Raw genomic sequence first — 144,179 nt, 5'->3', positions numbered from 1 at the left:
ACAATCAATGAGAAATGATGGGATTAAGGGTGCAATATTTCTTGTCAAACTATGTAAATGAATCTCTTTGATGTGGCTCAGGACCTGAACCTAGAAATGGATGAAACTGGGCGCCAAAGTTTCGCTGCGTGAAATGAAGATATAGAATGGCCTGGCTGGTGAGAACCTTGGATCAAGAAGGTAAACTCTTGTGCTGGAAAGACATAGAGCCGTAAATCTTGGATCAAAAAAATCTGAGTGATGAGCAATTTAGAATCACACTTTGGGCTTAGAACAGTGGCGTAACTACCGCCATAGCAGCAGAGGCAGCTGTCACAGGGCCCAGGACATTAGGGGCCCGGTGACAGCCACTACCGCTGCTATCATTATACTCGGGGGTCTTTTCGGACCCCGAGTATAATGATTGGCAGACAGGGAGAGGTAAGAAACATAAAAAGCACTGTTACTTAGCTCTCAATGATCCGTGCAGACTTCGGCCTAGTCGTCTGACGTCTCATGACCTCGGCCTGCGTCCTGGGTCATGTGACGTCTGACGTCATTGAAGATTGACTACTTCGGAGGCCGACAGCGTAGGAGACGGGAGATAGGTGAGTAACAGAGTTTTTTAAATGTTTTTCTCCCCCTGGGTCTACTCTGGGGTCTGAAAAGACCCCAGAGTATAATAATTGTTTATGGGTGTCTACAGTGGGGCATAATACTGTGTGTAGGGGCCACTATTGGGGTAATACTGTGTGCAGGGGCCACTATGGGGTATAATACTGTGTGAAGGAGTCACTATGGTGGATAATACTGTGTGCAGGGGCCACTATGGGGGATAATACTGTGTGAAGGGGTCACTATGGTGGATAATACTGTGTGTAGGGGCCACTATTGGGGTAATACTGTGTGCAGGGGCCACTATGGGGTATAATACTGTGTGAAGGAGTCACTATGGTGGATAATACTGTGTACTGGGGCCACTATGGGGGATAATACTGTGTGAAGGGGTCACTATGGTGGATAATACTGTGTGCAGGGGCCACTATGGGACATAATACTGTGTGGAGGGGCCACTATGGGGGATAATACTGTGTGCAGGGGCCACTATGGGGGATAATACTGTGTGCAGGGGCCACTATGGGGGATAATACTGTGTGAAGGGGCCACTATGGGGCATAATAGCGCGCGCAGGAATGCGTAGGACGGGGTCGGTCGAGGTCTTCGGCTTCTGTGTCGGTCGAGGGGGGGGCCCCATGTCAAAAGTTCGCCACGGGGCCCTGCCATTCCTAGTTATGCCACTGGCTTAGAACATACTGGTATCTGCTTCAACACGCTGTCTCTTTTTTAACAATCTGTGTTCATTTTCTGATAACATATATTTATTGATATGATTACGGGAACCGCCATCTTGCTGCATCTGGATATACTATAGAATACTTTAGTATACAGAGGAGTTTATGGTCCACCTAATGACCATAAAGTGCTCAGGTCCTATAAAACCAACCCAAAACATCACCCCCTGCACTACTGCTTGACAGTATTTTGTGCTCATATATGTTTTTTGTTAAACATGACTCTGGGTATTATGTCCAAACATCTTCAATTTGGTCTCATCTATTAAAAGGACACAGTCTTGTGGTTGGTTCAAAGAAAACTTTGCAAACTGCTGCCATGTTCTTTTTTATTAGAAAGAAGAGGTTTTCTCCTGGCAATCCTTCCAAACAAGCCACACATGTAATTGTACTGTTATAAACTTGACCATGTAACTAACTGAGGCCTGTAGAGTCTTAAATATTGGGTTTTATTCAATTTCTCTGACCATTGGAAAGATCTGACTTTAGCGTGAATGTGCTGGGCTGTCCATTCCTGGGAAGATTGTCAACTGTCTCGAATGTTTTACTCTCATGAATAATCTTTCTCACTATAGGATGATGGACTTCAAATTGTTTGGAGATGGCCTTATAAGCCTTCCCAGATTAATGGGCAGAAATTGCTTCTCTAAGATCATTGCTGATGCCTTTCCTCCTTGAATGCTGTAGACCAGCCAATTGCCAAAACTTCTACTACTATAGAGGAGGCCACACTTCGTGAGGATCAGTTACACAAGAGCATTTGGTAACGGCTCCTACATAACCCCTTAATAATGGAATCACTAAGGGTGTACTTAAATTTTTTAAACACTATTTCCTAGTCTTTGTTAAATAAATACTGACACAGTGTGATTTCTCATACCGTATTTACCTAATTTAACCTTCTAACGATGCTTTTATTATTTTGCCCTGATACATAAAACCATGAAATTCAAAGAGGGTGTCCTTTGTTTTTCTTATGACTATATATCATCTGGTATCAGTTGTGTATCTCCCAGTGTAGCTATAGGGGTTGTTGAGGTAGCAGTTTCATACTGACTTTACTGGGTTTCTAAAGAATTCCAAAGTTAGTTTTACCCCATGATAGGAGACCAGTGTTATGGTGCAGATGCTATAGTTTTTTTTTTTATTGGGACCCGGAAAGATTTTGCTTCTAGTTGCTATATAATAGAGATGTGACACATGCGGTGGCTCAGTGGTTAGCACTCAGCACCGCACCTCCCATGAGGTGACCTGAAGCGACCGCTTCAGGCGGCGCTATGCCGGGGCCCCGGGGGAGGGCGGCATTTTTGCTGACCTAAGCCAGTCCAGGACGAGCTGTCCTGGACTGGCTTAGCATCACCGTCTCAGCAGCCCGGCACGGGAAGCGAGCAGTGGATTGGGGCGGCCCTGTGGACGCAGCGCTGTTCCAGCAGCCGCCCCTCACGCTTAGCAGAGAGCAGGTCCTCTCCCTGCCTGCTCTCTGCCTGCTAACACCGCCCGCTCCGCCCCCTCTGCTCGGCCCCGCTCTCTCCTCCCGGGGGGTGGCGGCGGCTTTCTGACGTCCGCCTCAGGCGGCACAAACCCTAGGTTCACCCCTGTTAGCACTGCATCCTCGCAGCACTGGAGTCCTGGGTTAAAATATGAAGAGCTTGTATGTTCTTCCTTTGTTCATGGGGGTTTATTCTAGGTACTCCCATTTCCTCCAATACTCCAAAGACATTCTTATAGGGAATGTAGATTGTGAGCCCTATATGGAACAGTGACTCACAAAATCTGTAAAGTGCTGTGGACTATGATGGTGCTAAATAAAATAATAAATAATACATAAAACTTTATTTGAACAATAGGTCACTTATTAATTCTAGATATCCCATAAGCGTACTAATAATGCATTGGATAAAGAGTCTTTATGCTTTGGACAGCATCTACCTACCCTGTTACCTACCCAAGGTATGTTAATAAATACATTGGCGGGTGCCCATACTTCTCATGATTGGATGATAGAGCTGTTACTCAGGAGGGGAGGGGTTGGCCTTCAGTGCAGAGATCCTGGGACACTATACATGAAGGGAATCTCTATGGGACACTTGCACATGGCACTATGGGGATTGAACCTTTTTATCCATGTGAGAAGCATGAGCATCTATATATATATATATATATATATATATATATATATATATATATATTTAACCAGCTTTAGCCCTATCTTTCTACCTTACAGGGAGTCTGTCACCTATTTTGACCACTCTCCCTTTAAGGTTAGATGGGCCCATATCTGACTTTTGCATTGTAGCCTTCATCTAGCTATCTATTGCAGCCACACATGAGACTTGGGCCACTATGCTGAATGTTGGGCAGTTCAGAGGTTAGAATACAAGACTCATGCTCAAGTGTGGTCATTTCTCCATCTCTTCTCATCTGGGTAGAGTCACCAAGGTTGGTGCTGCTGGAGGCCCCTAAGGTAATAAAGACACCAGGACATGTGCCCTCCAAATCTGTGAAATGGGTCCATTATTTTTTTTTTCACATCTCCTTCTTTCATGAACAAGACAGATGTGAGCAATGCTGCCCAAGAATATAGTGACTGTATTAGAGTCTATATTAGGAAAAAGGAGCATGTAAGGGGATCAAATATTTTAACTTTACTTATAGGGATCCCTTTTATTTTTTTTTATTGAAAGAAAACAGAAATTACAATAAAAGTGATCTGACCACCCTAACTACATGCAGCATTTTCAGACCCCTTCCCCTATTGTGTGCAATAAGAATAGTCGCATGTTACTACAGGTCGAGCCGCACTTGAACGCTAATATCCTAAACAAAAGCAGAAATAATATTTCTGTGTAAATTGCCATTTGGTGGTTTCCTGAGCTTGGCTTCCTGAGGTTGTCCTGCAGAGCAGACAATGCACATGATTAAAGGACTATCTTGCTTTAGAAGTAAAGTGCAAATTGATTTCCTTTCCCATCATGCATCTAGGTCATGACTGAGCGGTTGGTTTGACCTCTTGTAAATGTTATCAAAGTGACAATCTAGTTGTCAATCTATAAAGAGACCCATAGATGACATTATCTAAATGACCTTCAGAATCACAACAGGTTATTGATTCCATAAATCGGATCGATCAATGCGGTGCGGCTATCATTTCTGTTTATCTTCCACCTATCTATATTTTGGAGGGATTGACTATCATCTCCATCATCCATATATATAGTCTGGTACATAGGGTTTGCTTTTTAGATTAATGGAATTTAGTATCAGAGATATTGAAGAAGTATAAAAGATATTCTATTGGTAGGATTGAGTGTGATATCTTTTCTTGTCTGTGGTCAGACAGGGCCATTGTCATGTATAAGGAACCACACAATGGTAGGTTGTATTACACCCATTTATAGGCTGGCCCAGATTTACTATTCTGGTTATGAGTAGGCACTGGTGTAAACATGGCACATCTTTGGCATAATGTGTATATAATAGAGATGTGACGCATATATAAAACTGCATTTAAACAATAGGTCTTTTTATGAATATAGATACCCTATAGGGGTAATAATAATGTATCCCTTAAAGAGTCTTTATGCTTCAGACAGCATCTACCTACCCTATTAAATACCCAAGGTACCTTGGTGGGTTCTCATGTTTCTTGAGGCTGATAGAGCTGTCACTCAAGATCAGAGGAAAGGGATTGGGAACCTACAGCACAAAAATCTTGGAGCCCTGTATATGAAGGCAGGGCCACTTTAACCTTAGGGCCAATGGTGCACTTGCACCAGGCCCTAAGGTAGCAGGGGCTTCTATCTGACTGCAATGTAGACCTCATCTATCCATTTATTACAGCCATATATATGATGCACATCTTTGTTGCAATGTGGCGCATCTTTAGGCATCTAGTTTGGACTAAAACTTTTTGACATGAGCCTGTATGTAAACACATCATTCAGCTCTAACTGAGCGTTGATCCTCCATTACAACAAAACTTCTCTGTTTGCCTACATCACTAACATGTGGGCCAAAGATCAGGCAGACCAGGAACACAAATGGAGGCTTTCTGCTGGTTTCCTTGCCAAAAGTAGAGGTGAGTATACAGTGTTTATTATTTTAAGCCTTGCTGGGGGTTAACAGAACTTGGAACCCCCCTTTAATTATCTTATTTGTGTATTTTTCACTATGTGTTCACATGACTTGTTTGTCACAAGGACTACAGGATGCAATGCCCTCCTGGAATATCCCTCTTGGTGTCTAGGGAGAGTGTTGTGTGATTTTCCCACCCCTCTGCAACTTTGGGCCTCTTCTTTTGATCAAGGAGGAGGCTACCAAAATTTAGCACCTTGGTGGAAATTGGAGGAAGGGGGAAAACAGAAATCAGGTCCATCATAGCCTTTTATGAGGAGAGGCCATCAATTCCTAACCCTTGCAGAGTATTCTGGCTCAGTGAATTGGGGAAAGTTTGTGCAGGTCTGTCCTTTTTTCCTTGTGTACTTTTTGTGTGATATGCTGAATTTTTTAATGCACTTGGTCGAGTCCAATCATGGGCTTTTAAAAAAACAAAACAAAACTATAATCTCCTTAATTCAAAGGCCCGCCATATGACCCTCAAGCAAACAACAAAGCTGTGACTGGGACCCTGAAGACCTGAGGACATCTGGATGGTGAATAGGATGATGTATGTATAAAATACATTATCATATGATATATTAATGTTACATAACGATTATGATCATAAATCCTGGAAGATTCTGTGTTTGGATGGTTAACCCTCTGGAGACGTCCATGTTGCACACATTCTAACAGCTGCTAATTCAGAACATGTTTCAGGTTGGTTATGAACAGCTGAACTAACAAGTCATGAGCTCAGATATGCAGAAAAGCTATGATATAATGGCAATGAGATAATTCATTATTTCACTCAGAGGTGTCTGCTGGGTCAGCAGCAAAAATGGTATTCATTAATAGAAATTATACACATTGGGGGAATTTATTAGTCAAAGTTTCATAAACTGGCCCTAATATTAAAGGAGTGCTCCGACCCTTTTATTAATTATTTAATATTATTTAATAAAGCTGCTAGTGTGGCCATAAACATGGAAAAAAAAATTACCTCACCCTGGGACTCCATTTTCTGGTATTGGCAGGTCCATTCATTCATTCATTCATTGCTTAGCAGGGATGTTATATGTTCTGCCACACTTCATTTTTACAGCTTTAGCACCTATATACATTATGTTGCTGGATATCAGCAGATAAGGAGGCTGCCCCACTGTCCTTTGTCTGCATATATTGGTAGGATATAGGGACTGGACATGTGGGCGCTAGATAAGTTGCTATTGGAGTGGCCTGCCATTGGCTTATGCTCTTGTCCCCAGTGAATGAACATACACGTTGAACCAAGGTAAATGTGCATGTCTATGAGGAGGTCACTTATGTGTGTCACGGGTTTAACACCTCATGCACAGGCACTGTGTGTTGGACCAAAGTTACAATGACAAGGCGCGGCCGCTAAACAGACAGCACAAGAAGTTAAAAGTGAAGTCGCCATTTGATTTGTCCAAGCACCATGGCTCCTTCAAGCAGCTTATTGGTGGGGTCTTGGGTGTTATACCCCAGGATCTCTTGAAAAATGAGCTTGAAGATCCTTTTAAGTATCTAATAGACAGTAGGGAAATGTCCATTGTGAGAGAGTGAAGGGTGTGGTCTGGGAGGACAGCTATATTCCAGCCAGGCACCTAAAAGGTGTTTGGTAAAGGCCCACACCAGGGAGGTCAGCTGGGTAATCAAGGCCTGATATAGTCTATGTGTGAGGACTAGGAGTGTGGCACCACACTGACAGAGCTGACCTGTCCAGACTGAACCTACAAAGCAGGTACTGTGCCACCCATTGTTGTTGCCAAGGCAGAGTCTCGTAGCCAGGCTTCTGTATAGTCAGGGAAAAATTCCTTATGTTTATGTTAGTTCTCAGGCGATAAAGGTTTTTTTTTTAATTATTTGTGCCTTTGCAAAGGCAGTTAATACACTACAAGTGAATAAAGCCTAAACTTGTGTGCAACCCAGTGTCTGTGTCCCTGTTTCCTGCTACAAGCATCTACCTGAGCGATTCCCCACACCATACATGATCAAAGACATACTTGTGCAGGGACGTAAGTAGTGATATACATGTTTTTCATGACTGGACATTAGAATTTTATCTGAATTGTCCCATGGATAGGCAATGTTATCTATCTATCTATCTATCTATCTATCTATCTATCTATCTATCTATCTATCATACAGTATATATATGTGTGTTGGTTTCTATAAGAATTTGAGCACTTAAAGAATTTTTCCACGTATCAGCCCTGCTTGTCTCATAGACAGCTCCCGGGTGTAGCTTCTTGGCTTCAATTCTACAAATCTTTGGTAATAAAACAAAGGCCTGGAGGAGCTTCCTCGGCTCTGACTGGCCACCATTCATTGTGTCTGCAGCTGCAATGGTCTAATTGCTTCACCGCCTGTGGGGAGATTGGAGCTTGTCATTAATATAATAAAGATAGTCATTTGGGGCTTTCCTTAACAAAGTGCTCTGGTAATTCCCTTGTTTGCTGAACTTCAGATTGTCATTACTGCACTCACTGAGGGCTATACAGTAGTAATACTGGTAGTGATATGATGTGACACTTGTCTATTGGTGTCGCTGAAAGCAATCCATCAAATGTAATGATTGTAGATTAATAGGTATTAGTAAATCACTTGTTTTACTGTCTGCATACAAAGAGAAGGGCTGAGAGCACAGGCCGCCTAAAATATATGTGCACCTGGAAAGTGGATTCTGGAGGAAATTGGAGATGGAGAAAGAAAAGAAAAAATTATTACATATATGGGTACTTTTCCGTTATCGGGCCAGCATCGCAGTTCAGCACCAGCATCGGGATAGCAGTCAGCAGTTCAGCATCGTGAATTACAGCCGAGGACTGCTGGCCTGATCCTTGTACCCAGCTCTCCTTACATCTGCCCTATACCCTCCCGCTACACGACTAGGCCTCACCATAAATACTGACCAACACTACTAGTTAGTCGCCGGACGGTGCAAGAAGTTTGTCCCTCCGGCTCGCCGTAGCGCCCCGTTACTATGGTCAGTGCATCCCTTTCAGGGCCTGTATTGAGCCCCAGTGTGTTTCCTTCTGGTCTCCGGTCTCGGTACTGGCCATGGCTTCCAGTGCGAGCATCTTCCTCCTGAACGTGAATGGACAGATTGAGAGCGCCGAGGTGAGGCCTAGTCGTGTGGCGGGGAGGGTACGGAGCAGATGTGAGGAGAGCTGGGGGGTAGCACTGGGAGGATGGGGGCATCGCTGTACTGGGTACTAGAGACAGGGCACAAGCATCGGGCCAGCAGTCCTCGGATGTAATTCCCGATGCTGGACTGCTGTCCCGATGCTGGTGCTGAACTACGATGCTGGCCCGATAACGGAAAAGTACCCATATATGTCCAAATCTTTAGCTTTATTGTCACATTATAGTATTAATATGAGGAAGGGGGTTGGGGCAAAGGGACAGAGAGAGGCACTGGTTGAGGAATACTGATGTAACCAGACACTTCTCTTGCTATATACATCCAAAAAAACACTGGAGTTATAGTTTCATATAAAAATAATCAATCTCTTTATTATCCATAAATATGAAATATGTTTTACTGCAAAACACCCCACATAGGATAGAAAGAGATCCTAAACCTTGGCAATAAGAAGGATATGTTTTAAAAAGATGAATATTAGACTAGAATATCAGCAGGAAAGCTCCATATGCCACATGTATACTGGATTATAATAAACAAATCTAATATGGATGCTATGCAAACTTACTATTTACTCTTCTGTGAAAGAAGGAATGGTTGGTGTATTCAGCTCAATGCGTGTTTCGGCTCCTGAGGAATCCCATCCCAACGGGTGTTGAAGTGCATACAGTAGCCATTCCTTCATTCACAAAAGAGTAAATAGTAAGTTTGCATAGAATGCATATTACATTCACTTAGATTGTTTAACTCCTTCTCGCCAGTTGCATTTTTCAATTCTTGATTTTCGTTTTTGACCTCCCCACCTTCCAAACCCCATAATTTTTTTATTTTTTTCATACACATATGGAGCCATATAAGGGCTTAATGTTTGCGTATCAAATTGTTCTTCATAATGGCACCATTTATTATTCTGTATAATGTACTGGGAAGCTGGAAAGAAATTCAAAATGGGGTGGAAATGGAGAAAAATTGCATTTGTGCGACTTTCTTATGTGCTTCGTTTTAATGGCATTCACCGTGCAGCTAAAATGACAAGTCACCTGTATTCTATATGTGATTCCAGGGATACCAAATTATAGTTTTATATTATAAATCCCAAACATTTTTTTTGGTGATACCTATGGCTTTATTATTATGATGTCATTATAATTTTAGCATTTTTTGTCTTAATGTCCTAATAGAACTATAGCATTATATAGCATGTTAACATTGCTTTTCTTTTCTGTGTCCTTGCAGAGTTAAACTCCTCATGGTCAATTGGCAGTCAGCAAGAGATTAAAGACCCATCAGTCTTGGTCAGTGGCGTAACTACCGCCATAGCAGCAGAGGCAGCTTCCACAGGGCCCAGGACATTAGGGGCCCGGTGACAGCCGCTACCGCTGCTATCATTATACTCTCGGGTCTTACCTCTCTCGGCGGACCGGGAGAGGTAAGAAACATAAAATACACTGTTACTTACCTCTCCACGATCCGTACAGGCTTTGGCCTAATTGTACGACGTCACATGAGCCGGGCCTGTGTCCCAGGTCATGTGACGTCTGACGTCATTGAAGAGCGACTACTTCGGAGGCCGACAGCGTAGGAGATGGGAGATAGGTGACCGAGTTTATTTTATGTTTTTCTCCCCCTGGGTCTCCGATTATTATACTCTGGGGTCTGAAAAGACCCCAGAGTATAATAATTGTTTATGGGGGTTCATGATGGGGCATAATACTGTGTGTAGGGGCCACTATGGAGGATAATACTGTGTGCAGGGGCCACTATGGGGAATAATACTGTGTGTAGGGGCCACTATATAGGATAATACTGTGCGGAGGGGCCACAATAGTGTTTGCAGGGGCCACTAAGGGACATAATACTGTGTGCAGGGGCACTACGGGGCACAAGAGAGTGTGCAGGAATGCGTAGGAGGGGGTCGGTCGAGGTTGTCGGTGTTGGTCGGGGGGGGAGGGGGGCCCATGTCAAAAGTTTGCCACGTGGCCCCACCATTCCTGGTTACACCACTGGTCTTGGTTTATCTCCCATGATATCAGTTGTCGGAGAAAGTTGGGACTCCCCCATAGACATTAGATAGTTGGCCTGTCCTGACACAATCAGCAGGTTCGGTCAGTTCCATGGTGCCACTATTTATCCAACACAGGCTTTTCCCATTGGTCCCACCGAAATAAATGGAACAGGGATCGACCTTTACCTTTTACAACCACTGGTTCATTTACACAAAACAACCCCTTTCTGGTGCCCGAGGGTCCCGGTGTTTAGACCACATGGAGCTGCTACGTACCCCCTGGCCTGAAATAAAGTTGCTGAGTCAGGAAAATCCGTTTCTAAATGATGTATAAATGTCAGCTGTTGCTCCCCTCGGTTATTCTGCATGTTTTACAATGTGAGGAGGATTATAACAGTATGGGCTTGTTTCATGGCTATGTCGTGCTGCGGAGTAACTACTATGTTGGTTTTTATGTTTCCTTTTGTTATTTAAAAACAAAACAGAGAAGCCGAAACCGCTCCGAAGAGAAGATCCCAGTTACGTTTATAGTTCTGGTTTTGGGACATGTGTGCACATTCTGTTCAAACAGGAAGGACAGAAGAATTGTGAATATGTATAGATCCTAGGAACAGGATACGCACCAGGCCTGGAGATTGCCACTGCAAATATTCAGAAGCCAGATACTTCATACTATTTATGCTTCCAAGTAAAACTATTTTCAGAGGAATTTACAGGAAGTGTTATCGGAATTTACTATGCCATCAACCATATACCCTGGACAGAGGCAAATTGGGTATTTCTACAATTGAACACCAGAAACTGGATCAGTAAAGCAGCGGTGGTGCACCCTGGGGTGCCACAGGAGTGGTTGTAATGCTATACAATTGCCCCTTCACTATTTGCACCCACACAGTGTCTCCTTCACTGGTCCCCCCCCCCCATACAGTGGCCCCTTCACTGGTTCCCCATATTGTAGCCATGGGAAACAGTAATGGGGTCATTATATTTAAAAAAAATAGCTCGTTTGAATTTAATGTTAAAGAAGACCTTTCCCATCCTCATAGATGTGTGGTATTATATACCGCTAAAAAGTTGACAATACTTTCTAGTGGTATAATATCGCACATCTATAAGGACGTGAACGTCACACCCCTAGCCTAAGACTTTATTCAGACATTTCATGTACTTGTGCTATCTACATTTTTGGGGGATATCATGCGTATTTATTCATTCACAAATCACATCAAAGCAAGTCCGAAAACCCCTCAAAGATGGCATCCATGCAATCCACAACTGCAATAAGGATTAAATAAATTCACACAAGTACAATCCTACAAAATACAGCACACTGGAGGCCAAGCAATAGCACTTCATTTAATTTCATGGATGTAAAAAGAGCTTGTTCTTTCACTGCTCGCTTTACAATGTATAACGTTCTGCTTTCAAAAAATGTCACATTTATTATTTTATTAGGCTACGTGACACTTGTGCTGGGGTCTAAGTCATTCAGGTCAGGCAGGGGAGTCAAATGACAGAAGGGCCCATCCGCTAAAACAGCAGTCATCTGCAGAGCCCATAGACTATAATGGGGTCCGTGCAGGTCTTTTCTCTCCACCGATTTTCAGTGAAATCCTCAGAGACTCTGACGCAGATGTGAACCTAGCCTTACTTGTTCCTTCTGTATTACTTATATAAACAGTAAAGTTATAAAATATGTAAAAAATAAAAGCGATATTTCCTTTATCCTCCATTGTTTGCGTTGAAGGTGGTGCAGGATAGTTACACAGAAATCACAGCAAGCAAATCTTATTATGATCTCTGCTTGTGACCTGAAGATTTCTTCCAAACCAAATGAGAACCAGTTATGATCCTCGAAGAAAATATTTTTTTTGGCTTTCTGCATATTTTTAATTCATGTGGTCCGATTTATTAGTTTGATTAATAATATGTAACAAATAGAGATGAGCGAACACTAAAATGTTCGAGGTTCGAAATTCGATTCGAACAGCCGCTCACTGTTCGTGTGTTCGAACGGGTTTCGAACCCCATTATAGTTTATGGGGAACATATACTCGTTAAGGGGGAAACCCAAATCCGTGTCTGGAGGGTCACCAAGTCCACTATGACACCCCAGGAAATGATGCCAACACCTCTGGAATGACACTGGGACAGCAGGGGAAGCATGTCTGGGGGCATCTAACACACCAAAGACCCTCTATTACCCCACTATCACAGCCTAACAACTACACACTTTACACACTCAATACCACCTCTCAGACAGTAGGAAAACACCTTGAAACATGTGTATTTGGCACTTGCAGTGAGGAGAGCTTGTCACCAGCAGTGAATTTGGCCCTTGTAGTAAGTTGAGGTTGGCACCAACATTTGTTTTGAAAATCAGGGTGGATTGAGCCTCTAACCAGCAGAGTTTGGGCAAATTCATGGTGGAGGGAGCCTCTAAACACCCCAGTTTAGGCAAATTCATGGTGGAGGGAGCCTCTAAAAACCCCAGTTTGGACCAATTCATGGTGGAGGGAGCCTCTAAAAACCCCAGTTTGGACCAACTCATGATGGAGGGAGCCTCTAAAAACCCCAGTTTGGCCAACTTCATGGTGGAGGGAGCCTCTAACCAGCCCAGTTTGGACCAATTCATGGTGGATTGAGCCTCTAAACAGCCAAGTTTTGGGAAATTCATGGTGGAGAGAGCCTCTAACCAGCCCAGTTTGGACCAATTCATGGTGGAGGGAGCCTCTAAACAGCCAAGTTTTGGGAAATTCATGGTTGAGGGAGCCTCTAAAAACCCCAGTTTGGGCAAATTCATGGTGGAGGGAGCCTCTAACCAGCCCAGTTTGGACCAATTCATGGTGGAGGGAGCCTCTAAAAACCCCAGTTTGGACCAATTCATGGTGGAGGGAGCCTCTAACCAGCCCAGTTTGGACCAATTCATGGTGGAGGGAGCCTCTAAACAGCCAAGCTATGGGAAGTTCATGGTGGAGGGAGCCTCTAAACAGCCCAGTTTGGACCAATTCATGGTGGATTGAGCCTCTAAACAGCCAAGTTTTGGGAAATTCATGGTGGAGGGAGCCTCTAAAAACCCCAGTTTGGGCAAATTCATAGTGGAGGGAGCCTCTAACCAGCCCAGTTTGGACCAATTCATGATGGATTGAGCCTCTAAACAGCCAAGTTTTGGGAAATTCATGGTGGAGGGAGCCTCTAAAAACCCCAGTTTGGGCAAATTCATAGTGGAGGGAGCCTCTAACCAGCCCAGTTTGGACCAATTCATGGTGGATTGAGCCTCTAAACAGCCAAGTTTTGGGAAATTCATGGTGGAGGGAGCCTCTAAAAACCCCAGTTTGGGCAAATTCATAGTGGAGGGAGCCTCTAACCAGCCCAGTTTGGACCAATTCATGGTGGATTGAGCCTCTAAACAGCCAAGTTTTGGGAAATTCATGGTGGAGGGAGCCTCTAAAAACCCCAGTTTGGGCAAATTCATAGTGGAGGGAGCCTCTAACCAGCCCAGTTTGGACCAATTCATGGTGGATTGAGCCTCTAAACAGCCAAGTTTTGGGAAATTCATGGTGGAGGGAGCCTCTAACCAGCCCAGTTTGGACCAATTCATGGTGGAGGGAGCCTCTAAACAGCCAAGCTATGGGAAGTTCATGGTGGAGGGAGCCTCTAAACAGCCCAGTTTGGACCAATTCATGGTGGATTGAGCCTCTAAACAGCCAAGTTTTGTGAAATTCATGGTGGAGGGAGCCTCTAACCAGCCCAGTTTGGACCAATTCATGGTGGATTGAGCCTCTAAACAGCCAAGTTTTGGGAAATTCATGGTGGAGGGAGCCTCTAACCAGCCCAGTTTGGACCAATTCATGGTGGAGGGAGCCTCTAAACAGCCAAGTTTTGGGAAATTCATGGTGGAGGGAGCCTCTAACCAGCCCAGTTTGGACCAATTCATGGTGGAGGGAGCTTCTAAACAGCCAAGTTTTGGGAAATTCATGGTGGAGGGAGCCTCTAACCAGCCCAGTTTGGGCAAATTCATGGTGGAGGGAGCCTCTAAACAGCCAAGCTATGAGAAGTTCATGGTGGAGGGAGCCTCTAAACAGCCCAGTTTGGACCAATTCATGGTGGAGGGAGCCTCTAAACAGCCAAGCTATGGGAAGTTCATGGTGGAGGGAGCCTCTAAACAGCCAAGTTTTGGGAAATTCATGGTGGAGGTAGCCTCTAAAAACCACAGTTTGGGCAAATTCATGGTGGAGGGAGCCTCTAAACAGCCCAGTTTGGACCAATTCATGGTGGAGGGAGCCTCTAAACAGCCAAGCTATGGGAAGTTCATGGTGGAGGGAGCCTCTAAACAGCCAAGATTTGGGAAATTCATGGTGGAGGTAGCCTCTAAAAACCCCAGTTTGGGCAAATTCATAGTGGAGGGAGCCTCTAACCAGCCCAGTTTGGACCAATTCATGGTGGAGGGAGCCTCTAACCAGCCCAGTTTGGACCAATTCATGGTGGAGGGAGCCTCTAAACAGCCAAGTTTTGGGAAATTCATGGTGGAGGGAGCCTCTAACCAGACCAGTTTGGACCAATTCATGGTGGAGGGAGCCTCTAAACAGCCAAGTTTTGGGAAATTCATGGTGGAGGGAGCCTCTAAAAACCCCAGTTTGGGCAAATTCATGGTGGAGGGAGCCTCTAACCAGCCCAGTTTGGACCAATTCATGGTGGAGGGAGCCTCTAAAAACCCCACTTTGGACCAATTCATGGTGGAGGGAGCCTCTAAAAACCCCAGTTTGGCCAACTTCATGGTGGAGGGAGCCTCTAACCAGCCCAGTTTGGACCAATTCATGGTGGAGGGAGCCTCTAAACAGCCAAGCTATGGGAAGTTCATGGTGGAGGGAGCCTCTAAACAGCCAAGTTTTGGGAAATTCATGGTGGAGGGAGCCTCTAAAAACCCCAGTTTGGCCAAATTCATAGTGGAGGGAGCCTCTAACCAGCCCAGTTTTGACCAATTCATGGTGGATTGAGCCTCTAAACAGCCAAGTTTTGGGAAATTCATGGTGGAGGGAGCCTCTAAAAACCCCAGTTTGGGCAAATTCATGATGGAGGGAGCCCCTAACTAGCAGAGTTGTGGGAAATCAGGGTGGAGGGAGCCTCTAACCAGCAGAGTTGTGGCAAATCAAGGTGGAGGGAGCCTCTAACCAGCAGAGTTGTGGGAAATCAGGGTGGAGGGAGCCTCTAACCAGCAGAGTTGTGGGAAATCAGGGTGGAGGGAGCCTAGTATTAGCAGAATTGTGCAACGCTTATGGTGGATGAGTATGAGGATGCGGAGGAATTGGAGAGGTTGAGCACAGACATGGAGTTTCATGTTGGGGTGCTTTACACAGGTGGGCACGAAAATGAAGGCTCTATCCAGTGGTGGTTCATTTTTATCAAAGTGAGCCGGTCGGCACTCTCAGCTGACAGACGGGTGCGCTTGTCAGTGATGATGCCACCGGCTGCACTGAACACCCTCTCAGATAGGACGCTGGCGGCAGGACAGGACAGCACCTCCAAGGCATATAGGGCAAGTTCAAGCCACAGGTCCAACTTCGACACCCAATACGTGTAGGGCGCAGAGGGATCGGAGAGGGCAGGGCTGTGGTCGGAAAGGTATTCCCGCAACATGCGCCTATACTTCTCACGCCTGGTGACACTAGGACCCTCCGTGGTGGCACTTTGGCGAGGGGGTGCCATCAAGATGTCCCAGACCTTAGACAGTGTGCCCCTCGTTTGTGTGGACCGGTGAGAACTTGGTCGCCTACTGGAGGAACTGCCCTCCCTGCCGCCAACGTCACATGCTGGAAACATCTCCATCATATTCTGCACCAATTGCCTGTGGCAAGCATTGATGCGATTGGCCCTCCCCTCTACCGGAATAAAAGACGAGATGTTGTTTTTATACCGGGGGTCAAGGATAGCAAAGATCCAGTACTGGTTGTCCTCCATGATTTTGACAATACGCTTGTCGGTTGTAAAGCACCCCAACATGAACTCAGCCATGTCTGCCACAGTGTTAGTTGGCATGACTCCTCTGGCCCCACCGGAAAGTTCAATCTCCATTTCCTCCTCATCGTCCATGTCTACCCATCCGCGCTGCAACAATGGGACGATTCGAAGTTGCCCGGAAGCCTCCTGTATCACCATCACATCATCGGACAACTCTTCTTCCTCCTCCTCCATTAAACGCAGTGAAGCGGACAGATGTGTGGACCTACTCTCCAGCTGTGACGGATCGGATGCTATCCCTGACTCCTCTGTGTGATCTGAGTTATCCCTGATGTCAATCAGGGATTCTCTCAGAACACACAAGAGCGGGATTGTAAGGCTCACCATCGCATCCTCAGAGCTCACCCTCCTTGTGGACTCCTCAAAAACCCGTAGGATGTCACAAAGGTCTCTCATCCATGGCCACTCATGGATGAGAAACTGAGGCAGCTGACTTTGTGGCACCCTAGGGTTTTGTAGCTGGTATTCCATCAAAGGTCTCTGCTGCTCAACAACTCTATTCAACATCTGAAACGTTGAGTTCCAGCGTGTGGGGACGTCGCACAAAAGCCGGTGTTGTGGCACATGCAGGCGTTGCTGGAGAGATTTTAAGCTAGCAGCGGCTACTGTCGACTTGCGAAAGTGGGCGCACATGCGCCGCACTTTCACCAGTAGCTCTGGAACATTGGGGTAGCTCTTTAGGAAACGTTGCACCACTAGGTTGAAGACGTGGGCCAGGCATGGAACATGTTGGAGTCCGGCAAGCTCCAGAGCTGCTACCAGGTTCCGTCCGTTATCACAAACGACCATGCCTGGGCCCAGGTGCAGCGGCTCAAACCATATTGCCGTCTCATCTAGGAGGGCATCCCTCACCTCGGAGGCAGTGTGCTGTCTGTCCCCCAAGCTGATCAGCTTCAGCACGGCCTGCTGACGTCTACCAACGCCAGTGCTGCAACGTTTCCAACTCGTAGCTGGGGTCAATCTAACAGCAGAGGAGGAGGCGGAGGAGGAGGCGGTGGCGGAGGAGGAGGCGGTGGAGGAGGAGGAGGAGGGGGGTGTTCTTCTCGTGTCCCTGCCAGGAATGTTAGGCGGGGAGACGAGGTACATCAGGCCAGTTTGGGAAGCTGTCCCAGATTCAACTACATTCACCCAGTGTGCCGTCAGTGAAATGTAGCGTCCCTATCCGCATGCACTTGTCCACGCGTCGGTGGTCAAGTGGACCTTTGTGCAAAGCGCAGAACTAAGGGCCCGCCTGATGTCGAGTGACACGTGCTGGTGCAAGGCGGGGACGGCACACCGGGAGAAGTAGTGACGGCTAGGGACGGCATAGCGAGGTGCCGCAGTTGCCATCAGGTCCAGGAAGGCGGGAGTTTCAACAAGCCGGAACGCCAACATCTCCTGGGCCAGCAGTTTAGCGATGTTGGCGTTCAAGGCTTGCGCATGTGGGTGGTTAGCAGTGTATTTCTGCCGCCGCTCCAATGTCTGAGAGATGGTGGGTTGTTGTAAAGAAGCGCCTGATGGTGCCATTGATGGTGCAGGAGAAGGAGATAAGACAGGAACAGGGGAGGATGAGGAAGAAGTCAACAAAGTGGCGGAGGCAGATGAAGTGGTGTCCTGGCTCGTCCTCTGGAGTGCATCGCCAGCACAGTCAGCAGTGGCAGTGGCAGAGGCAGTGGCGTGAACGGCAGGCGGCCTTTGTCCTGCCGTTGCTGCCTGCCACTGATTCCAGTGCTTGGATTCCAAATGACGGCGCATTGAAGTGGTGGACAGGTTGCTCTTCTCAGAGCCCCTAATCAATTTCGAGAGGCAAATTGTGCAGACAACACTATATCTGTCCTCGGCGCATTCCTTGAAAAAACTCCACACCTTCGAGAAACGTGCCCTCGAGGTGGGAGTTTTTCGGGGCTGGGTACGAACTGGAACATCTTGGGAGATTCCGGGTGTGGCCTGGCTTCGCCTAAGCTGCTGACCTCTGCCTCTGCCTCTAGCTACCCTTTTTGGTGCTGCACCTGCCTCAACATCCACACTACTTTCCCCGCTTGACATCCCCTCTGTCCAGGTCGGGTCAGTGTCCTCATCATCCACCACTTCCTCTTCCAACTCCTGTCTCATCTCCTCCTCCCGCACAATGCGCATGTCAACTGGATGCCCTGACGGCAACTGCGTCACATCGTCGTCGATGAGGGTGGGTTGCTGGTCATCCACCACCAAATCGAACGGAGATGGAGGAGACTCTAGTGTTTGAGCATCTGGACACAGATGCTCCTCTGTTAGGTCCGTGGAATCGCGAAATGGAGGGGCAGGTTGAGGGACAATGAAAGGAGCGGAGAACAGCTCTGGGGAGCAGGGACAGTTGGGGTTATTGTTCTGTGAAGCTTGGGAATTTTGGGAGGAAGGAGGACAAGACTGTTGGGTAATAGGAGGAGAGGAGGCAGAGTCTGACTGACTGCTGGACAATGTGCTGTAAGCGTTATCCGACAGCCATTGCAAGACCTGTTCCTGGTTCTCGGGCCTACTAAGGTTTGTACCCTGCAGTTTAGTTAATGTGGCAAGCAACCCTGGCACTGTGGAGCGGCGCAATGCTTGCTGCCCCAAAGGAGTAGGCACGGGACTCCCTGTGGCTTCACTGCTACCTTGCTCCCCAGAACCATTCCCCCGACCTCGCCCACGGCCTCGTCCACGTCCCTTTCCGGGAGCCTTGCGCATTTTGAATTCCCAGTCAGAAACTGGCACTATATGTCAGTGGCAGGACTTGAAGGTATTTGTAACCCCAATATATTCTTTGAATTCCCAGTCAGAAACTGGCACTATATGGCAGTAGCAAGAAATGAGGATATTTGTAACCCCAATATATTCTTTGAATTCCCAGTCAGAAACTGGCACTATATGTCAGTGGCAGGACTTGAAGGTATTTGTAACCCCAATATATTCTTTGAATTCCCAGTCAGACAATGGCACTATATACCAGTAGCAAGAAATGAGGGTATTTGTAACCCCAATATATTCTTTGAATTCCCAGTCAGAAACTGGCACTATATGTCAGTGGCAGGACTTGAAGGTATTTGTAACCCCAATATATTCTTTGAATTCCCAGTCAGAAACTGGCACTATATGGCAGTAGCAAGAAATGAGGGTATTTGTAACCCCAATATATTCTTTGAATTCCCAGTCAGACAATGGCACTATATGTCAGTGGCAGGACTTGAAGGTATTTGTAACCCCAATATATTCTTTGAATTCCCAGTCAGAAACTGGCACTATATGGCAGTAGCAAGAAATGAGGGTATTTGTAACCCCAATATATTCTTTGAATTCCCAGTCAGAAACTGGCACTATATGGCAGTAGCAAAAAATGAGGGTATTTGTAACCCCAATATATTCTTTGAATTCCCAGTCAGAAACTGGCACTATATGGCAGTAGCAAGAAATGAGGGTATTTATAACCCCAATATATTCTTGGAATTCCCAGTCAGAAACTGGCACTATATGGCAGTAGCAAGAAATGAGGATATTTGTAACCCCAATATATTCTTTGAATTCCCAGTCAGAAACTGGCACTATATGGCAGTAGCAAGAAATGAGGGTATTTGTAACCCCAATATATTCTTTGAATTCCCAGTCAGAAACTGGCACTATATGTCAGTGGCAGGACTTGAAGGTATTTGTAACCCCAATATATTCTTTGAATTCCCAGTCAGAAACTGGCACTATATGGCAGTAGCAAGAAATGAGGGTATTTGTAACCCCAATATATTCTTTGAATTCCCAGTCAGAAACTGGCACTGTATGTCAGTGGCAGGACTTGAAGGTATTTGTAACCCCAATATAGTCTTTGAATTCCCAGTCAGACAATGACACTATATGGCAGTAGCAAAAATAGTGGGTGTATATAGCCCCAATTCTATTGCTAGGGGACTTGCAGGGTATTTCTGGGGTGAAGGTGGGGGGGCACACCGTTGGAACGGGGATCGGGGGTGTATATATAGAGTATATGGGAATACACTGTCAGTGTATTCCATTCAGGATCCTGGGAAAGCTGGGTTGCGGCGATTGAGCCCGTCAGTGCCACGTTACACTGACAAGCTTCTCCCTGGAATTGAAGTTATATGTAACCCCAATATATTCTTTGAATTCCCAGTCAGACAATGGCACTATATGGCAGTAGCAAAAATAGTGGGTGTATATAGCCCCAATTCTATTGCTAGGGGACTTGCAGGGTATTTCTGAGGTGAAGGTGGGGGGGGGGCACACCGTTGGAACGGGGATTTGGGGTGTATATATGGGGTATACGGGAATACACTGTCAGTGTATTCCATTCAGGATCCTGGGAAAGCTGGGTTGCGGCGATTGAGCCCGTCAGTGCCACGTTACACTGACAAGCTTCTCCCTGGAATTTAGCTCTTACAAGAGCTGTTGGTTGTCTTCTCCTTCCTATCCTAGCCTGTCCCTGCCTACCCAGAATCTAACCCCTAGCTAACTGGACGGAAACCTCCGTCCCCGGTGAATTGCAAGCTCAGAATGACGCGAAGCTGGGCGTCGCTGTTCTTTTAAATTAGAGGTCACATGTTTTCGGCAGCCAATGGGTTTTGCCTACTTTTTTCAACGTCACCGGTGTCGTAGTTCCTGTCCCACCTACCCTGCGCTGTTATTGGAGCGAAAAAGGCGCCAGGGAAGGTGGGAGGGGAATCGAGTAATGGCGCACTTTACCACGCGGTGTTCGATTCGATTCGAACATGCCGAACAGCCTAATATCCGATCGAACATGAGTTCGATAGAACACTGTTCGCTCATCTCTAGTAACAAACCAACTGGTAAGACGCAGCGTACGTGAATGTCTACAATGTACTAGACACACCTCAGAAGTAATAAGGCTATTAGGCCGGGTTAACATCTGTTGTGGAATTTTCTGTTCTGTCAAAAAAACATAACAATTAGTAAAATCGGATGTGTATAATCACCTATTGATTTCCATTCCCATGCTCACTCGTCATATTTGCATTCGTTCCATCATGGTTACGTTTTTGGATGGAGAAAAAAATTGTGCCTGTAGGACTTTTTCCACCGTTTCAATAAAAATTGGAATAATGGCAGAAAGGGTTAAATCCATTTTTTTTTTTAATTAAAGTCAAAGGGAGACAGAAATGGAAGGTCATCAGTTTGTAGCCGCTTGTCCATCATTATGTGCCATATGCATTGTAGGATAGCCTTCGATATGTAGAAACATTGAGCTGCTTCACATAATGGATTGGTGGTCAATAATTCATAATGTGCAGCCACAAGACAAGTACTGTTCAGGATGTCGTACAATATAAAATATACACTGTGGAACCAGCCTAAACAATGTATGTATATGAGGAAGTCAGGAGGAGTGACGGTCAGCCAAACAAAACATCAAATTTAGAAAGCACATCCCAATGTGAACAGGTGCAAGCTGCTATGGTAGTAACAGAAATACAGAACCACAGCAGCACTCTAGGGGACTGGCCATTAAAACAGTGCGGACCACATAGACTATAATGGAGTCCGCTAAGTGTTTGGCAGGTTTTCACAGTTTTTAAACAGAAACCAGCAGAGAGAAAAGTTCTCTGTGCAGGATCTTTCTCTCCACTGATTTTCGGTGGAGTCTCCTACTCATGTGATATATATGTGTGTATGTGTATATATAGTGAGAAGGTGACAGGCAGAGTGCTGGAGTCCAGATATATCAGTTCCAGATATATTGCAGTGCAGTTCCATGAGGTGAAAGGAGGTGTATGGTTCTGTCCTGTAACCCTGAGTCCGGTGAGACAATATTGCACCTTTTTTGTTCGTGTGGCTGGAAGTAAGCCACACATATAGTTAGGTTATAATTTTTGTTTAGTTAGTTGCTCAGACGAGCAGGTTTTATTTTGTTTTTGCCTGAAGTTAAGGCTGTATTTTGTTTTGCTCATTTTGTGTCTGAATTTTTTATTTATTTATTTTTTAATAAACCAGTTTGCTGCATATTTTGTGTCCCTGTCTTGACTGTTTGGGTGCGCACCACTGCTTCTGCCAAGCTAATTTCTCATCTATCTATCTATCTATCTATCTATCTATCTATCTATCTATCTATCCATATAAAACATGCACATAACATATACATACGTATAATACAATAAGATAGGATATTAAGATAAGATATTCCTTTAATAGTCCCACAATGGGGAAATTTCAGTGATACAGTTTCATGGATGGTACAGTAGTATATAACAAGAGAGAAACACATACAAGCTCATGGCAGATAGAGAAATCCTAGGAATCATAGCAACTAAAAAGAAAGAAACACAGACACACTGCAGGATCATTTAGTTCTCTGTGCGGAGTGATGTTAATAATAATACAGCCTGACCGAGGTTGTAGGACATGAGGAGGGGTCACAGCAGGTGGATATAAGAAGCAGAAATTTTTGCAGAGGTGGGGGACATATGCAGCTATCATGATAACATATGGCAGTTCTTTGGTAGGTGGTGAGATCTCCTGCTCACAGCTGATAGTTCAGTATCTTACATCAGCACTATTGTCCATTAACCACAAAAAATGTCCCAAATATCCTTCATCACAAGCCCTCCTCCTCCTCCTTTCTTCTTACCACAGTGTTCTACTGCCCTCAAAGAAGTCAGAAACCATCCAGGTATACATGGTGCTGCTCTCTTGCCATGCTTCCATAACTCCTGGGGTAGGTGGGAGATGGTAGGTTCCCAGGCTGTAGCAGAGTCCCACGTGTCCACAGTAGAAGAAAGAAATACCAGTCAGCTGTAGGCATCTTCATGCATCAGCAATAGACTCCAAAAATCATCTCCTTGAAGGAAGAAGTCCACACTTTCATGTAGGTTTCTCCTCCATGCCGCATGGTGTTCTTAGCTCCTGGGGGGATGGTAACAGGCACATGTGTGCACACAGGAAACCAGCTGAACCAGGTCTTGTCATTGTCCATGCTTTACAATAGAAACAAGAGGAACAAAATACTCCACAGGGTCTTCCATTCGAATTACAGTTGCTAAATCATAGTGCTAGATTGCTTGGTTACAGGATTCTTGAAGATACAGAGAAAAAGAGTGAGAAAGGAAAGATAAAGATAAAGGTTGCTCCAAGCTTGGAGCACTGTATCAGGCAGCCAGCCACTCAGGGGGCAGCGCCTATTCCTACACCTAAACACATAAAAATTTGCGGTTCTTCTTTAACCCCTTAAGGACACAGCCCAAAAGTATGTTAAGGACCAGGCCTATTTTTTCAAATCTGACATGTGTCACTTTAAATGGCAATAACTTTGAGACGCTTTAACTTACACAAGTGATTTTGAGACTATTTTCTCGTAACACATTATACTTCATGTTAGTGGTAAACACTAATCAATATTTTTGTATTTACTTATTAAAAAAAATAGGAAATTTGATGGAAATTTGGAAAAAATTGCAATTTTCAAAATGTGAAATTCTCTGCTTTTCAGGCAGATAGTTATACCACCCAAATACAGTAATAAATATTATCTCCCATATCTCTGCTTTATATCGGCATCATCTTTTGATTGTATTTTAATTTATTTTGGACGTTACAAGGCTTACAAGTGTAACAGCGATTTTCCAGATTTATAAGAAATGTAACTATGTTTGTTTTTTTGTTTGTTTTACACACTTTATTTTATTTTTTTTAAAAAAAACCTTTTTTACATTTTTTTATTTGTGCTGCAAGCACAGTAGAACCAGCGATCAGAGAGGATCGCTGGTTCTATACTAACTACAGACTGCAATACACGTGTATTGCAGTCTATAGAGGAAGCTAGCTATGCAGATGCATAGACTAGCTTCCTCTCGTCCTGGCATCCAAGGGGTTAACCCTCCCCCCATCGGAGCTCGCTCCGATGGGGGGAGGGATTAAGGAGCAGCGTGTAGCTGTAAATTGCAGCTAACACAGACTCCTTATGCAGCCGGCAGCATGCTTTATAGCCGGCCAAACCCCTAGGGTGCCATGATCTCTATGGATCATGGCACCTTAAGGGTTAAACAGCGGGGGGGGGGGGGTCGGTGCTGCTGCTACAGGGGAAGCCTGGCTGTCAGATACAGCCGGCCTCCCACGGAGATCGCACAGGCTCTGCTTCTGAGCCCGTGCGATCTCCATCACGTACATGCACGTGGGAATGCGGGAACTAACCACATTCCCTGACGTACAGGTACGTGATTTAGCGTTAAGGGGTTAAGCAAGGCTTAACTTTATATACTCACCTCTCCATTTAGCCAGGGATCCGTCAAGAAGTCTCCATTTGGGTCCCCAGTTTCCTACTCTACTTGCACGAGAATGCATTAGCCAAACGGTGGATGAGTGCTCATGCTCCATCTGAAGAGAACATCACTGCTCAGCCACTGATTGGCTGACGTCCTCCCATGTCAGGAAGACTAGACTCTGGATTGTTAACTGAATGGAGAGGTGAGTATATAGTGTTTATTATTTTAAGCCTCATTAGGAGGTAAAAAAAAAGACTTGGAACACCCCTTTAAGTGTATGAGTACCTTAAGAGGATCTGCCACATCCCCTGACATGTCTGTTTTAGTAAATACTTGAATTCCCCCATGGAATAACAATCCTTGCCTTAGATCTCTGCATTGTGCAGTTTCTCTTAATCCTCCTAGACATTTGTGAAGTAGACCAGGACTACACAGTGGGGGACAGTCAGGAGGCCCCATACACTATAATCCCTAAATTCAGCATCTCTCACATAGGATATCATAGGAGACTTGACACATCCATTTTAAACAAACCAGATACGAGGCTAAGGTCTTATATGGCATTAGGGTAATTTCTGAGAGGTCACATTTATCACCTTTTATTTCTGAAGATGGGAAGTCCCAATCGAGCACCATGGGAGATGAAGCACGTTTGCCCCTCAGCTAAGGGTTATGATCTTACAGAACTCCCAGAAGCAAGATGTATTTGTCATCATTAGGTCTCAGTTCTGACCATGCATGGCAATATCTGAGGTCTCTACAAAAACATCCCTGAAGAAGACCTAACCCCAGAACAGCAACAGATAACCACCAAGCTGAGGGATATGGAGAAAGTCATCAAAGACTTCCAGAACCCTCTGGACCCACCAATCACCACAAAAGATTTACAGGAAAGAATTGCCCTGCTGAAAGGCAAAAAGGCCAGCGGCCCTGACGGCATCCTACCAGAGATGATCAAACACAGCTCTCCTGCAATACACGCGGCACTGGCAAAACTATTCACCCTCGTCCTCAATGCAGGACACTTCCCACAAGACTGGAACAAAGGCCTCATAACCCCCATCTACAAAAATGGAGACCAATACGACCCCAACAACTACAGAGGGATCTGCGTCAGCAGCATGCTGGGGAAACTGTTCAACAGCATCATCAACCACAGAATCCTCACCTTCCTCACACAATATGGGGTCCTCAGCAAGAGCCAAGCAGGGTTCATGCCAAACCACCGCACCACAGACCATATCTACACCCTACACAGCCTCATCAAGACGCACGTCCACAACACCAGAAGAGGCAAGATATTCACCTGCTTCGTGGACTTTAAGAAGGCGTTGGACTCAGTATGGCACCCAGGCCTGCTCCTAAAACTCCTAGAGAGTAGAATAGGATGAAGAACGTATGACGTATGACGTGACGTCATCATCACGGAAACCAGTGCAGTGTGAAGGTGAATGGGAAAAGGACAGCATACTTCCAACAGGCCAGAGGGGTCAGACAAGGCTGTAGCCTGAGCCCAACGCTCTTCAACATCTACATCAATGAACTGGCTACAGCCCTGGAGGCCTCACCAACCCCAGGCCTCACCCTGAACAACCGGGAGGTGAAGTTACTGCTTTACGCCGATGACCTCCTCCTCCTGTCCCCCACTGAGAAAGACGTCCAAGAAAGCCTGTCAGTGCTGGAGAAATTCAGCACCACATGGGCTCTACCCATCAACCACAAGAAGACCAAAGTCATGGTATTTCAGAAGAAGGGCCACAACAAAGCCTCCACCAACCCACAATTCACACTGAAAGGCTCCACACTGGAGAAAACTAACAGCTACACCTACCTGGGGCTGGAGCTCAGCCAATCAGGAAGCTTCAAAGCAGCAATAGAAACCCTGAAAGCAAAAGCCTGCAGAACCTTCTACGCCGTCAGAAGACAACTGTACCACCTCAAACCACCGGTGAGGGTCTGGCTGAAGATATTTGACGCAGTCATCGCCCAGATCCTCCTCTATGGCAGCGAGGTTTGGGGCCCAGCCACCTACCCAGACCAGTCAAAGTGGGATTCCAGCCCAACAGAGACCTTCCACCTGGAGTTCTGAAAATACCTCCTCTATGTCCACCGCAACACCTCCAACATGGCCTGCAGGGCAGAGCTAGGCAGGCTCCCCCTATGGCTCACCATACAGAAGAGGACGCTAGCTTTCCAGGCGCACATCCAGGGGAGCAACCCCGACTAGTACCACCACCAAGCATGGCTAAGCCACAGAGACCCGAGCAAACCAAACACCCCCCAACCAAACAACAGCCAACCACCAAACCAAAAACACCAACAGATGACGACCAAGGCCAAAATAAAGACGACCATAGAGGCAAACAGAGAGCGGTACATCGAAGAATGGAGAAATGAAATAAATAACTCCAAGAAACTCACCATGTACCAATCCCTGCAAAGGGACTACACCATGGCCACCTACCTGGAGAGAATACGCCACCCCAAACAGACAGACCCTGAGCCGGTACAGACTGAGCGCCCACAACCTGGAGATGGAGATGGGGCGACACAGGCAGATGTACAAGCCACAGGAGAATAGACTGTGCCAACACTGCGACCAAGGGGCCCTTGAAGACGAGACCCACTTCCTGCTGCACCAAATACTCAGCGGTGAGGGCCGTTTACTACCAAAGACTCTCTGCCCACATCCCAGACTTCATATCCGCAGACGAGAAGGGGAAACTCTACATCCTACTGGGAGAAGAAGAGACCACTGTGAAGATCGCTGCCCAATACGTGTCCAGCTGTCACCAACTAAGAGGAAGATGAGACTCATGGACTATCAAACCCCCCACCCACCACCTAAAAGACCCCACGGACTGTTATACCCCAAATCACCCATCCCACCCCCACCCCCCCATACAGCTGACACCAACTAAGAGGAAGATGAGACCCCACGGACTGTTATACCCCAAACCACCCCCCCCATACTCACCACTCTCCCCCCCCCAACCCAAACTCTCCCCCCCCCCCCCACTTTACTAGCTTTGGCAATGCCAAATATCCACTCGGATGTGCTAATAAAGCTGTTTGATTTGATTTAATTTGCATGAGTCGACCTGTGGCCTTCACCTACCATCATATATCTCCTATATTTAAGAAAAATACCTGTCACCAAGTGTGGGGCTTATACTACTGGGGTTTATGGCCTCAAACCTAGTGACTAGAGATGAGTGAATAGTATTTGAAACTATAGTTTCAAATACCTTGCTCCATAGGAATGAATGGAACCCATTCCCATCAGACGCCATGTTTGACATAAACCGTTTTATTCTGCTAGAAAGTCCTCTTTAAGTAATATTACATTTTTGCTGGGGTTTCCTTAAAGGGAGTCTGTCAGGGGAATGTCTTCTCCTACTGAGGCTTCACTCTCTGCTCTAGATAACCAGCCCTGGCAGGAGAAGACATGTCCTAAAGCCCTGGTCAGTGCTAATTTCATGAAAATGAACCCACATAGCAGAATCTTTGGAAAGTGTAGAAGCCGTTCTACAAAGTACCGTCATTAATTTGATGCTGATTTTCTTGCTCCCTTTAATTTGACATCAAAGTCCTCTCCAGCAGTCAAACTGTTAAGCGCAACATTTTCCATAGAGATAGAGAGCCCTCATTCTCTTGTGTTTGTACAGATGATGTGGATAAGAAAAAGAAAGTTGTATCTCCGAATACACCAGATGGAATTCATTCAGACGGCAGAGAAAACAGAAATCGTCCTAATCTCAGCAAAGGATATGAAAGGGCATTTATATCATTAGAATACCTGGGATGATTAGTAGCAAATGGATATAAGAGAACATACAAGGATGACAAGCCTGGGAGCAAGAAAACGAAAGACGAAACATATGCCAAGTCTATGGGACAAGTCTGTGCCATGGGAGATAAATCATGGCTGTGCTAGGTAACATGGCGATCCCTGACAGCTGCATGAACAAGAGGTAAACAGGAAGGTGAAGCATATGCAAAGATAAAATAAAAATTGTAGGAAATTCCGATATTTCCCTATATGGCTTTGCTAAGGCTCCACTTACAGAGCAATATCCGTTTCCACTAGATTATACTTGTAAGAAAACAAAAGGAACTATAGATGGTAATCGCATTATTAAATTTCCATGGCAATATGTTTTATTGTTATTATATTTTGGCTGTGTTATCATGGTGCGGCGCAGGATGTACTTCAGAGCTGACATCTGCAAATATTTGACTGGGCTGTATATACGGCGACTATTGTTCCTCCTACATTGACTTTGCACTTTATGACTTTGTCTGAGTCCCAGTCACTTCAGTGGGGCCAAGCTGCAATACCAGATGCTGCCTATGAATGACAGTGGCGCTCTTTTGAGTAAAAAGCAGTTGTGTTTATAGAATGATACTGATCCACAAGATAGGTCATCAGTATCAGATTGGTGGGGCTCTGAGACTCAGACCCCACACAGATCAGCCGATTCGGCTATCGGTAGCAGCAGCAGTTCTGCTCCTATTCAAGTGAATGGGAGCAGAGCTGCAGTTTCCCAACACCTTTTAGAGTTATGATAATAGCTCACAAGCACTATGTATGCATGTAGAAATTACTCCTGTAGAGGATGCGATCCCCAGGAACGTAGTAGGTACAGTTTACACGTCAGGAACATCAATTGTTTAGAAGAAAAGAGGCAGTGAGCACACTAGTCCAAACGTAAAATCTTTTATTGACGCACAACGCGTTTCGGGAACAGCTCCCTTTCTCAAATGTATATATACCTGTTGGGACCTGTTCCTGAAACGCGTACTGTGTCAATAAAAGTTATTACATTTGGACCAGCTTGCTCATTGCTTCTTTTCTTCTACACAATTGATTAACCACTTGGTATATTGGCTGGCCTCAGGGCTATACTGGATGTAGTTCCAGGGTCTGATGTGCTTCAAAGACATGAGGAATAGGTAGGGTCAGTGTTGGATTCTGTGATCACCAGATCAAATGACTATAGGAACCCGCCTTCCAACAACCCCTTGGAAAATTGCCATAAAACCTTACAAATGTGGGTGTCTTCTGCTGGAACGTTTCTGTCTTAAAGTCTGAGCCCCCAAGAGGGTCCTCTATTACCCTGTTGGACCAGTCGGACATAGTGTATAGGACCTTTGTCAAAGATTTTGCATCAGAGCTCACCACACAAAAATGGGCAGCAATGGTGACCAGGACAGAAGGCGAATGATGGGACAAGCTAAGATTATTGCCAGCTATTTCTATGTAGAACCTTCAACTGTTACTGTTATTATCCTGTATCTGTATTACTATGCTGCTGTAACATGCTGAAATTTCCCCAATGTGGGACTATTAAAGGATTATCTTATCTTATCTCTGTTATTTTTTCTTCGTTTCTGTCAATGAAAATGTAGTTCCGAAATACAAGACCCTCTGATCTCCTGTGAACACACCTATGTGAGATGAATCGGGCACGCCTATGTATATATTCTTTATTGAGCTAGTCAGCCATTGCTTTGTAGGGAATTCACCGGGGTGTAGTATAACTAAGGTAAAACGTTCATCTGTTATCACTGACTGGCGACTGACCGTAACCAAGTCCCCGTATAACAGAACCTCTAAGCTAAACCCAGCATTTCATTTCATACTAAATCCTTATAATAAATCCCAAATCCCGCTGACCCTTCCTTATCATCTTACTTACTGTACATGGAAGGAACTCTTCTAATTGAGAACATATGTGGAGATCTGCTCCATACAGCGCCGGCTGACTGCACAAGATACAGCAGCTGCACTATTCTAGTATGATCTAACCATGATGTCACACCGTCATGAATGTGGAAATATGAAGACATGTCCGGACAGAATCAACATGGCACTTTCTCATATAACACATGGGACGTGAGCTGTAATCTCTAGAGCTTCATATTTCACCTAACATTCATTCTACAATATTACCAACATATGAAAAGAGGAAAGAAAGATTTTATTCTCAATATCCCTGACCCGTATGTAAACCTCGCCCCACCCCACTGCATTATGTGGTTAAGCAAGGCTGGATCTCAAATGCCGCCTTTCCAAGAAAAAAGCCATAGAGATAATGTAGTGAAAACTTTCAATTTTGTTGTAAATTTATTTATTCTATGGAAGTTAATATGGAATTCATTATGAACAGACATAAATGTAATGTCTGTAAAGGTCTCCTCCCAAACATGACATGTAAGATCTAGATAGGACAATTAGATTATGAGCCCTACTGTGCACAGTGACTGATATAGCATTATGGAATACATTGGCGCTATACAAGGAATAGCTAGTTTGTTCTACATTTGTATAATGCTTAAAGGGGTTCACTGCGATTTTAACTACGAGAGCTTACCTTAAAGGGGTTGTCCCATCACAGGGATCCTATCTATAATGCTAGTTTATGTGGATTTAAGTCTTTTCCTAAATGCATTGCTTTATCAAAACTGCTTTGTTTGGCCGCTTAATTTATTCACTTCATTGTTTACACTCCGTTTCTATGGCCCTTGGGATTATCTGCTCATTTCTCAAGTGATGTAGCTGCCTGCTCTCAGGGGGGAGGGAGGGGCTGGGAGCAGCTCTGAGCTGTTTATGTCTGATAAGTAGCAGAGCGTCTCAGATAGGGGAGGTGAGAGCTCCGGGATTTCTGAGCTCTTATCAGTCGGTTTAATTGAATTTGGCTGATAAGGGCTGAGATAGGGAGTCTGTTACCTCTGTATGTAATGCAAACTGACTCAAATCCAGCTCTGCTACATCAGCTTCACACTGTGGTAATTCATTTACAACCAATCCCGTGCAAGTGAAACCCCGCCCACCAATGTGCCGAGAAAAGCAGGAAGCAAAGAGAGCACAACAGCCTGCAGGTTAGTGAACAAGCGTCATGGGAATACCCCTTTAAGGGTCAATTCACACGGAACAAAATAGTGAGGAATTTGGTGGAAAAAAAGCCTCCCAATGACTTCAATTGGTTCCTTCTACTGCTAGCAGAGAAAGGAACCCATTGAAGTCAATGGGAGGCTTTTTTTTAGCGCTGAAATTCCATACCAATTCCTCACCATTTTCCTCCATGTGAATAGACCCTTAGTGAGATTTTGGGACCAAGTCAATGGAGCAAGCACCAGTACTAGGTACGGCCACTTGTGGATGTAACACTAGAAGAGCCACTTTAAAGAGAACCTTTCATCACCTCCAGCAAGTCCAGATCTTTGCGCATCTTTGCTCCACTGATTCTGACACAATTGCAATTTTTTTCTGTAGCCTCCATCATTCCCTAGGAATACATGCTGTAAGTGTTGGAGCCTGATATACTATTTAGTCTCTGAACTGTCAGGAGGGCGGTGATTCTGAGCTCTGACACTGGTTTCTTCTGAGCTTTGAATCACACCCTTTGTCTGCTCCTACGTGACACTGCTCATGTGACAATACAAAACCTAAACGGTCATTACCATTGCTGTGTTCATATGCACAATGTAGTGAGATGTCTTGTCTTCAGCTTCAAGTGTGCACCACATGTGTACTGGGAGCTGGCGGAGAAGAAGCATCAGACACCAAAATTAACAGCACTTATTGCTCAGGAATGGTGGTAACTAGGGGAAATATTCCAACTGTGCTGGAATCAGTGAAGCAGCACTTATTAACAGATACTAAGGCCTGGTTCACATCTGTGTTCGGTATTCTGTTCCTGGAGTCTGCTTTGCTTTTTAACTAATCACATCCTTGCATAGGCTTTAGAAAGTCTATTTCACACCTACCTTTAGTATGTAGTTTGCCTCAGTGGTTTCTGAATAACTCCGTTTTTATTCATATGCTAATGAGCTTCCAGCCAGCACAGGAAGTTCCCAGCAGCACTCGTCTCTCCTATTATCTCCTATGTGTGTGCAAACAGGAAGTTGAGTGTAGCAAAGGGGGTGCACGATGCATTGTGCACCAGTCTAAGTAGCATATGAATAAAAACGGACTTATTCAGAAACCATTGAGGCAATCTACATACTAAAGGTAGGTGTGGAATAGACTTTCTAAAACCTATGCAAGGATGTGATTAGTTAAAAACGACTTTTCCCAATGATAGAGCCCCTTTAAGTATAATGTACATTGTATATTGATGTATATACCACATATAGTGATGACTATGCATCTCCGGATGGGAAAACGGCTGACAATCTGCAGATGTTGCTTTTACTTCTCCAATTCTCTTTGAACCTTTGAGAAACACGAATGTAGAACAAGTGCAGAACAATGCTGAAATGTTCCAAGGACTGGAGTGGTCTCCTCGCACTGCTGTTTTTGGATAGGTGTACTCTCAGGGCAGACATTACAATAATATTTCCATTCTGTTTTAGTCGTCTGAATTTTTTGTTTTAATGTAAACCTTTAAACTATTTCAATGATTTATTTAAAGACTAGAAATGGCAGGCCTGAGAAAATAAGAAATCCTTTATGTCCCGGCAATTATGTCATCCATAGAACCGTATAAGAATAACATTCTGACACTGCGATCTACACAGACATCTACTGTTCTCACCACCACCATTTTTTTTCTCCTCAAAAATTTCACGTGGAAAAATCTTTTTGGTACTGTAAACTGAACTTGTAGGGTTTTGTCTTGATGGGAAATGTCTCATCTAAATAACCAATATATAAATTAAGATTTATTGGGGAAAATTACCAAAATAAAAATGCAAGTAAAAAAGATACAAATATTAGTAATAAAAGGGGCTCAATGTACATATATTGTATATCTGTGTGTATATATACTATGCTCAAAAAAAATAAAGGGAACACTCAAATAACACATCCTAGATCTGAATGGATGAAATATACTCAGTGAATACTTTGTTCTGTACAAAGTTGAACAAAATCACACAAAAATCATCAATGAAAATCAAATTTATTAACCAATGGAGGCCTGGATTTGGAGTCACCCCCAAAATTAAAGTGGACACACTACAGGCTGATCCAACTTTGATGTAATGTCCATGTCAAAATGAGGCTCAGTAGTGTGTGTGGCCTCCATGTGCCTGTATGACCTCCCTACAACGTCTGGGCATGCTCCTGATGAGGTTGTGGATGGTCTTCTGAGGGATCTCCTCCCAGACCTGGACCAAAGCATCTGACAACTTCTGGACAGTCTTTGGTGCAACGTGATGGTGGATGGAGCAAGACATGATGTCCCAGATGTGCTCGATCGGATTCAGGTCTGGAGAATGAGCGGGCCAGTCCATAGATCCTTTGAGATTTTGACCACCAGTTATCATAAGTATGTCGCCACCATTAGAACTGGAGCAATTGCAACTACAAGAACACCAGGGGCATGCAGTATTAGTGCTTGGTACTAGCTACAGGGTGGTAGAGAGCAGGGGCGTAACTTGAGGGGGTGCGGTGGGTGAAGTCACACCGGGCCCAGGAGCATTAGGGGGCCCATAAGCACTGGCATCAGTATTGAGATTGCAGCTTCCATTTGGCCCATAAACTAAGGACACCCACAGATTACCACTAACCACACTAAGGTGGATTCAACTCCTTAGCACCCATAACCATCACTATTAAGAATTCGCTGTAGGGATGAGGTAGGGTGTCCCGGACAAAAGATTGCACCGGGGCCTACAAGACTATAGTTATGCCACTAGTAAAGAGCAATAAATAGAGACACCAGATTTCACTACTGGATTTTGTTACATCTAAAAATAAGTATAAAATAGTACAATAGCGATAATGAGTGGATTGGGTTTCTTAGTAATACAATTCATACGACCACAATGTGTATGAATTTCTCCATACCGGTAACAGAATGCACTTTCTTAAAGGAGAAGTCTAGATGTTATCTGCACTATTGTTTTACAGGTCATCGATAGGCACAAAGATAACATAAACCTAAGACTCCATTACAGAGGAAGCCAATGTAACAGTATCTTTAAACAACTCTGTATAAATGAGTGACAGATATAATAAGTCAATGGCCTCCTCAATGACTCGAGAGAAAGGACATAATGACATGAAATTATGCTAAAGTCTCTGAAAGCTGAAACCAGAACTACACGAGGCTTTGCACACACTGGATTTCTATGGCTATTTTCCTTCCCATTCTGCTTTTTATGTAAGACACATGAAATAGAGATCACTTATGCCGATGGAAAAAGTTGAAGATGAGTGTATTTCCAAGAAAGCAGGCCATGTGTTATGTTACTTCTTCTGACAGTCACACTAATAATAATCCATATTCACAGGGGGCGATCAGGGATTTTTCTCAACCGCCCTCACTATATTCTATGTCACAGATATGTCTTTTAGGACTTGTCAATCAGATCTCTATACTCTAGTGACAATCCTAGAAAGCCAAATTTTGATTCCAGAATGGAAGAACCTCCTCTCCCTTCATAGAGGGTCAAACAAGGGTCTCAATTCAGCCCGACAGCTTACTTCTGCGTTCCTTATCCTTAGCATTAGAGATGAGCGAGTAGCACTCGATCGAGTAGGAATTCGATCGAATACTACAGTATTCGAAATACTCGTACTCGATTGAGTACCACTCACTGTTTGAATGTAAAAGTTCGATGGAGAACCAGCATTGATTTGGCCGAATGCTATACAGTCGGCCAATCAACGCTGGTTCTTCTCCTACCTTTAGAAATCTTCTCCGTGCAGCTTCCCGCGGCGTCTTCCGGCTCTGAATTCACTCTGCCAGGCATCGGGCCTGGGCAGAGCCGACTGCACATGCTTGCTTGTAGTGCGGACATGCGCAGTCGGCTCTGCCCAGGCCCAATGCCTGGCAGAGTGAATGAAGAGCCGGAAGACGCCGCGGGGACGCTGCAAGGAGAAGACTTCTCGGAGGATCCAGCCCGACCCTCACTCGTGGACTTGGTAAGTATAATTTGATCGAACGTTGCCTACCCCTGAAACGATCATTTTCCCCCCATAGACTATAATAGGGTTCAATATTCGATTCGAGTAGTCGAATATTGAGGGGCTACTCAAAACGAATATCGAACCTCGAACATTTTACTGTTCGCTCATCTCTACTTAGCATGACTGCTGCTGAGCCCTTGCACTTTGAGGATGTCTTGTCCTTTAACTATTACTATCATGATAACAATGAAAGGAGAAAATCCGTTTGGGTTTACGTCCTGTTCTACATACATTCTCAAAATCAATGATTATGAGATCACCCCAAGACCACCAAACCCCATTATGTTGCAATGGCAAAGAAATCTGGGATATACCAGGTACTGGCAGGGACCACACTGGCGTAGATTTCTGGTGTATCTCATGCCAGTTTTATGGTGTCAGTTGTAGTAAATCTGATGGACCAGAGGTCCCAAACCCTTGTCTGTCCAGATTCCCACCCTGCTCTGGTCACTGTGTAAAATAGTGGTGATAGGGGCGCAGGAGCTGAGATGTGTCATGAGCAAAGCCGAGGCCGCTTTCTAGTCGCAGCCCAGTTGGTAAGTCTGGGTCATTGTTTTCAGCTTGCCATAGTGGAGATCTGACAGAGGTGCAATTGATATTTTAACCTGCCCCTGTACAGGGTGTCCAACTCGGGAGTACAACTTTAAAAATGTGAATTACTCTGCAAGCTGCGCATGTATCATCATGCAGAAAGGTTCAAAATATTCCTTATTTAATGAAGAATTGATTCTGTGTCATAAAGAGGTGGGCACTATAGAATTTATAGGGAATTTTTCAAACGGTCCGTAACATATTTCACATCTGAGGTCGTCCTCCAGATTGCTGATCAACCAGGCTTCCCGTCGCTTCCAACTTTTTGGCCAATTTTTTAATGGTTTTGAAGGTAGACACTCTTTGTGGTACGGTATACTGGACATACTGCATGCTTGCTTTCACCACTCCAGGCCGCCGTAGCGGTGCCAGCCTATAGTGCCTGCTTCTTTATGACACAATCAATTCTTCATTAAATAACAAATATTTGAACCTTGTTGCATGAAGATACATGCATGCCTTGTAGAGTCATTTGCATTTTTAAAGTTGTACTCCCGAGTGGGACACCCTGTATTTACTTCATTTTGGGAGAAAGAAAGGAAGGGGGGGGATAAGCCGATACCAAATGTAACACCTTACTGATAGCAATGGGCTGTGGCAACATGATCCTAAAACTCTTTTGGGGGAAACGTATTATCAGGTTCATGCCAGACAATTGGAGTAAAAGTGGTGCACCATTGGCGCCCTGCCCTGATTTGTGGCAAAAATGGGAACAGTGTTCAGCTAGCTCGACCTCTTCATCGACAACAGCGATGGATTATTTAATGTTATAAAGACGGTGTAGCAAGTAAATATGCCATCAGTGTCTAACTAATGGTGGTCAATATTCTTGTATATCAAATGGTTTGCCAAACGTACTTAATGCAGAACAGAACGGAGAGGATGCTCGTGTAAAAATCACTTGTATCTATGGACTAATAGTGTGCTTGTGGATGTATGTAGTAACAGAGAGTAGTGACAGGGCAGGGATAGAGGTCATCTAGGAAGGTCTGTACAGTGCTAAGAATCTGCCCCATGTGTAAGGAGGTGTCCTGTCACCACGTGATTCTCCGTCTCCTTTACACCCCATGTTACATTATACATAAAGCAGAATGAGACAAATCCTTCGCTTTGTTTCATTACACATAACAAACATCAATGGCAAGGAAGTATCAGCAAACACAAAGCGTTTGAGATGTCAGTATACTCCAATGTAAGGTGGTCTGGAAATAACAACATAATATAAAGGGTCCAAAATAGAAAAAAAATCCAAAATGCACAGGGTCTGCGACAAGTCTTAACAGTGGATACACCAAAGGAACTCCTTAGATTTTCATTCCTTTTTAGGGACTTTGAGACGGATTCCACTGGAGTTCTTCCGTACTTGATCTTATGTGTTATGCTTACTTATATTCCGCCATCATATTCCACAGTGCATTACAGACATTGTCAACACTGTCCCACAATCTACAGTCCCTATCAGTATGTCTTTGGAGTCAGGGGTGAACTTACCCCTTTCGCCGCCTGAGGCGAAAGACAGAAAGCCGCCCCTCCCTCCCTGGGAGGAGGGGGGCGGAGCGGAGGGGGGGCGTGGTGGTGTGAAGGGGGCGGGGCTTAGCGGTGTTCGCAGGCACGGAGAGGACCTGCTCTCTGCCTGAGCGTGAGGGGAGGCTGCTGGAGCAGCGCTGCTCCAGTGGCCTCCCCAAACCACTGCTCGGTGCTAAGCCAGTCCAGGACAGCTTGTCCTGGACTGGCTTAGGTAAGCGAAAATGCCACCCTCCCTGGGGCCCTGGCATAGCGCCGCCTGAAGCGGTCGCTTCAGGTCGCCTCATGGGAGGTGCGGCGCTGTTTGGAGTGTAGAAGGAAACCAAAGTACCCGGAGGAAACTCACACAAACACGGGTAGAACATACAAACTCCTTGCAGATGTCTTCCTCGGCTGGATTCGAATTTAGGGATCTTGTTGTGGTTTTGGTGGCTGAATCACTGTGTAAGCCACGATACATCGACTTATGTTCCATTATCCTCATTGTGTATGAGACTAAATGACCAATAAATCTCCACTAGGTTGCTTCAATAATATCTTGCTGCAGTTTACAGTGTATGCAGTGATAACAACAGGTTACAATTAGAGATGAGCGAGTACTGTTCAGATCAGCCGATCTGAACAGCACGCTCGCATAGAAATGAATGGACGTAGCCGGCACGCGGGGGGGTTAAGCGGCCGGCCGCCGTCAACGCGGAAGTACCAGGTGCATCTATTCATTTCTATGGAGCGTGCTGTTCGGATCGGCTGATCTGAACAGTACTCGCTCATCTCTAATTGTAACCTGTTGTTATCACTGCATACACTGTAAACTGCAGCAAGATATTATTGAAGCAACCTAGTGGAGATTTATTGGTCATTTAGTCTCAAGAATCAGTGACGAAGTTGAAGTTACGCCGGGGATGGATATTTCAGCAAGACAATGATCCAAAACACCGCTCCAAATCCTCAGGCATTCATGCAGAGGAACAATTACAATGTTCTGGAATGGCCATCCCAGTCCCCAGACCTGAATATCATTGAACATCTGTGGGATGATTTGAAGTGGGCTGTCCATGCTCGGCGACCATCTAACTTAACTGAACTTGAATTGTTTGTCCAAAATACCTTCATCCAGGATCCAGGAACTGATTAAAAGCTACAGGAAGCGACTAGAGGCTGTTATCTTTGCAAAAGGAGGATGTACTAAATATTAATGTCACTTTTCTGTTGAGGTGCCCATATTTTTGCACCGGTCAAATTTTGGTTTAATGCATATTGCGCATTTTCTGTTAGTACAATAAACCTCATTTCAATCCTGAAATATTACTGTGTCCATCAGTTATTAGATATATCAAACTGAAATGGCTGTTGCAAACACCAAAATATTTAGAACTAAAAATGATTAAGATTAATAGGGGTGCCCAAACTTTTTCATAGGACTGTATCATGCTGCACTTTAGGGACCGAAAGATGGTCAGACTTTTCCTGAAAGCCTTGCCTTGGGCGTCCATAGAGCATGTAATGGATCATACCAACAAAAGCTCTGTTATAGAGGTACTTTCCCAGAAATGCTGTGCTCATGATGCAAGTGCCATCCCGATAATGTTATTTTATGATATATCTTTATGTCATAAGTTGAGGCTCAAGTCCGCTTTAATACTTGCGGGCCATAATATATCAGCCATATAGATGGTATACCTCTACCTACGGCTTTATGTATTCAGTGTTATGTACTTACTATTTAAGCTTCTTACTTTGTGACCGTGCATTAGTTACTTATACCCTTATAGGAAGGTCAGAAAATGCTTAGAAACGTGCTGCTAAAATGCCATAAAATGTCGGCTACTGACAAGGAGTTCATTGACATATACCTTGAAATGTATAGGGCTTAGATGTTAGATCACTGACTAGTCTCTTAAAAGGTAACAGAAAACCAATTGAGTCCTAAATGCAGGCAAGATGTTCTGTATTACCAGAAATGACTATATGTCATAACAGAGTCTTTGCTGAGACATACTTGGCCGGTGTACAATCCACATCATGTGCACCTCATGATACCGGGCCTACTCGGTGCCTTCATCTGGCATATGATATCCAGCCCTACATCTAGAATACTCTTCACCAGTATCCATTGCAGACTCTGTGTCTAAACATTCTCACTGTCAACAAGACAAAGAATATCAGATATGAAATTACCAAGATCAAAGTGAACATACAAAGTAAACTATACTTACATATTCTAACACAATACTATGCAATAGTTTTAGGCTGGTGTGATATAAGTGCTGCAAAGTAAGGAGGATTTCAATAGCAGAAGTGTTAATAGTTAACAAAATGAAGAAAATGAAGAAAAGAGAATATCTAAACCCCATAGATATTTGGTGTGACTGCCCTTTGTCTTCCTTCAGATGCAGTTTTTGAAGGAACTCGGCAGGTAGGTTGTTCCCGCCATCTTGGAGAACTAAGCACAGATCTTCTATGATTGTAGGCTTGTTCCAATCCTTCTGTCCCTTCATGTAATCCAAGACAGACTGGATGATGTTGAGATCAGGGCTCTGTGGGGGCCGTATCATCACTTCCAGGACTCATCGTCCAAAAGGCAAAGGTCACACCAGATATGATGGGATTTAAATTTTTCTTTTCTTCATTCATTTAATTTTGTAAATTGACAAAAATAAACTATTAACACTTCTATTTTTGGATGTATTCATACTAGTTAGCATTTTCCCACACACATGCCTAAAATGTTTGCACAGCACTGCAGCATATGTACCCATTCTCGCTACATATATAATTCAGCCACTATTACCTTATTTAGTTCTTCCTTTGTATCTGAAAATTCATGGGCTCCTTCTTTTGACTTTGGTTATGGGATCTCATTCTGATCTGCTAAAATGTACATGGGTTTATACTCTGATTAAAAGCGGACCCACTCACTTCCTATAAGATGGACTGTTCCACAGGGGCTTCCCACGGGGCCACTACTAACTACTAGATAATTCTTATAACAATTCTTACAAAGAAAGAGCTCAAAGTTCAGCCTCAATAACTATATACTTATATTAGAAGAATATAGAGAAAAGAAGGATATTTAGGCAGAGGCAGCAGGTAGAGATGGTACTGTCACTAGCTGGCCATATGATGCTAAGCAAAGACACCATGGAATGGACAGCAGAGCATAGAGAAATAGAAATGTTACAACCGAGATGGTATCTGACCAGAGAAGAGGAGAGGCTGGACTGCAGGGATAGGAAAGCAATATAAATAGATGAAGCCTGGAGTGTGAAACACATTGCAGTTTTTCCCACAGCGTTTTTCACAAAAAGTATGAAGAGTTATGCCAATGAGATATATGTATATAAAAGCTACATTCTTACAAGAGCTTGCCTCAATGTTACACTTACAATTTTGGTCTATATTGTATATTATAGGGTTACTGATTTGTATTAGAAGATTAGATTTTTGAAGTGGATTCCACAATAAAATTCTGCAGCAATTTACAGTACAGTTGTCCCTTGACTTTCGTGGGTCCGACTTTACCACTGATTTTCATAAAATATTAATGGAAAAATACTCTGCGTTTTTTTTGAACACCACCGGTTTTCCCGCGGCCGCCCAATCTACATGTACAGGTACCGCTATTAGTTGAGCGGAATGATACTGTACTGTACATCCTTTGGTGACAACCGAATGCTGATACGAGCGACTCTACAACACCTGATGAAGTGGTGATTGAAAAAGATAATTAATTATGCTCTTCTTCCCATTCATCTCGACCCCCGTCATATCATCATCATCTCATCGCTCTGCCGAATAATCAAAAGTCGTCACCATCAATATCATCAGTCAAGTTTCGTGTAACTTCTTCAATGGTGAGCACCCATAACATCTCATATACGTAGACTATTTTGGATATGAACAGTATCGCAGGACATCCCCTAACATGAGATTAAATACTGCATCTCCACTTCATGGAAATTTGACTTTTGCGGGAGGCTTTGGAACGTATCCCCTGCGAAAGTCAAGGGACCACACAATACACACAATACTGTACATGTGAACAGGGTTTTAATAGAGCCATCCAAACGCAGCTGAAAAAACTGAGTGCATAGATGAGAACATGATGCAGATTTTTTTTAATCCATAGAATGTTCATTCTTTTGTGGAAATTCTGAGTATTTTTATATTGTCTTTGTAATATATACCCGTATATACTCAAGTACAAGCTGACTTTTTCAGCACAGTTTTTGTGCTGAAAAAGTCTGCCTCAGTTTATATTCAAGTTATTACGGTAATACCGTAGTTACATTCCCAGCATATAGACACCGGGGTGAGTGCCGGGCCGCAGCATCGCCACGCTCCTGGCAGAAGTACCGGGGCCTTCTAGCAGAAGAACCGTAAGTACTTCTGTAGTTTGAAATGAACAACATCATCATGCTCCTGCCAGGAGCGTGGCGAGGCTGCGGGCTTGGCACCCGCCCCGGTGTCTGTATGCGGGGTCTGTAACTACGGTAGCTGTAGTCTGTAGTGGTCTGTAGCGATAATGGCGCCGCTCTGCTCCAGAGCGGTCGCCATTGCAATCGGCACCTCCACTGTAACTCTTAGGGGGCATTCACACGGAGTAACGCCGGGCGTGTTCCCCTTCAGGTCCAGCAGCCGAGGTCTTCCTTCAGGTCCAGTTTTTTGTGGTAAAATTAGGGGCCTCGGCTTATATTCGGGTCGGCTTATACTCGAGTATATACGGTAAGTTGAATCTGCAGCAAAACCCGCATATAACACATGTAGATTTGGAGAAAAATAATCTAATTGATTACTCTTAATAAGTACAAGTCACATATGAGTAATACACAAATTTATTTTCAATATCCTTCGATAATCTGGTAAACAAATCATCAGATTTTCACATTACAAATATTTCAAAATTTCAAATATTTCAAAATAAATCTTTTAAAAGGGAACCTGTGATGTTGAACTTGGAGAGTGACCTGAGAGCACCCTGGTATAGAGCAATAGATCGATATACAGATGTAGCAGAGTAAACCTGAACTTCTGCAATTGGTTAAACTGCTGCAGTGACATATTAGAAAACAATGAAAAATCACTGAAAAATGTTTTTTTCCAATTACATTTCATTATTTGTTGTTACCTTCTGTAAGGCTGGGTTAACATCTGCGTGGAAGTCACCATGGCGAGAAATGTCCTGGACGTATGAAAACCGTGTCTGTGTGTAACCGCTGTTTTAACAGTCTGGCTCTCCGTTGGAACCCGACCGGAAGCCATTCCAAAAATGTGGGTCAATTCTGCTATATCTGTATATGGGGGAATTTATTAGGACTGGTGTTTTCTACATCAGAATAGCGCTGGAGTGGGGTACACAGAATTTATTTGGAGGTGGTGTAGATGTCAGCTATCATTTATGAAAGTTTGCTGGAGTAAATTATAATAAATAGGTGCTGCCCCCTCCCCGAAGGGTCAGCCACTTTTCAGTAGCGAAGTCAGTGAGAAAAGGTAGAAAGTCACAATTTGTGTAAATTGCTAATTTTTAGAAAAAATGTGCATCAATTGATAAATTTTCCTTTTAGTTTATTTTGGGAAAGTCGAGTGGTTGGTCTTCAGTGATTGACAAAAAACCATATACCCACCCACTACACATAGGGCTGTCAATTTCTGATAGGACCAGCTACTGGACTCCTAAGTCTGGAATGAGCAGGGATTACACTGAAGAAAACAGAAGTTATACAGAATTTCTCCTAAAATAAGACTATATATCAATCCACTCAGCTCCTTCAGCTCTATAATCTGCAGATACGACCGTACATTCAATGTGAAAGGTTCCCTTTAAGGTCTTCAGTAAATCTGTAGAACACAAAGACTGTGCTGTGAGCTTCAGGCTGCAAAACTTTAGGACTTTCTGGTCAACCAGAACATATATATACAAAATTGTCAACAAAAAAAACAATACAATGCCAACATGTTTCCAACCCAAGCCTGGGACCTTCATCAGTCATATTGGCTAACACTACTATCATTCCTGGCATACTGCCAGCTACTACCACTAATGCCAACTACCGTAACATTATTGTGCCGCAGTGACCATATTGTTCAGTGCTGGACCCCATCAAATGCATAAGGCTTAGATTATGGCTCTCATGCTACAAGATGTGACCTCAACTCAGATTTCACATACACCTATATGGAGTCTTCCCACGTGCTATCATTACGTATGGTGGGTACATCCTGATTTGGATTCCTGGAGCATAAGGGACATTATAACAATTTATTCAGCCAAACAGCCTCTATGTCTCATCTCATAAAAAGAGAATTTACTTCTGATTTTATCATAGGTGTATCTTATCTTCCTGTAAAACATCACTCCCAGGGGCCCCAGACACCGGTAGCTTGAGGGTCACATCTGGGATCATCATCTGGATAATAGACTGGAACAGAATGATTGTTGTAGTACTCCAGACGGGACAGGAGCGCCTTCACCACTTCAGGATGTTTGTCTGACAAATCCTGCTTCTCTTCAGGATCATTGACAATATCAAACAACCACAGATTCTTGCTCGAAGACTCGGATGACGGGAAATCGTGGATGTCTGAGGAACTCGGAGGAGGAAACCAGCGATCACAACCTGCACAAAAAGAACAAGTAGCTGACTTATATATAATATACTTTAAGTTTACGGTGTCATGTCGTGGGGTACATTACGTAGATACTACACTAAGGCTACAGGCACACGCTCCATGGTAATATGGCACGGACAGCACATGGATGACATCTGCTTGCCTCCTGTGCCTCAACGGACTCATTCACTTCATCTAGTGAGCCTAGACCAAAAAACTGACCAGTAATATGACCTGTCCTGAATTTTCCCCAGGCTCACTGTCGCATACATGGGTCTGTGATAATACACGGACATGTATAAGGGGCCACAAAGACAAATGGGTCAGTGTACTAGCTGTGAATTTTTTTTCCCCTGGAAACTAAGCCAATAGCCGGAGTGACGTTAACCCTGGTTCACATCTGCTTTCGGGCCATTCCGTTCAGCGGAAACTACACGGACCCCATCATAGTCTATGGAGTCCACAGGTTTCCTTCGGTAACCGCTTTTTATACGTATACGTTTCCATTTCAGGGGGTCCCCAAGTGGACTCCCCGAACGGAAACCTGAACGCAGATGTGAATAGGGCCTGATACCTGATAGTCTACAAAAGCACCAGATATATCCTCCAGGATTAGTCACTGTGATAAACCTGGCACATTTTAAGATGGTCTACTCTACATTTCTCATATTTTTAGACAGTATTAATACGCTGTCTTTCTTTAGACTACTTCATTTTATTATTATTATTATTATTATTTTTTTTTTAAACAGAACTCTGACATTCATTACCTAGCCTTAGGATAGGTCATTATATTGGTGGGTGTCCGACACTTTGTACCCCACTGAACAGCTTGTTTGAAAAGACCACTGCATTCAGAGAAGTGCTGCGTCGTCCTCGCGGCTCACCAAGCACAGCATCGTGCATTGTATTGTGCCTGTGCTTTGTATTGCAGCTCAGTCCCATTCATTCTAATGGGACTGAGTTGAAAACAGGCCATGTGACTGATGAAGTGGTGATCACTTATATTCATTGCTCCTTAGCTCTGTAGTACTGCACATACTAAGGTTAGGTGAAGAATACACTCATTCAACGAGCGTATCATTCCCTTTACTGAACTACAGAAAGGATCTTTCGGCTGGTCATGTGATCAGCAGACTGTGCCACAGAAGCACACACTAGCAGCAAGTCCCTGATTTCTATGTAAGTCTATGAGAGCGTAACATTCAGACTCTCATGGCTGATTTGAGAACTGGCAGGTTAGTTTTTTAATCACATGACAAGCCACAGGACCTATTTGAAGGCTGAACAAAGTGAATGAAGCACCCAAATGAATGAATGAATGAATTGTGCTTTACTTTATATAAGTATGCCTTGTATTACGTGGTCGAAAAGTAACAAATATTGCCGGAGGGGAGCTTTAATATCAAATATTGGTCTTGCTATCTGGTTTACCAATCCACAAGCTACATAACATAACATCAGTTTCGTAGTATATTCATTCCCATAAAAGTAACGCAAAAAGCGCCTGCCACTACTGTTTTTTGGATACCTGTGAATTTTATGAAGCTGTAATATGGCGGCCATAGAAGTAAATACAGTAACATGGAGATATTGATGCTTCTAAAGAGGAACGTCATTGTATCGCAGTGTCGTATAGAGACTGTATAAACCTATATGGATAAGGTGATATATGGAGCGCCTATGGATCTGTAGTACTCGATGTTCCTACATAGAGGCCTGTGCATGATGCCTAAGGTTATGTTCACACATTCAGGATTTGCCTATTGAAATACATTATATGCTAAGAAAACTCCCAATATATATATCATTTCATGGAGCTGCTCAGTATATCTTCTTTCTTGTTTTATATACTATGGAGTTCCATAGCACTTAATGCCACTGTACACAGTAATATATGCTGGAGCCTTCCGCTGGAGATATACATCAGGAAATCCTCCCAAATCCTCCAATGCAAGGCAATAATGAAGTGTGAACAGAGCCTAACCCTGCTAATTTGCTATTGTTTATCTGGGAAAGAAATTCACTAGTGACAAGGCAATGTATATAGCAGCTCTCCAGGACAAGGTCCAGCCCAAATCTCAGCTTCCTGAACCTAACTGGAGGTAGAGGTTTGCGCTCCCTGCATTAAAAACTAAGGAGTTGGGGATTTAATTCATATATTTAGATAGAAGACGACTGTAAAGAAGACAAAGCCACAGAACTCAGCAAAGACAAAACCATTGTACAGAACTGAAATTTTCTCCTTACAATCTAAATATTTGGGATTTAACTGAGACGTCTTCAGGGCAAACTCATTTTGCTGAGCAAACGTTGCAGACATTTGACGTTACTGTGGAATATATTGCTTCAACACCAAGGAATGTAAATCTCCATAAATAATGAAGAGCGACCTGGAGCGGGGGAAAGGCGCTTTGTACTATAGGGAACCAGCTTTTCATGGCACATTTCATAGTGTTTATGTCATGGCACAAAAAAAGGGAAGTAAAATAAATACTATTGACTTCCTAAAATGTGGCCTTTATAAATCACAGAAGTCTGGACGCTGAAGGTGACATACAGTAGTGGAAATTCCAAGTGTCAGATTTACATTAGTATTCAAGGAAACTGCCATGTGAGAAAGTCTCTAAGTCATAGCAATAAGCCACCAGCTAGACTTCTCCCCCCACCAAAATACCGTAGGGGTAAAGTGCATCGGTAAAGTGATGTCTATTGAATTAACTTCTTGAATAAAAAGAACCTACCATTTTCTGTTCTCATCTCTTATGCAGGCATATGTGTCTCCATGGCAATAGACTACAAAGAAACCCTGGGTAGTCTGTCCTGTACTCAGACCTCCTTTAAAGTACATGAGTCTTCTTGCTGACATACATTCAGTAGTTGAATAGGAAAAAAGACACAGACAGTAGAGAATGTATAGGCCCCAAACACAGTACAGCAAAGCCAGTGAAGTCCACCAACTTTAGTAGGACTGGTTGATGTTTTTATGCATGCAAGGCCTGGTTCACATCTGCGTTCGGTATTCCGATTGGTGACCCCCCCCCCAAACAGAATTCTGAACGCATTGACAAGAGGTGAGCAGTGAAAGTACACGGACCCCATAGACTATAATAGGGTCCATGTGCTTTCTCCTTACGGAGAGAAAAGTACTTCATGATCTGCTTTTCTCTCTGCATGACTTGTGCGGACACTGCACAGAAAGCACACGGACCCCATTATAGTCTATGGGGTCCGTGTGCTTTCATTGCTCACCGCTTGTCAATGCTTTTGGTATTCCATTCGGGGGGGCCCCAAGCGGACTCCGCGAACCGAATACCGAACATGGACGTGAACCAAGCCTCAAGGCCTCCCCACTAACCACAAACAGGTGATGTTGGAGGAAAGAAGGATTGGGCATATTGATTTTCAACTCCAATTCTTTTTCTAAGAGGAGATAAGCCATTACCAGCGGTGTTGGGTAGCAGTATACTCGCCTCTCCCCATTAAAGTGTAACTAAAGTTTCAGAAAACATTGGATTTTCTGGCAGCACATTTTATAATGCTTGAGATATGGCTTGAGGTGACCCTCGCCAACCCTCATTTTCTCTGCATTTCACACATCCAGTACACTGGACTCAATGAAAATCAAGAACAGCTCTCAATAGAGAAGCAATGCAGGATTTCACAGAAAGGAGCAAACATTTGCTAATAAATTATATTACAAAATTTATTACTGACACAAATACTGGCAGAAAATCAAAAGTTGTTTGAAAGTTTAGTTACAAATAAGAATATGTTAAGAAAACATGAGATCTGTCCATGTCTATTGGTTAGGGGGGTCCTAAATACAGTATATGCCATCACACTGCTATATGATCAAATACAGTAGGTTTCAGTGACCATGATGGCTCATTGTATAGGACATGTTTATTCCATACATTCTGAGAGCCTTGATACAATGAAATGACATCAATGTAAAGAATATCAGTATCCTTGCTACAAGGGTTAATAGCGTTCAGAGTCTCTGGGGCGTCTATGACTTAGTAATAGAGATGAGACTTACCTGGATATCCAGTGAGTAGTTTCCATTTCCCGGATCGAATTGCGGCATGAACTGATATATTGAACAAGGAATTTGCCCATTCAGTATGACTGCTGCGGGATACGGGGCTTCTCGTCTCATTATTTGTGTGGCCTGTGAGGAAACAAATAGTGTTATATAACCAAATACTATTCTATCCTGTAACCCTAACACCCTACGGCTACATCAGTCACTAGTCTGTAGCTCATCTTTACCATACAGCTTATAGCAGTGATCTGTACCCTGTGCTGTCCCAGGTGGTGAAACTACTACAACTCCCAGCATGCCCTTACAGTCTAGGTCTATGGATTCATATCAATCTGGATAATCAAAATCTGCATCATGTTATCTACCTTATAGCATACTCATAACTAGAAGTAAGATGTCTCCTTTAAGGGGTTTACCCATCTGGAAAAGCTGTAATGTGCAGATTGGTACAGACCTGACTCCTGAGGCCCCCACTTTTCAAGTTAATGGGGGATGTTTGGTCTCATTGTGAGTGGATCAGTGGTTGGGCAATGTCCAACTCCATTGATTTCAATGGCAGATCTTCAGTGCTTGACCACTGCTCCATTCAAAATAGGTGACAAAACTCCCCCATTCTCTCGATTCATGGGGATCTGAGTTGTCAGTCCCCCACTGATCTGCCAGTTATACTCTATTATGTGGATATGGTATTACTTACCCATATGGGGATACCCCTGTAAGACTCCCCACACTATGATGCCCCCTTAGTTCCTTGTACACACCATGATATGTCCTTACAGCTTACCTACACAATATAATGCCCCCATAGTGTCTGCACACAGAATGATGCCAACACAGCACCTCACTGCACAACACGATGCCCCCTAGTCCCGGAGTATAGGGGAGATTGTGTATACATGCAACCTTCTCCTCTGGTGTACATGGGAGTAAAACTTAGGGTATTCCCCATACAATACTATACTTCCATCTATTTCCATAGCACATATCATGAGTTTGTGATTTTATAGTGTCCTTACACACCAGACACATCAGATCAATACAATGCAATAAGGAAGCATACTGGAGATAAGGAGCAGTGATAACTCCAAGGGTCACGATCTGCAGTGACAATTCAGAAAGCTCTAGAGAGAAGGAAGGAAGGAAGTCATTACTGACAGAAGGGATGGCACAGGACAGGAGATTTTCTCTGGAAATTAAGAAAAGTCATGTAAAGGTAGATAACAGTACTAGAGAAGATAGCGGTGCTGACCTCTAATCCGATCAGGAACAATCCTATACATAATAGACAAATATCCGGACAGGATTAAATATCCCCACGACTAATGTATTTACCAGTTTACAGATTATAATCTAAATGTACGCCACATGTACACTTTATGTGGAACATGTAGCAGGCACTGCCGAGGGTGAAGGTAGCCATCATGTGTATAGTAACATGTAGATGGGATTCAGGGCATTGTTACTCCACTCTTGCCCATGGTCCTCAGTTGAGGCTTTGGGTCCCCCATTTAATATTGTTCCTGCATTGGTTGGGCTGGAAGTGAAGTGATTCAAGTGATCACAAGTTGGGTACTGGTGACTTGGCCACACCAGTCACCTGAGCCACATCACATCTGACCTGACCACTGTAGGCATGGAATGTTACGGGGGACCAGATCCTGCAACAGAGGTACAGGGGTAGGTGAGTATCCCCCTTATTTTGTTATTTTATCCCACCCATGGCCATCTGTGGGATTTCCAGTTTGATTGGAAAACTCCTTTAAGCAACAAATGCTATGGCTATGCCCCTGTGTTCTTTAGTGAGTTTTTGTCACACACCCGCTCCGACCAAGGGTTTCCCCTGGACACTTGCCTTGTATTGTGGCCCTGCGAGGCCTTTATTATTGTTTTTGGGGCGTATTTTTCTCTCCTCTGTTGTTCTGCATTTGTTTTTGTATGATTATTCCTTTTTGAAAATTTTCTAATAAAAATCGATTACACCTAAAATAAATCTGTTTGCCGCTATCAAATGTTCTGATAGTCCTTATAAACTTGGCGCCATGAGAATAGTCAGTGTTTTTAGTATATAAACAGAGCGTCTGAGATCCTCATGCATTTTTATGGCACGAGTTAAAAGACTATAGTCGCCTTCAATGAACATGTTATTTGAAGGCCACAAGAATCAGATATCTCAATGAGAAGTGTTTTGGGTGTATGGCTTGCCTCTGCTCTGTGGTCACAGCGCTGGACGCAGATTGCTGGCTTTTAGAAATCGGCTGGGATGTGGTCTATATGTATAGTTAAAGGACAAATCATGGCCTGAAGTAATCTCCAAATAGTTAACATACGAGAGCTAAAGAACCTCCTTTTCTAATATTAGTAACAAGCTGACATGTGAAATACAACCCTATAATTCATTGCGTATGACTTATACGTCTTTGGATACACAGTAACATAATTGTGATGTGCGTGATTGATAGAAGTAATTTTCTGAGATTGAAAGACAATGTACATAGGATTTTCTCCTCCCATCTTGGAATATTCCAGTAATAGTAATAATGGAGAGGAGTATGGACATTACTTGGGGTTTTCTAAGAGTTTGAGTCACCCACAGGGGTGTACACAGTCAGTAAGGTCACTATTTCCCACAAACAATCATATATGGGCCCACTAAACTTAAATGTCTAGTCACCCTCCTCAGCAGGCCTGGGCACTTCCTATGGGTCTTTGAGTGCCTTCTCATCATCTCTATTGTTTGGCCATTGGGCCATGTACGTACACAATAGCCTTCGCTGCCTAGAGTGTTTTTTTTTTTTGTAGTAAGGAAAATCTTGATGGAAATATGAAGGGGACTCTGAATAACACCAAATCCGTTATCAAAAAAAGTTTCAGAAACTGGTAATTCAGTTCATGCAAAAATAAAGGCCTCAATCCATGGATTTCAACGGGGCTGGGCGACCATATAACGAAAATCAAATGATTGACATTAAAGAGTTTTTCTGGCCCCAAATGGATTTTTGGATACTGATGACCTATCCACAGGATTGGTCAATGGTATCTGACCTGCGGGGATCTAACACCCAGACCCCGCACGAATCCGCCTTCCTCCAGCCTACAGCAATGAACAGGGAGTGAAAAAGTCTGTAATAGGACCAGTGCAGCAGCCCCGCTCACTGTAGTTTCCATTAGAAGCAAAAGGATCAATTATGTTAAATTTCAACATTTCCAACCCCTTTTTTCTGAAGGGAGTTAACCTCCCTCCAGGAGTGTCCTACTGCAACTTATTCCTGTCTCCTTATTCAGAAAACATACATGTTCTGTTAAACCTTAGTACACATTCATCATGTCTGCTTTTCTTTGCTATATCTGGCTGAGAGGCAGCTTGCTGTAATGGGAAACCTCCTGCAGTAGTCAATCGGGCAAACATGGACAGAATTTGGAGGAAATGATCCCCGTTTTCTCCGTCTGATTGTAGTAGGTGATCGGTGCAGCTCTTACCCGCTCTCCGTCTCTCTGACTTTTCGGTTTTTAGTGCTCTTCTAAGGTTACCTCTTTGTTTTTCGCTGCATTGCCATTTGAGGATAATTTGGGAGCCTCCATACAGTCACACAGTTATCTCCTCCTAAGTATCTACATCTCAACACCAGTTATGAATTATTGAACAAACGGGAGTTATTTTTTTCCTTTTCCGCCATCTAACTAAAGAGACATTTTGTGACCTTTTGAAACTTTATGGTTATAATGAATTTTATGCCGAGCCCTGTGACTGTCTGTAACTTTATTGAAATAAATAAAAAGTGAAGAATAGGACTGACCTTCATCTTTTAAGAGGTAATAGGATCCTGCATCTGAGCGATTGATGAGGCTTTGGCCATTATTCTGGACTTGGTGAAATGATTCGGATTATAAATATATATAAAAACAGACTATTTTACCCTAAGTAATTGTGCAGTAAAACCTGGGGCCTCTGTGGATTTACGTTCTAAGACAAATGATCGTTGGAGAAATTTTACTGGAGGTACAAACATAGTATATAATTTCGCTTATGGATGCTGTCAGCTGCTTTATAACAACATGTGTCTCTGTCATCGAGACTGGGTGGGTCCAGAATGCGGTCATTTATGGCTAAAGGTCTCATTTGGTGGTCAGGCTAAACTAGCAGTGTGCAGCTGTAATTGTCCTCTTTGAAGTTGTAGACTATAAAGAAAGTTATGAAGGCTGCTGTAAGTCCGACACACATATCAACCTGTATGTAAGATACAACATGAGATACTTTAACCTCGTATCTGAGCTGTCGCTCAGCGTTGCAGAATTACATGTGTTTTGTGCTCGACATTGCTGCTCATAACTATATATTCTGAATGTACACAATCTTATAGGGTTACATCTTATCGTTTAAAAAAAAATTGCTCCAAATAAATATATAGCAATGTAAATCTATGGTATTCCAGAATTATTTACATAAGTAAAATTGTGTTGTCAGACTGAAGTTCATTATGCCCACTAAATGAAATAATTCTGGGGCCTACCTTCCAACAACCTCTAGGATAGGAGGACACAACTACTCTTAGTAAAGGTCCAATGACCGCATTCTACCAGCAAGTAAAGATCCGAGCTGAACAGGTCCAGTATTTATGGGATTTTTCAAATACAAAGGCGCCTCTGACTATAAGAAACACCCCAGGTTTAGACACAAAAAATTAGGAAAAAATATCGTATAACATGGAATTATACTATGCGGGGGACAACTATCAGAGCATTATACTGTGTGCGGAGGGGCACCAATGTGGCATTATAATGTGTGCGGGGGCATTAAAGAGCATTATACTGTGTATGGGGGCACTGAGGAGCATTATACTGTGGATGTGGGCAGAGGAGCATTATACTGTGAGTGGGGGCACTGAGGAGCATTATACTGTGAGTGGGGGCACTGAGGAGCATTATACTGTGGATGTGGGCAGAGGAGCATTATACTGTGAGTGGGGGCACTGAGGAGCATTATACTGTGGATGGGGGCACTGAGGAGCATTATACTGTGGATGTGGGCACTGAGGAGCATTATACTGTGAGTGGGGGCACTGAGGAGCATTATACTGTGGATGTGGGCAGAGGAGCATTATACTGTGAGTGGGGGCACTGAGGAGCATTATACTGTGGATGGGGGCACTGAGGAGCATTATACTGTGGATGGGGGCACTGAGGAGCATTATACTGTGGATGTGGGCACTGAGGAGCATTATACTGTGAGTGGGGGCACTGAGGAGCATTATACTGTGGATGGGGGCACTGAGGAGCATTATACTGTGAGTGGGGGCACTGAGGAGCATTATACTGTGAGTGGGGGCACTGAGGAGCATTATACTGTGGATGGGGGCACTGAGGAGCATTATACTGTGGATGTGGGCACTGAGGAGCATTATACTGTGAGTGGGGGCACTGAGGAGCATTATACTGTGGATGGGGGCACTGAGGAGCATTATACTGTGGATGGGGGCACTGAGGAGCATTATACTGTGGATGGGGGCACTGAGGAGCATTATACTGTGGATGTGGGCACTGAGGAGCATTATACTGTGAGTGGGGGCACTGAGGAGCATTATACTGTGAGTGGGGGCACTGAGGAACATTATACTGTGGATGGGGGCACTGAGGAGCATTATACTGTGAGTGGGGGCACTGAGGAGCATTATACTGTGAGTGGGGGCACTGAGGAGCATTATACTGTGGATGTGGGCACTGAGGAGCATTATACTGTGAGTGGGGGCACTGAGGAGCATTATACTGTGGATGTGGGCACTGAGGAGCATTATACTGTGAGTGGGGGCACTGAGGAGCATTATACTGTGAGTGGGGGCACTGAGGAGCATTATACTGTGGATGGGGGCACTGAGGAGCATTATACCATGGATGGGGGCACTGAGGAGCATTATACTGCGAGTGGGGGCATTGAGGAGCATTATACTGTGGGTGGGGGCACTAAGGAGCATTATACTGTGAGTGGGGGCACTGAGGAGCATTATACCATGGATGGGGGCACCGAGGAGCATTATACCGTGGGTGGGGGCACTGAGGAGCATTATACCGTGGATGGGGGCACTGAGGAGCATTATACTGTGGATGGGGGGCACTGAGAAGCATTATACTGCGAGTGGGGGCACTGAGGAACATTATACTGTAGGTGGGGGCACGGAGGAGCATTATACTGTGAGTGGGGGCACTGAGGAGCATTATACTGTGAGTGGGGGCACTGAGGAGCATTATACTGTGGATGGGGGCACTGAGGAGCATTATACCATGGATGGGGGCACTGAGGAGCATTATACTGTGAGTGGGGGCATTGAGGAGCATTATACTGTGGGTAGGGGCACTAAGGAGCATTATACTGTGAGTGGGGGCACTGAGGAGCATTATACCATGGATGGGGGCACCGAGGAGCATTATACCGTGGGTGGGGGCACTGAGGAGCATTATACCGTGGATGGGGGCACTGAGGAGCATTATACTGTGTATGGGGGCACTGAGGAGCATTATACTGTGGATGTGGGCAGAGGAGCATTATACTGTGAGTGGGGGCACTGAGGAGCATTATACTGTGGATGGGGGCACTGAGGAGCATTATACTGTGGATGTGGGCACTGAGGAGCATTATACTGTGAGTGGGGGCACTGAGGAGCATTATACTGTGGATGGGGGCACTGAGGAGCATTATACTGTGAGTGGGGGCACTGAGGAGCATTATACTGTGAGTGGGGGCACTGAGGAGCATTATACTGTGGATGGGGGCACTGAGGAGCATTATACTGTGGATGTGGGCACTGAGGAGCATTATACTGTGAGTGGGGGCACTGAGGAGCATTATACTGTGGATGGGGGCACTGAGGAGCATTATACTGTGGATGGGGGCACTGAGGAGCATTATACTGTGGATGGGGGCACTGAGGAGCATTATACTGTGGATGTGGGCACTGAGGAGCATTATACTGTGAGTGGGGGCACTGAGGAGCATTATACTGTGAGTGGGGGCACTGAGGAACATTATACTGTGGATGGGGGCACTGAGGAGCATTATACTGTGAGTGGGGGCACTGAGGAGCATTATACTGTGAGTGGGGGCACTGAGGAGCATTATACTGTGGATGTGGGCACTGAGGAGCATTATACTGTGAGTGGGGGCACTGAGGAGCATTATACTGTGGATGTGGGCACTGAGGAGCATTATACTGTGAGTGGGGGCACTGAGGAGCATTATACTGTGAGTGGGGGCACTGAGGAGCATTATACTGTGGATGGGGGCACTGAGGAGCATTATACCATGGATGGGGGCACTGAGGAGCATTATACTGCGAGTGGGGGCATTGAGGAGCATTATACTGTGGGTGGGGGCACTAAGGAGCATTATACTGTGAGTGGGGGCACTGAGGAGCATTATACCATGGATGGGGGCACCGAGGAGCATTATACCGTGGGTGGGGGCACTGAGGAGCATTATACCGTGGATGGGGGCACTGAGGAGCATTATACTGTGGATGGGGGGCACTGAGAAGCATTATACTGCGAGTGGGGGCACTGAGGAACATTATACTGTAGGTGGGGGCACGGAGGTGCATTATACTGTGAGTGGGGGCACTGAGGAGCATTATACTGTGAGTGGGGGCACTGAGGAGCATTATACTGTGGATGGGGGCACTGAGGAGCATTATACCATGGATGGGGGCACTGAGGAGCATTATACTGTGAGTGGGGGCATTGAGGAGCATTATACTGTGGGTAGGGGCACTAAGGAGCATTATACTGTGAGTGGGGGCACTGAGGAGCATTATACCATGGATGGGGGCACCGAGGAGCATTATACCGTGGGTGGGGGCACTGAGGAGCATTATACCGTGGATGGGGGCACTGAGGAGCATTATACTGTGGATGGGGGGCACTGAGAAGCATTATACTGCGAGTGGGGGCACTGAGGAACATTATACTGTAGGTGGGGGCACTGAGGAGCATTATACTGTGAGTGGGTGCACTGAGGAGCATTATACTGTGAGTGGGGGCACTGAGGAGCATTATACTGTGGATGGGGGCACTGAGGAGCATTATACTGTGGATGGGGGCACTGAGGAGCATTATACTGTGAGTGGGGGCACTGAGGAGCATTATACTGTGAGTGGGGGCACTGAGGAGCATTATACCGTGGATGGGGACACTGAGGAGCATTATACTGTGAGTGGGGGCACTGAGGAACATTATACTGTGGGTGGGGGCACTGATGAGCATTATACTGTGAGTGGGGGCACTGAGGAGCAATATACTGTGGATGGGGGCACTGAGGAGCATTATACTGTGAGTGCGGGCACTGAGGAACATTATACTGTGGGTGGAGGCACTAAGGAGCATTATACTGTGGATGGGGGCACTGATGAGCATTATACTGTGAGTGGGGACACTGAGGAGCATTATACTGTGAGTGGGGGCACTGAGGAGCATTATACTGTGGGTGGGGGCACTGAGGAGCATTATACTGTGGATGGGGCACTGAGGAATATTATACTGTGGATGGGGGCACTGAGGAGCATTATACTGTGAGTGGGGGCACTGAGGAGCATTATACTGTGGTTGGGGGCACTGAGGAGCATTATACTGTGGATGGGGGCACTGAGGAGCATTATACTGTGAGTGGGGGCACTGAGGAACATTATACTGTGGGTGGAGGCACTAAGGAGCATTATACTGTGGATGGGGGCACTGATGAGCATTATACTGTGAGTGGGGACACTGAGGAGCATTATACTGTGAGTGGGGGCACTGAGGAGCATTATACTGTGAGTGGGGACACTGAGGAGCATTATACTGTGAGTGGGGGCACTGAGGAGCATTATACTGTGAGTGGGGGCACTGAGGAGCATTATACTGTGAGTGGGGGCACTGAGGAGCATTATACTGTGGATGGGGGCACTGAGGAGCATTATACTGTGGATGGGGGCACTGAGGAGCATTATACTGTGGATGGGGGCACTGAGGAGCATTATACTGTGGATGTGGGCACTGAGGAGCATTATACTGTGAGTGGGGGCACTGAGGAGCATTATACTGTGAGTGGGGGCACTGAGGAACATTATACTGTGGATGGGGGCACTGAGGAGCATTATACTGTGAGTGGGGGCACTGAGGAGCATTATACTGTGAGTGGGGGCACTGAGGAGCATTATACTGTGGATGTGGGCACTGAGGAGCATTATACTGTGAGTGGGGGCACTGAGGAGCATTATACTGTGGATGTGGGCACTGAGGAGCATTATACTGTGAGTGGGGGCACTGAGGAGCATTATACTGTGAGTGGGGGCACTGAGGAGCATTATACTGTGGGTGGGGGCACTGAGGAGCATTATACTGTGGATGGGGCACTGAGGAATATTATACTGTGGATGGGGGCACTGAGGAGCATTATACTGTGAGTGGGGGCACTGAGGAGCATTATACTGTGGTTGGGGGCACTGAGGAGCATTATACTGTGGATGGGGGCACTGAGGAGCATTATACTGTGAGTGGGGGCACTGAGGAACATTATACTGTGGGTGGAGGCACTAAGGAGCATTATACTGTGGATGGGGGCACTGATGAGCATTATACTGTGAGTGGGGACACTGAGGAGCATTATACTGTGAGTGGGGGCACTGAGGAGCATTATACTGTGAGTGGGGACACTGAGGAGCATTATACTGTGAGTGGGGGCACTGAGGAGCATTATACTGTGAGTGGGGGCACTGAGGAGCATTATACTGTGGGTGGGGGCACTGAGGAGCATTATACTGTGGATGGGGCACTGAGGAATATTATACTGTGGATGGGGCACTGAGGAGCATTATACTGTGAGTGGGGGCACTGAGGAGCATTATACTGTGGTTGGGGGCACTGAGGAGCAATATACTGTGGATGGGGGCACTGAGGAGCATTATACTGTGAGTGGGGGCACTGAGGAACATTATACTGTGGGTGGAGGCACTAAGGAGCATTATACTGTGGATGGGGGCACTGATGAGCATTATACTGTGAGTGGGGACACTGAGGAGCGTTATACTGTGAGTGGGGGCACTGAGGTGCATTATACTGTGAGTGGGGATACTGAGGAGCATTATACTGTGAGTGGGGGCACTGAGGAGCATTATACTGTGGATTGGGGCAGTGAGGAGCATTATACTGTGAGTGGGGGCACTGAGGTGCATTATACTGTGGATTGGGGCAGTGAGGAGCGTTATACTGTGAGTGGGGGCACTGAGGAGCATTATACCGTGGATGGGGCCACTGAGGAGCATTATACTGTGGATTGGGGCAGTGAGGAGCATTATACTGTGGATTGGGGCAGTGAGGAGCATTATACTGTGGATTGGGGCAGTGAGGAGCATTATACTGTGGATTGGGGCAGTGAGGAGCATTATACTGTGGATTGGGGCAGTGAGGAGCATTATACTGTGGATGGGGGCACTAAGGAACTTCTTAGAGAAAACGTCTTCCATAAGGATTTTAATGGACAATGCTACACTGCCACAATGTTTCATTCATACAGAACAGAACCAATCATAAAAACACAAACATAATATACCTACCAAACTATTGTATAAACATACAAAATGCATCTGTAATACGGTGATGTGTATGAGCCTCATAGTGACTCACCCTGATAGCACAGTGTTCACACAGGCCATGGTCAGCACACATGTTTTTTGTCACCATTCATGGTTTCAGAAACAATCAAAGAGTTGATCAAGAAATATCAAACTATTTATCATTTTAGGAAAATTGTTATATCTATGGCCAGCTTTACACACAAAGAACAGATGTTCTTCTGTAGTCTTGTGGTTTATTCGAACCATAAAAAGGAAGATTTTGGGGAACAGAAAAGAAAAGCTCACTGTACTAAAAGGAGAGGTCATTCAATGGTAGAATGTATTATGGAGGATAATTCATTTCCAAATTTTTTACATCCCTGCAAAATGGAAATCCCTTCTTTCCAAAAATGAGCTTGTTCATCCCCTTAAAAGGAACTCAATCTATTAACATGGCAATAGAAATGAAGCTTTTAGGATGTGTGAGCTTGGAGCTCCACTAATACCTGCAACACTAGAGGAGCCGCAACATCCAGGACAACCGCACCTAAACATCTGCCCACTGCAAAGCTATTTCTAAAACTAAGATTTCTTTGTAACACGGACTAACTGACATGTTCCAAATGTGAAGTGAAGGGTTTCCAAATGTCTATGTGCCACAAACATGACTGGGAGGCGAGATAGGTAAAGTATATAACCATCATTTGGGGAGGAGAGGGGAACACGTTATAGGTACAAGGTGGAGTGGCTATACTAATGGTTAGAGGAATGAGTGGAAGGACATTCATTTAACAGCCCATTTTAGCCAAATCTGTACCAGTCTCTAGTGGCTAGTAAAGATATTAGAGACTGGTGAGCAAAGGGGGTAACTGGGATAGTTAAGTTAATAATTGTTAGTTTGGCAGCCTTTATATTGAACTAAAGCAACCTAGGTGGGAAAGACGGACAACAACCCTTACTTAAAGGGTATGACTGATATCCTGCTCCTCTTCCTCTTCTCAGGTCGCGACATCATATCCATTAGTCACATGGCCATGCTTTAGGAATGGGACAGAACTGCAAAACCGAGCACAACCACCATACAACGTACAGCTCTATGCTTGGTAAAGCTGGGTTCAAAACTGTGTCAGACTCTTTGTGACTACCAGACAATCACCGTATGAAAAACTGCTGCAAGTCCAACTGTTTAGTCCAGTGGTTTCAGTTTAAAAGAAGGGACACCCAACAATCCTATTTTAGTCAATGGACTCTTGTGGGCACCTATGGTACCCCACTGTTTTAATGGTCTGTTGTTCTGTTTCTCTGACGGAACAGAACAATGGACATGGGGTGCAGATGTGAACATAGCTTAAGTAGTGAATTGCCACAGCAATCAATATCATAGTCCTGGACATCCCCTTTAAGTACCAGGAGAGTTTGTCCTACCCCTGCTCACAAATAGTGGTGTTCATCATAGATCAGTCATTGTATGGCTATATAACATTACAGAAATACAGGATACACCACTGCACCTTGTGAATGACCTTTGAAGGTAGTAAGAACAGAGGGACATCTTATTATTTAAACAGCGGTATAGAAATACATAGCATTTTCGATAATCCCTCACCCCCCAGAATAAAAGGTCCATTGTAAGAAATCCGCAATTTCCCATTTAGCAATTTCTCATCATGTCAGGCGTTTTCTGCTGTGAAGAGGGAATGTAAAATATCCTGCACAAACATGTCTCGCAGCAGGATGGGGTGAGAGCTGCCCCGCTCTTCTGTCCCTCAGTTATTTGTCTAACCTAATAAAGTTGTCAGATTTAAACAAGTAAGTATTATTTTAATTTATGACGTCCCAACATTGTGCGCCATAGTAGGCGATAGCGGGGATGGGACAGTATGTGAAAGGCAGAGAAGAATTATACATGAAATATATTGCTACATTTATTACATATATTATTTCATTATAAACATAGCAAAGGGCACAAAAACTTTTGTATTGTACATAGTTAGGCTGCTTATGGTTTTCTTCTATGCTGGTGAGTTTTATAGACAGTTTTACACATGTGTATCATAGCTCCATAAAGGTGCCAGGCGTGTAAATACCGCCATAGCAGCCGTAGTAGGAGCTATGGGGCCTGTGAACTTAGGGGGCCCGGACAGCTGGATAACAGGCCCCCCCGCACAGTAAGGGTCCCTCGATCAGGCATCTATACAGTAAGGCCCTTACCTTGGGCCTGTAACAGGGGTCCTCACTGCATGTAGCAGGGGCACTTACTGCATGGGGGCCTGTGATAGGGACAGTATACTGTATGGGTCTAATAAATGCAATATATTGCATGAGGCCAATGAAATGATCAGTAAAGAGGGCATTACACTGTGTTGGCACCAGTAAAGGGGGTGATATACTGTGCGCAGAGTGCGGGGACCCCAGTCAAAAGCTATGGGGTGCCATCTTTCCTAGTTACGCTTCTGGCAGGTGCCATATATCTAGTCCCAAGGACAGGATCAGATCCCATCAAATAAGACCAGAAAAGCTCTTACCAAAATCTTCTTTGGCAAATCTCCTCGGCCACTAGGGTAGCTGATACTTTACATGTGACTTGTTCACTTTATATACTGGTCAAGTCGGGAAAGGGGAGTGACATTAAGTTCTCAGGTCACAAGAAATATGCATGGTGGGGACAAAATGGTGGCTCACTGGTTAGCACTGCAGCCTTGCAGCGCTGGAGTCCTGTGTTCGAATCCTGCAAGGACAACATTTGCAAGGAGTTTGTATGTTCTCCCTGTGTTTGTGTGGATTTCCTCCCATACTCCAAATACATATTGATAGGAAAAAAATATACATTTTGAGCCCTATATGGGGCTCACAATCTACATAAAAAAATACGCCTGGCGGGTATGGGTACACTCAGAAGGTGCTTGGCACTATTTTGCCCCATTCTCCCTAAAAACCCAACCCAAATATTGACAAGCATGGCCTAGATCTATACAGAGCATGCACATGTCCATTATTAATGAAGTCATTGTGCACACAAGAATTAATATCAATGAGGTTGAATAGGTAATTTTGGAAATAAGAATAGATCCTGGTGGTAAAGAAGTTGTCCCCAAAGTCAGCTGTAACTTAGGTTGGGGCTCCGAGGCTGTGCCCATCACAGAATCCTCTAATATATCAGTATGCACAACTCAAACACAATTGTCCCTACAAACAGCTTCCTGTACCCCTGTGAATACGTCTCGAGGGTGCTATAAACGATTGCGCATATCTGCTCCCAATCCTCAATGGTATTAAACATTAAAGTAAAATATTTTCTTTCCATCCTAAGATGAGAAAACGTATAAAAACAGCATCTTCAAAGTGTCCTTTAAATTGAATATGTACAGAAAAGGGCGGACTACAATTACCTACAGGCTTTGATGGTTCCCTGTGGATAAAATACTATTTTTCATTTCAAAGGGTCCGGCCCCATTGGCAGCTGCAGGTCATTAAATTCTTCTTACAGGTTTAGTAATAGGGCTGATGCTAGGCTTCTACAAAGCAAACTCATCTGGTAGATGTAAATATAGACTCACTCGTAGTCTTGAAGATTACAGACTAGAAGGCTGAAAACTAGTTTTAAATTAGCTGGTTAAAAAATAAGCTATAAATATCGAGTGACGAACGCGCAGACAATTTCACTCGATGGCCGGCTATTGGACTTGCCTTGGTGGTCTCGCGTCTTCAGATTCTGTCTAATCACAAACAGCTCTTTTAATATAGGAACCCCTGCTAGTTTTTCTCATAGACACTGTCTGACTTTCTCCTTGAGACGGCCAAATGCCGACCATTCATGAATGGTAATGGATGGACCACGTCCACCACAATGAGAGCCGACGCTTTTTATGGCCTTTCTGTTCTGGCACCAAGTAAGGGTATCTTAAGAAGTGGACCACACACATCTGTTTCTACCTCAAGGATGCCTTGTGTAGACGGATGTAAACCTGTAATTCTCTACGCAAATCTTTGTTGACTGCTTTGCTTTCTTGGTACTAGGTGCAAATCAGACTGCCATCCATTCTGTTCAAGGGATTTTCTATATACAGTATGGAGCAAAAGGTTTGGAAGGTGTATAAAAATACTGTAAATATCCACAAGGAGAAGTGTTAATAGTTTATTTTTGTCAATTAAAGAAAATTAAATAAATGAACTAGAGAGAACTCTAAATCCCATCAATATCTGTGTGAGCTTTGCCCTTTGTCTTCCATCACTTCTTCTCGGTACTTGCCGACAGTTTTTGAAGGAACTCAGCAGGTAGGTTGTTCCCGCCATCTTGGAGAACTAAGAACAGATCTTCTGTGGATGTAGGCTTGCTCCAATCCTTCTGTCTCTTCATGTAATCCAAGACAGACTGGATGATGTTGAGATCAGGGCTCTGTGGTGGCCATATCACCACTTCCAGGACTCCTCTAGGTCTCACCAAAAATTTATGGAATTTAGATTGTTCTCTTGTTTACGTCATTCATTCCATTTTGTTAATCGATAAACTATTAATACTTCTATTGTGGAAGACAGTCTTACTTTGCATCATTTTTTTTTGGAAGGAGGAGATTTATGAAGCCGAGTAATACTTATTTTAATTGTTTAGTCAATTCAACCCCCTTACTAATTTTTTTATCCTGCTGGAAAACCTCTGTAAAGTGATGGCACTCAATGTTACTGTCTTTCGAGGAATCCTTTGCTAGATTCCAACAAACCCAATGGTATTAGGAAACCTTAGGTGGTTGAGAAATGCTGATGATGAATGGTGCAAGGACCCTAAAGCAGTTTGGCTCGATATCCTCATTTAACACACATCAGATTTTGTAATTCTCCAATACCTCGGTGATGGCACTGCAGGGAAGGTGAAAATTTGCTGCCAGGTTCTGCCAAATATTTCATCTTATTGCTGGGGGTCACAGCAGCAGTACACATTGGGGGAAATTTATCATGAGGGGAATGCTTATAGTCAGTTTTTCTGGAGTCTGCACTGCCATAATTCGAGCCAAATTCATTAAGTGTTACATAAGGTTTCATAAATGAGGTGAATCCACAAGTCTAAGTCTATATTCACAGAATTGTGGAGCATATCAGCTGTCAAAAACATGCATATTTTGCCTCCGCTGGGTCTTATTTTCAAAGAAACCTCACAGACAGAGACATGACACAGGGGAGCTGTGTAAAAATAACAAAAACACTTATCACATCTCCTGGGCATCCAAACAATCCCCAATGTCCTCTTCGGGGCTCTTCTATCGAGTAACTGATGTCACGTTCCCCTGGAGTCACTGTTGGGCTTCAGCAGTCACGTTGGACATGCTGATGTCATGACATCACACTCCCCATGTGACCACAGAGACCCAATCACAAGCCCCAGCGGTGATTCCTGGGGCGCCTGGCATCATTTGGAGGCCTGAAGAAGACACTGGAGACAGCAGAACACAGCAAGGAAGTCCAGAGAAGGTGAGGCAAAGTGAGTATAAGCATTTGTCATTTTTACTCACCTCCCCTGGACCTCTGATTATATACTCTGGGATGTCCTCAATAATGGCACCTAAACTAACCGGAGGGCCAAACCTTATGAATATTCATTGAAATTTTAGGCTTCCAGAGCACATTATACTGCGTGGAGGAGGCTCTTGGGAGCAATGCATACTGTGTGAGGCCACTGTGGGGCATTTTACTGTTGGGGTGCTCTTGGCAGAATATTATACTGAGTGGGGCTACGTCGGAGCATTATACTGGGGGCCTTTGGGGAGAATATTATACAGTGTGGGACCACTGTGGAGCATTATAATATGGAGGGGTCTGAGGAGAATATTATATTGTGTAGGGCCATTGTTGAGCATTATAATTTGGAGCTGCTGTGGTGAGCATACTATACTGTGTAGGGCCATTGTGAAGTGTAATACTTTGTGTGTGTGTGTGTGTGGGGGGGGGACATATTATACTGTATGGGGCTCCTTCACTATTATGCCATCTGCTTTATAGCAGCCATGTGACATTATTACAGGCTGTACTTACATTGCACAGTTATTATAAAACAGGTACTGGGCAATGTAAATAGTCACGGTGCTTGCAAAAGCACAATTGTCCCTTCAAACAGCTGATCAGCAGGGATTCTGGGGTCCCCACTTTTCTCTTAGCTCACTTAGACTGTTAGGAACCCCGCAGATCAGCTGTTTCACCAGAGTACGCAGCATCAAGTATTGTTTATATGGCGGGCGCTGCGCTGCTCACCCACCATATTCATGATAACCGCAGTTGTGGATACTATCAGGGCCGGCGTCAGCGCACGGCATAGTCGGGCAAGTGCCGGGGCCCACAGAGCCTCTGGGGGCCCCCCGGCACTTGCCCGCCCCAGCACTTGCCTGTCCTGATATCAGCTCATCGGCGTCCGACGGACGCCGATGAGCTGAATTAAATGCATAGGCGATTAAAGCAGGAACTGTGATCTCAGCTCCTGCTTTAAAGCTGCGGCCCGGCTTGCGTGTGTAGGCGCGATGACGTCATCACATCGCGCTTACACACGCATGCCGGGCCACACAGCTCCTGCTTTAATCGCGTATGTGAATGGAGTGAGAGAGAGGAGCGTCGGGGGAACGATGGGAGGTGAGTGTAAGTGTTTGTCTTTGTGAAGGGGAGGGGGGGAACGGCATGACACTGGGGAAGATGAAGGGGGTGGGGAGAGAACGGCATGAAACTGGGGACAGAGATGGAGGGGGCCCAATGAAACTGGGGGGCAAATGGAGGGGGGAACGACATGACACTGGGGAAGATGAAGGGGGTGAGGAGAGAACGGCATGAAACTGGGGACAGAGATGGAGGGGGCCCAATGAAACTGGGGGGCAAATGGAGGGGGGGGGGGGAACGGCATGACACTGGGGAAGATGGGGGGGTGGAACAGCATGACTCTGGGGCAGAGACGGGGGACATGAAACTGGGCAGATGAAGGGGGAGAACGTGATGAAACTGGGGGCAGAGATGGAGAGGGGGACATGAAACTGGGGGCAGAGGAAGGATGTGTATGAAACGGGGAGAGATGGAGGGGGGGCATATAATTTACGGGTGACTGTAGGAGGATCATACTGTGTGGGAGCACATGATAAATTAATGAGAATGGGCGGAGTCAACATAAGTGGGTGGAGCCAAATTTGCCGCGGCGCGCAGAGCACATTTTGGCCCTCTTTCTACTCTTTAAAAATTGGGAGGTATGGCATTGGTGACGCCACACTCCTGCGTGACGTCACTCGCTTCATCTGCGACGCACAGTGTCTCGACTCCCCCGCCTCCTTTACAAGGGGGCCCACTGAGGCTCTGTCGCCCAAGGGCCCATAAAAACCTGGAGCCGGCCCTGGATACTATGGTGGTATCCATTTCAAGTATCTGAGATACCTCTGCAGTAACCATAATCGTTGCTATCAAGAATATGCTGTAGGGGCACTGGGGCCCACAAGGCTTTGGTTGCACCACAGCTCACAGACTTTAGTCTATTGAGTGATCCATGAAAATGGACCGAGGTAGCACATGTTATATATTCTGAACACACTGTCAAAAAAACGGACACATGAATAGAGAGGATGTAACCAATGTGTTCTAAAACCGCTCTATGATGGCCTTTACACTACCATTAGTGGCCTTCTTGTGAATATATCCTAATACTTCTATCCTGAGACTCCACTGTCAATGCCACCATCTTACTTCAGTGAGAGTATGCCTATTTTTGTGACTCTTTTACAACGTCACATTTGATAAATCAGATAGACGGGTTAACCACAATCCCTTTCCCAGCCGCTTGTCAAAAATGGAGTAAGTGCTGCAAAAATGCAAAATGTTTTTGCAACATTTTGGGGCCAGTAATCTGACGTGCAGGATTTGAAAAATTTCCCACATTATGATCTTTCTAGGGCCCCATTTAACAAAAAGTAGTTCCTTTTATACTTCTGTTGCAGTTTGACAGCCATACCCAACACACTTTCAGGACTCTAAGAGGACAAAAGACAAAAATGATTAAGAGTAATACACGGAGCTGCCCTAAGACAGAATGATTATTGATATTATAGGTTATTAATATCATGATGACAATAGTTCTTTAATGGGAGGAAATAATTTCTCTGTGGTGCATAAAATGTGACTTTCAGAATAACCAAGTTCAAACACACACCTGAGAACACCGTAATGAATTGCCCTCGGATAGAAGATTAATGTAGCAGAGTACTTGCCCTTTCTAACTTTCATGCAAATGTTAAGTTTTTTCGGCTTAACCACATAAAAGGTCTTCTATGCATCCCTTGTGGTATTTGCACAATCATATATCTCTGCCACATCACATCTCTACATATTTCTCTTCCAGATGCTTCTTCTCATAACATTTATAATATACATACAAATCATATATTGTCTACGGTCACCCATATCTATCCAATAGGATCAGATAAAGGAGTTTAGTATTGCACGGGTACACAATAGAGATCATTTCATGTGACTCACTAAGACAAATTTACACTAAGTGATAGGAATCAATATATTCGAAATACATAGGACATGAAACTCTCAAAATGTGATCAGTAGAGAAAAAAACCCAGTTAAAGGGGTTGACTCAAAAAAGCTGGCCATATACACTCACCGATGGTCGGTGGGGTCTTTGGCGTCATTCTTGGGGGGGCCCCCTGGCGAACTTTTGACATAGGGCACCGCCAGACCAACACCGAAGACCCCAACCGACTGATCCCCTTCCCCCCGCATTCCTGCACACAGTATTATGCCCCAATAGTTGCCGCTGCACACAGTATTATGCCCCATAGTGGCCTCTGCACACAGTATTATGCACCATAGTGGCCCCTGCACACAGTATTATGCCCTATAGTGGCCCCTGCACACAGTATTATGCCCTATAGTGGCCCCTACACTCACTATTATGCCTCATAGTGTCCCCTGCACACAGTATTATGCCCCATAGTGGCCCCTGCATACAGTATTATCCCCCATAGTGGCCCCTACACTCACTATTATGCCTCATAGTGTCCCCTGCACACAGTATTATGCCCTATAGTGGCCCCTGCACACAGTATTATGCCCTATAGTGGCCCCTACACTCACTATTATGCCTCATAGTGTCCCCTGCACACAGTATTATGCCCCATAGTGGCCCCTGCACACAGTATTATCCCCCATAGTGGCCCCTACACTCACTATTATGCCTCATAGTGTCCCCTGCACACAGTATTATGCCCCATAGTGGTCCCTGCACCTAGAGTATAATAATTGGAGACTGAGGGGAGATACTAACATAAAAAACAATGTTACTTACCTATCCCTGGCTCCGCTCCACTCATTGGTGGGGTCAGCCATTTTCAATGACGGTCATGTGACGTCAGGGACATCACACAAGTAGGCCCAGAGTCTGTTTGGAGCCCGGAGAGGTAAGTAACAGTGTTTTTTTTAATGTTCCCTTACCTCTCCTGGGCCTCCGCTCATTATACTTTCTTATACTGTCTTTTCAGACCCCCAAGTATAATAATAGTGTTTGTGGGGCCTGCGGTGTCACTTACTGATCTCGCCTCCTGCCAGGATCGGTAAGTAAATAGTACCGACCTAGTAAAAAAAAACAAAAAAACGCAGTGGTAGTGGCCGTCACCAGGCCCCTAATGTCTCGGGCCCTGTGGCAGCTACTACCACGGTAGTTACGCCCCTGAGTGTAATGCTTCAATAAGCTGGTCCCCCTGTTTTACTTAGAGTTGGGTACCATGCATAGTGCCGCTTATTCATATGCCCTAACAGGTTTTCTAAAGAAGACACGTGTACAACCCCTTCACAACTGATAAATCACCACAACGATGAGCTATTGCAAGTGGGATGAACTGCGGGAACCTGCTGTCACCAACTAGGAAGATGCTATAAAGTCACCACAAAATGCAATATTACACATTACTTACTGAGCAACATGAGCTACATCCATGTAACATGCAGATGGACTTGGCTAGTAGAGAAGGGTTCCATACCTGGTCCAGCATACCTGGACCAGCTGACTATTGTATGTGTATTGGAACGTGCCCACTAAAAGATAATGTCATAAAACAGAAGGATTGGACATGTTGAATTTTACATGACCAATCCTTTGTGTCTGGCACATACTTACTCTAAAACACATGCATGCTCAGCTAAGTGCTGGAGGGTCATGAGCAAAAGATACCGGTAGAATGAATGTCAGCTATTAAAAATGATATTTTTTTTTTAACCACTGTGAGAATCGTAGCTTTGCAAATAATTTTCCATATAATAATTTTCCATATAATACTATTTATCAACCTCCTATGCCAGTGTTCTGGAGCAAAAAAATAAAAGAAGCACAAACCAGAGGTGTGTGACTTATTAAATACCATACAGCTTATGGTGTTTTAGGCTGTCATCTCCCCTTTGTATATAGTGGATGTGGCCATTGACCCCGGCAGATTTATCACTATTTTTGACAGTTTTCTGGGGTAGATTATAATCTTGGCACATGGACTGCGGGAATAAGCCTTTAATTTCTGATATGACAAGGTGTGCACATCCTCTGGTGGTACAAGGGATATGAAGATACTCCCCTAATGTCTTTTATATACTCATACACAATTTACACTACACTCATTATTATACTCTATTATATACCCCTATTATATAACCCATATATAACCTATTACCAGTCCATTATAATATCACTGATATATAGCAGAAGTAGTTCATTATTTATATGAACGGAAAAAGGTATTCCTCATTGATCTGTAACACATTTCAAGGTCTGGCACATACAAGGATGACGTCAACATTTCCTTACTGCAAGATCTGCTTTTAATAAAAGAATTCGGCTGGATTTATCCTACTGGGTTTCTCCCTTAATTTCGCTGGCTGCCTGATCTAAACACTCGTCTGACCACACAGCCATAAATATTGACCGCTCCTTGCTTTCACTGAGTATAATGAAGTCGCCGAGGGTGCGTTTTACCGGACCATTTATGCGACACGTTTCCCAAGGTCACGAAGGGGTTAAAAACAGCAATAATAGCAAGCTGTATAAGCTTTAGCTTAAACACTAATGTCCTTGTTTTTGCAGAAAATATGACATGAGTGTAAGGGAACAAGTGACTAAGGTCCTATATAAACCAATATGTCCAGCGCACGGTAACAGAACACAATTTTCCATCTTAATTTGTTTTAATTCCAGGGCCGGTTACACAATTAATCACAATTCTTTGCCAAAATAAACAAGTTGCTCCCGGGAACCCTTTGAAGTCAGAGGTTTACACCTCCACATAAGATTTTGTTGTATCATAAAACAAGCTCGACGACCTCTAAGGAAAATACATATAAGATCCATCATTGTGGGGGTTTAGTTCCTGGAGGTTCCAGTCTTGTGGGCAATGATCCAAGTTCCAGAAATGCAGAGGAGTGGAGAGAGAGAAAAAAAGGCCATTTCCTTCCTAATGCTTCCCATATGGGTTACACTGAATTTAACAGTGGGTTTTGTAAGTCGAAAATCACACAGTCTGCCAATGGAGTGTTCTCATGAAGTAGGGCGAGGAGCGGAGGGAAGTCTTTATCGAGCAGGTGAATTGCAGACTTGATTAGCGTCTTACAAGGCCAAATGACTTACTGGGCATATGTTCATAACATTACGAAGATTAAAAACCTGGAAAATATTAAGGCCGGCTCTGCTGCCAGTGCTAATATCACTCTTAGCAATTTCTTTTTTTTCTTTTTGTTTCAACATTTTCGCCAATTTTTGTAGCTATGAATATAAATATAAAATATAGAAAAGAATATGATGGGACAGGATTCTTTACTAGTAAGAAGTCAACAGAATTCCGGCAAGTTAATTGCACCAAAAATGTGTGTACGTGCTGTGTACATGCTGCATATTGCATGTGAAATTGCTGCACAAAATTTTGAGGTCTCCTGAAGAATCCACTGTGAAAATTTAGATTTTTTTTTTTTTAAAAATCAAAATTGGAAGTTCTTTCCTGGGGTCTAAAGATTGTCTATATAGGACCTAAAATGCAATAAGGATATTTGGGACATGCATTAATGCAGCATGCCTTCACATAGACCTTAACTATAACTGCTTAAAGAGGGCCTTGCATGTCCTCCTGCACAAGCCTCACATTGATTTCAATGGGGAGCGCACGTATGCCGGCTCCCATTCAAGTCAATGGGAGCTGATTTTTACGCGCTCATTCTGAACGTGTTTACGATCAGAATGAGCGCAGCGTAACTACATGTGAAGGCTCCCTTATATACCACTAGAAAGCTGACAGTGCACTGAATTCAGCACATTGTCGGCTTTCCCGTTATGTGCTTCCGGGCTAGAGATATCGGTGCTGTTAGTTTCGGCACTGATCTCTGCCCACTGTAAGAAGGGTGTTCTTGACAGTCTAGCTGGGCTGTGAAGAATGCCCCTCATGACAGTGCTTATTCCTAGACTTGTAGTGGAGGGGTGTTCCTCACAGCTCAGCATCATCGCTGGGCAGTAAGCAACACCCCCTCTGACAGTGGAAACAGCTCCCATGCCTGCGCAGTAGAGGTGGAACGTCGGGTGTAGGGCACAATGCAGCGCTGGGACTTTTGCACACGCTGTGGGAATCAGAGAAGAGGAAGGAGCCGTCTCGCAGGAGGAAGTCTGGAAGGAAGAGTATGATGGGGTGGGGGCGTGGGCTGAGGTAGATGGGAAGGGCTAGTAGTGGGTGGGATAGCTAGAGAGAATAGGAGGGAGTGAGTGTCAGGGAGGATGGGAGACAGGAAGAGGAGGGAGTAAGGTAAGGTGGGAGGTAGTGTGGAAGCTACAGAGCAGGAAGCTACACCATGTAAACAAATGCAGACGATGCAATGAGCTCCCAGAGAAAAAGAGAAATCTCTCAAAAGATTGCTGAAGATATTTGGGTAAATTTATTAACCCATCAATAGCACTAACAGACCTTTTTAAAAATAAATAAATAAATTTGTCCAAAAAACCCTTTAAATATATATTCTGCTAGCTTCATGATAGCCAATATACATTTTGGTACTTCTTTTGTCATTTTTGCATAAATTTCATTGGCTAGCACAGTACAACGTTATTTTTCCTGGACCGTATGGATGTTTTTAACCAAATAAACCACAACTCATTTATAACTGGAACTAATCATAAGTAATGTACTTTGTACGAGATAGAGCTCAAGATATTTGCTGTAAGATTGCTGCATGCTGCTGGATGTCTTACAAGAATTACAGTGTAACGCTTTGGCTGGAGGAGTCTTAATTCTTTCTATGACTAACAAGTCCATATTTCTTCATGTTCGAGCGCCAATGAAATCAACAATGCTTTCCTATTTTGTCCAGGTTGCTGGTGGTTATTCAGCACGTTCCTTATGTGGGATGTTATGACAGTTCTTGCCATCCCAATATGTATTTTCCACCACAATGCTTCACGGATGACTAATTGGAATGTAAGTCTATTATCCAAATGTCTTATAGACGATCCCGATCCAGATTTTATTTCTAGGATGACTGAATGGCTTTTCTTTCCTAACATATTTATTCTTGAATCTCCAGCTAATATTTCTTGTTACAATTACAGAACTTCTTAAAGGGAGTCTATCACCTCCCTCAAGCATATTCAGCTGCTGCTATCACCGGGGCTCTGCTGACACTACTTGGGGTAAAAAAGGAGAGGAACTGCTCTTATTACAAGGAAGCCTTATTTGACTGCTTGGGGAATGGCCTGTTGAGGCTACTGGTAGATGGAAAATAATTTTATTTACTTAAGGGTCCATTCACACGGAGGAAAATGCTGAGGAATTTGGTGTGGAATTTCAGCGCTGAAAAAAAAGCCTCCCATTGACTTCAATGGGTTTCTTTTTCTTCCTTTTTCCATGTGAATGGACCCTATAGGAGAAGGCACAAGCATAACAACTGAGGAAAGACGAGAGGCGTTGCTGTGACTACTGGGAGGAGAGGGGAAGGCCCTGCTGTAAATATGGTCTGAAGAGGATGCTCTTGTTACTATTGGAGGGAAAGGGGGTTTCCACTGCTGTGAGAACCTGGGGTAAGGGAGATGCTGCAAACACTGGGAAAAGAGAAAGAGGGGCCAATTGTAGGGCCAAATAGGGACAAAACGGTCAATACTGTGTGGAGGTACACGACTGGAAAATGGGTGATGGTGGAAGGTATCTGTTTGCGGGACTTAGGCAACCAAGTGTGCGTCCAATGTGGGGTTAAGCTTGAAGCAGAATACACTCAGATGGCACTCTGACTGACATCCAAGTGTATTCAGTTACGCATTCACGTCTATGGGGGCTTCCAATCTATTCCGTTTTGTTGGCATGGATGATTATAGATCAGGTCCTATCCTGCTCCATGCCATTGGAACAGAATGGATCGGAAACCCCCATGGACATGAATACATAATGGAATGCACTTGGATGACACCTCAAATCTCATCAGAGTATAGTCTGCTGCAAGCTTGGCCCCCTATGGACGCACACTTGGTTGTGTTCATGAGCCTTACAACTGTCTATATGGGTAACACTGACATCAGTAGTGGTTGCATTTGTTGGACTGTTCACACAAGCACTTTGCATCTATAGGCTAATGTATAAATCTGGTACATTGTCTAGAAAGGAAGAAAAAAGCTTCTAGTCATCTTCTGTATAAATAAATTTGGACCCGTACATATAGTAAAGCACTTGCTTCCATGTAATATATTATTGGGATTTTGATTTTTTGGCCTTACTGTAATCAACGGAGTCATTTTTGGCAAATTATGACTTCTCATAACACAATCCTCTTCTCTGCCTATGAGCAATGATTTTGGAAACACTTCCAGGTCATGAATATTGACTGTTCCAATAATTTCCTTCTTGGGTTCCCAGAAATTTTTTTTAATCTGGACATGAGTTATTTCTATGGACTGGTGATTCATGTTAAATAAAAGAAAAGGTTTTCATTTTCAAGATGAAAAATGTTGTCCATGAGCCTATATGTCTCCCCATTGAATACACTATATGTGCATTTAATGCATACAGTATACAACAATGTTACTGGCGGCCATCATTAAAATGTCCCCAAAAAATTGACATCACCTCTGATCCAAGGCTACTGGAAATGGCGGGGATGGGAGCAACAATGCCGGAGGGGAGAACACCCAAACAGTCAGGGGTTTTTAGTTATTTTAAACATTTTCCGCCACTACGCTTTGTATGATTAATAAAATGAAAAGACAAATGGACTTGGCAATTCTACAAATTTTTATGAATGAATAAAAGATTATGCTGTCCAGCCGGATGTATTATGTCTTAGCTAACTGTGGAGGAAGAACATTAAAATATTTCTGAGATTTAAGAGAATAAAGGTCCTGTGTGTGTGTGTTTGTGCGTGTGTGGGCCTCTTTGTGTCTTGCTTTTTGGAAAGTCAGCCATAAATCTCTACATATTACTTTCTGAAGTTCTGCTTTATCCTTTTTCATAAGTTATGAAAAGGCAAATAGGAAGAAGTAGATAAAAAAGATCAGAAAAGGAACAGAACAACATAGTGAGGTGGGTCAGAGGAGTTGTCGGCTGAATGACCCAAGTTGTCAGTTATGTGTATGTCCTGCTTTGCTCCTAAGAGCCTCTGCAGAATACAGCTGATCATTGGAGTGGGACATCCTGTGATCGGTGTATTGTCAGGGGATCATTGTAACAAAAAGGGATTGTCCAAAGCGGACAGTCCCTTTAAGACCAGACATAATGGCTGGAGTCAACTACGTTTGTTTAAATTTTCTTCAACGGGCAACTTGGTGGCTCAGTGGTTAAGCAGTGAAGTCCTGGGTTCGAATCCGATCAAGGACAATATCTGCAAGGCGTTTGTATGGTCTACCCAAGTTTGTATGGGTTTCCTCTGGGAACTTCAGTTTCCTCCCACACACCAAAGATCTGCAAATAGGTAATGTAGATTGTGAACCCTATATGGGAAAGTGACTGACAATGTCTGTAAAGTGCTGTGGAATATGATGGCGCTATACGAGTAAGAGAAATATATAATACAAGTTTTATTTCTCTACATAATTTACTAAATCAGCCTAGCAAAGAAATACTGATAGGGAATTTAGATTATGAGCCCTATACGGTACAGTGACAGACATTGTCTGTGGAATACATTGCCGACAGTGTCGTAACTATCAGGGTGGCAGCGGTAACGGATGCCATAGGGCCCGGGACATTAGGGGGCCCGGCGACAACCGCTACCGCTCGCTGAGTAACTCCAGCTGGTAACGGGCTCCATTTTCTTACCTCTCGTGTCTCCGGGCAAATTTCGGACCTAGTAGTGTGACATCCCTGACGCCACATGACCAGGGCCTGCGTCCTTAAGCATTGCGACACAGCCCCGTGTCATGTGACGTCCCGTATGTCATTGAAGATGGCCGACATCAGCGGGGAGTGCAGCAGAGCCAGAGAGAGGTAAGTAACAGTGCTTTTTTAATGTTTGCATTCCCCCTTACGTCTCCAATTATTATACTCTGGGGTCTGAAAACACCCCAGAGTAAATTGTTCATGGGTGTCTATAATAGGACATAATAATGTGTGCAGAGGCCACTATGGGGCATCATACTGTGTGTACAGGGGCCATTATTGGGCATAATACTGTGTGCAGGAGCCACTATGGGGCATAATACTGTGTGCAGGGGCCACTATGGGGCATAACAGTGCGTGCAGGGGGATATCGGTCAGGGGGCCCCATGTTAAAAGTTCACCACAGGCCCCCGCCATTCCTAGTTATGCCACTTTGTTTGATTGTTGATATACAAGTAAAATATTAAATAAATCTAAAATTCTAAGTCTGGATATATCTTCACATTTTGGTGACATTCACCCATTCGAGACTTATGTAGCTCAGAATCCGTATTTTTATTTGTTGCTTCAAGTTCTTAATAACATTCACATTTGCTAAAGAAATCTATAGGGAATAAGCCCTACATAGAGCCATGATTGTATGTATGGCTGGATGTCAACATCTTGTAACATACAAGACTCCGCAGGAGGCAGGTTAATTGTAAACACTGGGAGCGAGGAAATCCCTGGACAGGGAATTGTGGCCATAACAAACCTGGCAGCTGTAACCCAAACCAAGGAATTAACTGTGTGTATATATACAAGCCCGACACGTAATTATGAGATCAAGATATTAATGTATGGAAAACAAACTAAATCACCAGGACGTAATCCATACACGGTGTCAAGATTTACCACCCTTGTTCTACCCATGACCATGGTGAGACCTTAGGCATAGGGAGCCTTCTCCCATAATGTCATCAGATGGACCCCGTATGGGGTTGTTTATCCCTCAATGTAATGTTTATTAGGAACAATGAGAGATGACGATATGCTTACGGGACTGTCCCACAGGAAGCCAGCGACTCTCATATCCAGCTCATAAGTTTATTTTACAGTTGATAAAAATAGTGATTTCATGACTGCATTTTCCATTATGCGTCAGATATTTTAGAAGTGTGGAATGATAAACAGTGATACAAATGTCAATGCCACAGTGGATGACCTTCATGTTCTCTCGGAGATGTAAGAAAGCTGGAGTAACCACATCAGATGTTCATGAGGTATCATCATTTTGAAGGGGATTTCCATTATAGCATGGCCCAGATCTCTATTTTTTTCCCATAATAGGGTGGTTTCATGTGAACAGCAGAAAGCTGTCCATCGACATGAGATATTTATCAGCAGAACATTGTGAGAAGGTGCAAGGCAAAGTGCTGGAGTCCCGCCATATCAGCCCCAGATTCCTGACCTATGTGTGGTCCATTGCGGGTCTGGAATAGGCTTCAGCCCCAGGTGTGGGTCATGGGCTCATAACTGTCCCATAAAAGACTGCAGAGCCTGCACTTCAGGGCACATCCTGGGAGGAGAGAAAGTGGCTGGGTCTGTCCTGACACTGAGAGCCTTGTGGTACGGTACAGTGTTTTTTTGGTTGATTTCGTGTCACTGGTAGTAAGCCACACGTACAGTAAGTATTTTCTGTTCGGTTAGGACTCAGACGAGCAGGATTTTTGCTTGACGTTATTTTGCCTGAAGTTAAGGCTGTATTTTATATTGACCATTTCTGTGCCTGATGTAAAGGTTTATTTATTTTGCTTTTTTTCTTAAATAAACCGCTTTGTTGCAAGATTTGTGTCCCTGTCTGACTGGTTGGGTAGATTGTAAAGCCAAAGATTGTAAGCTACTCATAGATTGTAAGCCCTCGCGGGCAAGGCCCTCTATCCCACTGTGCCAGTCGGTCATTGTTAGTATTATATCTACCTGTATATTCTGTGTATTGTATGTAACCCCCAAATGTAAAGCACCATGGAATTAATGGTGCTATATAAATAGACAATAATAATAATAATAATAATTGGGTTATTAATTAAATAATAATACAAATTGGGTCCACACTGCTTCTACTGAGCTACCTTCCCCACAGTGACCATAAATGTTATATGAGTTGTGGGTGAACCTGCCAATTTCATCAACTAACCATCTAAAGTGTATGGGGTTCCCATCTCTCTATGTCAGATATCATGGGCAGTGCAGTGGTTAGCACTGTTGCTTTGCAGCATTGAATCCAGCCAAGAACTTCTGGATAGGGGTTTGTATGTTCTCACCTTGTACTCTGGTTTCTTCCCACACTCCAAAAACTTACTGATAGTCTGGGGTCACATCAGCCTTGGGTCAATGTTTGGGGATTTCATCCCCCGTTCTGCTTAAAATATGCAGAAAGAAAAGTCCTTCATGCAAGACTTTTCTCTCCACCAATTTTGGGTGGAAACCGGGCAGTCCCCATAGACCATAATGGGGTTTCCGTGAGTAACTGCTGTTTAAGTGGATAGGGTTTCCGTTTTTTCAGGTCCCCAAGCAGACCCGAAGAATGGAGACACCAAATGGTAGTGTGAATCTAGCGTTAGATTGTGAAGCACTATAGTGTGTATGTTGGCACTTTATAGGTAAGTACAACAAAAATTAATAAATAAAGTGAAAGAATGATCAGGCATGTTGGATTTCAACATGTTCAGTCCTTTGTTCTCTACTTCTCTTTCTTCTCTACTACTTATGAGTATGAGGTGCCCAAAGGGTAGCTGAATGCTAATTCATTTATATAAGACACCTTAAATTTAGTAAAATCTGCAGACAATCTGATACTTTTGGTGATCATACGCATCAAATTACCAGCAGAAATAACTAAGATAAGATGGATTTGCCAATTATTTGTAGATAAATGACTTGTTCATCATTCATATTCTGCCTTTCGTCAGAGGCTCTGACACATGACACTGGACAGGCGTATTTTGCTTATAGGACCTCAATGTAAAACAAACGTGTCTTTGTAATGCCGGACTATGCATGGAACAGCAGTCTACTACACCATCCCATATAGCAAAAAATAGCTATCGCTATGTACACCGACACAAAATGTGGCAAAAAAATCCCCTACGGCTTGATTGGTAAGTTCAGCATATGCACCATCAGATTTCCTGATGTATAACATCGAACATAGTTCATTAATGTGTGAACAGAACCTACAATATTAGTCACCCTCACATATGATGGACTAAAGAAAGACATAACGCATGCAGTGTACATAGCCAATATGGCACCATATAGACCAGACAATATATAAAATATAAATACAAACCTTTTCCTTCAAACTACATGTGATCTGTATCTGCGTATCTTTAAAGTTGCCTTTTTTCATTTCTATATGGCTTCTTTCACTGATCAGATCTATTTCTCCGACATGCTTGCTTGTGAAGCTGCAAGTTCAGATCTCAGGTGTGGTTTCTTATGAAGAATGCTCTCTTTTCTTTCCATTACTTCAATGTTCTTCTCTATGTATGCAATTCCATCTCCCCAACCATCCCCGATACTAATGATATGCTATCAATGTATTTAATGAACTAACCCCTTTGAAAGAGGTTAAAAGGTCGAACCGCAGTAGAATGTTTACAGCATACTTAAACTTATGGAGGACTTGTCAGGATAAGCTAATGTAAAGGTGTATCTGAGGATTAACACTACTTGTAGCCATTACATGACTTGCATTGTGTATTTTTTCAGAAGTATTCCCCTCTGCAGGCTTCATTTCCAATTCTCAATTTCCGTTGAGCTAGAGGATAGAGACTAGCTGACTATGATGTCTCCAACACACAGCACAAGGATAAAACAGGACTGATCAACAAACATTATGGAGGGAAAGGATACTAGACAGTAAAAAAAAAAAAAAAAAGTGGTGGAGATAAATGATACGTCAATTAGTTAACAATCTGTCTTGGGAGACCAAGACGGATTTATCAGAGATTTCAGCATGAGTGGAGAGTTTATGAGGGAAGAGACGTTAAAGAACCTGATACGTGGAGTAGAAGTATTTTTGTCTAATAGGACATACTTCAAAGTTTCTTATATTCACTAGTGCCATTGATTAAAGCACAGTTTGTTATCATATTGAGGAGATTTGGGTCTGTATGTGACCAGATAACACTACATCCTAGCCAGATCTGTTCGGCTACATCATCTGATCATGACACTATCCAGACCTCAGGCCTCATCACTATACTTGCTTTATTGAAGGCAGAATTTTTCTTCTGCTTTAATGAAACTCTGCGAGATCTGAAAGAAATGAACAAAGTGTGTTACTTACACGGGTAGTCATCCTCAAAGAGAGGGTCTATGTTATGCAGCAGCTCCACTCGGGGGGATGGGCTTCCTTCACTAAAACAGAATCAAGAAAAGCCAAATATTATTCCCCTTTCTAACATCTGCTAATTGTGTTTTCTATTTTAATACTTCCTTTGTTACAACCTTAGGAAATTACTGGCTTAACAGTAAACCATTAGGTCTTTCTTCTAACTCAGCTGAAGAATATGACACGTAGCTAACCATACAGACCCGTGTAAGGTTCACGGGCAAATATACAGATATTTATGAGAATTACAATCAGAAATTATATGGAGAACATCACAGATATTATATAAGCAGCGGTGTCTATATCTAGGTTTATAGTATTGCTTAATATGTTGGTACTATATAAGCAAGGGAAAATAGAAAATAGATAGATAGATAGATAGATAGATAGATAGATAGATAGATAGATAGATAGATAGATAGATACCGTAGATGATAGATAGATAGATAGATAGATAGATAGATAGATAGATAGATAGATAGATAGATAGATAGATAGATAGATGCAGAAAATGCACACAGCATCAGGGCATATAAAATGAGAGATAAATAAATTTGATCTATAAACTACACATATAAATAAGAGGTTCTTCGTTATACATATTTGATCACACAGTAAGAAGCCCTGTACTTTCTCCAACAAGGAAACCTCATTCAGAAGGGTCCCTACACTAAACATCTCTCTCCTGGAGCCTGAATATGTCTACAAATGTAAATACAAGGCAAATAGGATCCAAAGCCATACCACACTCCAAAAATGGCCTTAGGCTGCCTCCACAATAGACTTGCTCTCCTTCCAATTGCACAGGTCTATTTAATGGGAATAGAATAGGAATTTTAGTTTCCAATCTTCCAAAGGCCATTTAGGAGTAGAGGATGGCTTTCAATCCCACTTGCCCTGTATTCGCACTGTAATATTGTAATATTGCAATGTAATATGTACTATTGCCATAGTAGTTTGCACCCGTTCACATTAAGATGTGCTGTCTGAATTTTCTGTATAGACCGAGTGTAATGTGCTCTGTAACAAGTGGTCACAATTGAATATGCTTTGGGGGAGATGGTAGATTTCTTTTAAAGGCGCTGTTCCATTAGGGACACTAATAAGATAAGATAGGATACAACAAGATAAGATAATCCTTTAATAGTCCCACCATGGGGAGATTCAGTGTATTATAGCAGCATGGATAATACAGTAATATATTACAAGAAAGAACACCTACAAGCTCATAGCAGATAGAAAAGATACTAGGAGTCGCAGCAACTAAAAGAAAAGAAAGACTCAGGATCATTTAGTTCTCTGTACGGAGTGATCTTCGATTAGTCTGATGTTGATTTTACAGCCTGACCAGGTTTAGGTGGAAGGACGTCCGATAGTGCTCCTTTCTCACACTGGGGGTGAATCCGTCGGTCACTGACAGTACTGCCCAATGCTATCACAGTCTCATACATGGGATGGGAGTTATTCTCCATTCTATCCACAGGCTGGGGGATAAGTGTCAGATTGCTGGGGGTCCAACCACTGGGCTTTCCAGCGATCAGGAAAGCCCCCATGCCTTCTCCTTGTGAATAGAGTGAGTGCGCTCGTGTTATCAGGGCATTTCATTTAGTGCTATGGAGCTTCCGGGACTGTAATCTCTGACAACCCCATAGCAATGAATGGAGCATTGGTCACGCCAACATACTGCAGCTTCAGTTACAAGGTACAGGCATGGAGGTCTTTCAGTTTCCTGTTCTCCTGATCACTGGGGAACCTGGTGGTTTGAGACCCAGTGATCTGACATATATTAATAATACTAATTATTAAGACTAATACTGTACTTAGCAATTCAGTTACCACAATTATATCTCTGACTGGATTATTATTAATATTGTTTACTTATATAGCACCATTAATTCTATGGTGCTGTACATTATTATATTAATTCCATGGTGCTTTACATTTGGGGGATACATACAGTACACAAAATATACAGGTAGATATAATACTGACAGTGATCGGCTGGCACAGTGGGGTAGAGGGCCCTGCCCGCGAGGGCTTACAGTCTGTGAGGGAAGGAGGGTAGAGGCAGAAGGAGAGGGGGAGACTGTACAGATGGCAGTGCGGTGATAGTGTTATTGGAGGTTGTAGGCCTTCCTGAATAGCTGAGTCTTCAGGGCCTTCTTGAAGCCTGTGATTGTGGGGGTCAGTCTTATGTGTCTTGGTAAGGAGTTCCAGAGTATGGGGGATGCACGGGAGAAATCTTGGAGATGGTTGTGTAAGGAGCAGATAAGAGCAGAGCGGAGTAGGAGGTCTTTGGAGGATCTGAGGTTACGTGTGGGCAGGTATCAGGATATTAGGTTGAAGATATATGGAGGGGACAGGTAGTGGATTATAATAGAAGATATCTCCTCTGACTCATCATTGCATCAACAGATGATGTCAATAGATGATGTCACTGTTTATTTACTCCCTCTTCTCGCACAGAACATGTCCAGAAAACTATCCCATAGAACTCAATGAATTGACTCCAGATAATTTTTTCCTCTGAGTATGACTATGAGATAATACATATCATTAAATTGCTGAAGTTGCAGAGCAGAAAAGAAGCTCAGAGAGATGTCAATCCCCATAATAAAAAAAACCCCTGAAGTTAAAAAAAATCTACAATCAGAAAATTAGATCATATTAGACAAAAAAAATCTCATTTTAGCTAGAAAAAAAAATTGATACATCACCTTTTAATATCTTCTGTAAGAGTCCATTCACACAGAGGAAAATGGTGAGGAATTTGGTGTGGAATTTCAGCGCTGAAAAAAAAAGCGCCTCCCATTGACTTCAATGGGTTCCTTTTTCTGCTAGCCTTCGTGTGAATGGACCCTAATAATATAGTGGATGTCAGGGCTCTAAACACGGTGTCCACTCAGGAAATGAGAGAGTGCCATATCCACTGGATCTCCGAGATTGGGGGCATTTTATACTTTAGATGCCTCAGTCAATTGCAACCGAGGAATTTGGCTGCCGTATGGCTTCAGATTGCCACCTTGGAGCGTCACTTGGAACGCAGTAAATAAATAATGTCCGAATTGCTTGTTTGTTTTGGCTCCCAAAAACAAGTGAATAAAAAGTCATCAAAAAATGTTAATGTTCCCCAAAATCATGTACATTAAAACTATATCATGTCCTGCAAAAATAAAGCTCTGTACATGTAAATCTTAAAAAGTTATAGGGTCACAATATGGTGACGCAAAGAAATTATTGTATTTTTCAAAGTTTTGAATTCGGAAGAGGGTTAAAACAGAAGAAAAATGGCATACATTTGGTATTGGTGTCATTATATCGATAATATAGAGACGACTGGTTGACAATAGCAGACCGGTTTGACAATATGCAATAACCTCTTCACATCAGCGATGGTGTTGCTGCTTGTACAAGTGTTCTCAATGGTAAGAGAGGAATAAACCACTAGTTGGTGTAGAACAATTCACGAAACCCTCCCACGTAGTCTTTCTCTTCCATATATAGAAGTGATTTTTATTAGGTATTTTATACATAAATTAAATTTATTTGTCAGCTCATTTGTTAATTTACTTAAAATCTACATAATTACTGGCGAATGTTTGCATTAACCTCGCATGTACGAAAACCTTTACTTGGCTTTTAGTTTTACTAAACACAATAAACACACTGAATAATAATTCGTCTCATATAAACATTTGATTTCTCGCTGCAGTCTTGCCCAAAAAAGAACACTTATGATGAAAAAAGTCAAGATGACATATTGTAAGTATTGTCATCTGAAGAGTCGAGAAATTAGCGCGATGATTCCTTATTGGGAAGAAGTCACATGTAACGCTGCAAGATCAAAACAGCTGCGGAAATGAAACATTCCTTTCCTAATGAAAAACAATCTTTACTCCACTCACTGGAAACTTCCTCCAGAGAAATGGAAACCTGGGATTATAACCAGAACCTGAACTGCCAAATGTTAAGCCGGTTATACACGTATAGATAGCAATCTCACCAGACTGCCCCATACACATGCATACCCGGTTCAGCTCAGGAAGAGGGGAGAAATCTGTAACCATGGTGGGGAATGTAGCTCAGTAGAAGCAGTGGTGCGGACACAACCAGTCAGAGACAGGGACACAAATTTTGCAGCAAAGTGGTTTATTTAGGAAAAACTGCAATATAAATAAACCTTTACATCAGGCACAAAAATGAGCAAAATAAAATACGCCCTTAGGGCTAGTTCACACGTGAGTATAAGGGGAGGTTTTTGACAGCGGATTTCGCGTCCAAAACCTCCCCTTATAATGGTGGTCTATGGAGACATGCTCTTTCTTCAGGCGGAAGCCGCGCGGGCTGCGCCGCGCGGCTTCCGCCCGGCTGCAGCTCCCTCCTATGTCGGCTCATTCATTTGAGCCGACAGCGCAGGTGAAAGCCGCGACTCTCTCTGTGTCAAAACCTGCGCGGGCAGTTCACGTGTGAACTAGCCCTTAACTTCAGGCAAAATAACGTCAAACAAAATCCTGCTTCTCTAAGCATGAACCAAAATAGAAAATACTAACACACAAAATCAACCAAAAGTGTCAGGACAGACCCAGGCACATCCTCTCCTCTCAGGATCTGCCCTGAAGTGCAAGCTCAGCAGGCTTTTATTGGCCAGTAACAAGCCTCAGGACCCACACCTGGGCTGAAGCCTACTCCAGACATGCACTGGACCACACATAAGTCAGGAATCTGGGGCTTATATACCGGGACTCCAGCACTTTGCCTTTCACCTTCGCCCACCGTAAACTTCTGGATGTGGCTCATCTTCCTGAGAACTAAAGCATCAGGTAGTGGAAAAGTCAGGATATCCCCATACAAACTAGATGGTCCTCTGGTCCCTTCTAAAACAGCAGGTTCAGCTGATACACATGTAATAGGGGGAATTTATTAAGACTGGGGTTCTGTACACCAGTCTCACTTAAGTCCTTGGTTGGTTCGACATCCGTCTGAAATATACATTGGCTTACTTCTGTGCGGCAGAATTAATAACAGGAACTGGTATGTAGTTCAGGTATAACTCACACTAGCTTTCTGGGATAAATTATAGCAAATTTGTGAGGGTGAGGAGTCTCCACCATAGTCTCCATCCCGCTCTACCCACTTTGGGCCAGGAAGGAATAATATGGTGCATCTATGCCAGATGGTGTGGATGAGGTAATACATTTACCCAATGTGCTTTAAATTTGTTGGGGATACTTTCCAATCTTAATCCCAAGAACACTTCACGGTGAAAAGATTTATGCTACAGAGATAAATTGTATATGTGCACATGTATACAGGCCATTATAGGGGATGTTCACCTGTAGGTGCTTCTAAAATATATATATATATATATATATATATATATATATATATATATATATATATATATGTGTAAAACTTTGATTGCGCCCAGAAATTTCAATCGTAGCACACTTGGGGTCGCAATATGACTTCATTAATTTACATTGGTGCAGGACGACATAGCAACTTTTGGTCATGTAGCCCTAGGCTAAGTATGTACAGCCCTGCAAGCACTTTATACCAGATGACATTACTGATATAATTTACTATGGGGTCAGCTACGAGAAACAAATTTCACATGCCATGTTTGTCCTTCCAGACACAAGATAGATATGTGCATAATTTTTCCATAAACTGTGTAAGGACAGGAGTCCCGGTATATCAGCCCCTGGTTTCAGGGCGGGTCTTGTATAGGCCTCAGCCCCAGGTGTGGGTCCTGGGATCATTACTGGGCCATAAAAGGCTACAGAGCCTGCAGTACAGGGCAGATCCTGGGAGCGAGAGGAGGCGTCTGGGTCTGTCCTGAAACACAGAGACTGGTGAGACTGTACTGGGCTACTTTGTTTTGTTCATGCGGCTGGTAGTAATCCACACTTCTAGGCAATTTTATACTGTTTAGTTAGTGCTCGGGCAAGCAGGGTTTGGTTTGACGTTTTTTACTTTGCTTATTCTGTGCCTGACATGAAGGATTATTTATTTTGCTGTTTTTTCAAATAAACCTGTTTGCACCAGACATGGTGTCCCTGTCTCTGGTTGGGTCCACACCATTGCTGGCACCAAGCTACCTTCCCCACAGCACATATAATGTTGGAACGGACATATATAATGTTGGAACTTTTATTTAATTCTCTCCTTCTACCTTCTGCTTCTGGTTTTATTAATTTCTCCATTATAAGGAAGAGCTTACCAAAATAGTACTATATTAGAAAATTGCTATTTATGCATTCTCTAGTACATTTATATAGGTTTACCAAGGCAAGCATGTGCTTTAACCCTAAAGTTTAAGCGAATAAAAAGTATTTTAAGTTTAGCCTACACTATAGCCAAGGTAAAACAATGATTTAATATTGTTAGATGAATTACCCAACAGAACATGGTCGCAGACTAGTAACAAATCACAGGAATAGCCTCAAAATATCGCCCTGATTTTCCAAGTTCTGATAATCTAGTTGTCCTTTTGGAAAATTCCAGAATTTATATCCTTGACATTTCAGTTGTGCGATAAGAGTTTCTTTGACTTTCCAACACGGAACATTCTTTACATTTCTACATCTCTGCTCTTTTATTTCTACCGGCAGTCTAAGGATTATCTGTATGGTAATGTGCAATGAATCTAGTAGTGCATTGGGCCTTATTTGATGAAATATCGGTACAAAGCTAGTCAAGCACCAATGACCAGGCCTTATTTGAGATCTCATTTTACTGTGGATTCACACTGAACCTGACCCATGGAAAACTTACTTACTGAATATCATGTTGCACTCTGGGGTCACCAGTCTAATTTTCCATACAGGGAAGCTCCAGTCATAAAAGAGCCGGTGTCTCTAATAAAGTGGCCATTCAATGTCGGTACAGCATACCTACACAAACGTACATCTAATGTTTTTAAGGTTCCTTGCAGATGGCCATGGACGACTTCAGGGTAACCGATGTGATGAAAATGGACAGTAATGGACGGATCATATCTCATTGAAATCATTGGGACTTTTAATGGATTTCTGATGGATCTATTAGTGTCCATTGTAAACATTATTGTAACGGATGCTAGTAATGGACACTAATAATGGTAGTAAATGCTCCCTTATCAGCAGAAAACATGCTTAGATCTAGGAACATAGAGCCAAACTAGAAACGTAATCACAGGCAGAGAAGGAGCAGTAAGGGCTCGTTCACACGTGAGCCCAGGGGAGGTTTGTGACAGCAGATTTCGCGTCAAAAACCTCCCCTTACAATGGTGGTCTATGCGGCTTCCGCTCCCGGCAGCACCCTCCTATGTCGGCTCATTCATTTGAGCCGACAGCGGAGGGGAAAGCCGCGACCGCGATGGTCGCAGCAGGCGGGTTTTGACCAGAGAGAGACGCGGCTCGCTGCGTCTCTCTCGGTGTCAAAACCCGCGCGGGCAGTTCACGTGTGAACTAGCCCTAAAGGTAAGATCACAATCCCTCTGGACTGGTCAATGGGGCAGCACTCAGCTCTACATCTAAAGGTTCTGACTGACTGAGCAGAGGAAACATGACAATATTTAAGAGATGAGAAGAAAACAAAATCCCCGGCACCGAGCCGTTCTTTGTGTGATACCTTTGGTATATGAAACAGATATATAAAGCAATACAGGTGTCCGCTCACCTGGCCTGGTTGTGTTGAACACAACAACCAATAGACGTGATATAAAGAAAACCGGTAGAACCGGAAGGCAGCTGCTGATAAACGTCTTCGGGGACGTCAGACCAAAGTAGGGGAAGGGACCAGCCTCGCGGAGGACAGGCAGAAAATCAGCGCTCACCCAGTTTTTTTGGAAAATGGAAGGCAACTATATTTTGGCACCACGCGTTCTGGGCAAACAGCCCTTTTTCAAGTGCAATAACAATCCCGCCACTGTGGACAGTTTGCAAACTGTCCACAGTGGCATGATTATTATTGCACTTGAAAAAGGGCTGTTTGCCCGGAACGCGTGGTGCCAAAATAAAGTTGCCTTCCATTTTCCAAAAAAACTGGGTGAGCGCTGATTTTCTGCCTGTCCTCCGCGAGGCTGGTCCCTTCCCCTACTTTAATATTTAAGAGATGGCTGCCAGCAGTGCTGCACGAAAGGGAAGAATGGCTGCCAGCAGTGCTGCACTAAAGTTAAGACGGGATACAAGCAATCATGAAGAATCTACACCAGTATTTTGCTGGATTGTGACTTTTTAATGCCACCTACAACTAAATTAGTAACAAGTGGTGTTTTTTACACAGGGCGACAGTGCACAGGGCGACACTGGATGCATCCAATTCATGACACGGCCTGAGCCTTGTTATAAATCTGTCGATTTCTCCACCATTTCAGGCATCATTAAGACTGATTTATGATACACTAGTCTTGATGAATATGCTCCTGTTTGTGCACAAAAATGTGTCAAAAAACATGAATGTATCGAAGCCTTGCAGATTTTAAAAACAGAATTTTCTGACATATCCACAAAATGTAGTCATATTACAGGCATGACATCGACCTCAGAAAGAATAGTCTTACTTACACCGTAGTAAGTGGATAAGAACACAATGAATCTAATGGACAGTCTATTTTAAAGGGGTGTTCTATGCCATTCCCCCCCCCTCTGCAGAGGCTTTAATATAATAAAATATGGATACTCATGTCTCCATTTGACCAGGGATAAAGTGGAAAGTCACCATTGGGGTCTCCGGTTTTTGTTGATCTTCTACACACATGTTAATGCCTCAGCCAATCATTCTAGTTGAGTGGAGTATTACTGCTCAGCCACTGATTGGCTACATTGCTCACATGAGGATCAAAGGTCAGGGGGACTGAAGACCTGGATGGAGACTCTCTATTGGATTCCCAGCTGAATAGAGATGTGGGTATGTGTATTTTATAATTTTAAGTTTGAGCAACGGGGGGATGAATTAGAACACCCCTTTAAGGAGGAAAAATAGTTTTGGGTTAAAGAACTAGTGGGATCCCTTGATGGCTGAGTATCAGAAATTTACTCAATCTAACTGTCTAGTATGACATGTCTTTATAAATCAGAAATTTCCTTTAACTTATCACAAGTCCAGAATAAAATTACCTGATTGTATTCCATACGTTGAATCCATCCAAAGGCTTGGTACCATTGATCGTACCTCCAGCCAGATGCACTAATGTTGGCAGCCAGTCTGATATATGGATCAGCTCTTTACTAATGACACCTCTCTGCTTCAATAAGGGGCTCGTGACAAAGCCAACTCCTCGTACTCCTCCTTCCCAGAGGGTCAGTTTTCTTCCGCGTAAAGGCCAATTGTTACCACCAGTCATCGTCTGCCCACCATTATCTGTAACAGAAAAAGTTGGGAAAAAGAATTTGTTAAGATGGATTTGGTCCCCAAAATGAGATGAGATTCAGTGTCATAAATAAAGAACAAAGATAAAAATGAGCCCCTTTCAGGTTTACCTCGGGACCTATATACAGTCATGGCCAAAAGTTTTGAGAATGATACAAATATAAATTTTTTCAAAGTCTACTGCTTCAGTTTTTCTAATGGCAATTTGCATATACTCCAGAATGTTATAAAGAGTGATCAGCTTAACAGCAATTACTTGCAAAGTCAATATTTGCCTAGAAAATGAACTTTATCCCCCAAAACACATTTCAACATCATTGCAGCCCTGCCTTAAAAGGACCAGCTAACATCGTTTCAGTGATTGCTCCATTAACACAGGTGTGGGTGTTGATGAGGACAGGGCTGGAGATCAATCTGTCATGATTAAGTAAGAATGACACCACTGGACACTTTAAAAGGAGGCTGGTGCTTGGCATCATTGTTTCTCTTTTGTTAGCCATGGTTATCGCTAAAGAAACACTTGCAGTCATCATTGCACTGCACAAAAATGGCCTAACAGGGAACAGCATCGCAGCTAGAAAGATTGCACCTCAGTCAACAATCTATCGCATCATCAAGAACTTCAAGGAGAGAGGTTCCATTGTTGGCAAAAAGGCTCCAGGGCACCCAAGAAAGACCAGCAAGCGCCAGGACCTTCTCTTAAAAGTGTTTCAGCTGCGGGATCGGGCTACCAGCAGTGCAGAGCTTGCTCAGGAATGGCAGCAGGCAGATGTGAGTGCATCTGCATGCACTGTGAGGGCGGAGACTCTTGGAGCAAGGCCTGGTCTCAAGGAGGGCAGCAAAGAAGCCACTTCTCTCCAGAAAAAAACATCAGGGACAGACTTATTCTGCAAAAGGTACAGGGAGTGGACTGCTGAGGACTGGGGTAAAGTCATTTTCTCTGATGAATCCCCTTTTCGATTGTTTGGGACATCTGGAAAACAGCTTATTCGGAGAAGATGAGGTGAGCGCTACCAACAGTCTTGTCTCATGCCAACTGTAAAGCATCCTGAAACCATTCATGTGTGGGGTTGCTTCTCAGCCAAGGGAATCGGCTCTCTCACAGTCTTGCCTAAAAACACAGCCATGAATAAAGAATGGTACCAGAATGTCCTCCAAGATCAACTTCTCCCAACTGTCCAAGAGCAGTTTGGCCATCAACAATGCCTTTTCCAGCATGATGGAGCACCTTGCCATAAAGCAAAGGTGATAACTAAATGGCTCAGGGAACAAAACATAGAGATTTTGGGTCCATGACCTGGAAACTCCCCAGATCTTAATCCCATTGAGAACTTGTGGTCAATCATCAAGAGACGGGTGGACAAACAAAAACCTACACATTCTGACAAAATGCAAGCATTGATTGTGCAAGAATGGACTGCTATCAGTCAGGATTTGGTCCAGAAGTTGATTGAGATCATGGCAGGGAGAATTGCAGAGGTCCTGAAGAAGAAGGGTCATCACTGCAAATATTGACTTGCTGCATTAACTCATTCTAACTGTCAATATAAGCTTTTGTTACTCATAATATGATTGCAATTATATTTCTGTATGTGATAAAAACATCTGACAAACACACATAAAAACCAGAGGGCAGCAGATCATGTGAAAATATAATATTTGTGTCATTCTCAAAACTTTTGGCCATGACTGTATTCTTAACACTCTGTGATAGATAGTCAGGGTGCCCCTATACCTTTTTATAAGTATATTTTCAATTTCTCTTGTGTTGTGTTGAATCTATGGTATGTACACCCTTGTTGTCCTGCCCTATGGCACTCTCCCAGGATGCTTCTATAGTATGGACACCCTGTTTATGACATTGAATGGACGAATCCATTATGTTCCAGTAATAAGTCTAACAGGATGCATGTTGCTGTACTTTCTACTGAAGACAATGTCCATCTTTCCATGTAATAGTCAAATCTCTTTATAGCAGTACGATAGTTTTTTGAGGAACTGCATGCAATTGAGTATTTGGTGGTAGCATAGACATTCACTTCTTTCCTGATCAACTCAGGTTTTTGGTGCAATCATTGGTTATTGGAATTGACTCCATGTTTCCTAACATTACATCAGACTTGCATACTAACGCTAATGTCCATCAATTCTGGTAGCACATATTAGAAAACCATATCCTCTAGGCCATCAACAGTTGCTGTTAGAGGCTACTCCTGGGATATAGGAATCAAGTATTGGTTTTCACCTAGATTCTGACCAGAATCTGTCTCCTATTGTTTTCCATGGAAGATAGTGAGGTAAGCTTTTTTTTATGTAGATTGTGAGCCCCATATAGAGATCACAATGTACATTTTTTTTTGTCCTATCAGTCCTGCAAGGAGAACATACAAACTCCTTGCAGTTTTGTTCCTGGCGGGATTCGAACCCAGGACTCCAGGGCTGAAAAGCTGCAGTGCTAACCACTGAGCCACCATGTTGCCCCAGCTTTTTTTTTTTTTTTCCAGGACACTTGTGTCTATCCTCCTCACAGATTCCATGTTGTGAGGATGCCACTTATTAGCCCGATTGTGTCTGATATTAACCACTGAGCAAACCCATGGCGGAAAGCCAAAAATGCAAACTACACAAAACTGGAAATCTGAAGAGGAGACTCTTTGGATAGGTCATCAATTAAAGATTGGTAGAAGTCAGACACCTGGGCCCCAGCTATTAGAAAATCCACCAGTGTTCGGGTGAACGCCGCAGCCTCTTCTTGAGCACTTAGCAATCATAGCGTTATACATATGTTCTACGGCCATACCATCTGACTGATAAATATGACGTAACATGGCCTGTGAAGAGTAAGCGCTACTCAGGGAGCACTGCTGCCACTTCACTTAACAGCACAGAAGCTGGCAGGTATGCCCAACATTCATCTAATGTGTATGCCCATCTTTAGACTTTTCCCCCTTGTAGTGGGTCTTCTCAGTAACCATGAAAAGATAAATGAACGTCAATGAATTTATAAAAACCTTATAAGACCAAAACATTTTTCCATGCAGAAATAGAAGGCATATACAGTCCTATGAAAAAGTTTGGGCACCCCTATTAATCTTAATCATTTTTAGTTCTAAATATTTTGGTGTTTGCAACAGCCATTTCAGTTTGATATATCTAATAACTGATGGACACAGTAATATTTCAGGATTGAAATGAGGTTTATTGTACTAACAGAAAATGTGCAATATGCATTAAACCAAAATTTGACCGGTGCAAAAGTATGGGCACCTCAACAGAAAAGTGACATTAATATTTAGTACATCCTCCTTTTGCAAAGATAACAGCCTCTAGTCGCTTCCTGTAGCTTTTAATCAGTTCCTGGATCCTGGATAAAGGTATTTTGGACAAACAATTCAAGTTCAGTTAAGTTAGATGGTCGCCGAGCATGGACAGCCCGCTCTCAAATCATCCCACAGATGTTCAATGATATTCAGGTCTGGGGACTGGGATGGCCATTCCAGAACATTGTAATTGACCTCTGCATGAATGCCTGAGGATTTGGAGCGGTGTTTTGGATCATTGTCTTGCTGAAATATCCATCCCCGGCGTAACTTCAACTTCGTCACTGATTCTTGAACATTATTCTCAAGAACCTGCTGATACTGAGTGGAATCCATGCGACCCTCAACTTTAACAAGATTCCCGATGCCGGCATTGGCCACACAGCCCCAAAGCATGATGGAACCTCCACCAAATTTTACAGTGGGTAGCATGTGTTTTTCTTGGAATGCTGTTTCTTTTTGGACGCCATGCATAACGCCTTTTTTTATAACCAAACAACTCAATTTTTGTTTCCAAAATGAAGCTGCCTTGTCCAAATGTGCTTTTTCATACCTCAGGCAACTCTATTTGTGGCGTACGTGCAGAAACGGCTTCTTTCTCATCACTCTCCCATACAGCTTCTATTTGTGCAAAGTGCGCTGTATAGTTGACCGATGCACAGTGACACCATCTGCAGCAAGATGATGCTGCAGCTCTTTGGAGGTGGTCTGTGGATTGTCCTTGACTGTTCTCACCATTCTTCTTCTCTGCCTTTCTGATATTTTTCTTGGCCTGCCACTTCTGGGCTTAACAAGAACTGTCCCTGTGGTCTTCCATTTCCTTACTATGTTCCTCACAGTGGAAACTGACAGGTTAAATCTCTGAGACAACTTTTTGTATCCTTCCCCTGAACAACTATGTTGAACAATCTTTGTTTTCAGATCATTTGAGAGTTGTTTTGAGTAGCCCATGATGCCACTCTTCAGAGGAGATTCAAATAGGAGATCAACTTGCAATTGGCCACTTTAAATACCTTTTCTTATGATTGGATACATCTGGCTATGAAGTTCAAAGCTCACTGAGGTTACAAAACCAATTTTGTGCTTCAGTAAGTCAGTAAAAAGTAGTTAGGGGAATTCAAATCAATAAAATGATAAGGGTGCCCATACTTTTGCACCGGTCAAATTTTGGTTTAATGCATATTGCACATTTTCTGTTAGTAAAATAAACCTCATTTCAATCCTGAAATATTACTGTGTCCATCAGTTATTAGATATATCAAACTGAAATGGCTGTTGCAAACACCAAAATATTTAGAACTAAAAATGATTAAGATTAATAGGGGTGCCCAAACTTTTTCATAGGACTGTATAATGAAATATCTGCAAAGCTATATAAAAATACAACACACTTATTTTCAATGCAGAATGTTTTTATCAATGAGCCGTAACATTTATGTGGATCAGGGACATTCTCATTTTCCATTGAGGATAATTTTAGGATTTCATATCAGTAAAGGACAAAGGATGGGTGGTTACTGTTCTCTCTACTCATTCCAGAAATACCATATTATTAGGTCTTTCTTATGTCTGGTAAAATTAGGAGGAAAAAACCACTTGAAAATGACCATTGACTTCCCAGCTGGATAGGACTGTGTTTACTATGGTGCACAGATAAATTACAAGCCACGACGTAACGTCTCATCTATGTACTAATGTAAACATAAGTGTACGGACATTACTAATGCAGGCAGCAAGGGTTCCATCTCCTAGGGTCAGTCACTAAAGCACTGTATACAATGTCAAGCTGTTAATGTGTATTTAACTCTATAGCATGCATGGGTTTTGTACTAAACATGTCTGATGGGTTTGGATCCCAATTCTCACCCATAACTGGCCCTCAGCCTAACTTTGAAGGCAGTCGCTGCATCTACGTAGAGATAGTATGGAGAGATGACAACATACATGTTCTGTCTCTTGTATCACCGAGGTCAGTGGATATCCCACTGATAGGTGGAAATCTCACCTATATTCTGTGGATATCCATGGACGTACAGTATGGAAATAATGCTTAAAACACTCATATTTTTATTTGGAACACCCCTTTAAGAGATTATTTCTCTCTTAAAGCACAGCTTTCCTGAAATCTCACGCATGCGCTGTGGTTATGCACCTGATGGATGTGTGGTGCAGATTTTGGCGCGTGCGCTGTCCCCCTCCAATTTCTTTTGTTGCTCTCTGCACATTGTATCAGGAGAGACACAGGAGATACAGGGCCATCAAGCACAACACCGCGGCGCATGCGCAAGACTTCGGGAAAGCTGTGAAGTGACATTCTCTACTAAAGGCTATCAATAAACCACAAGGGGCGCTGAAAGCCTGACTTTATTGGCTGACTCTCCACCCTTTTGACTGAATAAAAGGGTTTCTCTACATATTTATGCAAGACTGGGTCATAGGAAGGGGAATGGTTTCACACTCTCCAGTTGCTTTAGAAGACAGTGGGGCAGGTTTGAGGGTGTGGGTTCCTAATGACAGTTTCCCTTTAACGTTGAACCCAAATCTTTCCTTTGTATTCCACTGGCTGCTGCTGGACTGTATACAGTAAATACAGCTCCTGGCTTTGGATAACATTGCAGCAAGTCTTTGTATTATCCAGACAAGGGAAATATCAATCATCCGCATCCACATGTGACAGATCTCAGCTGTGCGCCGCTGCAGTTTATGGCCAGATATTCCCTATCTAGAATATTTACAATAGACTAGCTTTGCTGTGTCTTGCCTGTTTGTAATTGCTTCTTGCCAGTGATGTAATTGTGGAGATATTCACTTCTATTTTAGTCTTGGACATAATAGGACATCATGAAAAGGACAAAAAGCATCTCAAGCTCAAGACAGATTGGAAAGCCTGAAAAGTTTGGTGTTGTCTTAAATGTTATTACAGCTTTATTTTACCCTCTATTAAAAACTTTCTGAACAGGGGTACAGGTGTACCAGAACAGCAACCTAATAAGGCACTCCAAGAAAGAATTGTTATCCTTTGGTACAAGGCAAATAGTAGCACAGGTAATCCTAAAGAAGCACTTAAAGGGGCTCTATCAGCAAAATCATGCTGATAGAGCCCCACATATGCATGAATAGCCTTTAAAAAGGCTATTCAGACACCATAAGTTATATTAAACTACCCCCCCCCCCCCCCCCCCGTTTTAAAATAATAACCTAAAAAAGAATGTGTTCTACTTACGGATCGTGCACGCTGGGTGGGCATTCAGGGTGTGTCTTCATCTTCATCCTCGCCTCTTCTTCCTCCAATGTCTTCGGGTCTCGTCCTCCTCCGGCGCTCACTCTCGGACACTGGGCGCATGCACAGTAGCCGTAGTAGAAGCCGCATGCTACTGCGCATGCGCCCAAGCTATTTTTTTTTATCAGTGTCCGCGAGCGCCGGAGGAGGACGGGACCGGAGGACATCGGAGGAAGAAGAGGCGGGGATGAAGATGAAGACACACCCTGAAAGCCCGCCCAGCGTGCACGATCCGTAAGTAGATAACATTATTTTTTAGGTTATTATTTTAAAACAGGGGGTGGGGGGGTAGTTTAATATAACTTTTACGGTGCCTGAATAGCCTTTTTAAAGGCTATTCACACATACAGTCCTATGAAAAAGTTTGGGCACCCCTATTAATCTTAATCATTTTAGAATCTCCTCTGAAGAGTGGCATCATGGGCTACTCAAAACAACTCTCAAATGATCTGAAAACAAAGATTGTCCAACATAGTTGTTCAGGGGAAGGATACAAAAAGTTGTCTCAGAGATTTAACTTGTCAGTTTCCACTGTGAGGAACATAGTAAGGAAATGGAAGACCACAGGGACAGTTCTTGTTAAGTCCAGAAGTGGCAGGCCAAGAAAAATATCAGAAAGGCAGAGAAGAAGAATGGTGAGAACAGTCAAGGACAATCCACAGACCACCTCCAAAGAGCTGCAGCATCATCTTGCTGCAGATGGTGTCACTGTGCATCGGTCAAAAATACAGCGCACTTTGCACAAGGAGAAGCTGTATGGGAGAGTGATGAGAAAGAAGCCGTTTCTGCAAGCACACCACAAACAGAGTCGCCTGAGGTATGCAGAAGCACATTTGGACAAGCCAGCTTCATTTTGGAAGAAGTTCCTGTGGACTGATGAAACAAAGATTGAGTTGTTTGGTCATACAAAAAGGCATTATGCATGGCGTCCAAAAAAAACAGCATTACAAGAAAAACACATGCTACCCACTGTAAAATTTGGTGGAGGTTCCATCATGCTTTGGGGCTGTGTGGCCAATGCCGGCACCGGGAATCTTGTTAAAGTTGAGGGTCGCATGGATTCCACTCAGTATCAGCAGATTCTTCAGAATAATGTTCAAGAATCAGTGACAAAGTTGAAGTTACCCCGGGGATGGATATTTCAGCAAGACAATGATCCAAAACACCGCTCCAAATCGACTCAGGCATTCATGCAGAGGAACAATTACAATGTTCTGGAATGGCCATCCCAGTCCCCAGACCTGAATATCATTGAACATCTGTGGGATGATCTGAAGCGGGCTGTCCATGCTCGGCGACCATCAAACTTAACTGAACTTGAATTGTTTTGTAAAGAGGAATGGTCCAAAATACCTTCATCCAGGATCCAGGAACTGATTAAAAGCTACAGGAGGCGACTAGAGGCTGTTATCTTTGCAAAAGGAGGATCTACTAAATATTAATGTCACTTTTCTGTTGAGGTGTCCATACCTTTGCACCAGTCAAATTTTGGTTTAATGCATATTGCACATTTTCTGTTAGTACAATAAACCTCATTTCAATCCTGAAATATTACTGTGTCCATCAGTTATTAGATATATCAAACTGAAATGGCTGTTGCAAACACCAAAATATTTAGAACAAAAAATGATTAAGATTAATAGGGGTGCCCAAACTTTTTCATAGGACTGTATGTGGGGCTCTATCAGCATGATTTTGCTGATAGAGCCCCTTTAAAAAAGCATGACTCGAACGTCAATGTGAACCGGGCCTGAGCTACACCTAGAAAGTGTCCTAAAACCATTTAAACTTGGCACATTTTAGATACAGGATAACAGCTCCTTGTTTGACTCCTTTTTAGATAGTAGGCAGAGTCGGGACAGCATTTAGGTTTCAGATTTACTATGACTCACGCCAGTTCATGGCATCAAATGGACAGACAACGGCATGTACAATCTGAGGATAAGCTGAGGTCAGGACAGACGGAGTTTGTTAGTAACAGAATACAGGTCAAGTCAAGTAGTACAGGGTCAATACAGTAAGCAGCCCGAGGTTAAGGGACAAAAATCAAGTACAGACTCAGGAAAATGGGCAGATGTCAAACATGGGGAGTCAGACTTTAGAGTGTTAGAAAACACCTTCTCAGTAACTAGAAAGCTAGGAACCTTTGCGAGGGCAACTTCATGTAGGGAAAGGTCCCTTCAACAAACTATAGGCACATGATAACTATAAAAAGCAGTAGTAGGAGGAGGAGAAGGCAAGAAGCGACAGCTACAAGGAACAGTAGGCACTGCAGTAGGGATGGGGAGTAGCCTGGTGGCCAATGGAAAGATGGTGGCAGTCACAGACCACCACTGTTTTAGCAACATGCCAGTTTTGGAGTCCAAAGCAAAAGATGAGATTATCAACTGTGATACTATAGACTGAACATCAAATGACGCCAAGGTTAAAGGTTATAAGAAGATTATAAGGGAAGATCAAGTGATCGATGAATCAGAAATAAATGAGCTTAGTCGGTCAAAGATTCAGTTTCAGATAAAGTCAAGACATAATGTTAGCAGACAGACAAGCGCTGGTGTCCAGTCCCAGTGTAGGGCTGATGCGTTTCATATATTGCCTTATTCTTTAAGAACCCCACGTGAACTCCGGTACTGGAAGGAGTGGGACTTTCAATCACGCATGTACCAAAAAAAAGCCTGGTGATTTAAGTGACTATTCCAGGAACTTGGTAAATTCATGTAAAGTAACTGCGTACGAGTTCTCCTTTGATTCGTTGCCAGTCGCTGAATGTTTTGGCTAGAGACGACTCTATCTGTGTGTTACATACACAAGAGCGTCAGACGCTGGAGCACCAAAATTAGTATCCTGGAGAAGTATCTGTTCCAAGATTGTGATCAATGTAACAGAGAGATATTAGAGACTGTTTTATGGCTATGTTATTACTGTGCTGCAAATAGCTTATTTTACTGCTGTGATATTTAATTAGATGCCTCGTGTTACAAGCGTATCTGGAGACGGCGAATGCTATTATCTCCCTCCAGACCAAAACCATACAAAGCGAAATGTTTAGAATTATTACACTATAAACTCCACTAGTATAGCTATATATAGCGTCTGTATCCTTTCTCTAGCTTTAAATAACTTTATTGCCTTATTTGTTCTGACCGAGTTTATCACCTTCTGTAACAGTTTCAGCCCACAATGTGCCCACCAATGAAATGAATGGAAAACCTGAGCGGAGACTCCATTACTTTCATGGTGCGTATGGACTGTAATGAGGAACATCAGGAACCTTATGGATAAGTTCACACGGTGGAAAATGAAGAGGAACTCCTCTTCATTTTTTGCTGCCGCGGCCTACTCGTGACGGAAGGCTAATGTGGCCCAGATGACTCTCTCGAGCCGTGGAATCCGTGGCAAGATCGAGCAGGACGCTCATTTTTTCAGCACCCCATTGGGAGGTGGAATCTGCCCCCAAATTTGTGGCAAATTTTTCAGTGTGAACTTACCCTAAGGGTATATTCACAAAATCAGCCCTAATTTCCAACCAAAATCTGACTCCAACTGTTTTCAATGGGAGGCAGTGATGGGCACTTATCTTTTTTCAGGATGCCATCTAATTTAGCCGCAGGGGTAGGCTTGTTACCCCATTGTGTCTGAGGCTAAGCAGCATGAAACCCCCTGGCAGAAAGCAAAAACTCTGCTTCAGTTTTCCAACGCAGGTTACATTGAGACAGAATTTGGAGAGGAATCCAAGGCAAATTCTATTGTATGAACATACCCCTAAGGTGCTAATAAACTTTGAACATCTGTAGGCTGAAAGCTTGTTTGGCAGTTGCCGCCATCTCTCCTGTACACATGCAGGCTCTGGCTTTGGCTGTCATTTGTAGTTGGGAGGACTCCATATAAATAAGATAAGTGTCTGATCCAGCAGAAATATGGCTTAACTTTTAAACTTATGTCAGCTACTCTCTGGATAAATCCGTTGCTGGTCCAGAGATTTTCCTGCAGCATTGAGGTGCCATATGCCAAAGACCATTGAAGTGCAACACTGGACCCTTGTGCAACAAATACCAGTCTCACCACTAAGGCCATTGACTGACTGCAGAAGTCATGTAAGTGTATAGTATGTCACAGCTGCATGAAAATCAGCACTCTGAAATGGCATTTCTGGGGAGGGGTGCAGGGGAGTCATTTTTTATTTTGCGGCATTTTCTCCCTTTACAATAATTTTTTCCAATCATGAAAAACCTACTTAATACAGTATATATGATAAAAGCCTTTCATCCCTTTTGTAATGCAGTTATACCATAATAACTGATCAAGTCCATGTGAGCTCAGTTACTGTTAGGTTGGGTTCATACTGGGTTTTGACACAGAGGCTTCAGAATCTGGTCTAAAAAACGGCTATCCAGTGCACCGGCATCCAGTTGTGGCATTCCGCTCCAGGTTAGGGCCAAATGATTGGGCCTAGTCGGGAAGGAGTGTTCGCAACGCGGACGGTGCGGCAGATTCCACGGCAAGAAAGGGCAGCTCACTTCTTTTTTTCCCATGAGCAGGAAGAATTCGCTCACAGAAAAAGGAAGTGAACCTCTCCTATTGAAGTCAATGGAAGGTGTTTTTTTTGAGCCGGATTCCGCATAAAATCTGGCCCAAAAAGCCCCATGTGAACCCAGCCTTAAGCATGCAGATTTGTTACCTGAAAAGTGATAGTCTTGGATAAGAAAAACATGGCTGCTCTCCTGTGGTAGCTCAACCTCAATCTAGATCATTATTTATTTATTTATTATGCTTACTTATATAGCGCCATCATATTCCGTAGCGCTTTACAGATACTGTCCCATATAGGGCTCACAATCTACATTCCCTATCAGTATGTCTTTGGTGTGTGTGGGAGAAAACCGGAGTACCCGGAGGAAACCCATGCAAACATGGGGAGAACATACAAACTCTTTGCAGATGTTTTCCTTGGCAGGATTTGAACCTAGGACTCCAGTGCTGCAAGGCTACAGTGCTAACCACTGAGCCACCTGCTGCAATACCATACACAACCCATGGACAGGTGTGGCGCTAAGGGTGAAATGCTGGGTTTCTAACCCTGGATAACATAAATACAGGAGAAAAGAGCTTGGCGAGCTGAAGGTTTTTTTAATCTAGTATTCAGAGGGGGCCCCACATGGGTGAAAGTCTACAATATAAACCTCTGTGATCACACTGATGAGTAATGTGTAAAACGGCCATGAAAAAGGGACATTGTTCACGGCTGTTCTGCATCCATGGATCACCTGTTTTCACAGATATGATTCTATTGATGGATCTGTGAAAAAGGCACAATAGGACAATAGCCCCATTCATATGAATGTATTTTAATGCAGTCATGTGATGGCCATTAAATAAATAAGTCCATCTCACGGCTGTGAACATCGCTCATCTGAATAGAGGCTAACAATGTAGGAAATCGCTGTCTGCCACCAATAATGCCATGTCCCACAAAGCCTTGCTCCGACATCACATAAACAGGTCTGCAAGTACATATTTATCAGAAGCTAACGCTATATAACCTGCTCCAAATTCGTGCAGGAAGGGGCAGAGATGATTTTTGGGCAATATGCATTATATGCTTGCAGCATACATCTTCGACCTGTTCTAGCTTTTGCAAACCATATGACTGGTGACGTTGAGTGACACTGATTAAAATGGGAAAAAGACTCCATGGATACAACACGACATGTTTTATCATTGTAGAAGCGTTTTTAACAGACAGCACACTGACCCATTATTTTCTATTGCACCATATACAAGTCCATGAAAAAAAAAAAAAAAGAACTTAGGACAGGTCTACCGTATATACTCGAGTATAAGCCGAATTTTTCAGCCCAGTTTTTGTGCTGAAAAAGCCCCCCTCGGCTTATACTCGAGTCAGAAAAAGAAAAAAAAAAAAAATATTTTTTTTTTTTAGGAGGGTGAGGGGGGTTTATGACCAGCCACAATATCAATGTATAGAATCTCCCATAAAATAGTGCAAAAAAAAAAAAAAAAAAAAAGATTTTAAAAAAAATAAAAGTTGTTAATCCCTCTTTTCCCTACAATACATACAAAAGTAGAAAATGACTGTGAAACACAAACACATTAGGTCTCCCTGTGTCTACTGAATATAGGGTATCTGCAGTGCTCCTGTTCCGTTGGGAAGGGGTTAATAGGAGCACTGCAGATAGCAGATTGAATTCCAAGTGGGGGAAGAAAAAAACCCAGTCCTCAAGCTCAGGGAAGGGGCAGACAGACAACAAAAACACCCCCTCCCCTTCCTCAGCATCTACTGCACCCAAAAACTCCGACCATTTTAATTTTTGAAATTTTCCAGCAGCTGCTGCATTTCCCCCCTAGGCTTATACTCGAGTCAATAAGTTTTCCCAGTTTTTTGTGGTAAAATTAGGGGGGTCGGCTTAGATTCGGGTCGGCTTATACTCGAGTATATACGGTATTTCTTGTCCATTTTGTCACCCAGGCGCACTACATAAAAATGAATGGGTCCGTGAAGGGCACAGACAACACACTAACTTGAGAAAGGTTCGTAAAGACTCAAAAGTTTGCACCACTGGGCTAAATAAAGTCCATTTTTTTTCGGGTGCTGTCTGTTTTTTATTCTTTTGGCTACTTTGGTCATTTTGCTACTGGCAGAAGGCTTGCAATCACTGTTTGGATGCTTATGTACTGCTGCTATTAATATCTTATTTATATATGGATGGATCTATTTTAACAATTAATAATTTTATTTATATAGTAGCAACATATCCCACAGCACTTACATGAGAAGACAATATTTGATATTACAATGTGACTAAAAAATTAATGCATTAACCAATAGGGGTGAGGGCCCTGCTCCCACGAGCTTACAATCTATGATGAAATAGGGAGACACAAGAGGTCAGAAGGCTTGTTTGGTACAATGGTCCAGCCATCTATGAAGCTGTATGAGCCAGTCACCAGCTGGTAGCTGTGAATATTCAGATGCTAGGTGCAGGGTAACCTCTAAATGGAGGGGTCAGGTTCTGAGGAATAGAGGAGGAAAGATAGTTTAGGGTAAGAAATGTTAGCTTAATGCGAGGAAGTGCAGAACAATGGGATTGGGCCTAAACAGATGTGGTTTTAGGGCTTGTTTGAAGCTACTGTAGTTGGGTATTATTCATATTGTCCTAGGTAAACCATTCCAGAGCCCTGGTGCAGCTCAAGAAAAGTCTTGGAAATGGGAGTGGGTTGTTCGGATAATATTTTAAGTTACATGAATGATACAGTGAAAGGAATCTGACCGTATTTGACTTGCTAACCTATTATGTGACAGATTCTGTCAGTGAACACAATACTTGTCACCATAAGACGTCCTCATTTCTTCAAGCACCTCTCACTTCCTCCTTCTCGGCTTGCTCCAAGCAGCATGGCTATAAGTCTATGGTCTTTTGTCACTTATCGTGAACTAAATAAACAGAACAATCTGGAGCTCATTTAAAGACCCTGCCAGTTGCCGTATCAGGATACAGCTGGGAAAGATTTTAAGAAAGTAAAAAAAGAGGCTAAATGTGAACAATAGCACTGTGAAGCTTAGTGGCAGCGAGCACAGGAAGGCCGTGTAGACAGCTTGGCAGACAGCTGTCAGCCATTCCAATAACAATCGTAAAAGCCAATCAAAACGAGCAGTGTCTGTGTTCTCAATGAGCTTCAAAGAAAGGCCAGAACAGAATGGAACGAAAATGACATGGGCATGAGCTCGAAACCACTGACATGCACATGACCACGCTCCTCCTTGGCACCAAAGTCATAACATGACTTTAGTAAAGAATATTACGTAAGGCAACAAAGAAAAATATTTTGATAAGACAAAAAGAAAGAAAAACGATGCAATGCTTAAAATATGCGGAAAAGTTTAAGGCCTTCGCTCAAAGGTTAGAAACAATGCACACAATACGTGGAAAAAGATTTTTAAAAATGCAAAAAAAAACTTTATGAAAAATAAAATTCATGTTGCAATTCAAAAAAAAAAAAAAAAAAAAAACTCCTAAAAATATCAGAAATGAGATAGCAAGACAATGAAAGGTCCGGTTGCCAAGTTCATATCTCCCACTTTTTGGGTCAAAGAAGGACACTAATAGTTCAGGCTAGGTTCACATCTGCGCCCGGTTTCTCTTCACCATTCCGATTCTTCATATTTCGGGTGGAAACCAGGCAGACCCCATAATAGTCCATGGAGTCTGTGGCTTTTCGTGGGTAACCACTTTTTAAGCGGATTGAGTTTCCATTTTTCGGGTCCCCAACCCAAACGCAGGTGTGAACCTAGGGCCACTGTGTGAAAGATTACAATGTCTTTGCATATCTACAGTATGTGCTTATATAGGTTTTTATTAAAACATTTTTTTTCAGAAACAATATCTATCTAAACATACATATAAAATATATGAAGACTTTCAAATGGTGTAAAATCCAGCTTCAAACCAGGTATCACGTAAGAAGATTTCTTAAAACATAACTTTTATTTTCGGGTCAAAAAAATAATAAAAATGTTACAAAGTAACATGGAGTAGACAAAAAAGATAAAGCATTGTGAAAGGCTACGCGTTTCTGGACAAAGCGTGTCCCTTCTTCATGGCCTACTACTACAAGTTAAAAGGTACGTATAAATAGAAACACCTAAATTGACCACTCCTCTCTTTCTACTAACCCTTTCTATTCCAAATACAAAAGTTATATAAATACGTATATATATAAATTGAAAACATATGAAAATAACATACAATATAATAAACAAATCCATACAACACAATATAATATAACTGTAATGCTGTAATGATCGGATCATTACAGCATTACAGTTATATTATATTGTGTTGTATGGATTTGTTTATTATATTGTATGTTATTTTCATATGTTTTCAATTTATATATATACGTATTTATATAACTTTTGTATTTGGAATAGAAAGGGTTAGTAGAAAGAGAGGAGTGGTCAATTTAGGTGTTTCTATTTATACGTACCTTTTAACTTGTAGTAGTAGGCCATGAAGAAGGGACACGCTTTGTCCAGAAACGCGTAGCCTTTCACAATGCTTTATCTTTTTTGTCTACTCCATGTTACTTTGTAACATTTTTATTATTTTTTTGACCCGAAAATAAAAGTTATGTTTTAAGAAATCTTCTTACGTGATACCTGGTTTGAAGCTGGATTTTACACCATTTGAAAGTCTTCATTATCTACTGGTTAAAGTCCCATCAGTTTCCGGGCTCCCTAGGACCACGGTAATATACAACATTTATATATGCTTTGGTGAGCTGGATCTACAACTTCAAAGTATACATATAAAATATATATAAAGGTCTAAAATGCAGCACTTTTCACTTCACAGGTGTGCCCTGTCAGGTTTAATAAGTGGGATTTCTTGCCTTATAATTGGGGTTGGGACCATCAGTTGTGTTGTGCAGAAGTCCGGTGGATACACAGCTGATAGTCCTACTGAATACACTGTTAGAATTTGTATTATGGCAAGAAAAAAGCAGCTAAGTAAAGAAAAATGAGTGGCCATCATTACTTTAAGAAACGAAGGTCAGTCAGGCCGAAAAATTGGGAAAACTTTGAAAGTGTCCCCAAGTGCAGTTGCAAAAACCAAGCAGCGCTACTAAGAAACTGGCTCAAATGAGGACTGCCCCAGGAAAGGAAGACCAAGAGTCACCTCTGCTGCGGAGGATAAGTTCATACGAGTCACCAGTCTCAGAAATCGCAGGTTAACAGCAGCTCAGATTAGAGACCAGGTCAATGCCACACAGAGTTCTAGCAGCAGACACATCTCTACAACAACTGATAAGAGGAGACCTTGTGCAGCCGCAGGCCTTCATGGTAAAGTAGCTGCTAGAAAACCACTGCTAAGGGCAGGCAACAAGCAGAAGAGACTTGTTTGGGCTAAAGAACACAAGAAATGGACATTAGAACAGTGGAAATCTGTGCTTTGGTCTGATGAGTCCAAATTTGAGAACTTTGGTTCCAACCAGCGTGTCTTTGTGCGACGCAGAAAAGGTGAACGAATGGACTCTACATGCCTGGTTCCCACCGTGAAGCATGGAGGAGGAGGTGTGATGGTGTGGGGGTGCTTTGCTGGTGACACTGTTGGGGATTTATTCAAAATTGAAGGCATACTGAACCAGCATGGCTACCACAGCATCTTGCAGCGGCATGCTATTCCATCCGGTTTGTGTTTAGTTGGACAATCATTTATTTTTCAACAGGACAATGACCCCAAACACACCATCAGGCTGTGTAAGGGCTATCTGATCAAGAAGGAGAGTGATGGGGTGCTACACCAGATGACCTGGCCTCCACAGTCACCAGACCTGAACCAACAAGTGCTAAGCATCTCTGGGAACTCCTTCAAGACTGTTGGAAGACCATTTCCGGTGACTACCTCTTGAAGCTCATCAAGAGAATGCCAAGAGTGTGCAAAGCAGGAATCAAAGTAAAAAGTGGCTACTTTGAAGAACCTAGAACATAAGACAGATTTTCAGCTGTTTCACACTTTGTTGTTAAGTATATAATTCCACATGTGGTAATTCATAGTTTTGATGCCTTCAGTGTGAATCTACAATTTTCATAGTCATGAAAATACAGAAAACAGAAAAGGTGTTCAAACTTTTGGTCTGTACTATATATATATATATATATATATATATATATATATATATATATATATATATATATATATATATATATATATAAAAATTTGAAAAGCAGATTAGAACTGGATGTATGCGGCCACTTTTATTCAACCATCAGGATAGTAAACATTGGTCTGTGCCCTGTTATGTGTATTTAGTAACATGTATACAGGCACCAACTGGTGCCAACACGACTTTTCCATAGAATTATTGATAGGTGATGGGGTTTGCAGTCTATCAATAGTAAGTGTCATGTGCAATATCAACCACATCTAAAACCATTAGATGCAAAGACCCCCAGACATGTTTTGCTACGACTAGTATCCTCAGGGTTTTTGGGGGCAAAGTCCATCACGGGTGTCAGTGGTGATACTGCTGATGGCAGTGAGTGGCTCCAATAGTCCTGTGCCATCTCATGAAAGTCCTGTATTCCCCCTCACAGTAATTGACCACAATTCTAATACTAGGCAGTTAATAAGCTTAATAATGTTTTCTAAAAATCAATAATTCTCAACAACTTTTACTCCACAGCTTGCCCTTTTGGTCTTACAGTGCAGATCAGAGAAGCTGTCTGACAGGTATTTCTCTAGCCCTTACCTCTGTTCTCCTAGGACGCCATAACCACTCATTTAAGCTGAATAATGATCCGACTGATAACAATTTATCTTAAATGAGTGTTTACGATTCCCCGAAAGAACTTATTGCTCTTATTGGAACATAACATCTACATTGTATAAGAAATGGTGCGAGCTGCAGAGTAAAACCAACTGAGAAATTTTAATAAAAACCTATTAGGAAAATGTTTTTAAGCCATACTAGGTGCAATGTGAAAATATTAATAATAATTATAACAAAAACAACACTAATAATGATAATAATAATAATAATAATAAAAAACAAAGACAATGAATAATAAGAATTTTAAAAATTGCCCCAAAAGCCATAGCCATCCTGCCAATGCAGAAACACTTTATATACGTTAACCTTTCAATCTTAATAAGAACGTTCACTGCAAATATTCTTGGCAAAGTTTGGTTTTAATCTGATTGAATCCTTTTTCGAAGCCAAAACAAAAATCTATTCCAGAGTCCTGACATCTGATAACTAAATTTATGAGCAAAAGGCACCATCTGTTCTTTTCATACTCAGTAAGACGGAGGTGTAACTCAAAAGCATATACCCTACTCTTAAGGTTTTACTGGAAACAAACCAGTCTTTAAGAGGTCTGAAGTGAAACAAAACAGCTGATCTTTATAGTTACAACCCTGCGGCTATATGTGCAGAGGTGCCGGAATAACCTGCAATTACTATTACAATTAACTGAATATTTACCAATGACATATTTATTACTTACGTAACTCAATCCAATATGCACTTTATCTACAGTACATAATATACCGTAATTCACTACAATATACACATTAGATATAGTACATAATATCCGTAATTCACTCCAATTTGAACATTAGCTACAGTATATAATATACCGTAATCCACTACAATATACACATTATAGCACATAATATACCGTAATCCACTACAATATACACATTTACTACAGTACATAATGTACCATAATTCACTACATTATACGCATTATAGCACATAATATACTGTAATCCACTACAATATAAACATTATAGCACATAATGTACCATAATTCACTACAATATACGCATTAACTACAGTATACAACAATATAGACAAAACTGACACCTACTCCTACGTAAAGAAGAAACCTCAGCCAAGATTAGCTCCTTCTCCATATGAGATTTCTTTAGTGCTCCTTCAATTGTAGCTAGGCTTTCTTTCACTTAAAGCGGTTGTCCCATCACAAGGATCCTATCTATACTGCTAGTTTATGTGGATTTAAGACTTTTTCTAAATACATTGCTTTATCAAAACTGCTTTGTTTGGCCGCTATCTTAGTTTATTCACTTCATTGTTTACATGCGTTTCTATGAACACGGGCCTCGGACCACGGGCTTATCTGCTCATTCCCTCAGTGACGTAGCTACCTGCTCTTGGGGGGGGAGTGGCTGAGTGCTGGGAGCAGCTCTGAGCTGTGTATGTCTGACAAGTAACGGAGCTCCTCAGATAGGGGAGGGGGGAGATGAGAGCTCTGAGATTTTTGAACTTTTTATCTCCTGCTCTTCCACTTATCAGCCGGTTTAATTGAATTTGGCTGATAAGGGCTAAGATAGGGAGTCCAGTACCTCTGTATGTATTACAAACTGACTCAAATCCAGCTCTGCTACATCAGCTTCATACTGTGGTAATGCCTTTACAACCAATCCCACATTACTGACTGCAAACATAGCAGAGCAAGTGAAACCCCGCCCACCAATGTGCCTAGAAAACCAGGAAGTGAAGAGAGCACACAGCCTGCAGGTTGGTGAACAAGGGTTATGGGAATACCCCTTTAAGGCAAAGATACTGAGGAAATTAGTCAAAATGTTTATGCCGGAAACCTGGTGTAAAAGTGGCCCCATTTTGTTCCAAAGATAAGACATAATGTCACTTTTCTGCCTCACCCTTCATTTTTTCAGACCATGGGTATAACTGGGTAAGGATCAAGGCAGTTCGGAGACTCCCGATTTACTCGAATATGTACCCTGCCAATAAGTTATACCTAAAATCTACATCAGCTCCTTGCTCGCGTAGATTACAATTCTGGTAGCGGGATCTCCCAAGGTGTGCTGAATTATTAGGAGACCTAAGCTTCTTAATTCTGGCACCTCTCACCTTACCTCTCAAGGTTAATACTGGCATAGAAAACACCAGTCCTAATATTCATTGTCCTAGTCCTGTATTCATATACTCAGGCCAAGACAGAATGGCTTGTTGATGCCCCATAACCCACCATGGATAGGGATTGCCAAACCTTTTACAATTATTAACCAGAATCTCAGGATGGTCTACAATAATAACCCTAGTGATATCAACCTAACCAATCCCTCTGTAGTCCATTGTCACATCTCCCAAGGCTCCCTGCTGTACCCTTATGTCAAGCAATGATGTTTTGACCCAGCGGAGTGTGCTGCAGCCATTAACTGGTGGAACTGGTTACTTATCTTTGTCTGGAGTCCAGAATACAGTGACCAAACCCAGAAAGGAGCAGGATGAGAGTGATAGGCGTTCAATAAAATATTGTCTAGTCATTTTATACCAACTGAGCATTTGGTGAAAAATAACGTGCAACTTACCAGAGATGAGTCCGGGACCAGCTGTAGGCATATGCGCATTGAACCGATTAGGCAGAGGACAATGTGCCTGGCTTCATTGCACATGTGCCCAGAGCCTCTGGTAAATTACAGGTTAAGTGCTAAAGATGAACCAATATCGGCAGGTTTAAGATGCCGATCCACTGCAGATGGTTCATCGACCCCAAACCTACAGTCCCTTTAAAGCTTCTTTCTGGTTTGTTTCCTTGGCCCTGGTCTTCTTCTAACATGACATAGAAGATGTCTCCATGCTAAGTTAAACAAAACAAGAGTGAATTAAATGTTGGCGAATCAACCTGAATTAATCTTCAGATAATGTGAAAGGTCACGACATGAATCATAACAGAAAAGGAGAAAAAAAACCTTGCACAGCTGACTTCCCAAAACCCATCATATGACTATTATCTCATGGAAAATAATTTTCTAGCAAACCTTCATGAAAGCCATGTCGCAATCATTCTGGTCTGTTTGTGGCTAGGAATGGAGAAGTAACTGCAGGGACTCATACATCATGGCGGCATCATGTGATCATGTATCAAGTGGTAGAGATCTGTTTAGACTACAAGATGATGGATGAAAAAACAAAAAATGAATCATATTTTGTTCATCGTACTAAGGATGGATTCACACGTTCATATAGTTTTTCTGTTCCATCCCAGAATAAGGGTACAGATATAACACAGTCTAGTATTTGGACTTTAGTAAACGGAGAAGTTCTCCGACCTCGGTGGAGATCCAAGGGACATGCATTGAGATAGTCAGGATCTATAAGTATCTGGGTGTGCTCCTCAATAATAAGCTGAACTGGGCTGATCACCTGGAGGCGCTGCACAGAAAGGGCCACAGCAGGCTCTACCTGCTCAGGAGGCTGAGGGCCTTCGGAGTCCAGGGGCCACTTCTTAGGGCCTTTTTCAACTCTGTGGTTGCTTCAGCCATCTTTTTCGGTGTGGCCTGCTGGGGGAGCAGTATATCAACCAGGGACAGAAATAGACTCGACAGGCTGATCAGAAGGGCCAGCTCTGTCCTGGGGAGCCCCCTGGACCCAGTACAGGTGGTGGGTGAGAGAAGGATACTGTCTGTGGTGATCTCCATGCGGGAGAACAAATCCCACCCTTGATGGCACTTGGCAGCACTGTAAGTGACCGTCTGCTTCACCCCAAGTGTGAGAAGGAGCTATCGCAAGTCCTTCCTTCCAACCGCGACCAGGCTGTATAATCTACATCAGACCAAGCGAAGATCACTCCGCACAGAGAACTAATGATTATGATTATGAAGTCTTCCTTCTTTCTTCTTCTGTTCCTTAGCTGCTATGGACTCCTAGTATATCTTCTCTTCTCAGCTTATATGTGCCTACGTCGGTAATATATTACTGTGTATTATCCTGTATCTGTATTACTATGCTGCTGTAACATACTGATATTTCTACACGGTGGGACTATTAAAGGATTATCTTATTAGAGTACTATATGGATGTGCTACATATGCTAAAAATGAAAATTACAGCCTAAATCTTTCCATTTGTACAATGTCTTTCATTTTTTATAATTTGAAATATTATAAGTATAAACATTTGTAATGCACTTTTCCCACAAAGGACTCGAAGCAAATTTCTTCGATATCCTATAATGAACAGAAACAGAACAAACTCTGTAATACCGAAATCTATGACAATCAACAACAAAAAACCCTACTTATTTCAGAATCCATTATATCAGACCAGATGCTTCATAACCGGCATGACATAATACAAGCAGTGGTTATCATCCGTTTCTTCATTTCCCACAGGGTTGCAGAAATGAACATTCGGTGCTGTGGACAGACCCTCACATTAGCTGAAACTTCCCAGACATGCAGTACTATATAAATATGGGAAGATGGAGAATTTATGACTGCAAAGTATATGGTTGAACCAGAATAGTAAAAAGAGAGAGTACAACATATGGAGAGATAATTGTGTAATAAGCAGAATAAGAGAGTGCGGGGCGAGAGAACCTGTTATTATCGTATTAGGAGGCCAGGCATGTCAGCTATGTATGTGCAACCTGGCTGCAGAGTATCCCACACAGAATCGGCAACTGGGGGCCACCTGAGGAATTTATTACACCAAATAGTAAAGTGTTAATTACCAAGAGGCCGTCTGTGCTACCACATGGTTCTCCATATTATGAATATAGTCATATAAGGGGCTGTTCACAAAAAGGAATCTGAGGCTATTGTAGAGGCGGAATCCTCTACCTCGGGTTGTCTTCAAGAAAGTGAAAAAAAAAAAAAAAAAGAAGCGTCCTGCTCAAACGGCCACAGATTCTGAGGATATAGCTATAGAACTCGTGGTGTGAGACTACTGCTAGCTACTGTATATGAGCTAGTCCAGGGATAGGGAACCTTCGGCTCTCCAGCTACTGTGAAGCTAAAACTCCCAACATGCTCCATTCACTTCCATAGGAGTTCCAAGAACAGCAGAGCAAGTATGCATGCTGGGAGTTGTAGTTTTGCAATGGCTGGAGAGCCAAGGTTCCCTACCCCTGGGCTACTCAATGAGCAACTCTGCTTCGGCTTTTCATTGTGAGTTACGCAAGGCTGGAGTTTGGAGAGGAATCCAAAGGTGGGAGACAAACTCAAATTACTCTCCAAATTCATGGGAAGAATATGCAAATCTGTCTTCCCTGATGTAATTAGGAAGACAGAATCTCAGTGATATGGCCCAATAAAGGCTGCTCCCTTTAACATCATGCTCGACCTTCCAAGAGGCCTTTGTTTTGCAATGATGCTGGGATTATTACCAGGTATAGTCTCTCAACCGAGGATGGCCGTTTCGATGTTATTGCATCTCATCAGCCCGGTGTAAAGAAGACTAACCCGGTAGAGGTGAGAGGCTTAGACAGGGTTAGGGGGATATCGTCACTGCTTGGGGAGAGACCACCATATAGGTGTGTGGAGACTTATTAAGCCTTTAGCACTCCACTTTGCAAGGGATCATGGGAAGAATATGCAAATCTGTCTTCCATGATGTAATTAGGAAGTCAGGTGTGGTTTGCAACACTGAGGCACCTGACTTAATAATTACATCATGGAAGACAGATTTGCATATTCTTCCCATGGTCCCTTGCAAAGTGGAGTGCTAAAGGCTTAATAAGTCTCCACACCTATATGGTGGATTCTCCAAATTCAGTCATATGAACGGGGCTAAGTCTATGGTTGCAGTATTGTGGCTCAGTACAACTTCATATACAAGATTATAGACATGATATATATATATATACACATATACAATATACAGTACAAAGAAGACTAGAATATCAGATCAAAGATATAAATTGATTGGCTGCTATCCATAAGGATGAGGACATGTGGAGCTAACAGATAACAATAGTTTTTCTGTATTGCGACCTACAGTATAAAATGCCGGGTGTGGCCCCAGCACCAGTGCCCCAACAGTCCCCCTCCCTGATAGTCCCCTGATATCACACGTAGGTCTTTGGCCCCTCTTTCAAGTAGGAATGCCTTCTTTATATACATTATCAATAAGGAATATGCAAATAAGACCAAAAAGGTGGCACTAGGTGCAAGTTTCTCTTTCATATTCCTTATATATAAAGCATATTAGACCCAAATAAATGTGCCGTTTACAAACATAATTCATGCATCTACAAGTGAAAACAGCATAGGGGCAAACAAACATACAGTCACCTACAGTAATAGCCCCATGTAAATGTAACTAAACAAGTGCTGGTCCTGTATTATTTATTAGTGTCATTTCGGACAGCTCATCTGCTCAAGTGATGGCGAGACAAATGACAAATAGTCATTACTTCCTCATATGTGTCATACATTGTACTATGGGAAAGAACTTCTGAACAGACAACATTTGCACTTGTGAAACCGGTAGACTATACACATATCGGGCCAGGAAATGTTTCCATTCCGATACTACAAACTGACAATTGACTTAAAGGGGTTATGCCAAGAGGTCAGAACAGGGGTCCTTTGATGGGATTGATTGATGTTCCGAACTAAAGATCTAAGGCACCTAGTCTTATCAAATGCATTAGAAATACACCCTAGTCTATGTGGCTGCAGGTGTATTACAGGGTACAATGGGGAACATTTGTTGTTTGACTGGAGAAACTTACTGGAGATTTTGACTTAAAGAATAACTCTCAAACATTAATACTTAGTAGTCGCACATAGTTTTGGAATACATAATATTCTCAAAATTTTGCACTTTTACAAGCAAAATTTTGATGATTCATCATGTATAAGCAGCTTTGTCCTTCGAGCCACATGCACAGCAGATACCAGGAACACAGGCAATCCCTTCTGCCCATGCAAAAAATTTACTTAGTATTTTTTTTATTTTGCTTACTTGTATAGCGCCATCATATTATGCAGCGCTTTACAGATACTGTCAACCAGAGGCATAACTAAAGGGCCCCTACCTCATCCCTACAACAAATTCTTGATAGTGATTGTTACATCAGCTAAGGAGTTTAATCATCCTAAATATGGTTCGGGTAGTCTGTGGGTCTCCTTGGCTTATGGGCCAGATGGAAGCTGCAATCTCAATACTGATGACGGTACTTATGGGCCTCAGTGCGAATGCACCCCCTCAAGTTACACTCCTGATGTCAACATATAGGGCTTACAATCTATATCTCCCTATCAGTAGGTCTTTGGAGTATGGGAGGAAAAAGCACAGTTTTACCTCTATTATTAACTCAACTATCCTGTGTGTCCTATATATGCAAGCCACAATATACTGAAATTATAATTACTAAAGTAATACAGACAGTGTAAAGTAATGCTACAGATGGTAGTAATAGTAATATCAATGCACAAAGATGAACTGGCACACGTACTTCCAGGCGACATATGTAGGACACACAGGATAGTTATAGCTGCAGTCAAAATACTGTAGCAGGCTTTGAATAGGGGGCAGATAAAGGTTACTATTAGAGCGCATCCTATTCTTCTTCCTATTGGTCAAGGCATGTGGAAGTAGGACTAAGGAATCCTAGCACCTGCACTCTGATGCCAAACTATCCAAAACTGACATTGTAGAGATGCATACTGGCAGTGGTGGAACTAGGAATGGCGGGGCCCCGTGGTGAACTTTTGACATGCCCCCCCGACCGAAACCGAAGACCTCGACCGACCCCCTCCTATGCATTCCTGCGCGCTCTATAATGCCCCATAGTGGCCCCTTCACACAGTATTATTCCCTATAGTGGCCCCTGCACACAGTATCATCCCCCATAGTGGCCCCTGCACACAGTATTATCCCCCATAGTGGCACCTGCACACAGTATTATCCCCCATAACGTCCCCTGCACACAGTATTATCCCCAATAGCGGCCCCTGCACACAGTATTATCTCCCATAACGTCCCCTTCACACAGTATTATCCCCCATAGTGGCCCCTGCACACAGTATTATCCCCCATAGTGGCCCCTGCACACAGTATTATCCCCCATAGTGGCCCCTGCACATAGTATTATCCCCCATAGTGGCCCCTGCACACAGTATTATCCTCCATAGTGGCCCCTGCACACAGTATTATCCCCCATAGTGGCCCCTGCACACAGTATTATCCCCTATAGTGGCCCCTGCACACAGTATTATGCCCCATAGTGGCCCCTGCACACAGTATTATCCCCCATAGCGTCCCCTGCACACAGTATTATCCCCTATAGTGGCCCCTGCACACAGTATTATGCCCCATAGTGGCCCCTGCACACAGTATTATCCCCCATAGCGTCCCCTGCACACAGTATTATCCCCCATAGTGGCCCCTGCACACAGTATTATCCCTTATAGTGGCCCCTGCACACAGTATTATCCCCAATAGTGGCCCCTGTAAACAGTATTATCCCCAATAGTGGCCCCTGCACACAGTATTATCCACCATAGTGGCTCCTGCACACAGTATTATCCCCCATAGTGGCCCCTGCACACAGTATTATCCCCACTGTGGACACCCATAAACAATTATTATATTCTGGGATCTTTTCAGAACCCAGAGTATAATAATCTGAGACCCGGGGGAATAAAAACATAAACAGCTACTGTTTCTTACCTGTCCCCCGGCTCCTACACTGTCGGCCTCCGCTGCTGTCCTTCTTCAATGACGTCGGACGTCACATGACCTGGGACGCAGGCCCAGGCCCAGGAAGGAAGCCTGGCCAGGATCGTGGAGAGGTAAGTAACAGTGTTTTTTACGTTTCTTACCTCTCCCGGTCCGCCAATCATTATACTCGGGGGTCCGAAAAGACCCCCGAGTATAATGATAGCAGCGGTAGTGGCTGTCACCGGGCCCCTAAGGTCCCGGGCCCTGTGGCAGCCGCCTCCGCTGCTATGGCGGTAGTTATGCCACTGCCTCCAGGAATATAGATGAGAGCTAGTTGATATACAAAGACTGGGGTACTTTATGGGGGAAAATATGTATGAACTACAACAAAAAAAAAGACCATGAATACAATGAGTAGGATGTAAGCAAAAAGCCCATGCATTTTTTTTCAGATTTGAGTGAAATGTCAGGTCTGCTTCAAGAGATATTCATGATCCGATAACCCAGGGCCATAGGAATGATAGATGTGTAATATTCATGTGAACTCTGGCCTAATAACTCATAAGTGGAGGAAATCCCACTAATAGAATTACTCTGCTATCTTTTCCGTATGACCTCTCATGCAGTGAATAAGGACACATTCCTTGGATGAGGGTAACATGATATGTCTGAAAGCAGATTAGCTAGAATTTACCGAGAATTTTAGGCCCTGTCCCATTACACAGATTACAACATATGACAAGACAAAACGACAAGAGCACTTCACAAAAATAACTCTACAACTTTCCTGAAATCCCCGATGGCTATAACATGGAGATAATAGACGGTGACATGGCGAAATTTACAGTTTACAGACAAAACTGTACCGATCGTAAATCTAGATTAGATACTAAATCTAAAGATTAGATACATGACATGGCTGTGACTGCTGCATATTAGCGCCAGAAAAAAATGGGAATACTTCATTTTTTATTTTTAGTTACGTCACATGATGGGGGGCCTAGTTGTCACCTGTAAACTGACACAAGTTTTGATGCATTATGGTCACACGTATCAGTTATGTCAACCTAAATCTTATTTTGCTTGTTTGAGAACTTTGTAGGTTCAAACGTATGTGAACTAGCCCATTAATAAGATTTTTCACCACCTCCACCTCTTGGCATCCTCCAGCAGGCACTTTTCTCTAGATCCCACCATTCCTGAGCAATTCATGCCTTTAGTGTCAGCACCCAATATACAAATTAGGATATCTGCCATCAGGTTACTATATGTTTAAGTAAAATTAGTTATAACTCAAAGGGAACCTGGCAGGATGACACTACAATACCCACGGGTCCTTATGGGGTTGACTGTTCCAAATCGCCCTGTTGTAATACCATCTACGCCCACTAGAGATGAGCGAGTACTGTTCAGATCAGCCGATCTGAACAGCACGCACGCATTGAAATGAATGGACGTAGCCGGCACGCGGGGGGTTAAGCGGCCGGCTGGCGTCAAAGCGGAAGTACCAGGTGCTTCCATTCATTTCAATGCGTGCGTGCTGTTCGGATCGGCTGATCCGAACAGTACTCACTCATCTCTAACGCCCACATTAAAAATAAAAAAATCTTTAGGCCGGGTTCACATCAGCTTTTTGGGCCGGATTTTGATGTGAAATCCGCGTCAGAATCCGGATCAAAAACCGCCTCCCATTGAAATCAATGGGAGCTGGTTATTTCCTTTCTCCGCAAGCGGTTTGTTCCCACTAGTGGAAAAAAGAAGCGACCTGCCCTTTTTCCAGGTGAATTCCGTAACTGATTCAGCCGTGGACGTCCACCTCGTGACACCTCCCTCCCGACTACGCCCATTTATTTGGGCCTAATACGGAGCGGAATGCCGCGACTGGATGCCAATGCACTTTGCCGGCATCCAGTCACAGTTAGCCGTTTTTTGGACCGGAATCTGAGGCGGCCTCTGCGTCAAATTCCGATCCAAAAAAACTCATGTGTGAACTTACCCTACAGCTCAGTTCCAGTGTGCTTGTGCACATCCCCGGCATCACTGAGTAACTGAGCAGATGCCAAGAGCACTCATTGGATTTATCTATAGGTAAGTATAAAGGTTTGGTTTTTTTTTTTTTTTTTTTTTTTTTCTACAATGTAGTGGTAGACCGTGTACAACAAGACTATTTGGGACACTAAACCCCCAGTCCATGAGGTTGCGTTTAAGGCTAAGGCCCCACATGCAGCTTTTTTTGTTGCAGATTTTGCTGCAGTTTTTTTTTTTAGCCAAAGCAAAGAATGGCTACATAAGGAATGAGGTATATATAGGAATCTTCTTATACTTCTCCCTTCTGTTCAATCCACTCTTGGCTTTGGCTCAAAAAATTCATGCGCCCATGCCCACTTTGCGGGGAAAATAAATAAAGAAAGAAAATCGCAGAACGGACACTCTGCGATTTCCAAAACCGTTGCGGTTTTGAAAATCACAGCATGTCAATTATATCTACGGAAACGCCAGCGGCTTTCCCATAGATATGATTGTAACAGAAAGTTCGCAGAGGAAAACTCTTGTGAACTTTCTGTTCAAAGTGCTGTGGGAAGAACCGTCATGCGTTCACGCCGCAGTTGTTCCCGCAGTGCTTTAAGCATGGCGGCTCCAGCCCATGGGGCCTTAGCCTCAACCAAGCAAAACAGTGAGTTTTTGTCTGTGGATTTTGATGTGTTTCCACAACACATTTATCATGCTGCGTTTTTCACACTCTCCATAGAAATCTATGGAGGGAAAAATTGCGTTTCCGCAACTATAATTGACATGCTGCGTTTTTCAAAAACGCAGCTTTTTCGCAGTGTGGGGCTAGGATTAGACTAAATTGCATTCATTATGTTGGTACTGTAAAACGCAGCGTTTTTTTCTGCTGCATTTCCACAATGCCTAAAAACACTACGTTTCCACCCAGTGGGGCCTTAGCCCAGGCCGTATCCGCAGCACTAAAGAGCTGCGGGACGAACCGCTGCGTGAACGCATTGTGGTTCTTTCCGCAGCACTTTTAAGAGAAAGTTCAAAGTTTTCCTCTGCGGACTCTCTCTTAACATTATATCTACGGGAAAGCCACTGGCGTTTCCGTAGATATAATTGACATACTGTGATTTGCAAAGCTGCAACGGCTTTGCAAATCGCAGTGTGTCCGCACTGTCATCTTGTCCGCAAAGTGGGGATGGTATTCTCATGAATCGCATCCACTTTGCCTGCACTGTACAACGCCACAATTTTTCCCGCAGCATCTCCAGCGGGCAAATAGCGGTGTTTATGTCCCGTGGGGCCCCGGCCTAAAGGAGTTTTCCCATGATAGACATTAGTTACTCAGGATAGGTGACACACGTCTAAACACCACTGGCCCTACTCAATAGAGTCCCAAGGAAACAGTTCCTCCTCATTGCAAAGAATATGAATGGAGCTGCCGTCAAGCATGTATGGTACAACCCCATTCAAAGGCACCAAACATGGGTTCCCCAGCAGTCAGACATTTGTCACTAGTCTTGTGGCTAGATGACAAATGTCCCTTATGGGACAACCTCTTTAAAGGGCAGGAGCTCTAAGATAGGAGTACAGGGCCAGATAGGCCCAAATACAATGTACCAAATCACACACCACTTCCCTGGCTAAAATTGCTGATATTCTTAGATTTTTTTTTTTTTTTATATAGTTACACTAGATCTATGTGGACTTTTTTTATTAGTTTTTAATGATGTGATAACAAGATATTTTTTTTAGGATGGAGCAACGCCTGTGATGACCAGATCCAAGTATACTTTCCAACCACGGACAAACCGTATAGACGTAGGGTGGAGATCTACGTCTATTGGAACGCATGAGGGGTTGATATGACAACAGCTTATACAAACTTTTATCCTCCAGTGTTCTGGTCCAAGTCAGGCGTCTTCATCCATATGGGAATGAAACCTCTTCCAGATTTCCGTGAAGGTAGACTCCCTTTTCGTTGTAATAAAATCTGAATCTGACATTGACAAAATACAGGCCTGGTGTGCATTTTATATCAGGAGGTCAGCATTTTCCATTGTAATGATTTCCCTCATCTTACTTATTTTGCAGGTCACTATATATTTATATGACTTTTCTATTATTAGGTTTATTTTTTAGTTTGGCAATGGGAGATAGTTTAATATTTTTCCTATTTGGAAGTGATTTCTTTTACTGGGACTATCCAAGAATATTTATAAACTGAAGACAACTTGGTTCCTGCTTTTGTTTTCCATTTATGAATAAAGGCAGAAAGAATTTGTCATTCAGTCGGTTCCCTTTTTGTTAGGGGTTAGGTTAGGAAGCGATGTATATGTTGGTGTAAGAAACGCGTGTGTAGTCTACCTGCATATCATGTATTATTTGTGCTCTCAGTAGTTACTATTACAAGTTGGTTTCTATATTACAGCAGATCCATGATACATTGTACTACCTCCACCAATTCGAGTACTTACCATCTGTTAATAGTCACCACTCCACTGATTCCAGTACAGATGGAATTTTTTCTCTAGCCCCCACCATTAACGAACATCAAGAGCAGCTAGTTTTGGTGCCTGATATGCTATATAGCAGGGGTCAGGAACCTATGGCTCGTGAACAGATGTGGCTGATGGCTGCATAGGGCTCGCACACCACGGGCCCCACAAACGCTATTATACTCGAGGATCTTTTCAGACCCCCCCCCCCCCCCCCCTCCCCAAGTATAATGATCGGAGGCCCAGGAGAGGTAAGGGAACATGAAAACAGTGTTACTTACCTCTCCGGGCAGGCCTCGGGCCTACTTCCATGATGTCCAAAATGTCACATGACCGGGGCCGGTGGCGGGAGAGCAGTGTTTTTTAAATGTTTTTATCCCCCCCTGGGTCTCCAATTATCATACTCTGGGCCCCCAGAGTATAATAACTATTCATGGGTGTCTACAATGGGGAAATAATACTGTGTGTAGGGGCCACTATGGGGCATAATAGTGCGTGCAGGAATGCAGGGGAGGGGGGGGGGGGGGTATTATGGCTCTCACGGAATTGCATTTTAAAATATGTGGCGTTCATGGCTCTCTCCCCCCAAAAGCCTTTAAATGCTGAGGTTGCTATTTACCAGGCATCTAAAGGTTGAAATTCCCAGGATTGGCAGTATTACAATCCCAGGTGTTATGGCAAGCACAGCTGGGCAAACGCTGCACAGTGTGTAAGACCCCGCAGAGTTCTGATGCATCCAAAGTATAATGCCCTCTTGTGCCCCAACCCACAGTAAAATGCCCTCTTGTGCCCCTGCATGCAGTATAATGGTCATCTCAGGTCCCCATACACAGTATATTGTGCCTATCGGTGCCCCGGCAAGCACTATAATATCTCATCAGTACCTGCATACACATTATATTGCTACCCTGAGTACCCCCCACAGTATAATAACCCCCTCAGTGCCCCCCCACACAGTAATGTCCATGGAGTGAGTGAGCGCTGGGTTCAAAACTCATCAGGGTGGGTTCACACCTGCGCCTGGTCTCCATCTTCTGCCCGAGAAACTGGACAGGAGACGGAAACCTGGCATTCAGTGTCCACCCAAGAGCGTCTTCTAGTCTCCACGGCGAAACAGTTTTTTTAACCGGACATAAAGTCCTGCATGTATGGTTAAAAAAAACAGTTTCGCCACAGAGAGGCAGAAGATGCTCACCAGTGGACACTTTGCAAACCCATTCAAATGAATGGGTTTGAAAACTGACTGCCGGTTTCCGTCTCCTGTCCAGTTTCTCGGGCAGAAGACGGAAACCTGCAAAGCGGAGGTCGGGCGCAAGTGTGAACCCGCCTTCACTCTGTTTCTCGCTTCTTCTCAGCTCTGGGGTCTATTGTGACCAAAGCATCTGGTGCCAAAGCTCAGTGGTGAATAACGAATACTCACCATTTGCTTCCTGGAGCGCCCAAAATACCAGTGAGCGCCTTCATGGAATAACGCTTCTAAACTGTATGCCAGACAGATTGACCGTAGTTAAAGGGGTTATACAGTTTTTAAAAAATATGATATGGGCCAAATAACAGGACGCATCAATACAAAAAACTTCCTAATATATATCCTGTACATTCAGCACCATTTATCTGATTTATTTTCAGGTCACTGACCTCAGCTGTGATGTTTCGTTTGCAAGTTCACTACCCCCCACCTCTCTCTGTACCCACGAGAAGTTCAAGCAGGAAACAAAATCACAGCATCACGTGACCTCAGCTGTGGGAGTGATTTATTACCTGTGTTATGGGGGGGGATACACACACATATGCTACATAAGGACTCCTGCATATGACTGAAGTGGTTTTTACCGTCCACAAATACTGTTCCACAATCTGCAAAAAACATATCAATATATCATCTGCAAACATAGATCTGCAGAAATACTTGTCTATGTCGCAAATGTGGGCAAAGCTAGGACAAGCTTTATAATTTGCTGACGTTGTATACAGCACAGACACAGGGCTGCAAAAACTATGGCCTTTTGCATGGGTCCATAGAAATGTATGTGGATGAAGACTACGGTCATGGGTAGGAGGCCTAACAAGCAAACCTGTGAGTCAGAAATCTGGAAGAGATGGGTGACAGATCACAGAAACTGATAGAACTAAGAGACGGACATCATTGATTCACTTACTGGAAATTTTTAGATTTTTAGGTGGGGGCGGTAGGTATGCAGCAACCATGTTGGGAAGTCAGCGTCCCCTTGTCTTTAGCTACGTCCATCAATATTGATTTTTATATATATAATTTTTTTTTTAAAGCCCCTTTATCAGTGTATTCAGTACATGGATCAGTTTTTCCAACACCGATCCTGCAAATAAACTGACCCCATTTATATACACATTCAGTCGTGACCTCGCTGCCACCTGCACCATCAATAGTCTCTTTGTATCATCTCCAGCATCTCTTGCATATGTGGCCGAATGAAAACTCATTTACTGTCACAGTGAACGCTGTAGAGCTGCATTTTCTCAGGCTACCTGCGGAGCTTCTGAGAACGCTCCAGCTCGGAGTCAGCTCTGTGCGCTCAGCATGTGGACGTGGAAAACACCTGCCTTATCATGGTTACCAGCACATTAGAGCGGGGCATGCTGCGTTACCGACTCTCAATACTTTCCGCCCCTGGTGCGTGTCACAATACTACTTCAGCTCAGCAAGTCACAGACGACACGCAGGTGTTCCATGCCCTGGCAAATTATCAAAGCACAACACCAGTCCACTATTAGGAAATGTTCTCTGTGTCAGCCTACTATGGAGAAATACAACACTGCTCTAGAAAATGAATCACGAAGTTGGAGTCTGCAATATAAAGACCGTCCATTGACTTCTACTTAAAGGGATTGCCCAAACCCAGTCCATATGTCCCCTATCCATATTATCCATAAGATTTCTACACCGTGGCCGGCCATATGTATTCAGGATTTTGCAGATATACCTGAAAAAAGCCCACATTATGGCTTTCACAGTGTCAATACCATACCTAAGGCACCTGTTGCAAAGCCAAAGGCTTGGTTCAAATCTGCATTCGGTATTCCATTCGGGGAGTCCGCATGGGGACCCTCGAACGGAATACCGAACGCATTGACAAGCGGTGAGCTTATGAAAGCACATGGACCCCATAGACCATAATGGGGTCCATGTGTTTTCCGCGTGGTGTCCGCACGGAACATGCAGAGAGAAAAGTAGTTCATGAAGTACTTTCCTCTCCGCATGACTCATACGGTCACCGCATGGAAAACACACGGACCCCATTAAGTCTATGGGGTCTGTGTGCTTTCACTACTCACTGCTTGTCAATGCATTCAAGTATTCCCTTCAGGGGTCCCCATGCCCCGAATGGAATACCGAACACAGATGTGAACCAGGCCTAAGGCACCAGTTGCATAGCCAAAGATCACAGAGTATGGACCAGGATACAATTTGCATGTTTTTGCAAACACAATAGGATCACAAAAATATTAATCATTGTTTGGAATTTCTTCAATCATCTTGATGCAGCTGCGCCGATGTACGAGTCGCAACGCAACCCCATTCATTTTCGTTAGCTGTGATGAACATAGTGATGATCTGCAAAAGGGAAGGTAATTATGACCTAAATCGAAACACGATTAATCTGGAATTTTACCTCGATTAAGATTAATAGCAATTATTTAGGCCACGTGAAAAACAGGGACACTGGGTAGGGCTTTGGTTTTCCAAGTAAATGACCCTATGGTGTAGCTTGAAAGGGATGTTTCTGTATAGAACATTTATATCATACCCACAGGTCCCACCTATGGGACCCACACCTATCTTGGGAATGCAGGCCTTTCAACCCATATCTAAGAGCCACAATGAATAGGTGTCCCTGTGGATGCAGGGCTGTGGAGTTGTTAGGCCAAACCACCAACTTCGACTCTGGTTTTCCATAGCCCAACGCTGACTCCAACTCCAGAGATTCTGCTATTCTTGAAGTCTTGTAGAAGTGAATGGAGATCAATGGGGATGTAGAGCTACATCTCCATTAGCTGTGATGCCAACAGTGACCCTTATATCAAAATGGGAATACCCTTTTGTATAAGTAAGGCCAGGTTAATACCTGCGCTCAGTTTCCATTAGGACTCCATCCCTGAATCTGCTTGAAAAATACGGAGAGAAAAGTCCTTGCAAGCGCTGTGTCATATATTGGTGCTATAAAGACAATGCAAATGAATATATTCATAAAATATACTGTATACATCACAGGTTACAATGCTCAGCATTCTGAGACAGTGTTACATTGTCACATCACACAGAGGATATATAAAGAAGACTGATTTCTCTGACAAGATGGAGTTAAATACTATCTGCAGTGAAGAGATAGAAAAAAGGTTGTGGATAGGGTGACAAAAAAAACAACTCTCGTGCTTGGAAATGGATTGACACGACTCCCATCGTTTCCATTCATCCGGTTATTAAGTCAATACTGAGGAAGAGGCTGAAGGCCTATTTATGAAGAAAACACTTATTATAAAGAGCTGCTGAATGTCCCCGTCTGCTGCGGATCTAGTAGACTGCCGTGCACTGGATTCCTATCAGCCGGTTTTCACTTAATTGGATCGATATGTTTGGCTCCACTGGCTGCCAAAGATGGCCGAGAACTCTTAACCGTTTCACAGCTGAGCACAGAATCGTCACGATCCCCCACCAGTGCTCTTACCTAGCCTGACAACAGATCCTGTGCAGAGGATACATTATAGGACCGGAGACTGGTCATTTATTAGTATAGGCGGATATTTAGGAAAATGTCTAAAAGGAAAACTATTTATTGTCCATCGCAACCAACCGCAAGGCTCATAGTGCTATTGAAAAATGGACGCAGGCCCCTTGGATAGTCAGGAGTTCTTAAAGGAGTTTAGACAGTGACAATATTCATCCGACTCCACAGGATAAGGATAAATCTCTGATCATTATTGGTACAACTACAGAAACCAGGACACTCACCATGAAAATGGGGATCCCAAGTCTCTTGTATGAATGGCGCTGTGTATTGTGCATATGTGACCGCAGCTACATTCACTTCTATGAGACTGATGGAAGATGGCTAGGTACAGTGTTCTGTCAGCCCATAGAAGTGGAGTGGTGGTCACATATGACCATTTACACAGGGGTAACCACTGACTTAGAGGGACCCGTCCTCATGATCGCTGGACATCCCACCTGTTGGCCCACCAGCAATTAGGCTAAAGCTTCGTGTGGTGTCCCACAGCAAAAAAAATAAAACACTGCGGGAAAAACTGTTACGGCAACACATCGCGGTTCTTCCCGCAGAGCGTTGCATAGAAAGTTTGTGGACACTCTGCTTCAATTATACCTATATGGAAACTGCTAGCATTTCTGTAGGTATAATTAACATGCAGCGGTTTTAGAAATCCCATTGTATCCGCTGCGCATATTTTACTGCAAATTGGGTATGGGATTCCACTTTGCTGTGACTGTAAAACGTCACTTTTTTTTTTCTGGGGAGTTTACTCCACAGGCAATCCGTGACGTTTATGATACGTGAGGCCCGTCCTTATACATTTATTACCTATACAGTAGATAGGTGATAAATGCTGCTTAGGGCTCGTTCACATCTACGCCCTGGGTCTCCGTTTTGTAAGTTTCCGTTTCCTGTGCAGAGGATACATTATAGGATTGGAGGACCGGTGAAACAGTTTTGTTTTCGTACACAAAGTCGGACATGCAGGACTTTGTGTCTGGTTTAAAAAAAAACGGTTTTGCCGCAGAAAGCACAAAATGCTCACCAGCACTGTCTGCAGAAGACGGAAACCTGACAAAACAGACACCAGGGTGCAGGTGTAAAACCAGCGTTATTGGAAAACCCGTTTAGGCCGGGGCCGCACGGGCCGGAAACGCCACGATTTGCCCGCAGCGGAGGCACTGCGGGAAAAATTTCAGTGTTGTACAGTGCTGGTAAAGTGGATGGGATTCATGCGAATCCCATCCCCACTTTGCGGAAAAGATCGCAGCGCGGACATGATGCAATTTGCAAAGCCGTTGCGGCTTTGTAAATTGCAGCATATCAATTATATCTATAGAAATGCCGGCGGCTTTCCCGTAGATATAAAGAGAGAAAGTCCACGGAGGAAAACTACATTCACTGTGTTTACTGAAATGTAGGGTTTAACAGCACCAGCAAAGTAAATGAAATTCTGACTAATCCCATTCACACATTGCTGGACAAAAAAAAAAGCGATGCGTCGCGTTTTCCCTATAGATTTAATAAGAGAAGAAAAACCTAAAAAAAAATGCTGCAAAAACGCAATGAAAAATTGCTGTGGGAAAATGCGTTTCTGTTCAGTTTTTTCTGCAGTGTTTGTTAGCAATGTGGGGCCTTAGGCCTCGTTCACATCAGTGTTTGTCTTCCATCCGGGGGAGTCCGCATGAGAACACCCCCCCTCCGAACGGAATACCGAACGCAACTGCAAGCGGTGTGCCAGAGAAAGGACACGGACCCCACAGACTATAATGGGGTCCGTGTGCTTGCCGCCAGATCTCCGAAGGGATCATGCGGACAGGAAAGTAGTTCACAATCTACTTTCCTGCCTGCATGATTCGTTCGGGCAGCACACGGACCCTTATACCGAATGCAGATGTGAACGAAGGGTCAGCCTTAAGGGTCCATGTACATGACAAAGCCACCGTGTACAATTCCTGCCCTCAGCAATAAGATTTCCTATTCTCGGGGCAACACGGTGGCTCACTGGTTAGCACTGCAGCCTTGCAGCGCTGGAGTCCTGGGTACGAATCCTGCCAGGACAACATCTGCAAGGAGTTTGTATGATCTCCCCGTGTTGGCGTGGATTTCCTCCCATACTACAAAAAAAAAACAAAAAAAAAAACATACTGATAGGAAAAAAATAAAAAAAAATAAAAAATTTACATTGTGAGCCCTATATGGGGCTCACAATCTACATAAAAAAAAAAAAATAAAAAAAAAAAAAAACACATTTCCTACTCTCATTCACTTTTATGGGGAGTTTGAGGTGGAATCTGCCCAAGAATAAGACAGGACACTTCTTTTTTCCGCTAGAGGAAATGAACGGGAGGCGAATATTTTGCAGCCGGCTCAGACACAAATATCCCGCCGTGCGATTTTACCCCACACTGTATTCTCTATAAGTATTGCAATGGGATGTACCACCGTTCCTAATTTTATGGTTTCCTTATAAAAACCCCTCTGTACATTAAGTACCTGCCCATAGCAGTCTATTAGGGATATATAACTATAATACCAGGGATTCATACAACTTAGGCCTATAATACAGCCAGACACATATCCGCAGGTCCCTTAAAGGAACCGTCTAATAAACTATCCAGGTAGGATATATAGCAATAGCCCACATAATAGTGTCCTTAGGGTACTATCCTTACTATAGACTTCTTTTTTTTAACATGCAGGAAAATTCTTCAGACAAAGAGCTCAGGGAAAAACCAGTTAACTATATCCAAGAAAATAAGAGGATGTGATCTGGCTCTCCCACGGAACTTTCCAAAAAGTACAAGAGAAGCCTTTTCTTGTCCAAAAATGTGGTGTACTGTTTATGACTCTGAGGGATCATTACCTCGATGTCAGAAATAATAGCAGCCCTTAAGCACAAGGGAATCTTATACTGACTCCATACCAATCTCATTAGGGTATATAGCCCAGTATAATTTGGCGACAATATGGCATTATTCTATTAAAGTCAAATATAAGTTACCGCTACATACTGAAGGCATTGCTGTCTATGTCTACATCCATGTAATGCTACTGAAGTAGCCTCAACACCCACACATCCAGCTGCACAATGATAAATGCCAAAATGAGAGCACACCATTATATTCCTGCCATCTGGCTGTACTGTGCATGTAAATAACCCACTGCGTGCTGGGAGAGACCGACAATTAGGGAGGATGGGTCAGGGATCATGTCTGGGAGACCGGCACATCTTGCATATTTCACTGGGTGCTCATGTTTAGGCTACTGGTGACCAGCTGGAAGAAAGCCAAATAGGACTGCTGCAGAAGTACGCCTTAATATGCCTAGTAGAGAAATCCTGTCCTCTGTTTCCATAACTTAGACCGCAACGTGCCAAGAAAATATTTCCATTTGTGAGAGGTTATTGCAATACGGAAGAACTATTATTAACAATGCAAATATCAGGTAGAACAAACAGGTTAAGGACACTGTAATATATAGTACTATAGGGTTCAGTTATCAATAAGACTATTCCTTTACGTGTGGATAGGAGGGATTTCTAAGCATGTGTCATGCACTATAGTCAGCATCAAAGGTTTCCAACAAACAAAGGTTTCCAACTCAGAAAACATGCATTTCCATCAGGAAATAGTCATAAAATATTGCAATAAAGAAAAAACACAACTCTTACCATATAGTAGAGAAGATGGTTAACTAGTGACCCCTTGTGGCTATTAGGGTACATAGCGAGTAAGTTTGTATTTGACTTAGGCCTGCGTTTGGCAAATCTGTTTGAAATCAGTATTTAACATCTTCAAAAACCGATTTGACATGGTCCGGATGAAAACCCATTGATTTCAATGGGTTTTAAAAGTAATCCGTATGTAATCAGTTTGTGCCACTTCCGTCTGGTTTCAGTTTGAGCAGAGAGAAAAGTAGAACTTGCAGGACTTTGTCTCCGTACTGAAAATAAGGATTCCAGACGGACGGCAAGCAACCTGTTTTGTTTTAATATTGAGGTCTATGGAAAACTGATTACATACTGATTTAGGGCGGGTTCACACACGCACCCGGTCTCCGGTTTAGCCAATCCGGGCGGTTTCCGTCTTCTGTCCCGCGAAACTGGACAGGGGACGGAAACCCAGCGGTCCGTTTTCAGACCTAGTCACTTGTTCTGTGGCTTTCAGCTGTGAGTCCCAGGGGTCTGGCTTGGCTTTCAATCTTTGGAACCCTGGATAAAACTCCTTAAAGGGATCCTATCATTCAGACGACATTTTCTCTAAGTACCACGTCGGAATAGCCTTAAGAAAGGCTATTCTTCTCCTACCTTTCGTTGTCTTCTCCACGCCGCCATTCGCCTACAATCCCGGTTCTTGTCGGTATGCAAATTAGCTCTCTCGCAGCACTGGGGGCGGGCCCCAGCGCTTAGACAGCACTGGGGGCGTCCCCAATGCTACAAGAGAACTCTCTCCAGTAGAGATGAGCGAACACTATTCGAAACAGCCGTTTCGAATAGTACGCTCCCATAGTAATGAATGGACTTAGCCATTCATTAGCACGCTCGCATGCAAATGAATGGAAGCGACCGGTCGCTTAACCCCCCGCGTGCCGGCCGCTTCCATTCATTTCTATGCGAGCGTGCTATTTGGAACGGCTGTTCCGAATAGTGTTCGCTCATCTCTACTCTCCAGCGCCACCTCCTCTTCTTCAGCAGTATCATCTTCAGCCTCTTCTTCCGACGGTGGCTTGTAACTTCTAAGGCCTCCGGCCTTGTGCAGAGGAGACTGCACATGCCCTGAGGCCACGAGAAAATGGCCGCTTGCATAGTATTGTAAGTGGCCATTTTCTCGGGGCCTGTGGGCATGCGCAGTCTGCTCTGCCCGAGGCCTAGAAGTAAGAAGACACCGCTGGAAGAAGAGAATGAAGAGGCCGTTCCTGACGAAGATGGAGGCGTTGGAGAGATTTCTCTTGCAGCATTGGGGCCACCGCCAGTGCTGTGAGAGAGCTAATTTGCATACAGAGAGAAACCGGGATTGTAGGCGAACGGTGGCGTGGAGAAGACGACGAAAGGTAGGAGACAAATAGCCTTTCTTAAGGCTATTCCGACGTGGTACTTAGAAAAAAATGTCGTCTGAATAATAGGATCCCTTTAAGGTTAGGGCCCCACGTTGAGAAACACAGCTAAGAAACGCTGCAGAGGGGAAAAAAAATGCAGGGAAAACACTGATTTTTTTCCAAAGTTTTTTTTATTGAGTTTTTGCTGCATTTTTCCCTTCCCCTGTTACATCTGTAGGGAAAACACTCTAAATTTAACATCCTGTGTTTAAAAAAAAAAAAAAAAAAAAAAATCAACTCTTTCCATAGCTCTTTTATGTTCTGCAATGTGTGAATGGGATTACCCAATATCTCATCCACTTTCCTGGTACTATAAAACATAGCTTTACAGCTTAGCTTAAAGCGGTCTATGGCACCCTGATTCATTCATTTCAGTGGGGCTGTCAGAGGTAGCAGAGAGCTGTACTTCGGCTACCTCCAGCACTCCCATTCAGAACAGGGGTACAGAAGTCATTTGTTCCCCTGATCAGTGGGGGGAGAGTAATCAAACCCCACCAATCTGTAAGTTATTCCCTATCCTATGAATTCCTCACTTAGGTGGGAAACCCCTTCAAATGCCATCTCTAAGAGGAAATGTGTATTATAAAAAGTAAAAAAATTACTATTAATATCAATAAATAAAATAATGACAGATTATAATTAACCCTCTAATTTTATAATCAATTAATTTGATAATTAATTCACCTATTTCTTGCAGTTATAATGACCTCACAAAGCACATGAAATCATTGGTGTACATTGTGTAAAATTGGAACCCTGCACCATCTTGTGTCACTTAAGCCCGACACCTTAAAAAGGACCTATATACAGATATGTAGCACTTTACTCTATGGTGAGGATTCATTCACAGTTCAGAAAAGAATCTCAGCATGGGACATGTTTCTCGCTGTGACTGTCAAGCTCATTTTGTCGTATTGTCCTTCTGCATCTAGTGAAGGGGTAGGCAACCTTTGGCTCTCCAGCTGTAAAACTACAACTCCCAGCATGCATACTTGCTCTGCTGTTCTTGCAACTCCCATGGAAGTGAATGGAGCATTTTGGGAGTTGTAGTTTCACAGCAGCTGGGAAGCCGAAGGTTGCTGACCCCTGGTCTAGTGCATTACATTGTGAACTCTTAGGAACAGGACGTGTACTGGACAAGCCCTATTCCAAAAAAGTTGAGCCGTTGTGTAAAATGTAAGGAGACTTTCACACTACCACCGCTGTCTGCCCTGGGGTTTCCGTCCTCAACCCTGGGGAAATTGGACAGGGGACAGCTTGCCGGCGGTCAGCTTTAAAACTCATTCATTTGAAGGGGTTTATAAAGGTGACCACCGGTGTCTGTATGCAGCCTCTCCGCCTGGAAACTGCACGGACACAAAGATCTGCATGTACACCATAGTGTCATCTCCTGTACCAATTTACATTACAAGTGTTATGGAGTCCAGTGTATGTAATGGAGACAGCATTGTATATGTCCTCACTTCTATACACTAATAGTCCCTGAAAGAAGACTGAGAAAACAGGAGCTTTGTCAGTCACAAGGGTGCAACAAGTACAGTAGCCATGGAGCCCAACAACAAAATTTCAACCACTATTACCCGTCCCGACACTTCCGGTTTTGAGGAGTTAGGATTGGCGGGAGTTTTGTTATAAGAGTTCCCCTAGAGGGAGGAGATTTGGTGATAAGACCTCTGGTGCAGTTTGTAAAGGGAGTCCCAGATAAGCCAAGATAATAATAAAACAGCTCTATTGGAAACACATGATGCCATTTTTAGTGTTCGGTTGGGTAACTCGGCCTCTACAGGAGCTTACACCAGGTTAGGCTTTGCCAAAGTAAGTGTAGACCTTGCATCCTGCCCTACCATGCCACTGCTCGTCTCCCTCTGCCCCCTAGGTGTAACTCTGTGCCTTCACGGATCCTAGTGGCTACCACTACCTTTCACAGATCCCCCGATCTTCAACAGCCATAAACATGCAATATGCCTGCTGCACGATTTCAATGCGTCAGCTACGATCTTGTATTCTAGTTCCAGTCCAGGTCCATACATTGAGGGAACTGTCTTGGTAAGGAGCGCACAGCCATTCAAGTAATTTCCAATACGATACGAAGATCGTAACAGTAAGATGAAAATGAAGATCTCTTCCAGGTTACAAGTCATATCTTTGATTCCACAACTTCATTCTGAATACCCAGTAGAAGGAATGTTTTAGGGGATCATCATCAAAACTCCCCAACACATGCCTCCTGGTGGCTTCCATAGGAGGGTAGTTTTACAAGCATTTTCCATGTTATAAGTTCCCTCTGTCCTCTGGCCAATGACCTTCATTTCAGCCCTGACATATATTTTGGCTCTGACCATTGGCTTGTATAGTGCCCATTTTGCACTCAGTTTTATTTTTACTATATGAAGTTTCTTTATCATCCAAGTTATAGGTTTCTCTGGGGGTAAAATATTGATGACTGATCCTTAGCATGTGCTATCGATATCTTATCAGTGGGGATCCAACCCTAGACACCCCCACCCATCAGCTGTTTGAGAGACTGTAGCAATTGGATGTGAAGTGCCAGCTCTTCACTGCTCAATGTATTGCAACTGTGCTGGGCACTGCAGCTCAACCTCATATACTTGGCACACAGGACACATGATGAGTATACATGTAGTCACTGGCCTATGAAGCTCACTGTAGGGCTGCTGCATTCAGATGATCCTTGGGGGTCCTGGGTGTCAGACCCCAGCCAATCAGGTATTGATGGTCATAAATATTGAAATACCAGAAAACCCTTTTAAGAGTGAGTGTCTATGGATCACTTAGGAGAAGTGGCTTCACCTAGTAAAGATATATTAGTAAATTTTGCCTGCAGCAGCCTCTGATCCTTAGGGCTTAAGCTGGCCATACACACAAGATGGTTCTGCTGAGAGCTATCCTGCCTGACACCCCCATACACATGAATGCAGAAAATGCATCTTGATGGGAAAAAGATAGAAAGTTGATGCCATACTCCTCTAGCAGTGGCTTATCTTCTTGAGAGCAAAACTAGGAAGAAGTTGAAATCCAACTGCCCAATTCTTATTTCCAACAATGCCCCCCATCAGGAGATTCACATTCACATTTGAAGTCAGGGGGTTCGGGCCAGATACACTTAACATGTATGGGCTGCTTTAGAGAAGCCTATCTAGCCTCTTTTGTTTTGGGGAGACAACCCCTTTGAAGTTTTGGAACCACAAGATAAATGCAAATAAGTACGAGAAAAAAATATGACATCACATTTACCTGTAGAGAATATGAAAACTGTGTTGTCCCAAAGTCCATATTTCTTCAAAGCCGCAGTGACGTTTCCTACAGCCTCATCCAGAGCTGACATCATCCCTGCAAAATGGCGCCGGTTCTGGTCCTTGATGAAGCTGTAAGGCTCTAAATATTCCTGGGGAACCTGAAGAGGCGCATGGACTGCCTGGTATGGCAGGTAAAGGAACAGAGGCTGCAAGACAAGGAGAATATCACTCATCATAATACAGTTTGCTCTCTGTCATCTGCAGGAGTTGCATCATTCTAACAATTGGACATAAAACAATGATGTCATATCGTAGCGTTATGTCACCAAGGTCTATGATGACATAGCCTTTGTAGGAAAAAAACTACAAATCCTCCCTATAGACAGAGTTAAAGGGGGTTGTTATTTTTTTTATTGGATAGGTGAAAAATATCTGATTGGACGGGGCCAAGAAGCAGTTGGCTCTATGCCCTGAATAGTGGTTGGTCATTGGTAAGAGAGATAAATTCCTAATCGCTTGTGCCTCTGTGCATTGTATAGTCCACAGATATGGTGCACCTTTGAAGAGCTGAGCCATGGTGGGGCTGCCTATTGGCCCCACCAATCAGATATTTATGGCCTATCCTTATTCATAAATTACTGTATATACTCGAGTATAAGCTGACCCGAATATAAGCCGAGGCCCCTAATTTTACCACAAAAAACTGGGAAAACTTATTGACTCGAGTATAAGCCTAGGGGGGAAATGCAGCAGCTACTGGTAAATTTAAAAAATTAAAGTGGTCAGAGTTTTTGGGTGCAGTACTTGCTGGGTGCTGGGGAAGGGGAGGGGGTGTTTTGGTTGTCTGTCTGCCCCTTCCCTGAGCTTGAGGACTGTTTTTTTCCCCCCACTTGGAATTCAGCCTGGCTGAATATAGGGTATCTGCAGTGCTCCTATTAACCCCTTCCTGACAGAACAGGAGCACTGCAGATCCCATATATTCAGTAGACCGGGCACTGTCAGACACAGGATACCAAATGTGTATGTGTTTCACAGTCATTTTCTACTTTTGTATACATTCTAGGGAAAGGAGGGATTTAGAACTTTTTTTTTTTTTTTGCACTATTTTATGGGTAATTCTATACAGTGATATTGTGGCTGGTCATAGAACCCCCACCCTATAAAAAAAATAAAACATTTTTTTTTGCTGATTCGAGTACAAGCCGAGGGGGGCTTTTTCAGCACGAAAACTGGGCTGAAAAATTTGGCTTATGCACGAGTATATACGGTAAAAATGAATGAAAAAAAACATATACTTCAGAAACAGCATCACACCTGTACATGGGTTGGGTCTGGTATTGCAACTCGACTCTATTAATTTACATAGGACTCAACCTGTCATTCACCCATTAAAATCATTACAGAGAGTCACAATGTAGGCCTAGCCTAACTGAACAACAGCTAAACTGCTGCAGAAACCCATACACTCAGTCAGTAAGGTAACTTGAAGCGTCTGAGCCCCAATGCAAAATATATAATGGGGCCCGCTCTTACCATGTGTTTCCTACAATGCAGATATAGTCTTTTGTTGCAGAGAGGCGTTTGGGCCCCTTGATGCTCCAAGGCCTGGTAGTTATTCCTCCTCATGCATCCTCTATAACTAGGCCTCTGCACCCAGTAAATATACCCCCATGTACTCACCGTTTCCTGATTGTGGTTAGCTATGAGATCCACAGCTCTCTCTGTAAATATATGAGTGGAGTACATATTATCGTATCCTTTGGCTACTGATTCGCCATCTCGGAAATCTAAACCACACACGGTTTTATTCACACCCCTGATTTCGTAACATCTTTCATGGGTAAAATAATCCTCACTGCCTAGAAGATAGCCTGAAATACAAATTACAGAAGGTCAGAAACTGGTAAAATAATGTTATTTTTCTTACAATTTGATGGATGTAAGACTTGTGTCAGTGATGGGTACACTCATGCTCGGCCCTAAAAACATTCGTATGGTCTTCGTCCTTCCCCCCCTCCCCTTGTCTTTCTTGTTACTGACTTTCTATTCTGGTTCATGCCCATTATGTTGGGGTTTTCCCCATGTTTTCCATTGCCTGCTTTTTTTGGCCCTGCGTGGTCACATTACTTGCATATACAGTACGTCTTGTTCCCCTCTTCCCTTTGGTTCCATTATTTTGTGTATTTGTTTCATTCCTTATTGCAAAAAATTTCAATAAAATCTGATTACACCTAAAAACATTCGTATGAAAATAAATGAATAAAGGTGTTGTCTTATGTACATAAAGTTTACAGGGGCTGTCCAGCTTTTTGATATTGACCCCCTTTCCTTCGGATAGATCATCAATATCAGATCTATGGGGGTCCGACACCTGCTGTTCTCAGCAGCCACTGGTGCCACAACTACACAGTGGGGAGAGCCGGAAGAGATGACTCCATCCATCATGTAATTACAGTATGTTCCTGACCAAAACAACAACTCTTTGATTTTTCCACAGCCCAACTCAGACTCTGACTCCTGCATTGACTCTTCCATAAATGGCTGGTAACCATGGTCAATCAGAAGCAGTAAAATTACTCTAATTCGTAAAAAAAAACCACAGAAACACTAGGAAAGCAAATATGCGCCAAACCATATATTAAATTAAATTGCATAATAGAATTAAAAATAACTAATCATCTTATTTTGAAGCAGCGTCTGTAAGTTTTTCCAAAAGGAAGTCATTTCGGCTCTCACTGTATAATGTTAAAACTCTAGACATATTGCAAATGCCAAAGTAAGGATGTCTCGTCCCGTCCTCAGACGCTGGCATATGCAATAAGTACGCAACATAAAGTGAGTGGCAGCATTATTTCCTTTCTTTACATGGACCTCACTGAATGGAGTGCTGTCTATATATCATCACTAGGTAATTTTTTCCCCCCGACTCCACCCCCGACAATTTATAAAGATGCCCTAAGTGCACTGTTCAGACTCAGCGTCACTTACGGGTCTTATAGTTCTGAGGTTCTGATCATCAGGGTTGTGGAATCAGTAGACCAAACTACCAACTCCAGCTCTGACTCTGAATACTAGGTTTCATCCCATAGTAAAACCTTCCTCAGCAATCACGTTGGTACCAATGACATCACTGCTAATACATCACTGGTACCCGGCATGTGACCTGTGACTGGATAGTGATTGGCTGCGGTAATAACCAGAATAGCTTGACTTCTGGCCCAGACAGGGCAGGCACAGAATAGACCACACACTGGGGCAGTGGAGTATTGTTTTTTTATTGCTTTAATCCCATGTAGCCCGGGCTTCCACAGTTCAGCAATTGTGCAGATAACCTGAAATATTACCCAAAATTCACACAGCCATTGAGTACCCCTGATGGGAAGAGCTTTGGATGCTGGGGGTGACCTGCTCTGACCCAAAACACCACAACAATTATCTGCTAGCTAAGGGCAATACGGTGGCTCAGTGGTTAGCACTGCAGCGCTGGAGTGCTGAGTTCGAATCCCCCCAGGAACAACATCTGCAAGGAGTTTGTATGTTCTCCCAGTGTTTACGTGGATTTCCTCCCACTCTACAAAAGACATACTTAAATTAAAATAAAAAAATGTACTTCGTGATCCCTATATGGGGCTCACAATCTACATTAAAAATAATAATAATTATCTGCTAGCCATATGGAAGATAAATTGGCTATACTGATCCACCCATAAATTAGTTTTTACAGAAAGCACGCTATAATTAAATACACCTGGTACATCATCTGCAGCTTATTGAGAAACACTGGTGCTTTAATTTCACATATTACCTATATTATTAAAGTTTTCTATGTGACAAAGGCTCAGACGGCCTTGTAAATTGACCCGTAAAGAAACACAAAGTAAAACCATGACCCATGAAATGACCTAGTTCTATGCTCCACTGCAGTTGGGTTGTAAGCACAAAGTAAAACCATGTCCAGAAGAAGCAGATTTGTTTTGTTTGAGAAATTTTTATGTAGCTTTAGCACAGGAAAGTTACCACAAAACTATACATTTCAATACATATCACTCTGGATTTGAAGGCATGCTGTGGACTTTCAGATCTGCATTATGGTTATTATTGTGCATATTTGCTGTGGTCCTTTGCAAAGTTGAGACCATCCTTGTATATTATAAGGGTTGTCCCATCTCAAGGATCCTATCTATACTGGTAGCTTATGTAAATTGAAGACAGTTCCTAAATATATTGCTTTAGAAATGCTGCTTTGTTTGCCTGCTGTGTGAACTTATTCCTTCTATTGTTTACACTGCGTTGCTATAACCACAGACCTGAGAGATAGGACAAGTTACCTCACTTACTCAGTGTCGGCAGGACAATCAGTTCAGCTAATTGTAGTTTGCTGATAAAGGCCAGTCTGTTATCTCTCTATGTAAGCGAACAGATAATACTGAGTCCATTTTGTACAAGCATGTGCCTATCATCTGATATGCATAAGTATTGTGAAAACACCTTCAAAGCCTCTATACACCCCATAATATCACTACTTCTAGTTTATGGTTTTAGTTATTGCATTAATCACATGAAGGTAGTTTTTATGTAGGTCTAATCTGATCATCTAAACATTGCAATTAATATCGACCTGATATTCTGGGTCACATTGTAATGATCATCTCTACATGTAGACCATGTCTATGACTGCTCATGGATGCCATGATGTTCATTACAAGGACTGTGTCATCTGGACGGACCAAGACCTACTACATCATATGGACACCATATGGGTAGGTTTCCTGTCCAGGACTCACCTGTATGAGCCAGAGAGGAGAGTCACTAACATGGAGTTAGACTCTGGATCTTCAGGTATTATTAGTAGATAGGCCATTCATTTCAGGACCATGTGAATATATACCCTGGACTTACAATCTTGATCTACAACCCAGTTATATACGTCACCCATGGACTCCTCTTTTAATGTATGCGTTACAGGAGTTGTCCCATCTGGGCAAGTTATCCCCTATCCACAGGACAGCGAATAACTTTCAGATTGGTGGTGGACTGACCACTGAAGACTCCCACCTTTCAGAAGAACGGGGAATTTATATCCACAATTCTGAAGAGAGTGATGGTCAGACAGTATGTGCACTGCTTCGTTCACTTCAATGGAGGTACTAGCGAAAACCACTGTGCGCCAGCTATCTCTGTCTCTCCCACTGAGATGAATGGAGCAATGTGTACACTGCCTGATCACTGCTCCAGTCCAGAATGGGGGCCACAAATCCCCTCTCCTGATCAGTGGATGTCTGCGTAGTTGGACCCCCACCAATATGCAAGTTATCCCCTATCCTGTGGATTGGGGACAACTACCTTAGATGGGAAGACCCTTATAAGATTCTTTCAAGATGCCAGTATATGTTCCAGTAAAATTTCTCAGTGTACATGGTATAAATCAGAGTAAATATTTTCCTTTCAATTAGATCCAAAAAAAATAACACGTACACCCAAAGGTGACCATTCGACCGCTAAGCCTGACAGCCTCCTAAACAGATATGCAGCATTGTTAGTTTAAAGGAAATGTATAACCAAAAATGGTCTACTTTTTATGTTAAAAATATTTTTTAATAATTTGTAAAGATTTTATATTTCATTTTCCATGTCACAATCTCTAAATACTGTCAACTGAGCTGAAGAGAAGCTCAGGCAAGATGGCGGCCCCCATAAATATGTACAGAAAACAGAATTAAAAAAACCCATCTACAGTCAGCTACAATCAGAAAATAAAAGCGGATTAGTAAAAAGTAATACATTTCAGTATCTGGCTTCAATAAACAAATACATTCCTTGTAAAGGTGCTAAAGGGAGTCCAGGATCGCCAAAATAGCTTGTAAACCACGTATACGTTATTGTAGGGGCTGCGACATGGTGAATATACCATTTTTGTGTCATAATGCAATCTTGCCTCTAAGAAAATTATATTTTATTCCATATTCAAATTAACTGTTGGGTGCACTCTAGGTATAGTCACATCTTCTGGGGAACCAATTTTTGCTTGTGCAAAAATTGCACATCAGTACCTGTCAATGTGAATAGTGTGCAGCACTGTGTGGCGACCATATGCAATACTGACTGCTCTGGCAAATGTGGCAACACCCTGGGTGCATTGACCAGTTCAGTTGCATACAAATTAAAAGCTGGTTTTCTTGGGGCACAGGATAGGCCATCAGTATGTGAACAGTTGGAGTCCACTAAAACATTCACTATACAGTGGACAGGGCTGCTTTGCAGATCCTAATAGATCCAGTTCGCATCTGTGCATGGGTTTCCGTTCGGGGAGTCCACTCGGCACTCCGCATAAAAAAAGTGGTTACCTTAGGAATCCGGAATACCCCATAGACTATAATGCGGTCCGTGTGGTTTCTGCTCTATTTTTTTTTTTTAACGTAGATTGTGAACCCACATAGAGGAGACAATGTACATTTTTCCCTATCAGTATGTCTTTTGGAATATGGGATGGAAATCCACACAAACACGGGGAGAACATACAAACTCCTTGCAGATGGGTTTTTGCCCTTGGCGGGATTTGAACACCAGGACTCCAGCGCTGCAAGGCTGCAGTGCTAACCACTGAGCCACCGTATGGCCCCCTGTTTCTGCTCTATTTCTGCACGAAAAATGCTGGGAGAAAAGTGCTACTTTTTCATGCGCAGAGGGGAACGAAATGGTCTGAACATAGATGTGAACTAGGGGCTCCCTTGAACCCAGAATACTCAGATGATACTAGAACAATTGATCTGTGTAGGTGTCGGACCCTGACGGATCACATACTGATGACCTATCCTGTGCATAGGTCATCAGTATGAAAACTCAATTTGGATAAAACGTTTAAAGGGCAATTCATACTACCATTGGTGTGTCAATAGTCTCCAATGCCAGTGTCTGTTACAAGATTTTAACAATGGACACCAGCAGAAGCGTCATAAATCAGTTAAAAATCCCATTTTAATTTGATTTCAATGGGATTTTATCTGTTGTCCATTAATGATTGTTCACGTCCATTTACTCTAAACCCGTAACATGTCCGCCATTTTTTGCAGACACAAAAATATGGGGTGCAGGACTTTTGTGTCCACAAAAAATAACAGTTTATGCCTATGTTGTATAAAAATAGACACTAATGGACAGTGACTAAGACTCAGTCCATTAATGTCTGGTATTATAAGTGTCCAACGGTAGTGTGAAGCCACTTTAAGAACAAAACTAAGAAATTAAAAAATGTACATCACCAAAGAAAGTGTCGAATCCTCTGCGAGTTGGAAGACAGTCCTTTTTATATATACCAAGATGCCATTTTCCCACTATATGTGTGGTGTATCCAGCTTCCTTCAGTAATTGAGGCAACAGCTTTTCATCCAGCGGTAGACAACTGCGCTGACACGGCCATATTACATAATGCTGCAGTCCTGTGTGAATCTTTGAGAAGAAAAAAATTTAAAAATGAGCAGCAATCTCAATGGCCTGTATTTTAGTAAAATATGTGAAAAGGAAAGTGAGACGTGTGCTGTAGATTTCACTACATGCCTGTGACATTAATTAACGGGGAACTTTAGGATATATCATTTTTGAAGACTAGACAAGTAACTTATGTTATAACAGCTTATGTCATATCATTCAGCCAAGATGTGAGGGAGGCATTAAGGCTGAGGCCCCACGTTGCGGAAACGCAGCATTTTTTGCTGCAGATTTTGCTGCATTTTTTTGAGCCAAAGCCAAAAATGACAACCAGATTAATAGGAAATATATAGGAAGCTCTTATACTTCTCCCTTCTGCTCAATCTACTCCTGTTTTTGGCTCAAAAAACTGAGCAAAAACAAGTTGCATTTATGCAACATGGGGCCACAGCCTAAGGCTAAGGCTGGCGTTTCTGTAGGTATAATTGACATGCTGTGATTTCCAAAACTGCATCAGTTTTGGAAATTGCGGTGTGTCCGCACTGCAGTTTTTATTGCAAAGTGGACATGGGATTTGCTAGAATCCCATCCACTTTGCCCTGACTGTAAAATACGATTTTTTTTGTGGGCCCCCGGCCTAGAGGGGATTTCTGGTCCCTTGTTCATTTTTCATAGTGATGAATTATGCACAGAATAGGTAACCAGTATCTGATCTGTGGGGGTCCGGACACGGTACAGATCAGCTATTGCGGTAGATTCCAGTAGCCGCTGCAGTGGACATGGAGCATGAACAGACTGCTCCTATTTAAGGAATAAGACTATTGCTGCAGTCTCATTCACTGTATAGCGGTGGCACCGGGGACTTGATCCTTGCTTTTGAAGGCTGCCTAAACAGCTGATCTGTGAGGGGTCTGGGTAACATCACAGGCTGATGACAACTCTGTAACAACCCCCATAAATGTCGCCTGCCATAAAGATTCCAGAGCAGCTCAAACCAACTTCATTTTTGTTGCTATAGACCGCTATACTAGTTTAGATACAGCTTAGATACACAAGGCCCCTGACTTCCCGCAGTATTACATCCCCTCTGTCCCTGTATACAGAGCAGCCAGCCGCAGATCACATGACCACAGCCAGTCACATGACCTGGAGCTCCCGAGCACTGCACAGTCTCTCCCGCACTTGTCCCCTATGTCTGGCCCCCTGCACCCGCGCTGACCTGGTACCTGCCGCTGAGCAGCTGGCTGCGGGATGGTGTGCACACCGGCTGCACGTAGTAACTCCCCAGCTCCACTCCTTCACTGCTCAGCCGGTCCAGATTCGGGGTCTTGATCTCGGAGCCGTGGAAGCCGACATCATTAAAGCCCAGGTCGTCGGCCAGGACGAAGACTATGTGTGGGGGACTGGCAGTAGACTGACTGGCAGTGAGGGCAGCATGGCACAGGATCAGGGCACTCCAGCTGAGCAGCTCCATCCCTGGCATGGTGACTGACGGGTGAGCGGGCTCTGCTCTCAGCCCTACTTCATGCAGGAACTATGGGCTCAGCCCAGAGCCCGCCCCGCGCCCTCCTCCCTCCGCCTGTCACCTCTCACTACAGGATGAGTGCTGTATATAGCTAGTGATGTGCTGTATACACCAGAGACTGGGCTGTCTGTATATACCAGTATGTCATCACTGATATACAGTACTGTCCACTGGTCTGCTCACACCTAGCAGTTCTGCCATACCTATAACATGAAGCTCCTGAGACCCAATGCAAAATTTATAAAGGAGTCATTTGGACCCATCAAACACAAGGGCCCAGGTGCACTTGACATTGTTGCCAATTGACCCCCATATGCACATATGTACATACACCTCGGTATACTGCACCCGGGGGGCAGGGGGCGCAGGCAGGGGAGGGGGCATGGGCAAGGAGGAGCACAGGATGGGGAAGAGGGCTGGCCGGGGGCGAGCAGTACGTAGGGGGAGCGCGGGGCTCACGTCGCGGATCATAAAAACAGCACTTGGCCAACTATACGCAGCTCAGCGCCAATATCAACCCGCAGACGAAGTCGCGAGCAGATGCTAGTATATATAAACAGAAGGCAACATACAGCATGTTTGTTAATGAGGTTGCATTCAGCTCCTGTGGGTACAGCATCTTTGGCACATACAAATCAAACAAGTTTTATTGGCACGTCCGAATAGATATTTGGCATTGCCAAAGCTAGTAAAGTGTGTGTGTGTGGGGGGGGGGGGGGGGGGGCGGGGGGGTTGGATTCAGGTGGGTATGGGGGGGGGGTGATTTGAGGTATAACATTTCGTGGTCCCGTCTTCCTCTCAGTTGGTGACCGCTATATGGTGGGGTGGGGCGGATGGTTTGGGGTATACTCTTGTGCAGGGGTCCTCAAACTGCGGCCCGCCAAGCACTTCTCTTTTGCCCCACCGACAACGCCGGCAGGCGTGCATTTATAATGAAGCTCCTGGGGAGCTCGGGCCAGGCCATGGAGCACACTTCACTTTACCTATTGGAGGGCACCGCTCCCGATATCTGTGCGACCTGCTCTGCCTCCGGCCCACTGTTTAAAAAGTTTGAGGACCCCTGCTCTTGTGGGTACAGCATCTTCAGCACATACTCTTGTCTTCGAAACTGTCTCACTCTGGGAATTGCAGCATACGGATGAATATCCACAATTGAGCTCCAATGTAGGTCAATGGAGTCACACATCCCGAGGGTGTTTTGCAACTGCAACTTCTAGTTGCACAGATAGTGCTGGATTTTTTTTGTGACTAGAAGTTACAGTTGCATTACCCTCGGGGTCACAGTGTGCCTTCATTCACTTACATTGGTGAAGGAGTCACAGGACAACATGGCGATCTTTCAATATGTGATAGACATGGCCAAAGTTGGCGTGTAGCCTTAGCCTACAGTGTTCTCTCATACAATACAATAAGTCATTGGCACATACAGGAATGTACACACCATGAAATGCACAATAAAATGTACAAAGCACAAGCAACTTTATAGCTACACAGGCCAATCTTGGGTAAGGACTTGGCAAAGCCCTGTGGAAGGTGGTAGCTTACAGACCGTGCAAGTTGTGGGTGACTGTGTTTGTTGTCTTAGTGTGTCGAGGAGCATTAAGCAACAAATGTCCCATGCTGGCTACTGTGATGTAACAAAAGGTTGTGATAGAAGTGACTATGAAATAAGGACTGTTTCAGACAAACACACAATACAGTCCATAAAATACCCACTGTGTGTCGGCCACATTTCCCAATCCAAAAACGGTGCAGGGATCTGAATTCCCATCATCTATGATGCTAGGAGTTCCTGCCTCCCCACAGATCTGCTGCTGCCCCAGCCCATAATTGTATGTTCAGTAGCAGCGAGGCAGGAACTCCCACCATCATAGATGAATATCATGCTGGGGG

General features: G+C 43.4%; 1 protein-coding gene across 1 annotated transcript; it reads right to left on the bottom strand.

Moving 5' to 3' along the window:
• Window positions 1–42,824: 42,824 nt before the first annotated feature.
• ARSB (arylsulfatase B) lies at window positions 42,825–142,291 on the bottom strand. Its single transcript, XM_075270158.1, has 8 exons — window positions 141,981–142,291; window positions 140,596–140,782; window positions 135,017–135,207; window positions 133,335–133,542; window positions 88,930–89,173; window positions 79,784–79,854; window positions 48,528–48,659; window positions 42,825–44,493 (listed from the first exon to the last, which is right to left on the bottom strand). Exons 1-8 carry the CDS (start codon window positions 142,242–142,244, stop codon window positions 44,228–44,230), a joined length of 1,563 nt encoding a protein of 520 aa, XP_075126259.1. The 5' UTR covers window positions 142,245–142,291; the 3' UTR covers window positions 42,825–44,227.
• Between the last annotated feature and the right edge of the window lie 1,888 nt (window positions 142,292–144,179).

This window comes from Leptodactylus fuscus, chromosome 1, assembly GCF_031893055.1.
Source record: "Leptodactylus fuscus isolate aLepFus1 chromosome 1, aLepFus1.hap2, whole genome shotgun sequence".
In the NCBI taxonomy this organism is placed as follows: domain Eukaryota; kingdom Metazoa; phylum Chordata; class Amphibia; order Anura; family Leptodactylidae; genus Leptodactylus; species Leptodactylus fuscus.
Note: the sequence above shows the minus strand (reverse complement) of the source record. Positions and strands in the feature narration are given on the sequence as shown.

What these genes read in the sequence shown, in the direction of transcription:
- ARSB (XM_075270158.1), bottom strand. Translation starts at nt 142,244, where the DNA reads ATGCCAGGGATGGAGCTGCTCAGCTGGAGTGCCCTGATCCTGTGCCAT. An exon ending in AGGATTCGACACTTTCTTTG is followed by an intron (nt 135,208 to 140,595) that starts GTGATGTACATT and finishes TTTGTATTTCAG; the next exon opens with GCTATCTTCTAGGCAGTGAG. An exon ending in AACGTATGGAATACAATCAG is followed by an intron (nt 79,855 to 88,929) that starts GTAATTTTATTC and finishes ATTCTGTTTTAG; the next exon opens with TGAAGGAAGCCCATCCCCCC.